Genomic DNA, 144,179 nt, shown 5'->3' on the forward strand with positions numbered 1-144,179 from the left:
TGCACTGATGAACTCAGTAGACTCTACGAAGCTCGATAAACTTTGTAAAGCTTAGAAAATACTACAATCTAAATGACTAGCTTGGTAGCAACTATGAAACTTGATTTAGACTACATATTATCTCAGATGTGCGGTAGTCATAATGAAGCTTAGGAGACTCTTTATTTTGTATATGGAGCTCAATAGCAATGTAAAAAAATGACTAAGCGTTAAGTCACTGATAGACAAATGATTTGAGCACAAGGTAAACAATCTCCCCCTTTGGCATTAGTGTTAAAAACACTTATCATACCAAAAATATTGAGTACTTGAAAGTACAAGTCAAAACTCCCCCTATCAACATGTTTAGGTTTGTAACTCAATTTTGAGTGCTGTTGCTATTGCTGCTCGGTAACCTCTGACTCTACTTTTTTAATTTTTCAAAATTGTTTTTGTAAACATATTTTCTACTTTGTATATGCATCTTTCATATTGTACACATTTTTCCTTCTTGTATACATATATCTTGTGTGTGATAATATTATTCTCCCCCTTTTTGACACAAATGCCAAAAATGCATAACTACAAGGTAATGCCAAAATGTGAAAGGAAATCACTATGTACCTTCAAAAGTATTGAAATTATTTTGTTCCAATTCTCTTGCAAAATTTCTTAACTATACAAGGATGTCTGCAACTTTGCTGATAGTTTCATCATGTGATTGGCTATTGAGAAATTGTTGTCATGGATCCATGGTTTTGCATGTGTAATATGTTTTTTCATTGCATCCATGCTGGGAAGTATCATGCCCTAAATTTTTGCTAGTGTGGCCCTGATTCTAGCTTCTTCCCTCAATGATTCTACCTAAAGATCTGTCAGATATCTAATTTTCACAAAATGTGTAGAACTATTGATGGGATCAAGCGACAACTGATGTGCACTTTCCTTCATATCAATATCTATCTTAGATAACTTATCCTTTATTTCCTTAGTAAAATTTGATGTGTCACTCAGCTTTACAAATAAAGTAACAACATTATTTACAAAGTTTTCAAATTTTGAAATAATAGTGGACAACTCCACTTGGTCAATAGTAATCTTCTAAGCTACTTTCTCCAAAACTTTATCTTCAAATTTCCTCTCTACCCTCTATAGAAGTTTTTGTTGTCGACATAATTCCTCATTAAACTTATGTACAATTTCAAAAAGTTGATATAAAATTGGTTGCTTTTCATCAATGTCAATATTCAGTGCATCAAAAAATATGCTCTTAATATCTTCAAGAACTTGGTTTTTCTTTTTCTTCTCCTCTCTGAGCTTTTTCTATCTTTCTCTTTTCTTCCATATCTCACCAAGGGTATCCATTTGATCAAGGATTAGATTGGGAAGGTCCCAATCTAGTATTACAATATCTTCCTCTAGATCAACTTCCTCAATAGAGGCTTCTACCTCTTCACTATTTTCTTTATGTATAACAAAAGGAATATTTTCCTTTTGTTTTCTCAAAATTTCAATGCTTAGTTGAGGCTTAACCTCAACTATCATTACACTTTCAATAGTAGAAATAGTATCAATAGTAGTTATAATAGGAAAACTTACTAATGCTAGCCGTGACGTGGTTTGATCTACTACTGAGATGATTGAAGCTTGTTGCTCAGTAGATGAAATAGTCAACATAGCACTTGTTAGGATGGTTCCAACTATTAATTGGGTGCTTGAAGGAATAGTTCTTACCACAATTGACTTGGTAGTGGCCTTCTTGGAGTTGGATTGCACTAAGGCATTGCTTAGTGAGAGTGTGAGGGAGGCCATTACCTCTATTGTTGTCTTCTCTAGATCCAAGTCTTCAATACTCTAAATTTCAAGATGATCTCCTCCTATAGTCTGATCCTCTTCATCTTCTTCATTATTGACCTTTTCATCCATATTATCAATTTCATCATCATTTATCTCCTCATCATCTTTCTCAACATCATCTATTTGTACAACCTCCTCAGGAGTTTTATACAGACCATAGATATTCTTCCATGTAGTTGTGTTGGACTTCACAATTGATTCAATGTCTTTTGATAGGGTCAGGAATACATTGAACTTAGGGGTCAACTTTTGTTCATTATGCTTCAAGGATTCCTTCACTTCCTTATTAGATAGACTCAACATAAGTTGTCTCAAGGTTTGTTCTTTGATGTCCTTGGCAATGTTTAATACATTGTTCCATTATGGTGCAATTGCCTTTAGTAAAACATAAGGAACTTTCTTGGTCAATTCCTCTGGAGAGTAATTCCACTTAGCCATCTTAGCCACTAAGGCTTCTTCAATTTGATTATGATCCTCTTTTGTTCTTGTTTCATATTTAGGGATTTGAAATCTTTCATGCCTCCTCCATTGTTTAGTCTTTTTAGTTTATCTTGCAAGGTAGGGGCATACCTCTTGAATACTACTTCCTCTTCTTCATCTTCATCGTCACCCAATTTGAGCTTCTTCCTAGATTTTGTAGATCTCCTAGTGAATACAACAAGGGAGGACTTTGTAGCTTTGGTTATGATAACCTTCCCTTTCTTCTTGGGTGGCTCCTCCTTTTTAGATTCTTCTTCCTCTGTAGGTTCCTTTGCTTCTTCTTCTTCCTTTATGTCATCTCCTTTTCATTCTGTCAGTAGAAGATGAGAGTTGGACTGTTGGTTTCCTTCAAGATCTTTTCCACTTGTTTTCTTCCTCTCTTCATGGCCTAAGGAAGCTTGATTTCTAATAAAATCCTAGCCTTAGCTTCCTCATAGGTACCAAAGTATGGTGCCTTGGGGCCACTTTTTCATTCACAAGAGCCTCAATTATATTCCTTCTATCATCAATGTTAACCTTATAACCAAAAGGCTTAACCCATGCCACTCTTCGCCTTATTGCTTGGATATGAACTCTGTGTCACAATCCACTAGAAAACAAATATCTTGCTCATAGTCTTCAACTAGTTTCTTTGAAATCCTATATCTACTTTGAATTTTCTCCTTAAAGGTTTCAAAATATTCATCCATGATGCCTTCAAAATTCTCTCTCATTTTTTCTATGAACTCATTGATCTAATAAACTATGGGTGTGTCCTTCTTCCATGCCACATTGCCTTTGGAAGGGAAAACAATTTGTACATAAAAGAATAACAGGTCAAAAGAGATCCAAACTTACATGGACTATTCTTTGATGGCCGGATGCTCTCCATGTTTTTGCTAAGCTAATTGAGTTGTATCTTGGCAAGGTCAAAAGACAAGTTGTTCTTCACAACTTTGTAAGCTAGGTCAATAGCTTCACGCTAAATGTTGTTTAGATGGATGGAGTTGTAGATCTTGTATGTAATCACATGAATACCAAATTTGATCTCCATTTATATCACACCATTCAATTTCATGCCTCTGCCATTCCATTCAACAAGAGTCTTCTTTGTAAGTTTGACTAGGGTTTTGGTGGTTTTTGCCTTGTTAAGAATAAGCAACCTTGTGATTCTATGAATCATCTTCGTAGTGATCTAAATAGGTTGATCTAGCCACAAGTGCATGTCATGAAATCAATTGAGAATAAACCTAATGCACTTCCCTTGAAAATCTCTGAGCATATGAAAGCTATGCATCAAACCTTTCATTTCCAAATGTGTGTGCTTGGGTTTCAAATTCTCATCCATACACAGGTCATTATACACCTGGTTCATTTCTAGAGTTTCTATTTCTTGGTTAGAATAGTGATAGAATGACCAAATATTGTGAGTTAGATGTATCTTTAGAGGAATTTGTGATTAAGCTCCAACTAGGTCAAGTTCATTTATAATCGATGGACTCAGTTTGAATATTGGGTTTCTAGAATCAATACCTCAGACCAACATTTTTGAACCTTTCTTCACTTTACTACTAGAAGATGCCATAATGTTTGGTAATGCTTCAAATGTAGGAATAAACTTCAAAAAAAAATCTCAAAATCACTCAGGGGGCTCTAGAATACTCTTCACTCTTTTCTTTGTAAATTTGTGGTGAAACAAATCCTTTGATTTCTCCTTTTTAACAAAATTTTGTCTTTAAGTCACCATTAATGCATCGTATAATAGTTAGCTCAGTGACATGCTATGCAACTTGGTTAAATCTTCATCGCTTAGAAGATACCGTTGACTTGGTAAAATTTCCAACTTGGTAGGGTCTTCAACTTGAAAAAGTCTTCAACTCAGCATGAACATCCAAGCTCAGTTAAGTTTTGTAACCCAACCATGCTTGGTAAGGTCTAAGATAATACTTCAACTACTATTCAACTCGATGATCCTAATGCACCTAAAATGTTGATATGGATCTTCTACTTGTTGACTAGAATTGATATGTGATGTCTCCTTTTGAATCATAGTTCTAGTAATCTCCATGACTAACTTGATTGAGATGGTTGAGTTACCCAACTCATTGACTTGGGTATCAACACTTTCATTACTCAGGCTTGCAATCTCTGGAGATTTCTTTACCCCTTGCTACCTCATTTGACCTCTAATATTGTTAATCTTTGCTTTCTTTTCATCTTCAACTCTTCCTCAGCTCATATAGTTCTTGGCAAGATGTTCATGTTTTGTACATAGAAAACATCTCTTTGTAGTATCTCTCTTCTTTGTGTGGTGTTTTATGCAATTTTCTCCAATGTGCCCATACTCTCCACAATAGTGACATCTGCACCATGTGTTGTAATCCCAACCAAATATAGCTTTGAAAATTTGTTCTACTGGGTTCCACTTCTTGGTCTTGCACTTTGAAGATTTGCGTTCTTATTTGTTTCAATTGAAACACTTTCCTTCAAAGTTAGGTTTCTCTATGCATTCACTTGCTCTATGTCCTGGTTTGTTGCAATTGTAACACTTTCCATTGAACTTTGATTTGCCATTACTCCAACACTTAGTTGATGTATGTCCTATCTTTCCACAATGATTACATGTAGTTATTTTATTCTTTTGGGCTCCTTGCTGAGATGATTCACCTTCTTCTGTGTTTCCTAATCTTTTTTTACCTTTGTGTCTTAATTGATTTTTCTCATTCAACTTATTCATGCTTTCTTGAGATTTCATTATCCTTTCATTAGTCTTCTTCTTCTCTATGTTGAGATCATTATGTAATCTTTCATTCTCTATCCTCAAGTTGATTTGCATCGTTGATTTGATCAATTAGATCTGCTTGTTGAAGAGATAGTTGATTAATTTCATTGTTGGCATTTTCTTCTATTTCTTCTTTGGCTTTTTCCTTTTGTTCCATAACTTCACACATTTTGACTGATTGAATTTCTTGTTCTCTTTTCAAATTTATGACTTCTTCATGAAGAGTAAGATTCTTTTCAAGTAGATCTTTGATTGCTGCATCAACTTCATTTGAACTTCTTTCTTGACAAAAGTCTTCACTTCTTTCTTCAATGTAGAGATTGGCATTCATTTGTGCTGCAAAGTATTTTTTATTTTCAGGGATTGAGAGCTACTCCATTTTCTTGAATTGTTCCATGACCAATTTTAGATCCAAATTTTCATTTTCAATAGCTTTCTCCAATCTATAGACTTCCATTGCCTCTAATATTTTCTCAAGCTACTAAACTTTTGATATGAGAACCAAAACTTTGATACCAATTGTTGAAAATGTAATACAAACTGGGTGACTGAGAGGGGGGCAAGGGGGAATTAGGAACCAATAAAACTTCTAATTTAGTTCACCAATTAAACCTTTACAATGTAATTTGATCTAATTGCATGCATGAAAAACTAAAAGCAATACAACATTCATAAAAATTGACACAATATTTGGTAACCCAGAGACCTTCCAAATAGAAAGTAAAGCTAGGTTGGGGATGATACCCACAAATTTAGTACTACAGTATAAAGTTAGCCTATTAAAGCTTACAAATGATCACTTGGTTAGCACATGAATACCATTTTTGAGTTTTTTTCTACTGAGTAGGGTTGACTAACGAAGGATTTTATTATTTTGGCATATTGAGTTCAATTGATTTGTTTCTTGGTTCTAACCGACTAAGGAGATGAATATTAAGTATTCTAAGTTATATTCAAGTTGACTTGAAAATGTGTAAGATATAAATATAAGGTCAAGTTGAGGATTGAATGTATGCAAGTAATAGAAGATTTAAAGATTCTTAGAGGAAGCAAATTAGAAGGATAAGTAGAATATCCTTGTTGAGCTACAAAGATACATTTGATTAGAAAGAATCAAGTATATAAGCTAGAATTAAGATCAGTAATCAAGAATTTTGTTGCATTAGAAATCAGGTCATCTCATTGTTAGTCTCTAACCATTGTAGCAATGATCTAAATCTCTTAACAAAGTTAGCTTAACAACTATTTGTAAATCCTCTAACAAGGTGGCATTTCTAGATTGAAAGGTCAAAAAACCTCTAACAAAGCCACTCCTAATAGGGTGATTAAATCTTCTAACAAGGTTACACCTAACACTATGTTTATAACATTTAATAGGGTTGGCTCCTAACAAGGCTCACTCAGAAGAGTGAAAATAAGTAACTAGTTGCAATTGGTGGTTTTTCCCAAATTGGGTTTCCACATTAAATCTTAGTGTCACTTGTGTTCATGCTATTTATTTAATGTGTATGCAATTAAGTTAAGTAAGGTTAATCATAGATAATATCTTAAGATTTACATGTTATGCATTTTTTGAGTTACAGTTGCTATTTTAGTGTTTGCCAAGTTACAATATTTACTAGTGTAAATTGAGTGCCTATGTATTTACCAAGCATCAGTATTTTTAGTGAAGTTTATGTTATGTGCTAACATCTAAGGGATATGGGATTTATTTTAGTGGTAATTGATTCACTCCTCCACTCTTAATTACTCTTATATTTCAAAAAATTGGTATCAGAGCTTCTTGGATTTTGTAGAGAAAGGTTTCAAGAACCTAAGCTAAAGATCAAGATGTCTTATAGGAGAGAGATTCCTAAGCTAAACAAATATAACTTCCAGGCATTGCAGGAACTTATGAAGTTGCACTTGGAAACCTTTAGTGATTTAGGTTTGAAATATTTAGAAAATGCTTACAAGGCTCCTACTAGAACATTGACTTTAGAAGAGATTACTGAGAAGAACAATCATAACATCATGATGATTGACATTGCATTAGCTCTCAACTATGCTGAGTTTGATGAGGTCAAAGGATGTGCTACTGCTCATGACATGTGGACCAAATTGAAGGATATCTATGGAGGTGATGATAATGTAAAAGGAGCCAAGGTAGAAAGCTTGAGAGGTTAGTTTGATCAGATGAAAATGAAAGAGGATGAAAACATTGGAAAATATGTTGAGAGAATCAAGGCCAGTATCGATTCTATCAAAGCCTTTGGAATTGAAGATGTAATAGTGCTAAGCAAGGTACTCAAAACCCTTCTTCCTATCTATGTAATTAGAGTGTCTTGTATTCAAGAGATGAGATGTGATCTAAATAACAAGATAACTTTGGATGCTTTAGTTGGAAAATTGATTGAATTTGAACTAGATAACTATGATAATTATACTCCTAGTTCTAGCAATCTTGAGTTTGTATTTGAAGCCAAGGTATCACTCAAGAAGAAAGAAAGAAGGCCTAAAAGAAAATAAGCTAAAAGTGAAGAGGAAGAAAGTTCTGATAGTGATCTTGAAGCCATTGAAGCATTGCTTGCAAGAAGGTATCCCAAGGGCAAAGGAAAATATAAAGGTAAAATCCCTTTAACTTGTTTCTCTTGTAAAGAAGTTGGACACATTGCTGCAAGATGCCCAAATAGAGAAGACAAAGATGAAAAGAAGCATAACAAGTATAAAGGCAAGAAGGATTTCAAGAACTTCAAGGACTACAAGGACAAAGGTAAGAATCTTGTTTTATGGCTAAGGATTGAGATAATAGTGAAGATGATGAAATAGTTTATATTGCTGTAAAACATGAATCTGATGATGAAGGAGATAAAATGACACTTATATCTCATGTTAGCAAAAATAATACATGGATTATTGATAGTGGCTGCTCACATCATATGACTGGTGAGAAAATAAAGTTTGAACATATTGAACATTATGATGGTGGAAGTGTGAGATTTGGAAGCAATGAACCATGCTGCATAAAGGGAAAATGTTGTATCTCACTAACCAATGAACTTAGATGTGATAATGCTTATTGGGTTGAAGGACTAAAGCATAATATACTAAGTGTGAGACAATTGAATAACATTGGATTCAAGGTAGAATTCATGAATGAGAAGGCCAAGCTATTGGATTTGGGTTGGCAAACAAACAAAAGGTAATCTATTCTACCTAGATCTTAGTGAAAGTTCATATTTTATTTCTCAAGTAGAAGAAAGCTAGTTATGGCATAAAAGGTTATGTCATGTGAACTTTGATAATCTAAGCAAGATAAGAAAGAAGAAAAGAGTGAGAGGTATTCCTAGTATGAAGAAACCTGATATGGGCCTATGCAAAAATTATCAAATTGGTAAGATGGGAAAGACAAGTTTCAAAAGAAAGGACTATAATTTTGAAGAAGTCTTGGAGCTAGTTCATATTGACTTATGTGGACCTATTGGAATAGAGAGCTATAATGGAGATAAGTATTTTTTTCTTTTTGTTGATGATTATTATAGAATGATGACTGCAATTTATTTGAAAGAAAGCCTGAAGAATTTCAAAAATTTAAGTGGTATCTAGAATGAGTAGAGAACTAGAAAGAAGCTGAAGTGTTTGAGCTTAGATAGAGGTGGTGAATTCATTTCCAATGAGTTTAATGAATTGTACATTGAAAGAGGAATCAAGAGAAAAGTACCAACCCCTTGTAAACCACAACATAATGGTATAGCTGAAAGAAGGAACATATCCATCATGGATTGTGCAAGAACTTTGATTATAGAAAAGAGAGTTACAATCAAATACTAGGAGGAAGCAATCAGTACTGCAATGCATAGCTTGAACATAGTACAGTTGAAGAAAGACTCAAATCAAACTCTTTATGAACTATGGTATGGCTATAAACCTAATGTAAGTTACTTGAAAGTATTTGATAGCAAATGCTATATCTTGAAGGAATCTAGGAAAAGTAAATTTGATGTCAAAGGTGATGAAGGCATATTCCTAGGATACTCATGTAGTAGCAAAGCATATAAATGTTTGAATTCATCAACTCATAAGATCATAGAAAGTGCACATATAAGAATTGATGAGTTTGTAGAAAAGAGTGAAGAAGAGAGTAGCAAAGAACCTGAGGATTATATAAGTTTGTCTACTATGAACCTAATACTTTGCCAAATCAAATTGGAAGTCAAAAAACTTCACCTATCGTGTTCCCAGAATCTCCAAAAGCTATCAAGTTGCAGCTAGTGCAAACTGAGTCATAGTATGAAGGACCCAAGTCACAGTTAGAAGCTATCAAGCTATTACTAGAGAGAACTAAATCTAATGGTCCTAAGTCATAGACAATGGGACTCGAGTTCGATATAGAAGATCATAGTGAGGTTAGTAGAAAAAATTCTAAATTCAAAGTACCACTGTTAGAAAGATATGTCAAAAGGCACTATGTACCATATCAAATCATTAGAGACAAGTTAGATGGAACAATGAAAAGAAATAAATTAAAAGGAACATGTTTTCTTACTAAATTTGAACCTAGATCAGTGAAAGATGCTTTGAATAATGAAAGTTGGATTAAAGCTATGAATGAAGAGATAGAATAGATAGAGAGGAATAAGACTTGGACTGTTGTTCCTAGACCCAATGATACAAATGTGATTGGCACTAAGTGGGTTTTCATAAATAAATTGAATGAAGATGGAGAAGTTTCCAGAAACAAAGTAAGGTTAGTATGAAAAGGTTATTCTCAAGAACAAGGTATTCATTATGGTGAAACTTTTTCTCCTATTGCTAGATTAGAAGGTGTTAGAACTTTACTTGGTTATGTTTCATATAAAGGATTTAAAGTTTATCAAATGGATGTAAAATCTACATTCTTGAATGGAATTATTGAAGAGGAAGTTTACATTGAACAACCTGAAGGTTTTGTGGATCTTGACAAAAAGGTTATGGTTTGTAAACTGCACAAGGAATTATATGGACTCAAGCAAGCTCCCAAAGCTTGGTATGAAAGACTTCATAACTACTTGATAAAGATTGATTTTCAAAGAAAAAATTATAATAGCAGCCTATATATCAAATAAGGTCCAAACAAGAAGATTGTGTTGGTTGCAATATTTGTGGATGGCATTTAATTTATAGGAAATGATGATTAATGCAAGGCATTTTAGAAGAGATGAGTAAAAAATTTGAGATGTCCATGTTTGGAGAGATAAAATTATTTACTGGATTGTAGATCCAGTAGAAGAAAGATGGTATCTACATTACTCAATCAAAATATATCAAGGAGATACTAAAGAAGTTTGGAATGGAAGATTCAAGACCAGTTGGAGCACCTATGTCTATTGGACATAAGCTTTCCAAAAATAATGATTCCAAAGAGGTAGATTAGACTATATACAGATCAATGATTGGAAAATTCCAATATGTAGTGCATACAAGGCTTGATATTACATTAGCAGTTGGTATGGTGGAAAGATTCTCAGAAAATCCCAAAGAAAATCACATGATGGCAATCAAAAGAATCATGAGGTATTTGAAAGGTATCAAAGACTATGGATTATGGTACAAGAAAGGAGACAATCTATATTTGAAAGCCTTCATAGATGCTAATTGGGCAAGAAGTGTTGATGATGGGAAGAGCACCATTGGTGGAGCATTCTTTCTTCATAAAAGACTAGTGTATTAGACAAGAAAGAGGCATAATTGTATTTCTCAGTCTATAATAGAGACAAAATATGTGGTAGCAGCAATTAATTGTTCCAATATTGTTTGGTTCAAGCAATTGTTGGTAGGTATGAAGATAGAAATCAAGGATCTAGTGGTTATATTTTGTGATAACACCAATGCAATTAATATATCAAAGAATCCTGTGATGTATACCAAAACCAAGCACATTGCTATAAAATATCATTTTATGAGAGAATTGGTACAAGATAAAGAGGAAAGACTGGAATATGTGAATACTAAAGAACAAATTGCAAACATATTCACTAAACCATTACCTAAGGATACATTTTTGTATCTAAGAGGTAAGTTAGGGGTCATTCCCCTATCTGAAGCTCACTAAATAAAGTTTAGTGATGCATCAAACAAAGCATGTTGAAGATCACCTAGTTGATGTAGTATTGAAAAGGGCATATTGCATATGAATTAGTACATGAGGTACACTAATATTCTCTACATACTATCTTTGGCATGAGATGTCAAAGTGGGAGAGTTTGCTGTCATATCATAGAAATTTTGTGTGAAGATGTCAAAGAGGGAGAACTTTGTCTGATATCAAAGAGGAAAAGTTTGCAAATAGAGGGAGAAACTAAAGGCAAAGGTTTACACTGATAGAGGGATTTCTGATGGATGATAATCATAATGAAATTAAGGATATGTTCCTTACTTTATTCTTGCTCTAAAATTTCATTGTATTATGACATGTTGTGTTTCCATCAATGCCAAACAGGGAGATTATTGAAAAAAATTGGTTAATTGTGTATCTTTATTAGTCATTATATGCCAAGCTCACTCAAGCATTGAAGATAGTTTCATGTGTCTACTGCACATTCCAAAGTTTGCCTAGTTTAGAAGATAGTGTCTACTGAGCTCACTCAGGTGACAAAGAGAAGTTTGTAGAAGATTGAGTGTTAATTGATCTCACTCAATCAATGAAGAAAATGTTGGATAGAACTAGCATTAACCAAGCTCACTCGGTTACCAAAGGAACTTTGTGAATATGCAGTGATAACCAAGTTCACTTGGCTAACAAAGGATTTTCTTGTTTTGGCATATTGAGTTCAATTGATTTGTTTGTTGGTTATAGCTAACTAAGGAGATGAATATTAAATATTCTAAGTTATATTCAAGCCCACTTGACAATGCTTAATATATAAAAATAAGGTCAAGTCAAGGATTGAATATGTGCAAGTAAAAGAAGATTTGAAGATTCTTAGAGGAAGTGAATTAGAAGGATAAGAAGAATATCCTTGTTGAGTTGCAAAGATACATTCAATCAGAAAGGATCAAGTATACAAGCCAAAATTGAGATCTATAATTAGTAATTAAGTTGCATCAAAAATTAGGTCATCTTGTTATGCTCTAACCATTGTAGCAGTGATCGAAATCTCTTAACAGAGTTGGCTTAATAGCTATTTGGAAATCCTCTAACAAGGTGGCATTTCTATATTGAAATGTCTAAAGACCTCTAACAAGGCCACTCCTTATAAGGTGATTAAATCCTCTAATAGGTCAAACCTAACCATGTTTTTTGTAACCTTTAATAGGGTTGGCTCCTAATAGGGCTCACTTGAGAAAAGTGAAAATTAGTAACTAGTTGCAATTGGTGATTTTTCCTAAATTAGGTTTCCACATCAAATCTTGGTGTCACTTGTGTTCATGCTATTTATTCATGTGTATTCAATTAAGTTAAGTAAGGTTAATCATAGATAATATCTTAAGATTTACATGTTATGCATTTGCCAAGTTATAGTTTCTATTTTAGTGTTTGCCGAGTTACAACATTTACTAGTGTAAACCAAGTGCCTATGTATTTACCGAGCATTAGTATTTTTTGTGAAGTTTATGCTATGTAATAACATCTAAGGGATCTAGAATTTATTTTAGTGGTAATTAATTCACCCCTCCCCTCTTAGTTACTCCTCTTATATTTCCAACACAGACATATGATTTGACCATAAGGTCGACAAGTTAATGATATTATTCAACTAGATCTCAAACTTTATTCTATGATTCTTTTATACAAGGTACACTATAGTAGAAAAATTAATTCCATTTAACAACTATTATTCATATTTTTTATTGAATGTTGAAAGAGGATACATAGTTCCTAATTTGTGGGATTTTGGAATTTTAGTTGTTAAAAAACATGGATAAGATCAAGAAGGATATATCAAATATATTAAACTATGGTTATTTGATTTTACACAAATTTATCTAATTGATGAAATTTATTTCTAGATTTACTTGTTGAAAGGATATACCAACAACAATTTTCTGTTCCCAACTGGTACTAAGAGTTGGGGGGGTGAATTCTCTAATCGGTATGCTAAGTTATCATGCCGAATATTTTACATATTGGTTTCTTGAATATTAAAATAATGATAAAAGAATACATGCTCACACAAAAATGCATACATCAATGATACATAAATTTGTGTACATGGAAACCCTCGATGAGAGGATGAAAACCATGATAGGAGTAATATACCCACTAGTCTTTTATTGTAGATAAAATATTGCCTAGTTAGAAGCTACAATTATTCCTTTTGAGAACACATCTAGTTATGAATGATAGAAACATGTTAGGATTAAAAATTCCTTTCCAAGCTACCTTGTTAAAGGATTTACAACACTCCTTCTAGGAGGTACCTGGTTAAAGGATTTGTAATATGCTTGCTACCAAGGAATGCCTAGGCAAGAGCTTACAAAATGATTATGTTGGTAAGAAAACAATTAAAATGATTGATCTAAATAAGTGGCATATCTTGCCTCATAGATATCCTGCATATATCTTGAAGACCCTTTAAACTTCACTCACTATCTTGGCCTTCTCTATGGTCATTTTTGTTCCACTTTTATTTCTTTCTTATTAACTCTATTTGTAGTTACTAGTTTGTAACTCCTTGACTCTCTTGGTTGTTTGATTAACTCTATAGCTTCTTATAATAATTGAAAAAACAACTAATAATAACTTTCCAAATTATGTATGATCTCCATCACCTAGGTGCCAAAACCATAAATCATCCTGCTCAAACCATATGTTTTCCATTTTCCTTTTATTCCTCCCTAAGTTTGTGTTTCCTTTACTTATCCACCCTTTATTCTTCAATCTTATTTTCCTTTTATTTTTTGTCTTTTGTAATCTCACTATTATTCTCCCTCTTTTTCTTAGAGAAATCTTTTTTGTTATTTAATTTCTTCATCTTTTAGACCTACTTTTAGTCATCCTAGACTTACTTGTATAAAGGTAAAATGAAGACACTTTAAATAAGATGTAGACCTCTATTTTACATGGTCACTAAACCATTCAAATATGTGTGTGAGGGAAATAGGAGAATTTCCAAATATGATTCCACTTATGATCCAAATTAGATTAGCTAGGACCCAAAGAAATACAGGAGCTAATACTAAATTCAAATTATAAAGTGGAATGCAATACAAGGAATTGTACTCTCTTAGGCCCTTAATAGGATAATGTGAATGTGGAATTGAACTTATTACTTGAATAATGTAAATCTAGATGCTATATAAACAGAACTACCCCAACTTAGATGTAACTATAGGGTATTCATATGAAAGAAAATAAAATATAAATGAATCACCTTGAAATGCATAGAGGAAGATGTATTTCTTCTCAATAACTTATACATGTAAACTATATTTCATTATCTATCCACAAATCTTGGAATGAAATGATGAAAGGAACAAAACCCATAAATCTCCTTAGAATCTAAGACTAAAGGACTAGGTTGACTTGGGAAGATGACCTATAACTAGGTTGAGATAGTCTGGCGATATGCAATAGACAACTCAAGACAACTTGCAAAGTGAAGGTTCTAGATCCATAATCATTTTCATTCCCAACCTACAAATCAACACAAGAAAGAAAGTTTTGGGGGTTGGAGTTTGATGAGGGATTTCCTTGGTCAAGTCCTAGGTTTAGGGATTAACTGTAATTGAGAAATGAAAATATAAATGACCGAAAGACAAGATAAATGTTAGGATTCACCTGTCTTGTATGTATGTAAATGTAATGTAGATCTTAAAGTAGGAATGTAAGGATCTCTACTCTTTTCAATGGATCTACCATAATTCCATCATGGTGCCATGGATATAAGAGTCCATTGTTAAAGATGGTGATGAATGCTTCAATGTAGATCTCCTCCCTTGATGGCCAATAATAAGCTAGATCTCGAAGAGGAAATGGTTACAAAGGATTCTTCAATGCTAGATATAAATCTCCTTGCTTAAATACTTGGAAAAATTGAATACTTGAACTCCTTGAATGAAAAAGGAAGAAATCTTCTTTTGAGAGGAAGAGGTTGAGTGAGTGAATGAATGATACAAGATTGATATACAAATTAAGCCCCCAAGTCTCCGTATATATGATTTTTTAAGCAAAAAAAAATACAAGTCAACTAGGTAATGATAAAAACCTAATCAAACCCCCAAGGCTTTTAAGGCCACAAGCTCCAAAACTACCGAGGACTAGGTTGACCTAGCCTAGGACTAGGTTGACCTAACTCAACTATATCCTAGAGATCAAGTCTTCGGTGCCTCTAAAATAAGGGGTAGGAAAGGCTAAGAAGATAGGAGGAAAAAGAGATCAAGCATAGGCATATCCATGGTCCAAAAAGAAAATTATGAAGAGGTAGATAACAGTCTTAAAAGGAAAGTGAATCCATTTTAAGATGATACATTTAGCCCCCACTTTAGTAGGAGTATGAGTTTCCTCAAACTCATGGTAAAGTTGATCAAGAGAAAAAGATCAAATCTTATTGTGATTTAGGAGGAAAAGAAATCATCAAACCCCCAAAAGACTTAATTTTTTTATCACATCTATAATCATAATAAGAGAGATAAGTGATATGAAAAAGGGATATAGTTACTTTTCCAATAAGGTTTGTGTGCATTATTATGAACCACACAATAAAAAGAAAAAGAAAGGTGGAAAGGTCTCTGCAAAAGAAAAAGGGGATGATGTTGAATGGTCTAGCAAATGTGTGTGGCATACTAACTAGTCCATCAAAGAATTCAAATTCAAGGGAGCTCCATGTCCCAAAAATAAGAATAAAAAAGTGATCCAAGCATAAGGATGTGTGTGTCTTGAAGAGATCAGAACAAGATCTGGCTTCCCAGACTATTATTAGTCAAAACAAGGATTGAGCCTCCTAAACTACAAATAGTTTAGAGAGAGATAAAGAGAGCAAGAACCCATATATGGCCCATGGAAACTAGAAGAAACAAAAGTGATAGAGGGGAAAAACATGAAATAACAATGCATAGATTTGGGTATACCTTAGAATCATACCAAGCACTAAAGGTTGAGGTACTCCAAGTTATAAATAGAATGTACATTTGTATTCCATGGACAAAGGATGAGTGGAGTGTATGTCCCCACATTAAAGAAATTTCAAACACCTTAACAAGAGAAATTTCTATAACAAAAGTGTACATGCATCCACTAAATAATGTTTCCACTATGACATGCCCCCAAGAAGAGAAACATACCAAGGGAAATGACTACATAACAAAAAGAGAGAGAACAATAGATATCTACTAACTTTGGGGTCAATAAGATCATATGATAATATGTAATAAGTATGAAAATATCATCATATGCCAAAGGAAGTAGAATTATGACACAATGGAGGAAAAGACACAGAAGAGCTACAAAGAAGAGTCTTTTTGCACTAATAACATGGAGATAAAAAATAATCAATGTTACCATATCATAAACAACCAAGAAGACTACACAAGATTGATGGTATGAATAATAAAACAAGTATGACATAACACACAATATATAAGAAAAGAGGTTCAAATGGAATAATGTAAATGATAGGGTGATTACTTTGTCCTCTTGAGCTCAAAAAAATAACAAGGATCATCTAAAGCAATCAAATGACAAAACATATTAAAAAAAAGAGCACAAATACTACTATGATGAATAAAGTATACATTAAGCATTCCACATGGCCCCCCTCCCATCTTGATCTAAAATGCTAGGGGAATGGTGTTGGCTCATGAGAAGAATAATATCCATTATAGTAGGAATCACAACAAGTTCTAAGCAAGGAATTTGGGAGTCATTATGCTCATTGCTAGGAGTGATTATAAGCTATATAGAAATCATGTTAGGCAAATCACTATCCATATCAATTAATTATTCATCACTGCTATCATCAAAAGTATCTTCCATATCTAGGTTAATAGAATCTAAAATATGAACATAATCATCATGTTTATCCATATGCAAAATAATACCTTGTTGAACTTCCTCCAAAGACTCATGCATGGTTTGATCAAAGAAAGGTATAGGTTGATAAGAAGATAAGGTTGAGAAGCAAGAGAATGAGTTGTAGCCTTAGCTTTAGCTTGATGATTCTTGCAACACTGATGAGCATGTTGATTATGAATAGTCTTACTAGAGATAGTAGGAGGATTAGTATAAACTACCATAGGTTTCAAAGAAGGAACATAAATATGTTGAGTAGATGTAGATGGAAGAATAGGTGCAAAAGTAGAAAGAGCAGTAGGCAAGATAGGTGTAGGTGAACAACCCTTAGGAAGACATAGCTCCATAATCTTGGCTACTTTATGTCTTTGATAATTACCATAGAGATAGTTAGGACAAGTAGGTGGTTTTTCACGATGAGATGACCAATAAAAATCAATATCAACACAATCTCTAGGACATGATGGTTTATAAAGAAAATGATTAATAGTAACAATGTTTCCATCATGAGAAAATTTACAAAATTTATGAATAGGAGAAGCTACAACTTACAAGGAAGAAAGCTATGGAATACCAAGCTTAACTTGAAATTGATTAGAAGTAGGAATAACAACAAAGTTAGTAAAAATATATTCCCTTAATAAAGTAACAGTTAAAGTGATAAAACCTTGAGGATGATAAAGGAAACCATTACAAGTTTGAATCCATATAGGAGTAGAATCATAAGTATATCTATGCAATTATTTGTTAAAAAGGTGTTCTTCAATGATAACATTCATAGAAGACAAAGAATAAGCCAAAATACCATGAGAAGGAATATAAGAAACTCTAGCAATAATGTAAAGAGGACCATTAGGCGCCCTAAACATATCAAAATGGCTAAAGGTAATAATAGGAGTCTATTCAGGTTTAGGTGGAGAATAAATCAAAGGTTGAGATGCTAATTCAACATGATTAACCACATGATTTGCTTCTTGTATCTTCTTATCATAATCAATATGGTGATAAGAAGAAGAAGGTTGATTAATAATATTCACTAAGTGACAAGGTAAATAATTAGTGTGAATCTACAAATTCTTATTAGGTGGCATAAACTTTTTATTCGTATTATTAACTTGAGAATAAAAAAATACAGCCTTATAATCAATAAGGCAATGAATAAAATTCTTCAAACAATAACACTTTTGAGTATTATGACCTAGTTGATGATGATATTGTCATAAAACATTTGAATCAAAAGACTTAGGCAGTGGTTTACAATGATCAATAGGAAAAATATGAATATTAAGAACATAATCATGAATTAAAATAGTCAATGCCTTAGATAGTTGAGTATACTAAGGATTAGGATGAAATATAGAGGAAAAAGTAGCCATACCTTGGGATGTAGTAGCCACTTGATCATCAACTTTATTTGTAGACTTAATTTTGATGAAATTTTTATGTTTAGAAAACTATTTTGAATTTTTGGTGTCATTACCCTTATTAATAGAAACAAGAGCAATTAAAGTAGAGCTCTTGAGTTGACTTACTTGTAACTATTAATGGTAAAGCACTGAACATAGATGTGGAAAGGACATATACTCAGTAATGAGAATCTCATCCCTTATGTCTTTTTGTAAATTAGAAATAAAGATATGCTAAATATCATGGTTAGGAACATGATAATAAATATGAGCATATAAGTGTTTAAATTTACCAATAAATTTGGTAAATTTCTCTTTAACATTATGCTTACAATGCATTAAATTAGTTAAAGAAATTTGAGACCAATATTATTCTGAAACTTTTGAATGAAAGAATTACCAAAATTTTGAAAATAATAAATAAAATAAGGAGGTAGAGAGAAATACCATTGCAAGGCTTTATCCCTAAAATTACATGGGAAAAACTTAGCCATAAGCCTATAGTCAAGAGCAAAATTACTACACATAGTTTGGAAAGTTTTGACATGAATTATAGATCTCCCTTACCATTATAAGTCTGAAGATGAGGTACCTAAACATGTTGTAGGATAAAAACATGAAGGATATCTAAGGAAAGGGGATTAGCAACATCACATGTAGGAATATTGTACATAGAATGAGTTAATTGAGCAAGTTGTTGTTGTAAAGCGATGGCGGTTTGAACCAATGTACTAATGGTAGGATGATAAGAAACACTAGTAGGCATATGTATGCTAGATGGTTTAGAAAAGCTATAAGAAGTGAAAGGAACATGTAAGCATGTTGGTGGAGGATGAGAAGGAATGGGTAAAAGGTTTGAATAAGTAAAAGGAACTATATTATGTGAAGGTAATGAAGAAGGAATGGAAGTAGGAGGAAAACTAAATCGAATTGAAAGGATAGGGAGACCAATACTTAAAGGAGTGAACACTTGGATAGAAGTAGTCATAAGAGGAGGAGCCTATGTAGGTATGCTAGAAAGAGTGGTAGAATTCAAGATAGAAGGCTCAAAAACTGTGGAAGGAGGAGGATATCCTAACTCTTCACATTCCATCAAAGACTCAACATGAGTATCAATAAGATGAGATATACCATGCAAGATAGAGTGATTGTTGTCATCATTATTAACAAGGTTCTTAAGAGATTTGACAACAACAAGACTATCAGGATTCTACTTTTCTTGAGAAAGCCAAGTTTACAATTTATCAAATTCATTAGAAATTTTATCAAATTGTGAATGAGGAACTCTTAAAACATCATTATCATCATGGGATAAGTGAGAAGAGTTATGCTCCTTTATAGGATTAAGATCATGAGTAAATATGTAAGTTTCATCACAAGTCCCAAGAAGAAAAGAGGAATATGTTATAAATTTGTTCAACACTCCACTCAGGATTCATGACAAGGGCTTAACTACCTCCTATGTACTTCACATTGAGTGGTTGTATTAGGCATTGACAGATCGATCTTTTGGTGCAAACAAAAAACCCATTCTAAAAAGTGGTATTAGAGCTTGGTCATAAGTTCAAATCTTCAGACCCTCAGGTAGCACTGAGGGGGAGATTGTTAGAAATTTATTTAGCACTCCCCTTGGGATTTGTGACAAGGGCTTAATTGCCTCCTATGTACTTTAACTTGAGTGGTTTTATTGGGCATTGATAGATTGTTCTTTTGGTGCAAAATCAACCCCATTCTAACAAAATCATGATAAAAGGAACCCATGAGTCTACGACTTCAACTAATGGGAACACTATAGGTTAGACTTTGTATAATTAAGATCATAAAATAGGAGATCACAAAAGAAAACCCTAATGAGATCTAACCATGAAAATAAAATAAAGAGCATAAAATAAATATCTAACCGCACACAAGATAGTCAAATCTAACTCTATGAAAGAGAAGAGAGATAAAGAGATCTAACTCCAAAATAAAAAAGAGGGGACTTGTCGGGTTCACCAAAATGTTTAAGTGAGGTCAATGCAAAAGAGGAATATCTAACTCCAAGAAAGAGGGTAAGAAGGTTGGGTTCACAAAAATGTTTAGTGATAAAATTGGAGAACTTTAAATGAGATGTATACTTCCAGTTTACATGGCCACTAAGCCATTCAAATATGTGTGTGAGGGAAAGAGGGGAACTTCCAAATATGATCCCACTTATGATCCATATTAGATTAGCTAGGACCCAAAGAAATAAGGGAGCTAATACTAAATTTAAATAATAAAGAGGATTTAAATACAAGGAAATTTACTATCTTAGGCCCTCAATAGGATAATGTGAATGTGGAACTAAACTAGTTGCTTGAATAATGTAAATCTAGATGCTATATAAACATAATCATCCCAATTAAGATGTAAATCTAGGGTAAAGATATGAAAGGAAATCAAATATAATGAATCGCCTTGAAATGTATAGAAGAAGATGCATTTTTTCTCCAAAACTCATAGATTTGAAATCTATTTGAATATCTATCCATGAATCTTGGAATGAAATGATGAAAGGAACAAAACCCATAAATCTCCTTGAAATCTAAGATTAGAGGACTAGGTGGACTTTGGAAGATGTCTTATGACTAGGTTAATGTAGTCCAATGATTTAAAATTGATGACTCTAGAAATCTTGCAAACTTTAGGTTCTTGATCTGTAATCCTTTTTGCTCCCAACCTAAAAATCAACACAGAAAAGAAATATTTGGGGGGTTGGGTTCTAATGAGGGCTTTCCTTGGTCAAGCCCTAGGTTAAGGAATTAATCATAATTGAGAAACATAAATATAATGACTGAAAGATATGATAAATGTTAGGATTCAACTTTCTTGTATGTATGTATATGTATTGCAGATCTTGAATTGGGAATATAGGGTATCTCCACTCTTTGCAACAGATCTACCATAATTCCATTATGGCACCATGGATATAAGAGTGTATCAATGAAGAAGGTGATGAATTATTCAATGTAGATCTCCTCCCTTAATGGCCAACAATGAGCTAGATTGTGAAGAGGAAATTTTCACAAAGGATTTGTATACAATTAAAAAATGTCAAGTCAGTTAATTAAATATTTTAATATTTAATTGATATTTTTCCTCTATTAATTTTACTAAATTATTTAATTTATTAAGTTAATATACTTTCCATTAATTAATTAAATATTTGTATATTTAATTAATATTATTATTCTATTAGTATTAGTTAATTATTTAATTTATTAAGCTAATTCACCTAATTCAGCTACACTATCCTAAGTCTTCTAAATAATCATATTAAGTGATTTATTTAAATTACTTAATTATCCACTCACTTAAATGATAAAGCCTAATAGTTTACCTAGTCAATACATGTCATGCACCACCTCACATTTGCACCAATAATTAATTTTAATTAATTATTGAAAATCCTATTTACCCTCACCCATGTGTCCTATTTTATGGGGCTAGAAAAGGGTATGTTGCCTTGTGTGACTAAATCTCTTGGACACATGTCCCTGGGTGACAAAGTCTTCTTCCACTTCCTCTACTAAGTTGGAGTGAGTCAATCCACCTCACGCAATCAATAGTGACTCATGAGACACTTGTCCATGGAGTCCTCCTTAAAGTTAGATTCCTCTCAAGAAGTCTTGATGAGATGTATGCCACATGTCTTTCCTCTTCCTAACTTTTCTCTCACATTTGAATCAAATCCTAATTTCTCTCAACTCCTCTAATTGATTCAATCTCATCCATCTGTGTGTCCTAAGTTATCTCTTCGCCATCAGATATTACCACCTAGGCTAGCGTCTTCCTAGAGTCTATAAAAGAAACCCCCATTCCCTCATATCAACACCTAGATTTTGAATTATAACTACAATTAGCAATTAGATATTCACAAAGTAATTAGAAATGAAATCCATAGTTGTTCATCCAATCTCCATTTGAATCCCAATTCTCTCATCATCCATCCTCACTTGCATTTAGCATCCTAGGATCATTTGATATGATCTTGCATTGAAGTTCACAATCTCCAAAACCTTGAAGCATCTTGAATAAGGGAGTGATTATGATTTGAGGGCTCATGAATTGGGAAACTCAAGCTTAGGAGGACAATGAAGACACATTACAGTTGGTAAGGAAATGTAAAGATTCTATTTTTATTTGTAATCCTTCATTGCATATGCATTTGTTATCTTAGAGCGATTGTTTAGGCATTGTCAAAAATTTTGCATACATTTTTGGGCAACATGGTCAAGCACTATTTGTCTCTAAAACAATGTAGTGTCCACACATTATTTCAAAGAGGGGAAAATTTATAAACTTAAAAATTTTCAAGTCAATTAGTAAAATATTTTAATATTTAATTAATATTATTCCTTTATTAAATTTATTATGTTAATCCACTTTCTATTTATTAACTAAATATTTTTATATTTAATTAATATTATTCTTCTATTATTATTAATAAATTATTTAATTTATTAAGCTAATTCACCTAAGTTAGTTACACTATCCTAAGTCTTCTAAATAATCCTATTAAGTGATTTATTTAAATTACTTAATTATCCACTCATTTAAATGACTAAGCCTAATAGTCCACCTAGTTAATCCATGTCATGTACCACCTCACATTTGCACCAATAATTAATTTTAATTAATTATTAAAAATCATATTTACCCTCAACCATGTGTCTTATTTTATGGGGCTAGAAAAGGGTATGTGGCCTTGTGTGACTAAGTCTTTGGGACACATGTTCTTAGGTGAAAAAATCTTGTTCCACTTCCTCTACTAACTTGGAGTCATTCAATCCACCTCATGCAACCAACAGTGACTCATGAGACACTTGTCAATGGAGTTCTCCTTAAAGATAGAGTCATCTCAAGATGTTTTGATGAGACATTTGCTACATGTCTTTCCTCTTCCTAACTTTTCTCTCACATCTGAACTAAATTATAATTTCTTTCAACTCCTCCAATTGAGTCAATCTCATCCATCCATGTGTCCTAAGTTATCTCTCCATCATCATATGTTGCCACCTAGGCTAGGGTCTTCCTAGAGTCTATAAAAGGAACCCCCATTCCATCATATCAGGACCTAGATTTGGAATTAGAATTACACTTAGAATTGCAATTAGCAATTAGAGAATTCATAATGAAATTAGCCGTCAAATCCACAATTGTTTCATCTGATCTCCATCTAAATCCCAATTTTCTCATCATCTATCATCACTTTCAATTAGTATCCTAGGATAATTTGATAGGGTCTTGCATTTAAGTTCACAATCTCCAAAACCTTGAAGCATCTTGAAGATGATAGATGATCATGATCTATGGGCTCACAAATTAGGAAACTCAAGCTTAGGAGGACAATGGAGGCATGTTACAACTAGTAAGAAAAGGTAAAGATTCCATTTTGATTTGTAATCCTTCATTGTGTATGAATTTTAGCTTAGATTGATTATTTGGATATTGTCACAAATTTTTGTATACATGATTCTTCAATGATAGATAGAAATATCCTTGCTTCAATGCTTGAAAAACTAGAATACTTAAATTGCTTGAATGCAAAAGATAGGAATATTCACTTGAGATCAAGAACTTGAGTGTATGAATGAATGAGACAAGATTGTTATGAAAATGAAGCCTCCAAATCTCCTTATATATGAGTTTTTGGATAGGAAAGCAATATAAAATGATTGTATAATGGTAAAAAACTAATCAAACCCCTAAAGCCTTTGAGACCCTAAGCTCAAAAACTACCAAGGACTAGGTCAACCTAGGTTAACTTGGTCTAGGACTAGTTGATTTGGGAGGACTAGGTCAACCTGGGTTAACTTGGTCTACGACTAGTTGATTTGGGAGGACTAGGTCAACTTGAGTCAACCTAGTCAAATCTAAGTTGACCTAAGTCAATTTGGTCCTAGAGTTCAAGTCCTAGGTGCCTCAGAAAGAAGGGGTAGGAAAGAGGAGGAAGAAATGAGAAAAAGGAGATCGAGCATAGGAATATCCATGGTCCAAAGAGGGAATTATGAAGATAGGGATAAAAGGTCTTAAAAGGCAAGTGTGTCCATTTTATGATGGTACACCTGTTACTACATCTTTTTTAGGTGATTTTATCTTTGGTTTCTCACTCTCCTTTTTGTGGACTAATATTTCTTATGTTCAATATTATACTCTTCTGAAGTTCGGTCTCCATTTGAATGTCTTCTTCATCCCCTCCTTTGTCCTCTTTATGACTTCTCTCTTTGTTTGGTGCAGGTGCATTATCCTTTTGAATACACATTGTTCTTGATTTATTACTACCTCCTATAGTGTTTCCTTCCTCTTCTAGTGTAGCTTGTATCTTGACTTTCTTAGAAACTTTCTCCTTTTCTAAGGTAGAACCCTTTCCTTTAGTGTTAACTCATGTCTCTTGAGTATCCTTCCCATCTTAGGTTATTGTATGAGTTTAGGAGATTTCTCCTCTACCTGCATACTTTGTTGTTGTGCCTCAATGTTTCTTGCTACTAAGGGCTTTCTCCATTTGTACATATTATACCTATACTTATGTCCCCTCTTTGGGTGCTTCAACTTGCTTTTATGTAGTCTTCTACTTATCACTTTCAATTTATTCAACAATTCTTACCTCTTCTTGTCAATTCCCTTGTAGGCATGAGCTAGATCTTATTGGAGAATCTATCCTTATTGGTGATACTGATATGACTAGTGAGGCTTCCTTTAGTGCCTCCTCTTTTCATTTACTTGCTTATTATTAACTAAAGTGCAAACCATTTTAGGTGTTTTTTCCTCTGTAATTGTCTCAGGCTTCTCCTTGGCTATATCCCTTCGTGGATTGATTAAATCTAGTAATTATCCTCTTTGGGGGCTATGCATACATTGAGAACTTATGTGTGCTACTCTCCTAGGTGATGTGAGTGAGTTAAAGTTGACCAATACTTCTGATATATCTTCTACATATCTCTTTTCCTCCTCAATTCTATTTGACCTAATTGGCTTTATTTATTTTTCTTTTCTAGCTACAAAGTGAATTTTCCTTTTGGATTATATTGTGCAAATATTTGAGCTTTTTCTTTCTCTTCATTATTTTCATGTCAAATTCTTCTAACTATTATGCAATAGTGCTCCAACATTTCATCACCTATCCAAATGCATTATTTCCTCTCCTTGTAATTACTAGTGCTATATTTTCATTTGTGGAAAATTTTTATTGGTATACATAAACACATGTATTCCTTTCTAATAGAGTATATTCTACAATAACTTGTGCCAATGCATCATTTAGTAATCCTTTGAATCTCATGATTCTAGGTTGCCATTTCTTTTGTATATTTTTTGCCAACTTGTTTAGTAACATATTCCTTATTTTAACTGGGGTCCTACTTTAGTTTCTCAAACTAAGTAGGATGGCACTATTGAACTCATTTTTATCTTCCTCATTTAGTTTTGAATAACTATATTTCAATGCATTATAATCACCATTATGTTTAATATTGTAGATGCTAAAACATGATTCACACCTACTTCATCACATTTTCATACTAACATGTCCCATTTTCTCATGTCACAAATTTTGATCTTTTGCTTAGGTTGATCATCATTCAAGCATATTTCAACATGTTATTCATCATTTGTACCCCTATTTCAAATCAACTATAGATCATTTTAGAATTGATTCCTATTTATCTAAACTTTTTAGAACTGGTGCTAAATCATTTCAACATCATCACAATATTGTTTGGATCAACCCTAAACCATCCCAAATAAATCTTAAACCATCTTGAATCAACCCCAAACCATTCTAATTCAACCTAAATTGATCCAAAACATGTTAAACATCCTTAATCAATCACCATTTATCCATTCCTAGGCATTGTTGTATCCCTCAATGCCTTGTCAATCTATTAAATCTATCTAATCCAACTTTAGCACCGCCATGTCTCTCAACACTAGGTCAACCTTTGATTTTTATCATTCGATCATCAAAATTGTTGAGTCCCTTAGTATCAGATCATGGCCTTATCCAACCAATTTAATAATATTATTGACGTTTGTTGATGTTATTATGATCAATCTTATCAATCAACTTTGATCCTATGGCATTTATAATGTTTGTTAAATGTCACATATCCTTAATCAATTTCATATTTCCTTAACATGCCATCAATCCTAATCATCCAATCAATTCGATCATGGCTTTAATCTACCCATCATCATCCTAGTCATTCTACATAATCATCACAATTCATCGAAAGGCCAATCCTGCATTTATTCATCAAATTGGACAATCATTTACTAATTTGTCCTATAGGATTAGATAATCCATAATCTATTACTATATCAGTTCAATCATTCATCCTTACTAATTATTCTTATTGATCAATGTTCTCAATTAATTAATATTTATTAATTAATTGATCCATCTTTGTGAATTATGAGAATTCTCAATTTCCTAATTCCTATTTTCTCATTTCTAATTTCTAATTTATTATTTTCTAATTTACTATTTTTGATTTGCGTGGAATTATGAGTTTTAAATTCAAAACTACACCTAGTCCTAACACATTTCCCTAATGAATCATAGATTATCTTTCTATGCATGGCTAATATGTGTCATATTTGACATATATTCTTTCTTTGACATGACTATAATAAGCCACACTTTTCATAAGTTCTATTCTGCACATGGCTATGATGTGTCATAAGATTTTTATAGATTCTCTTCTACTTTTAGTCATATTGACTCATATGTGTCATAGGATCTTACATATGGATTATTATGTCATATTCATCATAGATATTCCAAGGAATATTTTGCCAAATTGTACCCTTGAAAATGACAAATGTCCATCTCCTCATTCATGTCCAACTTCTTATATTTTGGCTATAAATTGAGCCATTTTGCACTCATTTTCCTCTTAACCAAACTTCTAGTATTCTCTCCATCGTTCATCACAATATTTTTCCATTGTATTTTTCTTTTAATTGTAGGTATACTATAGCCAATTAGAGCTACATGAACATCAACAATGGAGAAGAAAGGAGAAAATGGAAACTACTTTTGAAAGGGGGTTTTATTATTTTTAATCTCTTTATTTTCAATGGTTTTCATGGTAGATTTAGATAATTAGCATATGTTATTTGAGTTTGTGGTTGTTCATAGTATGTTATCTCACCTATTTTCTATTCCTTAAAATATCATTCAAAATATCATAAATTGAGAGTGGAGTGGGTTGATTCTTACCTTTCTTTATTGTTCTTGTTACCTCTAGTCCTGGTGTAGATAACTCTGCATCTCTAAGAATTTTCAAGGATGACTTTTCTCTTGTCTTTTCCTTTTCACTCCTTTTTCATTTGTAGGTTTCACTCTTCATTGGCTGGGCCAAGCCTATCACCATTTTTCCAATGTCCTTTGTCTTTTGTATTGGCTTAGGTGATGACTCTAGATTAGAGTCACACTTTTCTTCCATATTCACCATGGTAAAGGTTTGGGTAAGGCTTCAGTAGTGAGATCTAGTTATTCCTCAATTTTTATTTCCTTGGTCTCCTTTACTTTAGTGCTCTTCTTCATAATAGACTTTCTTGCATTCTTCTTTGTAGATGTTGCAAGCTTTCAATTCTTGAGAGCAGTACTCTTTAATATCAAGCTTGTGTCAAACTTGGGAAGTTTTGGATCTACTAGCATTTCTAGAAACCTATCAATATGTGTCCTTTCCTCTTCTTCTATTACCTTATATTGAAAAATGTTAATTAGTGAGTTTGTGGTTTAACAACTTGCACCATACAATAATATGTATTTTACAGAAAGCACAACTCATTCTTGTGTTCTTTAACTAGACTAAATATAATCCTTTTTCTCTTGTGCATGTCTTTTTTGAACCTCTTTAAATATGACCAAAAAATATCATTTCTTTAGTCTCCCAATTTTCTATACATGTTTCCAATTTGAGTTATTATGGATATGTCTTTTCCCAGTTGAGGGTTGGGTGCCGAAAACATTCTCTCTTTAATAAAAGGATATGATTACCAATATGGTCTTAAATTTGAGAGAGCATATCTTATAGTTCTTTTTGATCTTGTAAAAGTTGATCAAAAATTGTTCATGAAGTTAAAAACTTAGGTTAAGTGTGGCATGTTTGTGAATAATTTGGTAGGTGCCATATGTAGTACTGGTTGGCACACTGTTCTCCCTTCTAGATTCATAAATTTGACATGCAATCATGATTCCTACAAATCTCATCTCATCACTTGGAATATCATTTATAATGCATGATCATCCATATTCATGGCCTATATCTAGGTTTATTAGTTTGGGAACTAAAATTGCTTTGATGGTTAGTCTCAAATTATGTTGCAGAACTAGGGGTAGATGAATCAATTATCTGAGGCCCCTTGAAACAATTTCATCGTCTAAAGCTTATCAATAGTTAACTTAGTAAAGGATACAACTGACCAACAAAAATTTATGACTTTAAGCACGTGAAAACATAAAATAGCATGCAACACATCCAATTATATATAAACATTAGTATTCAACATGGAAACCCAATTTGTAGGGATTGTCACCCACAAAGAAATTCACTTTTCTGAAGTGAGCTCAATTAAGAGCTAACCCTATGAAAGGTTAAAAACATATTTACTCAGTGTGGCCCTGTTAGTGGATTTTCACCAAAGATCAAGTAGATCTATTCACCTTACAATAAGTGGCCTTATTGAAGGACTTAGTACATGGTGCAAGGAGGAGAATGAATAGGTAGGGCCAAGGGCACACCTAATTGTCCAAACACCTTGTCGAGTAAACACAATAGAAGAAATCACATAGAGAACACCACCAAGGAGAGAGAGAACAAATAATTTTATTGATTCACCAAGTTTTTGTTAGTTAATGGTGACTAATCAGGGAAGTACTGTACATACTTCATGAATTCTTTGGGGTTTGGGGTAGCACACCAAATTTTTCTTTTGGCCCTGGTTGATGTTGTGGTCAACATATGGCCAACATGTCATAACCCTAAAGAGGCATAAAATTAATTATATAAAAGGGCTTAGGGTTAGGGATTATTTAATTGTTGTGATGTGAAATTGGTTCTTGCACTAGTATTGACCTATAAGGGATTACAAATTGTAATCACTAGATCATAATAATATTAGACTTGCTATTTGGTGGATCTAGCCCAAGGATTGGGTGAACCATGTTAAATCTTGGTGTCTTGTGTGTTATTTTCTATATGATCTATTATTTTCTAATATTGTTTATATTTGCATGTAATTTTTATTTGTATCCATGGTTTAATCCTAATAGGCGGTATTAGAGTGAGGTTTTTCTTTTAGTTATCCTTTGTAGGAAAGTCTCATGGTTGAGTGGGAGTGATGGTAGATGAGGGTTGATAGGTTTAATGGGTAGAAATTTCAGTTATGGAAGATGCAAATGGAAGACTATCTTTATCAAAAGGATTTATGGAAACCATTGGAGGGAAAAACCAAGAATTAGGGATCTACGTCAAATGAGGATCAGAATATTTTGGACAGAAAGGCACTTGGAAGCATTTGATTATGCTTGGCACTATCAGTGGCATTTAATATTACAAAAGAGAAGATGATAGAAGAATTGATGCAAACCCTAATGAAACTATATGAAAAGCCCTCTACTTCAAGCAAGGTATTTCTCATGAAGCATTTATTTAATATGAAAATGGTAGAAGGTGGATCTATTGTAGATCATTTAAATGAGTTTAATACTATTACTAGTTAGTTATCTTCTATGAGCATCAATTTTGATGAAGAAATTAGGCCTCTCTTGATTTTGTGTTCTTTTCCTAAAACCTGGAATGGCTTGGTAATGGTTGTGAGTAATTCTATTCTTGGATCTAGTGCCCTAAAATATGATGATGTGATCACTGTTATTTTGAGTGAGGAAACTCATAGGAAATCCTTAGGAAAATCTACATTTGGAAGTGCTTTGAATGCACAAAGTCAAGGCAAAACAACTGAAAGAGGAAATAATTCTGGAAATCATGGGAAATCGAGAGGAAAGTCAAAAGGGAGGAGTTCTCAATCAAGAGGACTAAACGACTACTGGTATTATGGAAAACTAGGGCATAAAAATAAAGATTGTTGGAATCAAAAGAAAAATGAAGGAGATAAACTAGATGGAGACAAAGAGGCAAATATGGTAAGTAACAAATCTGAAGAGGATGATTTGCTTCTATCTTTACAAAGTGTTGATGATTCATGGGTTTTAGATTCTAGTGCTTCATTTCATGCTACACCTCATAGAGGTTATTTCATTGATTATGTCCAAGGGGATTTTGGACTTTTTTATTTGGAGGATAATGAACCCTATTAGATTGTTGGAAAGAGAAAAGTTAAGATTAAGTTATAGAATGGGAATCATTATCTACTATATGAGGTAAGACATGTTCAGGATGAGTAGAAATTTAATTTCAGTAGAGCAACTTGGTGATGAGGGTTGTGTAGTTACTTTTAATGATAAAAATTAGTTGGTTTCAAAAGGTTCCCTTGTAGTAGAAAAAGGTATGAAAGTAGGCACCTTATATCTTTGTATAAGTCATATTGTTCCTTGTACTTTAATTGTTTTAGAGAACAATGAATATTTTGGAATAGTTGCTGCAGTTGAGCAAGGAGGATAAATAACTGCTGTAGATTCTAATACAACACTGTGACACAATAGACTTGGGCACATGAGTGAGAAAGGTATGAAAGTACTTCATTAAAAAAAAGTTTTACGGGGTCTAAAATGTGTTAATATGGATTTTTGTGAAAGTTATGTGTATGGAAAATAAAAGAGAGTGAGTTTGTGAAGACTAGGAAGGAAAACAAAAAGGTGAAATTAGAGCTTGTGCATATTGATGCATGGGGATTGGCTCAAGTATCTTCCCTTGGTGGCTTTCATTGTTATGTTACATTCATTGATGATGTAACTAGAGGAGTATGTGTTTATTTTCTTAGATAGAAATTTGATGTATTTCAAACTTTTAAGAAATGAAAATACTTGGTTGAAAATAAGACTGATAAGAAATTAAAATGTCTCAGATTTGATAATGGTGGTGAGTATTGTAGTCATGAATTTGAAAATTATTGCTCCACTAATGGTATTCATAGACACAAAACTATTCCAAGGACTCTACATGAAAATGGAGTGGCTAGATGCATGAATAGGACTATAATGGAGCATGCAAGGAGCTTGAGGTTGCATGCTAGGTTGCCCTTACACATGTGGGTGGAGGCTATCAATACTACTATATATTTGATTAATAAAGGTCCTTCTACTCCTGTGGGTTGTGGTATTCTAGAGGAAGCATGGACTGGTAAGAAGGTGAGTTATTCTTTTATCAAAACCTTTAGTTGTGAAGCATTTTCTCACATAGATTCTGAAAATAGAACCAAGCTAGAAGCTAAGTCAAAGAAATGTGTATTTTTTGGATATGACATTAATAAATTTGGTTATAGGCTTTGGGATTTTGAAAATCAAAAAATTGTAAGAAGAGGGATGTCATATTCAATGAGAAAGTGTTGTACAAAGATCTGTTGCATCAACATGAAAAGAAAAAAGATGATTATGTGGTGCTGGATGATACTCCAAAAGATGATGTTCCAGTAATTCCTAATGATGTGCAACAATTGCAACAACAAATACCACACACACTAGTGAATGTTAAATAGTCAAAAAGGCAAACTAGACCTCCACAAAGATTTTCTCCCTCTTTGTATTCAATTTTACTTACTAATGCTAGTGAACGTGAATGTTAAGATGAAGTTGTGCAGGTGGATACTAAGATTTAGTGGGAGTCTACAATGAAAGACAAAATGGACTCTTTGCTAAAAAATAAGACTTGGGATTTATGCAAATTGCTTGCAGGTAAAAGGGCTTTATTTAATAAGTGGATTTATAGGTTAAAATAAGTAGATGGAGGTAAGAAAATATTTAAAGCTAGGTTAGTTGTAAAAGGATTTGCATAGAAAAAAAATATTGATTTTGATGAGATATTCTCTCCTATTGTTAAAATGACTTCTATCCATACTATTTTAAGTATTGTGGCTATTGAAGATTTGTATTTAGAGTAGCTTGATGTTAAAAAAACCTTCCTTCATGGTGATTTAGATGAAGAGATATGGATGGCTCAAGCATGGGGATTTGAGGTCAAAGGTAAGGACAACTTAGTATGTAAATTGAAGAAAAAATTATATGGCTTGAAGCAAGCACCCTGACAATTGTATCTAAAATTTGATATTTTTATGCATGAGCATGGATATAGTAGGTGCCATTTAGATCATTGTGTTTATTTTAAGATGTTGGATGATGACAACTACATTATTTTATGTTTATATGTTGATGATATGCTTGTAGTTGGGTCTAACATGGATCACATTAAGGGGCTCAAATGGTAGTTAGCACATGCATTTGCTATGAAGGATTTGGAGGAAGAAAAAAAAATCCTTGGTATGAAGATTTGTAGAGATAGGAAGAATAAGAAATTGATGCTATCTCAGGTTGATTATGTTGAGAAGGTGTCACAACATTTCTCTATGGAGAATGCTAAAGCTATTACCACACCTTTACTTGGTCATTTGAAGTTGACTAAGGAGATGTGTCCCAAGACACAAGAAGAGGAGGAGAAGATGTCAAAGGTACCCTATTCTTTAGCTGTAGGAAGCTTGATGTATGCTATGGTATGTACTAGGCCCAATATTGCACATGCAGTGGGAGTCATTGGTAGGTATACGGGTCATCTAGGAATTGAGCATTGGAATGTAGTCAAATGGCTTCGTAGATATTTGAGAGGAACATCCAATAAGTGTTCACACTTTGGGGGCTCTACTATTAACTTATAGGGCTATGTTGGCTCATATTTGGTAGGGGATATTGATACTAGGTGGAGTACTATAGGTTATTTATTTACTATTGGTGGGGCAGCTATGAGTTGAGTTTCTAGGTTACAAAAGGTTAATGCTTTATCCACTACAAAGGCAAAGTATGTTGCTGCTATAGAGGTAGTGAAGGAGATGATATGGCTTTAGTTCTTCTTGGAAGAATTGGGACACCCTCAAAAGGATAATTATTTGTTTGTAGATAGTTAGACTACAATTCATCTTGTAAAGAGTTCAGCTCTATGTTCAAAGACAAAACACATTTAGTTGTGGTACCATTTCATTTGATTAGTTTTGGATGATGGACTGTTAAAGTTGAATAAGATACATATAGATGAAAATCCATTGGATATATTTAAAAAGGTAGTGACAAGGGAGAAGCTAAATTTCTTTTCAGCTTTAGTTGGTCATCTAGATTGAATATGAATAAAAGCACAATAGAGTCCATGGTGGTTTGATCCAATAGGAGCCCCATGTGGTAGCGGTATTGCTATAGGATCAATCTCCAAGTGGGAGATTATTATCTAGTGTGGAGTCTGATCAATTCTCATGTGGGAGATTATTAGTTTGTGGTGACTGATTAGGGAAGTAATGTACATACATCATAAATTCTTTGGGGTTCGGGGCATCAACCCAAAATTCTTTTGGGGCCACGACGAATGTTGTGGCTGACATATGGTTGACATGTTATAAGCCTAAAGTGGCATAAACTTACTTTTATTAAAGGGCTTAGAGTTAGTGATTGTTTAAATAATGTGATGTAAAATTGGTTCTTATGGTAGTATTGAGTGGTAAGGGATTACAAATTGTAATCAGGTTGTAATCACTGGATCATAAGCTATTTGGTGGGCATAGCCCAAGGATTGGGTGAACTGTGCTAAATCTTGGTGTCTTGTGTTCTTTTTTGTGTGATCTATTATTTTTTGATATTGTTTATATTTGAATGTAATTGTTATTTCTATCTATGGTTTAATCCTAATAGTTTTTAGCATACATGCCCACTTATAAGGCCTTTTGGGTTATAGCCAAATACAAAAATACAACTTGAGGATCTACAATACAACTGCAATTTTGCAACATTTTCTTTGAACTTTCTAAGTTCCTCTAACTCCCAAGTTCTCTCTTTTTTTTCCCTAGACTAAACCAAATACATCTACTTATACTTGCCAAAATGACTTACAGAAGATTCTAGAACATTACATAAAGAAAGGATGACCTCAAAGTGATCAATACTCATCCCTAGACAAGATTTTATCATTAAATTCATGATCTAAATTACATACAAGACTCAAATCACACTAAGAACTAAAATACAAACAACTCAGTCAAAGAAGGATTTGAGCATTAGAAAACAATAAGTTCACTTGATGCATGAAGGATCACTCGATCAGTACCAAAACACTTGGTTAACACCGGAACACTTGAATAGAACTACAACTCAGCAAGAATTGAAGAACTTAGTTAACACATGATAGCTTAGATAGTACTAAAGGAACTTAGTTAAAACTACCAAAATGAAAAAAAGTGCGGGATTGCAAGGAAACCCAAGATGCTCCTGCATCAGACAACTAGGGTTGAAAGAAATGATTCTTGTGACTCATGCAAGTGTTACATCTTGAATTGAATCCAACTTAGATTGAGAAATCCATGTAGTATCTTCAACTAGTTTATTCTTCCACTTCACCAAATACTCATAGTAATATTTTCCTCTTGTTCTCTTACCAAATCTTTGATCCAATACCTATTTAACCTCTTCTATTTTCTTCTTAGGATAATCATTTGATACAATAACTTCATCATCTGACTCATGATACTTATAAAAATCAGCAATATTGAATATAGGAAATATATCCATGTCATTAGGTAACTCAACTTCATAAGAATTACCACTGTCGAACTTCCTCAAAATCTTACAAGGTCCAAACTTCATCTTTAGTTTACTGTGTGTTCCAATAGGAAATCTACCTTTCTTCAAATGAATCATCACCTCACCACCAACTTGAAAAACATGATGTCTTCTAGACTTATTATCATTCTCCTTATACTTTTGATTTCTTTGTCCCAACCTCAACTTTGCTTCCTTATGAAAAGACTTCATAAAGACAATAAATTCCTCCCTTTCAATACTTTGTCAAATATTAACCATGATAATCCTACTAGTTTGAGAAGTGTAGACCACACCTTAAATCTTCAACTTTTATATCATAGATGACATATATATACAATAGAATTGGCATTAGAATGGGTGATGATCCTTGGAAAAAATTATATTGTGTACTAACTATAACACGGTTATGTTAGTTAAACATGGTATTAATTCCTTCTAAGCAGTGATTTCTATAAGTGGTGTTTGGGCCAACCTAAAGAGGGGCATGACCCTTTAAGGGAGATGCCTTTTGGTCTTGATATAAAGGGTAGGTTTTATTGTAGTTTGAGGACACACAATAAACACAAGTCTGCTCCCTCAAGCAATAATACCTATATGAATATATTGTAGATATAAATCAAGTTCAAATTAGAGTTAAAGGTGATAACATCTCCTAACTTTAGAACCTTAAGAGGATTATCTTCAGTAATATTAAAGGATATTATAGAAGTATAAGTTTCAATATATAATTTGAAGAAAATTTACATGGTATTAGAGCTCTAGTTATCGAACCTAGGCTCTGAAAATTAAGTAATCAGACCTTATATATATCTAACACCATTCTCCCATCTTCAATAGCATACACAATTAGACCCAAGGATAGGTTTGATGGGAAAGAACAAGGCTTTGATGCCTTGAAATTCAAAATCATTTCAATTCTTGAAGAAAATGATGTAAAACAATTTGTTGAATCAACATCCAAACAAACTATAGTTGAACTTCATAAATCCTTCTAGATTAATGGAAATAGGAAAGTCATTCAGATCATATTAGATGGAGTGAAAAATGATATCATACCCATGCTAACAACATCAAAAAATATTTTTTATGATGAATGCACTACTAAATGCATATGAAGTTAACAATGCAACTAGAGTTTGGGCACTAAAAAGGAAACTAAATCACATTCAAATAAAGAAGGGATAATTGATGAATTCTTACTTCCTAAGGGTTGCCAACCTAAGAGATGAACTTTAAAGTATAGGAACCATCATTATTGACACATAACTAACATTGATGCCTATAGATGGATTTCCAAATTCATGGGAAACTTTCATACAAGGAGTAAGTGCCAGAGATAAACTTCTTGACTCCAATAGACTTAAGGGAGATTGTATTTAGGAAGAATCCAAAAAACTAAAGAAAAGAGGGAAATTGAAAATAGGAGATGAAGAACTTCATGTTCTTAATACAAACTCCTATAAAGACAAGAAGAAGCATTTCAAGAAAAAAAGGGGGAAATCAAAAGAATAACAAATCTAAGAAAGATCTTTCCAAAATAAAGTGCTTTAGATGTGAAAAGTTTGGACACTATAGATCTAATTGTCTTGAGAATTCTAAAGAACAAGTGAATTGTACAAATGTTACTAGGGAAAAATATAACTATGATCTTGAGAATCATGTATTGTATTCATCAGTATCAAATGAAGTATCAAATAAAGCATGGGTGATTGATAATGGATCATCTAGACATATTATAGGATACAAAGAACCACTAGAATCTATATTAGAAAAAGTTAATGGTGAAGTCACCATCGGTGATAATTCAATACATTTTGTTAAAGGAATTGGAAATCGCACCTTGAAACTAAAATCAAGAAATTCTTTTCTTCTCACTGGAGTACTCTATGTACTAGGAATAAAAAGAAATCTAATCTCAATTACAATACTTGAAGATGATGGACATAATATTGCATTCATGGATGACAAAGTAATAACCTAGGAAAAGAACTCCTCAATTAAGAAAGTAAAATTAATTGGTCAAAGAAAAGGGTATTTGTATGAATTAAATTCAGAACCCAGTCGACCTATTCAAGCCTTGATTCATGAAGCTATAGACATAAATGAAATATGGCATGGAAGATTAGGACATCTAAATTTAAAAACCTTATCAACTACGGACAATATGGTTACTAGTTTACCTAAAATAAATAAAGATCACACAAGAATATGCAAAGGGTGTGCATTGGGTAAGAACACCAAAAGTCTATCTCATGATAGCACTAGAAAAATAAAAATGTTTTGGAATTAATCTATTCAAATTTATGTGGACCTATGTCTATTCCTTCTATTGGAGCACTTTGGTACTATATTTTGTTCATAGATGACTTCTCTAGGAAAACCTAGATTTACTTCTTAAAATGCAAAGAATTAGAAGGAATCCTAAAGAGACTTAAAGAAATTTAAAACATCATATGAGAATTTATCGGGACATAAATTTAAAACTCTTAGAATTGATAATGGAGGGGAACATACCTCAAATTTTTAAAAAAAGGTTTTGTAAAGAAATAATAATTAAGGAGTATACTGTTCCTTATAACCCAAAACAAAATGGGGTAGCAAGAAGAAAAAAAAGAACAATTATAGAAGTTGCTAGAGCTATTGGTGGAAGATTTGGGAGATTTTTAGAAGATTGGTTGCAAGCATGGATGTTGATGATATTCCTATGGGGGAGTCTTTTAGAAATGCTACTATGATGATATGATACATTCATGGCTGAGTTTGTCATTGATGTCAACATAGTAGTTTTCTACGGTATCTAAGAGAAGAATAATAGAAAGATCAAGTTGGTACAAATGGCTAGTTGATTATTACTATTGAGCTCAAATTCAACACACTTAAGTCATTTATTAAGTTCATTCCAAATTTGTAATATATGTTGAGTATAGTATGTAAATATAGACTATGCTGAGCAAACAATACATGCTGAGTGATTCAAGTGCCAAGCAAACAATAGATGCTGAGTAGATTAGGTGTCAAGTCAGAGAAATTTTTTTAGTATGTACTGAGTATTAGTAAACTTAAGTGCTGAGTAACACAAATTTGACATAGTTGTTTGAGATTGCACAAACAACTATGTAACTCATTTTTCAACCAACCTAAAGACAAAATATAATTTTTTAAGATAAGGATAAATCTGTATGTGGATTTCTATGTAATTATATGTAGCCAATCAGAAAAAGGGAAGGATTAAGTGGCAAAATGGATGAATCTCAGCTATAGATTCATACCTACCCCTAAGTCTTCTTAAGGAGGACAAAACCCTAAACTTCATTATGAGTGTGTGTGTGTAAGAAATTGAAGAGAGAGAACAACAAAGTTTGCATGGAGATTGAGAAGTTGTAAGAGAGTGAATTGCAGAATCAGTTAGAGAAGAACAAAGGATAGAGGATACAACATTGCCATATTAGATTAGATAGGATCAAGAAGGGCACAATGTAGATTTGATCTTTAATCAGGCTATCAAAGCTAATCACAAGATCTATGCCAAAACATCCTAACAGGTGATTTTGGTTAAATATCCTAGGTGAAGTAGTCCTAATAGACTATTGTAAATCCTTTAACATGGTGACATTCCAAGTGGATGTTCTAAAGTCCTTTGGTCACACACACTTTTAATAGGGTGTTGAAATCCTCTAACAAGGTGGGACTTAATAGTCCTTGTAAGCCTTTAACAAGGTAGGCCTTTCACAAGGTAGATCACGTCTCATGGTCAACTCATTGTAACCTTATCTAGTTACACTTTATTGCTATAGTAGTGAAGAACTGTGGGTGTCATCCCCACCCCAATTTTACCTTCTCATTTGGAGAGTTTTTGGGTAATCATATCAAGTGTCAAATGTGTGATTTCTTATGTGTTTACATGTTTTAGATGTTTATGTTTTGCATGTCATTTCAAGTTTATCTATTGAATGCATGAGATGGATGAGTGGTGAAAAGTTTTATGGGTTCATGTTTCAAATACTAATTCACCCCCCTCTTAGTAGTTTACCATTCCTACTTGTAATTCCATCAATTATAACTATTCAAGGTTATAGGAGATACTTCTAAGTATCTGGTATATACAGTTAATGTTAAAAGAAGAAAGGATAAATCTAGAAGAAGTTATGAGAGTTTTGGTGATGTTTGTTTTGAGATAGAGTTTATAGAGACATGTTCTTGTAAACTTGTTATATCTCTTAGCAGAATTTTTATTGTAAGAATCAAGGTTGAGGAAATGAAGAAGGCATGTTGGTGATGATGTGGCTAAGCTTGCTCATCATAATATTGTATATACAAAAAGTTATTCAAGTTGCAAGGTGGAAGATTAATGTTATCGCTAAGTGTAACATGTTCTTAATGTGGTCCTATAATAATTAATTGAGAAGGACTAACAACCAACTTGGGGAATTGTTTTGAGGACTTGATATAAAGGAAGGAAATTTTCCTATATCATGACATGGAATGAATGTTTATGAAAATTGATGATAAGTAGTAGAGAGTGTGGAATGTGAAGTATTAAATCTAGAACTCTTGATGGTAAGACTAACACTGATGATGTATGCTTTGTTGATGGTTTAAAGAACAATCTTTTGAGTGTTGGATAACTAGTAGACAAAGGTTATCAGTTGTAGTTCACATAAAAGACATGCATGATCGAAGACAAAGATGGAAAGGTAATTGGAATAGGAATTAGATCTAGAGGTAATGTATTTCAGTTGAATGCTACTAAAATGATATGTTTGGTTGCAAAGGTAGATGATAGTTGGTTATGGCATAAGAGATTTTGTCATATAAAATTTGATATTATTGTAAGGACTAGTAGAGTATTTGCAGTTAGAAATTTGCCAAAGATTGTAAAGCTTTCTAACACAATTTGCAAGGAGTGTGTTTGGCAAAGCATAACAGAACTTCTTTTCCCAACAAGAAGTTTGCCACTACAAAAAAGTTGGAGATTGTACACATAGATGTTAGTGGTCCTATAAAGACTAAATTATTCTATGGTGAAAGGTATTTTATGGTTCTAGTTGATGATTTTTCTAAAATGATGTAGGTTCCATTTCTTAAAGAGAAATATGAGGCATTTGATAAGTTTAAGATATTCAAGAATAGGGTTGAAAATGAATCTAGTATGAATATTAAATGTTTAAGATTAGATAGAGGAGGATAATTTACTTCAAATGAGTTTAACATGTTTTGTGAAGAAAATGGAATTAAAAGATAGTTATGAGCTTTGAGAACCCCTGAACAGAATGGTGTTGTAGAGAGAAGGAACAAGTTAGTTATAGAAGCTGCAAGAGCTATGTTAGTAGAAAATGATGTATCCAAGACATTTTGGAGAGAAGGTGTGAATAGAGAAATCTACACTATGAATAGAGTGCAAGTCAGGAAAGACACAAACAAGACCCCATATGAATTATGGTTTGGTCACTCACCTATAGTTAAGTATTTTAGAATTTTTGGGAGTAAGTGTTATATCAAAAGAGATGATAATATTGGTAACTTTGATGCTAGAAGTGATGAAGGTATGTTTTTTTGTTATTCATTGAAAAGAAAGGGTTATAGATGTTATAATCAGAGAACTAAGACTATTATGGAAAGTGAAAATGTGAGAATTGATGAGAAATTTAGAATACAAGAGAGAATAGTTGATTACTGTTGGAAATATTTTTAACAATGCTATACTAAGAGGGGAGGGGTGAATCAGTAACTTCTAAAACTTTTGCAATTTTAACTCAATCCAATAGTCCAATTAGTATTTAATTTTTCACATATAATATGATCTAATTGCATGCATAGGAAACTAAAAACAAAAAAGCATTCATAAAACTTTGACACAAAGATTTGGTGACCTAGAAACCTTCCAAATAGAAAGTAAAATTGGGGTGGGGATGATACCCACAAGCTTTAGTACTACAATATAAAGTTGGCTTGTTAAGGCTTACATTGATCATTTTTGATGATTTTCCCTATTAGGAGCAATAAGGACTGCTAGGTCCACCTTGTGAAAGGATTTATAAACATACAATGAAGTATGCACTCAATAAAGATATTTAGAAAAGACTATTAGGTGTACCTTGTTAAAGGATTTGACTAATCCACATCTTAGGATGAAATAGTAGTTGATCTCTAATTTGCAACTTGGTTTGTTGAATGCGATTCCTTTAAGTACTAATCACCTTGTTGTGATAGATATCTCTTTACTACTTCTTATACTACTATAGCCTTTGTAATTTTCTCTTTCTACTATTCTTTGATTATATTCAATTATATTGCATTAACATTCACACACTTGGATATGATACAATTCACTACATATATACAAATTTACACAGATATTACAAAGTCTACTTAAGTGTAGACACTTGGGCCCTGAAGACTAACTTGGTGAAGTTTTGATATATGACATCCACTATCAATGCTTGGCATCATCATGCATTCAATAGACATAAAAGCTCAGTCCATACTAATCACTTCCAAGTAGTCTTGAACTCATTCTGCACTAGTGACTCAATAGATATTGCGAAACTCGTCATATAAACTGAGTCTCTTGGTTTACATTGTATGACTTGGTAAATAGTATCTCCTCGAATTTAGTATAAACTGAGTCACTTGGTTAACAATGAGTATCTCAGGTAACACTAGACTTACATCATATAAACTACGGACTCGATAAGCACTGAACAACTTAGTTTTCATTGGTAAACTTCGCATACATTGAAATGCATGGTTTACACTATTAATTTTCACTATAACTGTAACTACTTGATAAACACTAGAATTTGTCCAAAGAACTTGGTAGCAACTATAGAACTTGATGACAACTAAAATGCTTGGCAAACATTGTCAACTATGTAATAAGCTTGGTAGCTATTTACAATCTAAATAAGTGTATGTCACTAATAAAAAACTTGATTGATATGTCAAAAATCTCCCCCTTTGGCATTAGTGACAAAAACACTTATTATCCAAAACTAAATTCAAAAAGTTTCCTGCACACCTTTATCCATCACCTAGTGATTCTTAGCTCGGTAGAGTATAATATTTTTGAGATTTTTCAAAAGTGATTTTGTAAGATATATATTTGTACATGGTAAGGTTCATTCATATAGTATACTATACACCTTCTTGCTATATGCAACATATACTTACTGTACATATCTTTCTCCCCCATTGTTTTACAACTTATTTTATTTTCTCCCCCATAAATTTTTGCATCTTTTTCCATCTATATCCTCCTGTACATCTTTCTCATATCTTCTTATTCACAATATATACTCCCTATACATATATATTTCTCCCCCTGTTTGACATTAATGCCAAAGATTTATTCTATTTATTTAAATGTTAATGCCAAAATGAGATAAATTTTTTGAATGTACCTTGAGTATAATTGCCAAGGCTTTATCCCAATTATCTTGCAAGACCTTACTTGTGTGAAGTACAATCTACAATTCTGCTAACAACTTTATCATATGGTCTGCTATGGAGAAGTTGTTGTCATGGATGAGAGTCTTAGAATATATAATGTGTTTTTGTAGTTCATCTATGTTGAGAAGAATCATATGCTATATATCTACCAATGTAGATCTGATCCTTGCTTCTTCTCTAAGCAATTTAGCTTGCATATCTCTCAAAAATTTTATCCTCTTGAAGTGGACAAAACTTGAACTAGGGTCAAGTTGTAGTTGCTGAGCACTAGCCTTGAGATCTTCGTCTATTTTGGACAATTTTTCCTTTATTTCCTTCATAAAATTAGAAACATCACATAGCTTACCAAAAAGAGATGATACATTTGTACAAGATTTTTCCAAAGAACCCAAAATTGTAGAAAGTTCTACTTTATAAATTGCAATTTGTTGAGCAATGTGCTCCAACACTTTATTCTCAAACTTCTTTCTACCTTCTACACTAGCTTATCCTATCCATTAGTATCTTCATTGAACCTTTGAACTACCTCTACTAGCTGATACAAAATTGCTTGTGAAGAACCAATGTCTATACCTATAATATCTATCAAAATGTTCTTTGTATCCTCAATAATTTTAAATTCCTTATCTCTTTCCTCTCTTAATCTTTGTTGTTTGGCTTTCTTCTGGAGGAGTTCACCAAATGTCTGCATTTGGTTTGGAGTGAGCTTGGAAATGTCCCAATTTAGGATTACAATTTCCTTGTCTAGGTCTACTTCTTCCTCCATCTCTTTTCCTTCACCCAAAATTTTTGTGCTTGGTTGAGCTTTAGTCTCAACTATCCTTGCACTTATTGCTTGTGTGCCCAAAATAGAAATAATTGTAGACATACTAGGACTAGCTATAAAAACTAACACTACATTTATTGAAGGAATATTAATATAAATAGCTAAAGAATCCAAAATTGATGTATTCACAACTGATGTTCTCAAAGCTAATGTAGCCAACTTGATAGAAGAGGGAAGAGTCTACAACTCAGTAGGTGAAGTGGAGGTCACTTCAGTTAATGATGTGCTGAGCTAAATAGGAGCAAAGAGTGATTGGATATTTGGGTTGTCACTAGTGGTCACAAGCAATCTTTCTTGGGTTGTCTCCATGCTTGATGTTTTCATTGGTTTTCTTGGAGAGTGAGGAAATAAGGCAATGATTATTACAACTATCTTAACTGGATCAATTTACTCATCTTGTTGCTTTTCTTCTATGGTAGCCACTTGCTCTTATTCCTCTTCATCTTCTACATTGTCAAAATGAGTTGCTTCTTCAACATTTTCTTCTTCATCTTTCTCCTCTTTATCATCATCATCATCATCATCTTTTACATCAAAAGGAAAATCACTTGGTTTATGTAAAAGATAGATATTTTTCCAAGTGTTAGTTGCATTCTTTACACCATGTTCAATATCTTTCATTAGAATCAGCCAAGTGTTGAATTTCAGAGTCAATTTTTCTTTAATTTTCTTCAGTGACTCTTTTACCTTTGCATCTGATATGCTTGGTATAAGCTACCTTAGAGTTTTCCCATAGATTCTTTTGATAGTTTGCATGAAAAATTCCCATCTTGGCTTAATTTTCTCCAAAAAAATGCTAGAGAGCTAAGAAGCAAGTTGGTCTAGTGAGTATTTCCATTTACCCATTTTGTCCATTACTAGATCTTCTATCTACTTCTGCTCTTTAGCTGTTCTAATTTCATATTTTAATGCTTTAAAGTTTTTTATATGAGCTCCATCTTCTATATCTTTCAATCTATCTTGGAAGGTGGGTGGAGGTAATCTGAATGTAATGTCTCCTCCTTCCTTGTCAGCTTTCTCCTTGGATCTCCTTGTAAATACTGTAGTGGATGGCTTGGCTGGCTTGGTAATAATTATCTTACCCTTTTCCCTTATTGGTTCTTCTTCCTCATCCTCTACTTCCTCATCCTCACCTTGCTCATCCTCACCTTTCTCATCCTTACCTTTTCCTTTGGTCAACAAAAGGGTAGAGCTTGATTTTAATTTAGCAATCCTTTTCTTTCCTTTGCTTACCACTCGAGGGAGCTTTATTTCTAATTCTATCTTAGCTTTTGCTTCATCATATGTACTGAAATATGTAGCCTTAGGATCAACTAGTTCATTGAAAAGATCTTGAATGATATCTTTTGTTTCATCAATATTAGCCTTATATCCAAAAGGTTTCACTCATGCTATTCTAGGCTTAACTTCCTGGATGTATACTTTGTTACTATCCACTGTTGAACACACATCATTCTTATAATCTTCAACAAGTTTCTTGGGGATTTGATATCTATTGTTCATTTTCTCCTTGAATGCATCAAAATAGTTGTCCATAATACTATTATAGTTCTCACCCATCTCAACAATAAATTCATCAATCTGATATAACATAGGCACATCTTTTCTCCACACAATAGTGCCTTTTGAAGGGAAGAATTTTTGAACATAAAAAAATAGACATGTTAATAGGGAGAAAAACTTATAGAGATTATTCTTTGATGCCTTGATACTTTCCATATTCTTGTTGAACTATTTCAATGGTAACTTGACAAGGTCAAAAGATAGGTTATTTTTCACTACCTTGTATGCAAGGTCAACTTCTTTGCATGACACACTATTTAACTTGGTCGAGCTATAAATCTTGTGTGCAATAATATGGATTCTAAACTTCAATTCCACATTAATAAGACTACTAATCTTCATTCCTCTACCATCCCATTCAGTTAGGATTTTCTTTTCAAGTTTAGCTTGACCTAGGGTTTTGGTCATCTTGGCTTTGGCTAACATTGGGAGACCAGTGATTCAATGAATCATCTACTTTGTGATCAATACTAGTTGCTCCAACCATAACTTCCCATTATGCACCCAACTAAGGATAAACCAAATTCATTTAACTTGAAATTCATGGGGCATGTGAGGGATGTGAATTAACCCTTTAATTTCTAGGTGTTGGTGCTTAGGTTTGAAAACTCCATTTACATAGTTTACCTAGGGCATCATCCATTTCCAAAGTGCCAATCTCTTAAATAACACATTTAAAATGAGTTTGAATATCATTGATCAACAATACCTTTGGAGGGATTTGTGAATATGCTCCACTCAGATCTAGGGTTTTTGCAATTTCAAGGGTGAGCTTGAAGTCTAGTGCCTTCCATTCCACTCCATGAACCAACATTTCTAATCCTTGCTTTGCCTTGCTACTACTGGATGCCATCTTCACTCGATAGGGTTTGAGAGAATTCAAAATATTTTGCTGACAATTCACTCAAATCACTTGGATGCTCTGAAGATCATACTTTATAATAGTTCTCAAAAATTTCATGATAAAAATGACTTTTATTCCATTCCTTCTATCAAATTTCACCATAAATGCTCAGTATGAAAGCTTGATCAATTGACATCATGTTTATAGACTATCATCCACTTCTTTGCATTGAACACTTGGTGAAGTCTTTGTGACTTAGTAACCATATGCATCTTAATTACTCCTGATCTTGCTTGGTAAAGTTTGTGACATGACTTCACTCGATGAGAAAGGTAACTCGATAGACACTAGTACCTTTTTACTCAATGATCCCTTTGCATCTTGAATATAGATTTGGATCATTTTGTTATTTCAATCTAAAACTATTTTGGATGTCTTCTTTGATGGCCTAGTTCTAATTCTCCCTTGAGAACTTAAGTAGAAATGGTAGAGTCACCCAATTCTTGAGTGACTTGATCACCATTGCTTGGAATTGTATTCTTGGTAGACTTTGGAACCCATTGTTGTCTCATCTATTTTCAGATGTTATTAGCTTTTTCCTTCTTCTCATCTTCAATTCTACCATTATTCATGTAGTTCTTAGCAAGATGACCAAGTTTTGTACAAATGAAACATCTTTTAGTAGTGTCTTTTTTCCTCAAATGATGCTTTACACAATTCATTCCAATATGTACAAATTCTCCACAATAATGACATCTACACTAGGTGTTGTATTCCCAACCAAATATTGCTTTCATAATTTGTTCTTCTGGATTCAATGTCTTGGTTTTGCATTGTGATGACTTGTGTCCATGTTTCTTACATTTGTGACATTTGCTTTCAAATCTTAGTTTCTCTTTGCATTCATTAGCCTTATGACCATAATGATTACAATTTTAGCATTTTCCATTGAATTTTGCTTTTCCATTGCTCCAACATTTGTTTGATGTATGACCTATCTGACCATACTGATTACAAGTAGGTCTTTGATTCTTTTGAGCTCCTTACTTGGATGATTCTACTTTTCCTTTTTGTCTATAAATATTTTTCTCATTCAATTGATTCATGTTTGCTTGGGATTTCATCATTCTTTTATTGACTTGCCTTTCAAAGTTTAGATCATTTCATAATTTTTCATTTTTAGATCTTAGGCTCATGATTTCTTCATTTGCATTGGAGAGCTGATCAATGAGGTCTACATGCTAAAGTGATTGGTGTGGATTTCATTGTTCTTTCCTTCTATCTCCTTCTTTTATCTTGTTCTTCTACTACATGACTTCACATAGCCTTATTAACTGAATTTATTACTCTCTTCTTAGTTTTCTTACTTCTTGTAGTGAACCATTCTTTTCTAGGAGTTCTTTGATTGCTTCATTGGCTTCATCTTGATTTTTTGAAGGAAGATCTTCAACCTTTTATTCAATTTAGAGATGATCATTCATTTGAATTGCAAGTTCTTTTCTTCTTTTCAAGGATTGAGAGAGTTGCTCCTTTTCTTTCTTGAGTTGGGCAATAGCTATTTCCAAATCTAGCTTTTCATTATCAATAGCTTTATCAAGTTTGAATATCTCCATGGCTTTGATCTTTGCTCAAGTTGTTAAACTTTATTCTGAGAACCATAATGCTCTGATAAAAATTGTTGGAAATATTCTTAACAATGCTAAGTTACTAAGACTTTTGCAATTTTAACTCTTAATCCAACAATCCAATTAGCATTTAATTCTTCACATATAATCTGATCTAATTGCATGCATAAGAAACTAAAAACATGAAAGCATTCATAATACTTTGACACAAAGATTTGGTGACCTAGAAACCTTCCAAATAGAAAGTAAAATTGGGGTGGGGATGATACCCACAAGCTTTAGTACTGTAGTATAAAATTGGCCTATTAAGGCTTACATTGATCACTTTTGATGATCTACCCTATTAGGAGTAATAAGGACTACTAGGTCCACCTTGTGAAAGGATTTATAAATATACAATGAAGTATGCACTCAGTAAAGAGATTTAGAAAACACTATTAGGTGTACCTTGTTAAAGGATTTTACTGATCCACCTATTAGAATGAAACAATAGCTAATCTCTGATCTACAACTTGGTTTGCTAAATGAGATCTCTTTAAGTACTAATCACCTTGCTGTGATAGATATCTCTTTGCTACTCCTCATACTACTGTAGCCTTTGTAATTCACTCTTTCTACTCTTCTCTAATTATATTTGATTACATTGCATTGACATTCATACACTTCGATATGATATAGTTCACTACATATATACCAATCCAATTATACAAATTACAAAGTCAGCCATAATAAAGCTTTACACAAATATTACAAAGTCAGTTCAAGTGTAGACACTTGGGCTTTGAAGACTAACTTGGTGAAGTTCTGATACATGGCATCCACTACCAATGCTCAACATTTTCATGCACTCGATAGACATAGAAGCTTGGTCCATACTAACCACTTTCAAGTAGTCTTGAACTCAGTCTGCACTAGTGACTTGGTAGATACTGTGAAACTTGTCATATAAACTAAGTCTCTTGGTTTACATTGTATGAATCGATAAAAACTATCTCCTTGAGCTCGTTATAAAATGAGTCACTTGGTCAACATTGAGTATTTCAATTAACATTGGACTTGCATCACATAATTTTCAAACTTGTTAAGCACTGAATAGCTCAATTTGCACTGGTAAACTCGGCATGCACTAAGATGCACAGTTTACACTATTGATTTTTACTATAATTGTAACTAATTAGTAAATAGTAGAATTTTTCCAAAGGACTCAGTAGCAATTGTAGAACTTGGTGGCAACTAAAATGCTTGGAAAACACTATTAACTATATAATAAGCTCAATAGCTATTTACAATTTGAATAAGTGTATGTCACTTATAAAAAACTTGACTGACATGTCAATAGATTACAATTTAGATGATGATAATGTTACTAAGACAAGGAATGATGAAGTATTTATTGAGACTAACAATGATTTTTAGAATGAAGGAGAAGCATTGTAGGAACAAAGCTTGAAACCTTCATTAGAGCCAAGAGTTGAGATAACAACTCCTACTTTAGGAAAGAATATGATAAGAATCACGCATCTGAATAGATCATCAAAAGAAAAGACAAAGGAGTGATGAAAAAAAGTAGATTCAATGAATAACTATGCTTGATATCTTAAGTTGAGCCTAAGAATCTAGATGAAGCATGCAAAAATGATTACTAGAAAGAAGATATGAAAGAGTAATTGGATAAGATAGTAAAGAATGAAATAGGTGAATTGGTCCCTAGACCAATAGACAAGAATGTGATAGGACCCAAATGGGTATTTAGGAACAAGATGAATGAACAAGAAGTTGTAAGGAACAAAGCAAGATTGGTATGTAAAGGTTACTCACAACAAGAAGAAATAGACTATGATGAAACCTATGCTTTAGTGGCTAGAATTGAAGTAGTAAGACTATTCTTAGCATATATAGCACAAAATAAATTCAAAGTACATCAGATGGATGTCAAGTCAACATTTCTAAATGGAGAAGTTGAAGAAGAAGTGTACATTGAGAAGCCTAAAGGATGTCATTTAATAGATGATAAGGACATAGTATACAGACTAAGGAAAACATTGTATGGATTGAAGCAAGCACCAAGAACTTGGTATGTGAGTTTGGGCAAGCATTTGACAAAGCTTGGATATAGCAAAGGTATGGTAGATAGTAATCTATGTTGGAAAGAAATTGATGATGGTTTGATGATTTTGGTAATATTTGATGATGATGTCATATTTGGAGGAAATGATAAAGAAAGTGAAAAGTTTGTTGAAGAGATGAAAAAATCTAAGGTGAGTATGATAGGAGAGATGACATATATCCTAGGATTGCATATTTTATAGAAAAAAGAAGAAATATTTATTTTTTAGACTAAGTGCTTAAAGGATTTACTGGAAAGGTTTGGTTTGGAAGCATGTAAACTCATTGGAATACCTATGGAAATTGGACACAAGTTATCTACAAAGGATGTGACACCTACTATTGAGTAGAAAAATTATAGATATATGATTAGAGGATTGGAATATCTAACTCACACAAGGCCAGATATAGCAAATGTAGTTGGAATTGTTGCAAGATTCTAGGATGATCCTAGAGAAGTAGATTATGCAATAGTAAAAAGGATATTTAGATATCTGAAAGGAACTTCAAAATTCAAATTGTCGTATGAAAGATTTAATGATTTCACTCTAAGTGCTTATATTGATGCAGATTGGGTAGGTAGTATGGATGACAGAAAAAACATTAGTGTCGGAGCTTTCTTTCTTGGAGGAATATTGGTTTCTTGGTTAAGCAAGAAGTAGGATTGTACATCTCAAAGTATAGTGGGAGAAAAGTATGTTGTAGAAACAAATAATTGCAATCAAGTCATTTAGATGAAGTAGATGCTAAAGGATATAAGGATAGAAATAAATGAACATGTTGTCATTCATTGTGACAATGCAAGCACAGTAAACATGTCTAAGAATCTAGTATTGCATTTGAAGACTAAGCCCATTTGTATCAAGTATCACATGTTAAGAAGGAAAGTTGAAAACAAGGAAATTAGATTGGAGTATGTGAGCTCTAAAGAAAAGATTGTATATATATTCACCAAGCCTCTTCCCAAAGAGACTTTTGAGTATTTGTGAGGTATGCTCAAGGTTTTTCCCCTTCCTACATCAGTTTAGGGTAATGGAGCACCATTATTTGTAAGATGCAAGGATACATCAGTCTAGGGTAATAAAGCACCATTATTTGTCTAGAATAAATGTTGATGCTTATTGTATGGGGGAGTATCTATAATGCATAGAGTCATTTAGGACTCTTGTTGGATTTTGTTGTGAATAGTGGATTTTGACACTCGAGCTAGTAAGAATCAGTTATTGCAGAGTTTGATGTAGAGATGTTGGTTGCTAAAACCTTTAACATTGATGTCAATGGAGGAGGTTATTGCATGAAAAAATCATGGAACATCATGGGGAGAAGTATTGAAGAAAGCACATTGAGGTATATCAATGAGGGAGAATGATTGATGAAGAGAATTTGAAAAGAAGATTAACAGTCTTTTGTTGGTATTCTTGGAACTAGATGTTTTTTCATCTATGTTGCCATCAATGCCAAAGGAGAGATTGTTAGAAGATTGGTTTCAAGTATGAATGCTAATGATATTCCCATGGGGAGTATTTTAGATATGCTATTATGATGATATGTTACATTCATGGCTAAGTTTGTCATTGATGTCAACATAGAAGTTTTCTATGGTATCTAATAGAAGAACAATAGAAAGATCAAGTTGGTGTAGATGATTAATTGATTATTATAACCATCCAAGGTTATAGGAGATACTTTTGAGTGTCTAGTAGATTTAGTTAAATTTGGAAGAAGAAAGGATAAACCTAGAAGAAGTTATGAGAGTTTTGGTGATGTCTATTCTAAGATAGAGTTTATAGAGGCATGTTTTGGTAAACTTGTTATATCTCTTAGTAGAATTCTTATTCTAAGAATGGAGGTTGAGGACATGAAGAAGACTTGTTGATGATGACATGGCTAAGATATCTCATCATAATATTGCATGTATGGAAAGTTATTCAAGTTGCAAGGCAAAAGATTAATGTTATCACTAAGTGTAACGTGTTCTTAATGTGGTCGTATAATAATTAATTGAAAAGGACTAATAACCAACTTAGGGAATTTTTTTAAGGACGTAGTATAAAGGAAGGAAATTTTCCTTTATAATGGTAAGGAATGAATTTTTATGAAAATTTATGATAAGCAATAGAGAATACGAAATGCAAAGTTAAGTAGAGCAGTGTCTAAGTGAAGGAAACTTAATTGTCAAGGCTTTATTGAGTGATCTGAGGTTTGATATTTGGATCCAAGGTTTGTGACCTAGTTGAAAAGGTCTAACACTGATTGGTTTGGTTGATAGAATAAAGGAAGGAGAAAGATAACAATAAATTACTTGTTTGAGCAGTGAGCTCTTCTTATAGTTGAAATTGCATGTTTGGGCAGTGGACTCTTCTTGCATACATTGTACTAAAACTCTTAATAGGGTTGAAATCTCCTAATAGGGATTCAAAGTCTCCTAATAGGAACTCTATGCACTAAATTTTTTAATAGACTCCTAATAGGGTCCATCCTTTAACAAGGAATATTTATATTAGTACATCATCTTGTGGGCATCACTCCCACCAGGGTTTTCCCTCTAATTAAGGGTTTCCCTAGTCAACATATCTAGTGTATTTGTCTATGTGCATTTTATAATGGTTGATGTTTACTTTGGTTGAATGAAATTGAAACCATAGATGTAGATTTTGATTGAAATGTTTTCTTTTTGTGAACCAACTATGCCCTGACAGTGCAGACTATGCCATAGAAGGCCAAAAACACTAGGAGGTCCCCAAGTGCACTCAAATAGTGAGAACTACACTCTTGGTGTAGTTGGGGCTATCTGGAGCATAGTTGGGAGACTAGGTGCAAAATGGGGAAAATGAGGTCAAAATGATACCCAGAACATGCAAAACTAAAACGTATACTACCAAGTGTGCTATGACAATACAGAGTGTGCCCTTGGTGCACTTGGGTCCTAGAAAGGCACAGTTGGTAGTTTTGGACCATAATTGGTTAGGTGTGAACAACATATATAGGCTATATTGACTCCTAGGCCCCTAAAACAACTTCCTAAAGGCCCCAAGTGTGCCTTGACAGAATGGAGTGCACATCTGAGAATAAAAGCTATAGAAATGCATAAATGAAAACAAAAAACATGTTAGTGGGCCTCCTAATTAGACTAGGTGTGATAAGAAGGAGAAGAAAAACATTGTAGTCCTTAAAATGAGCTCCTTCCTTGCACCTACAAGCATAAAACAAAGAAACCCAAGTTAGTAATCATGATCTTCACATTGGGTTCACCAATTGTAGGACTAGAAAATAGGTTAGAACCTAGCATATTATGAGCAACCACAAAAATCAATTAAAATACACTAAACCCTTCTAATCTACCATGAAAACAATTTGAAATAAAGAAAGTGCACATAATCAAAACTCCCACTTCAATTTTAGCTCCCATGTCCTTCTTTCTTCTTCATTTGATGTAGCTCCAATTTCCTATAATGCCTATACAATTGAAAGAAAATGATGATGATATGATAATGATATTGAGAATACTAGAAGTGTGGTTTGGGTATGATGTGAGAGTAGAGAACCTAAGGATTCTAAGGGTATGACTCTTAAGGATCCAAAATGAGAGCAAGATGACTCAATTTATAACCAAAGTACAATAGAAGAGAATTGAATTAGAGGATGGACACTTGTAACTTTGAATGTGAAACTTGCCATGATATTCCTTAGAATATCTATAAGAACCATGAAACAATATGCCAAATATAAGATTCTATGATGCATGCAAGTCAACATTGCTAAAAGTGGAGGAGAATATATGACATGCATATGACACCTCAAAGCCATTTGTAGCCAAGAATCTATGATTGTGGAGGCTTATTATAGACATGTCTAAGGAATAAAACATATAAAATATGACATATTTATCCAAGTGTAGGGATAATATATATGACATGTCATGTCTACATGTTAAGAATAGGTGAAATATTTGAATTAAAAATTCATATATCCACACAAAATGGAAATTGGTAAAATGGAAATTAGTAGTGGAAAATAGAACTTAGAAAAATTAAGAATTCCCATAGTTTACGAACAAGAATTAGTTAATTATTAAATATCAATTAATTGAGAATGTTGGTTAGTAGAAAGAATTAGTAAATGTATGATAAACATTATCAAAATGACATGGGATTAGATTATGGGTTATCTAATCCTAGAGGATAAATTAGTAAATGATTGGCTAATTTGATGAAATAAATGTGATAATATCCTTTGATGAAATGTGAAAATTATAAAAATCAACTAGGGCGATGATGGGTAGATTAAAGCCATGATCAAATTGATTGAATGAATAGGATTGATAACATGCCAAGGACACATGACACCGATTAGGAACATGTGACATTTAATAGACATTGTAAATTCCATAGGATTGAAATTGATTGATAAGGTTGATCCTAATAACATCGATGAGCATTGTCAATGTTATTAAATTAATTGGATAATGCCACAATACAACAATGAGGGAATCAACAATGTCAATGATCAGATGATAAGAATGATAGTTTGACCTAGTGCTAAGGGACATGATAATACTAAGGTCAGATTTGATGAATTTGATAAGATTTAATAGGTTTCCAAGGCATTGAGAGACACAAAAATGCCTAGGGTTTGATAGATGATGATTGATTTGAGATATTTGATACATTTTAGGTTGATTAGGGATTATTTGTGATGATTCTAGTTGATTTGGAATGATTTTGGGTTGACTTGATGTGATTTTTATGATGTTGAAATAGTTTTGGATTGATTCTAGAAATTTTGAATAAAATGGGAATTGATTTCAAAGTGATCTATTATTGATTTGAAAGGGGATATGAATGATGAAGGATATTGTCAAAATATTCTTGAATGATAATCAAGTTGGCCAAAAGATCATAATTAGTCAAATGAGAAAATGGGACAATTTAGTATGAAAATATGACTAAATAGTAGATATGCGCTGTATTTGAGTGTCTATAGTGATATATTCAAAAAATATTTACCTTAGGATGAACATGATTATCTAAGAGGTAAATTGGGGGGTGATTCCTTGAGATAAATCTACTTAAGCTAAGAGAAAGCTCTACATCAAATGTTTTGATCATAATATCTTACAAATTGACGAGAAGATCACACTTTTGGACCTGCCTAAAGATTTGAAAAAGTAAGCACAAGATCTCAAATTAATCATAACAAAGATTATAGATGGAGAATGTAGTTTAGAGAAATGACAAAGATATATCTACATGTTAAAGATGTATGAGACAGAGACAAATTAATATGTTGAAGTGTCTTTGGCATTGTTATAAAAGAGGGAGAGATTGTCTATATAGTTACCAAGCAAGAAACTAAAGAGGGGGAGATTATGAAGTAATTACCATATAAGTTGATAACTATAAGAGGGAGTTCATGTTTTGATATGATAAAAGAAGTTGTGAGATGTTAAAATTGATGTCTAGAGGTGTTGCATATCAAAGCTGCATGTATGAGAATTAGAATGAAAGAGAGATTGTTGGGTCATGAGATGAGAATCAGGATGAAACTAAGGATATAAATGAAGATATGCTATTGAACACATCTAGTTACCATCAATGCCAAAGAGGAAAATTGTTGGGAACTATAATTGGAACAATTGTTATGTTGTCATTAATGTCAAACCTTACTAGTGAGACAAGTATCTACTTGAGTAGAGTGCCATATCAAGATGACTAATGCAAATTATTTGAGAAGAAGAGATGACAAGAAGACCTATTAGAAAGGTTGAGTTATGTTGAACTATAATGGGAACTTGATAATTTGGACCAAGACAAGATAATGTGATGTTTAATCATAATACTAAGTAGAGAAGATGGTTGAGTTGAAACCTAGAAGAGATGATCAATGAGGACCAAATGCATAGGCTAAACTAAGATAGAAAGCTAAAGATTAAGGAAGTTATAGTTGAAGTCAATTTGTGGTATTATTGACCAAGTGAATAGTAGAAGCCAAGAAAATATAGTGTCAATCGAGCACCAATAAATACTAAATATTAGAAAAGTTAGTTTGAGCAAAGATAATACAATTCAAAAAAGATAGTGATATTCGAGGTCAAGGAATATAGTTTTGGCTGTGTGTCAAAATTTGATAGTTTGTGAGGGAATTGAGATTTCTAGGTGGCATAGTTAAATTTTTTTATTGGTCTAAGAACATGAAGGATAAGTATTGATGAGTTGGAACATTTGATGTTTGAGAAATTGTGTTTGAATGTTTGTAGACATGGAATCAATGAGAAGTTTTGAGAAGTATCTAGAAGGAGGAGGAAACAAAATAATGGAAGGATTTAATGAATATGACCTAACCCTAAGACCAATGATGATGTTAAAGTGGAAAAAGATCAAATATGTACCTATTTAAGGAGGCATAAGGATTAACCTAGAGAGATTAATAGTTGTGAATTTTATTGACTGGTGAAATTGAGCAAAAGGCTATGAAGAAGGAGAAGAGCTGAGGAGTAGAGTGATTTCTTAAAGGATTTTCTAAGAAAATCAAAGATAGTGATGGAGATATAAATGGATTTTAGTCAATGAGTTATCAGATGAGTTACATTATGATCTATAGTTGAAAAGTGAGTTGTACTTATCAGATCAACCTGCTATTACTATCTAACCATTTTATCAATTTAAATCATTTAATCAAGGTTGAGCTAATAGTCATATGTAAATCCATTAATCAAGGTGGAATTATAATAGAATATTTGTAAGTCATCTAACAAGGCCACTCCTAACAAGGTGATTAAATCCTTTAATAGGGTTACACCTAACAGTGTGTATTGTTACCTTTAATAGGGTTGGCTCCTGACAAATCCCACCTTAGAAGAGTGAAAAATTGGTGACATGTTACTTGGTGGTTTTCCCAAATTAGGTTTCCATGTTAAATCCTAGTGTTATACTTGTGTGAATATTATTTGAGATGTTTTAGTGTTTAATGTTTTACATTCTGCAAGTTTATATTATTGATAAGTTTCTATAGAGATCGAGTGGATTAAAGAATAGATCTAAGTTGTTTGAATAATTCAAGAGTTTAATTGGTACATCTAGACATGAGGATAGCTAATTCAACCCCTTCTCTCAGTTATTCTAAATCATTCTAACCTAAATACAAATGAAAAAGAAGTCATATCTTGGGACATTGTAGCACCTTGAACATCAACTACATTTTTAGACTTGATTTTGATGAAATTATTAGGTTTATAAAACTTTTTTGAATTTATGGAGGTATCACTCTTATCACTAAAAACATGAGGCATGAAAGTAGAGCTCTCGAGTTGACTCAATTATAACTAGTAATGGTGAAGCACTATACATAGATGTGAAATGAAGGTATACACAATAAGTAGAATCTTACTCCTAATGTATTTTTGTAAATTAAAAAAATGAAGATACACCAAATATTATGATTAGGCATAGGATAAGAAATATGACGATACAAATATTTAAATCTAGCAATAAATTTAGTAACTTTCTCTTCAACATTCTACTTACAATGCATTAAATTAGTTAAATAAATTTGATGACCAATATTATTGTGAAATCATTGAATGAAAGCATTAGCAAGAGTTTGAAAATAATAAGTAGAATAAGGAGGTAGAGAGAAATACCATTGAAAGGCTCTATTCCTAAAAGTATGCAGAAATAACTTAGCCATAAGCCTATAGTCATGAGAAAAATCACTACATATAGTCTAAAAAGTTGTGACATGAATTATGAGATCTCACTTACCATAATAAGTCTCAAGACAAGGTACCTCAACATGTTGGGAGATAACAATAGGAAGGATATCTAAAGAAAGGGGATTAGTATCATCACATGTAATAATGTTATATTTAGATTATGTTAATTGAGAAAGTTGTTGTTGTAAAGTAGTGATCATTTGAACCAATGTACTAACAATAGGATTAGAAGAAATAATAGTAGGCATAGATATGCTAGATGGATTAGGAAAATTATAAGAAATATAAGGAATATGTAAAGATGTCAAGAAAGGGTTAGAAGGAATGGGTAAAGGGTTCAAAGAAGTAAAAGGAACTACATTATATGAAGGTAATGGAGAAGGAATAGAAGTAGAAGGAACACACATAGGAAGACCAATGATTAAAGGAGTGAACATGTGGGTAGAAGTAGTTATAAGAGGTGGAGCATATGTAGGCATGCTAGAAAGAGTGATAGAAATTGAGATAGAAGGTTCAACAATTATAGAAGGAGGAGGATATCCCATCTCTTCAACACATTCCATCAAAGGCTTAGAATGAGTATTAATAAGGTGAGATATACCATGCAAGATAAAAATATTGTTATCATTATTAACAAGCTTCTTAAGAGCTTCAACAACTACAACACTATCAAAATTTTGATTTTCTTGAGCAAGCCAAGTTTCCAATTTATCAAATTCACTAGAAAGCTTATCAACTTGTGAAGGAGGAACTCTTTAAGAGTAATCTTGATCATGGGATGAGTGAGAAGAGTTATTCTCTATTATAGGATTAAGATCATGAGTAAAAATGTTAGTGTCATCATGGGTCCTAGGAAGAAAAAATAAATCATAATTAGTGAAGCCCATAAGTCTACGACTTCACCTAATAGGAATGCTATAGGTTGGACTTCATGTAATTAAGATCATAAAAGAGGATATCATTAAAGGAAATTCTAATGAGATTTAACCATGAAAATTTAATAAAGATCATAAAATAAAGATCCAACACATACCAGTTAGCCAAATATAATTCTATGAAAGGTGGTAAAACACTTAAAAATGATCCAACTCCAAAAAGAAAAGGAGAACAAGTTGGGTTGACCAAAATGTTTAAGTATAAAATGGAATTAAGTTTTAAAGATGTATACTTCTACTTTGTGGGACACTAAACATTAAAATATGTGTGTGAGGGAAAGAGGGGGATTTCCAAATATAATTCAACTTATGATATAGATTTGATTAGCTAGGACTCAATGGAAGAAGGGAGCTAATACTAAATTTGAACTATAAAAGGGAATGCAATACAGGGAAATTTACTCTCTTAGACCCTTAATTATGGAAATCTAATGGGAAAGTAAGATGCTAGTGTGGGGGGGGGGGGGGGGGGTGTGATTCAAGATCTTCAAATCTTTTACCACTTCAAACATAAACCATATATAACTTATTTCACCATTCACCACATTAACCTTAACTATGCATGATCATGTAATAACATGCAACCTTAGTTCTACAATCTACTTGTATGAAGAAAAAATATAAACAAGTAATCAAAACATAACATCGTATTTTGTAATGTAAAAACCCTCCAAGATAAATGTAAAATTGTAGCAGAGATGACAACCACAAAATCTTCACTACCATAATAGTAAAGTGTGCTTGTTAGGGCTACAATTTTAGTCATTTTTGATGATCTACATTGTGAGGGCTCTAGTTTTTTAGGATCTTACAAGACTGTTAAGTCTACCTTGACTGAAGGATTTAAACTTCATCATTAAGTGAGCACTCTATTAAGAGATTTACAATATGCCTGCAAGGACCACTCTATTAATAGATTCACCTGATACACTTATTAGAATGTAAAAATACATTGATCCTTCAATTTATACTGATATTCTTATAGAAAATCTTCTCTATTCAAATTTTATCACCTCTCTATCACTAGATTGCAATAAATCTTCACTACACTATTCGATCCCCTTACTCCTTCACAATACTGATTCATATTTAGCTTCACATTCATGCATTCCTCTCACTCAAAAAAATAATTTATTGCTTGAAACCCTACTTTTATAGCCATCTAATGAAGCTCATAATCTTGATCAATTATTAGGATTCATCCATTTTTCTGCTAAATCTTTCCTATTTTTAGATTGGTTAATCATAGCATATAGGGATTAATGATGTGTAATCACAACCATTAATACCTCCTTGATTCTCTCTCAAACATAGAAACATGTTTCTAGCTTAGAAAAAAAGGCTTACATAAGTTTTTGTACCATTCCAAACTCAAATACAAAAACTAAATAACTTGGTACATATAGCTTATGATGCTCAACTATGCTTGATCTTCATGATGTCCCTCGACATGAACTTTTCTCCAATTGAATTGCTTTCTCTATTGAACTACTTAAATTATATAGAACTCAACAAAAACTAAAATTATTAGTGGCTATAATGTTCTTGACAACTGTATCTACTACAAAATACACTAAACTTGTAAACTTACGCACTTTATAGATTGACCTCTATTGTGGGTCAGTCACAGTGTTGACAGACGAACTTTTCCTAGTAAATGACTAAGAGTTTTGTACTAATAGATAAAATTAATATTTCCTTTAGGGTCAATAATCTCTCCCTTTGGCACTAGTAGAAAAATCACTTATTATGCTCAAAATATGTCATAACAAAACTTCAAAACATTAAATCCTACTCCATAGATGTAGCTTAGTCATCATATTGTTCATTGTAACTTATATTTTGAAAACCTTTTTCAAAAATCTTCTATTTGTGGTTTTCATCTCTGGATCTATCTCCTTATATCATATTTTTCCTTTACACATAATATACATAATATGGAAAAATTTGCATACATCTCCCCTTTCATACTCATACAAATTTCCCCCTTTTTTTTTCGACTTATGCCAAGTAGTGATATCCAATTGTGGCCCAGGGAGTATACCAAAATCTCTCAAAAATGGGTGGCTCCATCTCATGATAGTAGACATTGTATCATCCCAATTTTTCTTGATAGTCTTCAGAAATTGTCATTCTATCTCCAATCTTACTATGAGATCCACCATGTTGTTTGTAATAGATACTTATGTACTTTTCATGAGATCTTTTACAATATGTAAATACCTTTGCATTACATCCAAATGGGGTCATAATAGGGCTTGTATGGTAGTAGTCTCATTTTTTTATGTTGCATTCTTTATGTAGCAACTATGACTATTTTCCTTGCAAGAATTTGATCTTTGAAAAATAAACTAAATTGGAACTAGGATCCATATTCAGATGTGATCCAAATTTCTTTAGATCTACATCTATTTTGTCCATTTTATCCCTTATCTCCAAAATAGGGAAAATTGCATATTTTACCAACTAATGTGTTGGCACTAGTAATTAATTGTTACAAGTTTGTGATAAGTGTGGAGAGCTCTACCTTCTCCAATACTCTATTTTCAAATTTCCTCTTTGACCATTGCATAAGTTTTTCTTGTTTAGCACAATAATAATGAATTTTTTAATAATGGGGACCTTCTCATCTAAATCATCAACAATAATAATATCAAGTAATATATCTTTAATGTCATACAATACTTTCCTTTGTGAATATCCTTTCCTCATCTCCTCTTTCTTTTCCTTTCTATCAAGCAAGTCACCAAGAATCCTCATTTGATCTACCCTCAACTAAGATGCGTTCAAGTTTGGAATCACAATCTCCTTATCTAAAGTAACATGCTTTCCCTTCATGGCTTGTGGTGACTATTTTACATTCTTCTTTAATATCTTTCCTTTAGAGTTTGGCATGTTGGAGCTTGGCACAATTTGATGTCCTTCTCTTTAAATCTCAAGACTCAACCTTTGAGTCTCTTCTCTTGTTTTTTCAACCTTCCTAGGCTCTTCATCTTTTTTTTTTCCTCCCCATGTTTGTCTAGTTGCACTAGTTTATTGTTCTTCTCCTTTTCATCACTAGTTTTGAGTTCAATAGTTTAACTTGTCCATCCTTCCCCCTTTTCTCCCTCCTATAAAGGTCTTGAGGATGTGGTCTCTCACCAATAGAAGATTAATCTATTGTATCATGTTAAATCTTCTCAATATTTTCTCCCTCTATATCAATATTAAAATTTCCCTCTTTTACTCCCCAGTAAATCACCTTGACTGTCAACTGGAGTCAATAAAATAATAGGAATAGATGGAAATAACAAGTGCTAAGTCAACCCATTATGAGCTCACTTATGTTTCAACCTTAGGATAATATTTAACTTGTACAATCACAAGGTTTGGATCCACCAATGTCTCATGTGCTGACTTAGGTTGTGGAGTTTACTCCTTTCTCTCTGGTTCGGTTTGTGTAGACATCTTCTTAGGCTTGACCATAATATTTTCATCTTGTGTTGCATCGTTTGTTGTACTAAGCTCTAACTCATCTTCAATAGTGACCATTTCTATTTGTTCTTTATATTTTTGAACCATGCTTATTGGACCATTTATGTCTTCTATGTTATCCAACTCTACATGTTCTAGCTCATCTTGCTTAGCCTCATCCTTGTCCTCATCATCAATTGTAAGTCCATATATATTATTCCATATTATTTTTCTATCTTCAACTAGATTTTCTACATTGTGTTTCAAAAAATAAAATGCTCATCTCTTAGGAACAAATTTACCATTGTACTTACTCATTTCTTTTGAAATTTTCTTTCTACTCAAACCATGCATCACATTTACAAGTGTACCTTCCCTTATTTGTCTTTTAGTCTTCAAGGAATACTTTCATCTCTCATCAATCTTATTGTATAATTAATTAGCTATCAAGTTTCCAAACTCCAGAGGTGTGTACTTGAATCTTTCCATCACGTCCAAAATTGCCTCTTCTATCTTTTCCTTATCTACAATATCTAATGTATCATACTTTATGAATTTGAATCTTGTCATTCTCACACTCCCATTGATTTTTTCAAAATGATCATCAATATTTTGGGGTGGTTTATGCACTTCAATATTGGATTGTCTAGTATCTTCAGACTCAATCCTTTCCTCATCTTCTTCCTCTTCATCTTTAGGAATAACTACCTTTCTTCTTGGTTTCTTTGTGGGATTTTTTGGATGGACCTCCGCCACTAAGGTATTCTTCCTCTTTGTTAGATTCTTTCCTTGAGAAGGCATTGTAACTCTTGCAACTCCTTTCTTAAGCTCTTCCACATGTGTAGTAGATGCCTTATGCCTTTTTCTTGTGACAATCTATGTGGCAAGGATTGACTTGGTGACCTTCTTGATGCTTTTTCTTGACTGTGGCTCAACAATCACTATCTCTATCCCTTTCACTTGTACTTCCTCTTTTTTGTTTCCTTTGTCCTAATCATCATCATTAGTGGACACATCTTCACCTTACCCTTGCTGATTTGCAATGATGCCTCTTACTCATATCCTTCTCCAAGTAGTCTCTCCAAGTTCTTTATAATAAATTTTCTCTTCTTCTTGATCTTAGGTTCATTGATCTATACAATGATCTTAACAAGTTTTTGTATCATATGTACCTAATGGCTTGACATCCTTATCAATAAATTTATCTAAAAATGCTGTAATTTCCATAGTCATTTGATCAATATTAATCTCATATCACAATGGCCTTAACCAGGCTATCTTGGGTATGACCATCTAAATGTATGTCCAATCAATATCCAATAAGAAACATACATTATCATAATATTTATCCACCAAGGATTGAGGAATTCTTGTCCTATTATTCATCTTTTGTTTAAACTCTTCAAAGTAACCATCAATTACTTTATCAAAATTATTTTCCAACTACGTGATGAATTTATTTATTTGATGAGTAAAATGCTTCAACTTATTCCGAGTAAAATTACCAATAGGAGGAAAAGAGTTCTGCATATATGAGAATATGCAAATAAGTAGTGAACCAAGCTAACACATAATGTTCTTTGATTTTATGATGCTTCCCAAATTCTTAGCTAATTGTGTTAATTGTAGGTTGGCAAGGTCATTTCTATAATCCTTCTTCATGATCATCCATGGCACATCAATTACAACACATAGTACACTATCTTGTTGGCTAGACTAATAAAATTTATGTGTAATGAACCTCACTATAGACTTAGTCTCTACATGATTCATGGTAGAATTTTTCATCCCTCACTTGTTCCATACTACCAATGTGTTTTATTATATCACCTCCTTGATCTAGTAGCAAATTATCTTCAATTTTTCTGTAACAGGGTACCTAGTAACTTGGTGCGCAGTCTACTTTGGATAGTTGTTTCATTGGTCTTTCCCTTGAAACTATTTGGGTAGTGGGTCCAACTATCTTCCAAAAATCCTAACAATGTTGGCACACCTCCTAATAGGGTTGGAATCTCCTACTAGGGATTCAAAGTCTCCTAACAATGACTCATATGTACTTATTGTAATCATAGACTCCTAAATGGGTCCATCCACTAACAAGGAATATTTATATTAGTACATCATCTTGTGGGTACCATCCCCACTAGGGTTTTCCCTCTAATCAAAGGTTTCCCTAGTTAACATATTTGGAATTATTATGTACGAGTATCTTGTCATAATTTTAGTTTATATTAATCATATGGTTAAGTTTATTTAAGGTTGATAATTTTGATAATAGTTGGATAAATAATTCACCCCCCTCTTAGTTATATGAGTGGACTATATATTCTAAAAATTAGTATTGAGCGTCAAGTCCTTCAAGGATAATCTATAACAGCTTTGGGAAATCGATGGAGAATCTTTTCAGAAAGGATAGTCTTCAATTTAATGGGGCCAACTATGATAGTTGGAAGGAGAAGATAAAGACTCATTTGTTGTGTATGGGTCTAGGATATTGGATCTTGACAAAAAGTAAGAAGAAAATCATTGAAGAAGAAAAACTAGAAGGTTGCAATGAAGAAGAAAGAGATCTATTCATGTGTAACATGAGAGAAAGAGAATCTTTACTAAAAACTCCCCTAGAGAATGAGTACAGTTAGGTAAAGTCACTTGAAACATCTTATGAAATTTGGAAAGCATTAGAATCTACTTTTGAAGATGATGATCTTGCAAAAAGAATGAGATTACAAAATTGGATGTGTGCATTTCAAGATGCTAAAATGATGGAAGATGAATTTGTAAGAAGTTATATTGGTAGAATATCAAAAATTGTTTTAGGATTTTAGTCTCATGGTGGAATTAAGGAAGATGATCAAGTTATATGGAAGACCTTGAAAAGTTTGACACCATCATTCAAGCTAGTAGATTAGACGATTTAACTAGTAATGCCTTGCATTAAGGATTTCACAAAAGAAGCATTGCTTGAAAGATTAGAATTAGAAGAAGCAGATTTGAGATAGCCTGGAGATCTAGCAAGAGTCAAAATAAATTTCAATGACTTGAACATTTGACCTAATCTGACAAGGAGTAAAAGTACAAGTGCATATGGAGATTTTGTTGGTAACAATAGATATGATGAAGACAAGAAGATTAAGGAAGGAATAACCCTTCTTGTGAGAAGAGAAAAAGATGGTAAGAAAATATTTGAATATTGGGCTTGTAATGAATTTGATCATTATACATATAAATGTCCTATAAGAAAGAAAAAGTATAAAGGAAAGTTCAAGCTTAGAAGAGATAGAGATAGAAATTATTTGTATGCAAATGATGATGAAGTATTTGATGACCAAGGTCAAAGTGAAAGTGATGATGAATTGAGATTTGTGGCTATCAAGGAAGATGGTATTGATATAGAAATTAGAGAAGAAAGACCTCTAGTTTCCCAAGTGGAAAATAAATTTGATTGGATAATTGATAGTGGTTGTTTACATCACATGACTAGTAATATGAATAAATTTTTTAAGTTAAAGAATCATGATGGAGGTATTGTTAGAGTTGATAACAATGCAACCTGCCATATAAAAGGAATTGGATCCATTACTCTTGATGGTAAAGCTAACATTGATGATGTTTATTTTGTTGATGGATTAAGGCATAACTTGTTGAGTGTTGTATAGTTGGTGGACAAGGGTTATCTATTGCAGTTCACTGAGAAGACCCATGTACCTATGAAATGTGGGCCTCTGAACCTCATAGACACTTCAACATGGTCATTATATGCAGATTCATCCTAGAATGAACATCAAATTGTTCACCCAAGATTAGCCTTGCAAGTTGACCTGTTACCTTCTATCTAAAGGGATTTTGCCTATTAATATCCTCAGAATTGAGGTGTACGCAACTAGACCCTCTAAGAACAAAGGATTTGAATGCAATTAAGCTATATGAATGTGCAAATTTACTCTAAATGAGAGATGCAATTTATTCTATTAAACAATAAAAGAAATTAAACTAGATGTATGCATCATTAAGCTAGATGAGAATCTAAAATGATAGAAAATGTGGAAACTAGAAAATAAGGTGAGTACTCAATTCGAAAACAATTCAATAACATAAAAATTCAACCTCTATAATGAGGAAATGAGGGTCTCTTAAATAGACTTTCCTGGAATGCATCAACGGTTGAGATTGATTTCAATCAAAGGTTAGGATTGAAGATGAGATTTTGATGTAGGAGCATCCAGAGGTATAAGGGCAATCCTATGTCACCCAAAAAAATGTACTTAGACTTAGTTTCTATTTCATTTTTTTCATTTCTAGATACCCATTTGGGTCAACTAAAGATTCCAACTCTCACAGTTCCACTATCAGTGTTCTAGGATAGAGTATTTGAACACCTTAGGACATGTGTAAATGCAAAAAAAATAGGAGTATGTAATTGAGCCATCATATTGGTGAACTAGGAGGTGTAAATTGTCTAGATGAATGTAATTACAATTTAAAGCATTCCAGAAAAAGAATCAGGTCAAAAGGCCCCATAGTTTGAAAGTTATTGCAGTTTTTTAGTTTTTGGAGACCTCCTAAGAATGCTTCAAAGTCAAGTTAGGGGCATTAAATGAACTCAAAAAGGGCCAAAAAATAGGGGAAGATAAAAGCTGGTCCATAGGGCAATAGAGCGCTTCAAGAGCTTTTTGAAAATGTAAACGGTTCGTCAATCAAAGCTACAGTTCAAAAGTTATGCCTCTTGGAAGTTTGGTTACCATTTTTGGATTCTTCTAGATTTGCACCAACTTCTAACATAGCTTATGGAGCCTTCTACTTGGTCAGTGGATACCTACTAGCACTTTCTAGAATGTACTCCTAGTCTTTAACCCTTTGGGGTCTATTTAAGGACATTTTTGGAATTGTAAAAGGCAATTCAAAGTGGAAATTGAGAGAAGGTACCAAAAGGAGAAATTATCTCCAGTTTTGTGCTATTGTAAGCCCTTAGGGAATGTTTTGAAGTCTATTTTCTCTGTATTGAATGTACTAGCTTATTTTCATAGTTAATACAATTTCTTTTTTCCTATTGTGTCCATTCTAAGCTTGGGTTGTGTCCCCATCAAGTGGTATCAGAGCTAGTTTTCCTGAGTGTGTAGACAGAGCGCCGACTGTGAGGCAGTTTACACCAGGACTGTGTGGTTGTGGGTTTGAGTTAAGAAGATGCCTCCATGAAGAGAGCATGGTGGAAGGGCTGGAGTTGTTAATTGTGAGGAGGTTAGAGCCCTCCAAAGGCAGGTACAAGAATTGCAGGAGGAGCTTTGTAGAGGAACAAATGTTGCCGCACGTGACGATAGTGAGGATGACAATGAAGAAGAAGAAATTGGACTAGAAGGGGAATTTGATGGGGAAGTTCTAAATTAGGCAGAGGAAAGGATTTTTAGGGCCATTACTAAATTTGGGAAAAGACCTACAATTGATGTGGGTGTATTTTTAGGAAATCTGAAACCAGATGAGTTGATCAAATGGATTAATGAACTAGAAGAATACTTTGAGTATGAGGATATCAGGGACCCAGATAGGGTTAAGTTTGCAAAGGCCAAACTGAAAGGTCATGCCAAAATTTGGTGGCAAGAGGTTCAATTGGAAAGAAACAAAATAAGAAAGGAGAAGATCACAAGGTGGGATCGCATGGTGGACAAATTAAAGAAGCAGTTCATTCTTGTGGACTACGAGCTTGATTTGTTTAAGAAGATGCATGGGCTAAACCAAGCAAGAAGATCAGTCCAAGAATATACAAAGGATTTTTTATCAAATTTTGATTAGAGTAGGGCATGCAAAAGCAAATAAGGAGAAGGTTGCTCGTTATATCAGTGGGTTGCGACCTAGCATCCAGGAGGAATTAAGTCTGGTAAGAACGACCAACGTTGAAGAGGCATACCAATTTTCCCTATGAGTTGAAGAGAAGTTGAATAAGAGGTTTGAAGGGAGAAAAAGAGGGTGTGTTCAAGGAGGAAGGGGAAGTGGTAGGTCATCTGGAGGTTGAAATGAAATCCAAAAGAAAAATGAAGATGTGGGTACTAGCAGGAACCAGAGGAATGAGGGTTTCAACCGCTCCCATGATCAAGACTTTGGAAATCAGAGAGGAAGAGGTAGAGGATGTGGAAAAGGAAGAGGGGGCTTCCATGGTACCTATTTCTATTGCAATGAAGAAGGTCATCATGCCTTTGAATGCCCTCAATGAGAAGGAAGGATGAGGATACACAATCATCACATTCAGAGGATGCAGAAAGAGGAGAGACCTTAGTAAATGAAAGGGTCCTATTAAGTGGTGAGATTGAACTAGGACAAAGGAGGATTTTGTTTTGTACCAGGTGCAAATGTGAGGAAAAATGTTGTGATGTGATCATTGATGGTGGTAGCACTGACAACTTGGTATTAGAGGAGATGGTCTCTAAGCTGAAGCTCAAGAGGGATAAACATCCCCAACCCTATTGGATTGCTTGGGTGAAAGATGATCATAAGGTCCTGGTAAGTGAACAATGTCTCGTGAAATTAAAAATTGGGAGTTACCATGATGAAGTTCTCTATGATGTTATTCCAATGGATGTTTTCCATCTATTGTTGGGTAGACCATGGCAGTTTGATAGACATGCAGTACATGATGGTCATGCAAACACATACTCTCTAACAAAGGATGGAGTTTGCCACAAATTGAAGCCCATGAAAAAGGAAGGTGAAAAGGTATGTAGCAGTGCTAGGATTTATCTTGTTGATGGAAGAAAGTTTTTAGATGGAATGAAACATCAGCGTATGTGCTATGCTTTGATTCCTAGGAAAGATAAAGAAGGTAGTAGTGAAATACCACTTGAAGTTTTAGATTTACTAGGTGAGTTTGGAGATATTATCTATGATAATGTTCAAGAAGGATTACCACCAGTAAGGCAAATTAGTCATCAGATAGATCTAATTCCAGGAGCTAGTTTTCCTAACAAGGCTACTCATAGGATGACTCCTACTGAAACAGAGGAGCTCAGTAGATAGGTTTAGGAGCTATTGAGGAAGGGCTTGATTCGGGAGAGCCTGAGTCCATGTGCAACACTTGTAGTATTGGCACCAAAGAAGGATGGAGAGTGGAGGATGTGTACCGACTCTCAAGCTATAAATAGGATAACCATCAAATATCAGTTTCCTTTGCCAAGAATGGATGATCTTATGGACTGTTTGAGTGGAGCTCAGTACTTCACAAAGATAGATCTCAAGAGTGGTTATCACCAGATATGGATTCGAGATGGAGATGAGTGGAAAATGGCCTTCAAGACCAAGGAGGGTCTTTATGAGTGGTTAGTCATGCACTTTGGATTGATGAACGCCCCAAGCACCTTTATGCGGCTTATGAATGAGGTACTTAAGAAGTTCTTGGGAAAATTTGTTATTGTCTATTAAGATGATATTTTAATTTTCAGCAAGACTTTGGAAGAATATTTATTGCATATTCATAGTGTCCTTGAAAGGTTAAGGGAAGAGAAACTATTAATTAATTTGAAGAAGTGTATCTTTGCAAAAAGGGAGTTAGTCTATTTGGGGTTTGTTATATCACCTGCAGGTCTCAAAATGGATCCAGAGAAGGTAAAAGCCATCTTGGAATGGCCTACTCCAAGGTCTACTACTAAGGTAAGATCATTTCATGGTCTGGTTAGTTTTTACAGGAATTTTATTAAGAATTTTAGTGGCATATGTGCACCCCTAACTGACATAATAAGAGGAGATAGAAAAGAGTTCAAATGGACTACATCAGCTGCGAGAAGTTTTGAATTGCTGAAGAAGAAGGTGACAGAACAAATTGTATTGGCACTTCCAGATTTTAGAAAGATGTTCTAGGTGGATTGTGATGCTAGTGGTAGTGCTATTGGGGCTGTATTGAGCCAAGAAGGTAAGCCTATTGCATATTTTAGTGAAAAATTGAATGATGCAAAGAAGAAGTATTCTGTTTATGATCAAGATTTCTATGCAATAGTTCAGGCCTTAAAGAAATGGAGGCATTATTTATTACCAAAGGAATTTGTTTTGTATACTGATCACCAGACATTACAATACCTAAATAGCTAAGGTAAATTGAATCAAAGGCATATGAAGTGGGTAGAGTTCTTGCATAGCTATACATTTGTGTTGAAACATAGAAGTGGAAAATCTAACAGGGTTGCAAATGCACTAAGCAGGAGACAGTTGTTGCTTACAATAATGTAGGTTGAAGTAGTTGGGTTTGATGAACTCAAGAATCTATATCCTAAAGATCTTGATTTTTCTAAAGCGTGGAAAGCTTGTAAAGAGCTTGTTGCTGTAGATAGAACTAGGTGGTTAGACTATCTGATTTAGGATGGTATGTTATTCAAGGGCAGCCAATTATGCATTCCAAGGAGTTCCATGAGGGAAAATTTGATTAAAGAGAAACATAGTGGAGGGATGACAGGACATTTTGGTCAAGATAAGACCATTTCCATTCGTAGAGAACATTATTTTTGGCCTCAGATTTCACAAGATGTGAAGAAGTTTGTACAGAGTTGCCAAGTTTGTCAAGTTGCCAAGGGATTTAGCCACAATATTAGACTATATCAGCCATTGCCTATTCCATCAAAGCCATGGGAGGACATAAGTATGGATTTTGTTCTTGGATTGCCAAGGACACCAAAGGGTAATGACTCAGTGTTTGTGGTGGTTGATAGGTTCTCCAAAATGGCACATTTCATTCCATGCCACAAAACTCATGATGCTGTCCATATTGTGGACTTGTTTTTCAGAGAAGTGGTAAGACTACATGGTCTTCTAAGGAGTATAGTTTCTGATAGAGACACTAAATTTGTGGGGTATTTCTGGAGAACATTGTGGAAAAAGTTGAGAACAGACTTGAAATTCAGTTCCACACATCACCCATAGACTGACAGCCAAACCAAAGTGGTAAACAAAAGTCTAGGCAATTTGCTGAGATGTTTAGTTGGGGATAAGCCCAAGGGGTGGGATTTGATTCTACCACAAGCCAAGTTTTCTTACAATAACTCTATAAATAGGAGTACAAGTAAATTACCATTCCAAATTATATATGGAAGTAGCCCAAGGACTGCGCCAAAATTGAGGAAGATAGAGCAAGGGGAAAGAACAAGTGCTGAAGCTGAAGAATTTGTTGAACATATCAAGCGTCTACATGAGGAGGTTCAAGCACACATTACCAAGATGAATCAAGAGTATAAAGCTAGGGCTGATCAAAGGAGAAGACATAAGGAATTCCAAGTAGGGGATCTAGTCATGGTGCACTTACGAAAAGAAAGATTTCTAGTCAGTACTTACAACAAGCTGCAAATGAAGAAATTTGGCCCCTACAAAATTCTGAAGAAACATGACTCAAGAAATGCATATAAGGTGGAGTTGCTAGATGGTATTCACATTTCTCCTATTTTCAACATTTCAGACTTAATAGAGTATCATGATGATGGTGCAAATGAGGAACTGATGTTAGAGCCATGTCCAATTCCCGCTTCTAAGAAGGAGGAGATAGAAGACATTCTAGATCATCATGTGGGTAGGAGCACCAGAAATAGGTAGTATGAAGAGTATTTGGTCAAGTGGATAGGATGACTGATAGAGGACTCAACCTAGATTTCAGTAGCTGAGGTTTCCCATTTGGGATTTCCTCTACCATTCATAAAGTGACGGGGTCACTTTTCAATCAACCCTGGGTGTCTGATGCAGGAGCATCCAGAGGTATAAGGGCAATCCTGTGTCACCCAAAAAAATGTACTTAGACTTAGTTTCTATTTCATGTGTTTTCATTTCTAGATACCCATTTGGGTCAAATAAAGGTTCCAACTCTCACAGTTCCACTATCAGTGTTCTAGGATAGAGTATTTGAACACCTTGGGATATGTGTAAATGACAAAAAAATAGGAGTATGTAATTGAGCCATCATTTTGGTGAACTAGGAGGTGGAAATTGGCTAGATGAATGTAATTGCAATTTAGAGTATTCCAGAAAAAGAATCAAGTCAAAAGGCCCCACGGTTTGAAAGTTATCGCAGTTTTTTGGTTTTTGGAGACCTCCTAAGAATGCTTCAAAGTTAGGTGAGGGGCATCAAATGACCTCAAAAAGGGCCAAAAAATGGGGGAAGAACAAATCTGGTCCATAGAGCTATAGAGCGCTTCGAGAGCTTTTCGAAAATGTAAACGGTTCGTCAGTCAAAGCTACGGTTCAAAAGTTATGCCTCTTGGAAGTTCGGTTACCATTTTTGGATTCTTCTAGATTTGCACCAACTTCTAACGCGGCTTCTAGAGCCTTCTACTTGGTCGGTGGATGCCTATTAGCACTTTCTAGAATGTACTCCTAGTCCTTAACCCTCCGGGGTCTATTTAAGGACATTTTTGGCATTGTAAAAGGCAGTTCAGAGTGGAAATTGAGAGGAGGTACCAAAAGGAGAAATTATCTCTAGTTTTGTGCTATTGTAAGCCCTTAGGGCATGTTTTGAAGTCTATTTTCTTTGTGCTGAATGTACTAGCTTATTTTCACAGTTAATACAATTTCCCTTTTCCTATTGTGTCCATTCTGAGCTTGGGTTGTGTCCCCATTAGGTTTAGTCAAGGTGTAAGATTCCCAAATTAGAGGGAGTTAACTGGCTTAGATCTGAGTGTGAGAGTCAGTCAGCTCAGATAGACTTTAGTGTGAGAGTAAGTGATCTGGGTTACTTCTAATTTGATCAACAATAAACTAGGAATTTCCATTCTTGAACTGAAGAGAAAATTAGAAGAGATATTCAATTTAATAAAATGAGATATGCTCTCATAATTACCTTTTTCTATTGAATTAAATAATTCTATTTAACTAATTAGAGACACTTTTCTTATTTAATTAAATAACTTCATTTAATCAATTTAGGAATAACTTCCCATTTAATTAAATAACTTTGGTTAATTAATTTAGAAGTAGCTTCTCCATTTAATTAAATAATTTGATTTAATTAATTAGAATAGGCATATTTATTAAATTAAATAAATTTAATTCTGTAGTACATTAGCCTTAGGAGATAATTTAATTTAATCAAAGTATAAATACTTTAGATTAAATTAAATTGAAATCAAATAGGTTTAATGTGGCTAATATGAGTGCGTACCGTAGGGAATAAATAATGAGCATGATGAATGCAAATTAGGGTTTTTTTTGCATTTGACAATTAAGTCAAGTAGCAAGTAGCAGAATGAGAATTTGCCTAGTGAAATAGGACTTTAGAATTGATCAAAATAGATCAAAATTGGTGATCATGGCAATGAGCCAATTTTGGGGTATTACATTTTGCCCCTCTTTGAATGAATGTGCGAGCAACACGTTCAATTCAAAGAAAATTAGAAAGCATGATGTGAGGATCAAGAAATGAGATTGGTTTCGAAGTTGATGATAGAGAGACTGATTGATAAGCTTTTAAGGACCATCTCTAGAATAGAGCTTAATCCCAAGGAGTCCAAGAAGAATACCTAGATACCCAAAATTGATAAGCATTTTAAAGGTTTCCTTCAGGAACAAAGTTTAACCTTTAAGGATCCAAACAGAACATCTAGATACCCGAGATTGATAGCATTTAAAAGATTATCTCTAGAATGAAGCTTAACCCTTTAAGGATCCATGTAGAACACCTAGATAACTGAGATTGAAAGCATTTAAAAGATTATCTCCAGAATGGAGCTTAATCTATAAGGATCCAGATAGAACACCTAGATACCTTAGATTGAAAGCATTTAAAATATTATCTCCAGAACAGAGCTTAACCTTTAAGGATCCAGATTGAACACCTAGATACTTGAGATTGAAAGCATTTAAAAGATTATCTCCAGAATAGAGCTTAACCTTTAAGGATCCAGATAGAACACCTAGATACCTAAGATTGAAAGCATATAAAAGATTATCTCCAGAATGAAGCTTAATCTTTAAGGATCTAGATAGAACACCTAGATACCCGAGATTGAAAGCATTTAAAAGATTATCTCCATAATGGAGCTTAACCTTTAAGGATCTAGATATAACACCTATATACCTGAGATTGAAAGCATTTAAAAGATTATCTCCAGAATGAAGCTTAATCTTTAAGGATCTAGATAGAACACCTAGATACCTGAGAGCAATAACATATACCAAAATTAAATTATGAGACATAGGATCATCCACAGAATGAGGCTTGATCCTCAAGAGTTAGGGTTTAGACTATCCCAATACCTATCCATCGAACTCTAAGAAGAGTTGTTATAAGATTGATCAGTTGATGAAAAGATAAGATAGATAGCAAAGATGTCAGATAGAAGGGAGCAAGATGTCCTGAGTGATGAGATGCCCCAAGTGACAAGGACATAAGATAGGAACAAGATACCCCAAGCGATGAAGATTCAAATTGATTTGAAATTCAAGTTCAACGATGTAATCATCTTGCCCCCTCAGGATAATATAGAAGAGATCAGAATGATCAAAAGAAATATAAAGAGATCAGAATGATCAGAAGAAATATAAAGAGATTAGAACGATATGAAGAAATATGAAGAGATCAGAATGATCTGAAGAAATATGAAGAGATTAGAATGATCTGAAGAAATATGAAGAGATCATAATGATTTGAAGAAATATGAAGAGATCAGAATAATCTAAATAAATTTGGAAGTTGATTTGAAGTGATTTTAGGGTCCAAAAGATCAAGTTTGAGTTGAAAAGATTCCAAGAATCGCAAAGTATTAGAAAAATTTGGACTGCATAATTGTTCGATCACGTTGGTCCCAAAATTTTAAAATTCATTTCTAGAATGCTTAGGTGTGTCAGATTTCAAATTTGATCTCAAAAATGGATTTTGAGCAACTAAAGTAGCTAAGAGAGTGATTAATCAATCATTTGTGCAGTTGTGAAGAACATGATGTTTTGAAGAGATCCGCAGTCCTCCATCACAAAGGATGAAACAGAGTTGCAATTGAATAGCATGCTTATACAAGTGAAATATGTAATGCATGACTATATTAAATGCAACACTAGGTCTGGTTACCAAGCCTCAACATTTTATCATCACTGGATATAGAACAAAGTTCCTATGTTATACAATTCCTACTAACATTGCAATCATGGGTATATGAATAGAATATATGTTATAGGTTTTTTAGGATTAAATGTAAGAATTTGAGGCACAAGAAGCCATAATGACTAGAACATTTTTCCCTTTTAATGTAGCAAGTTAACATAAGCATCAAAGCATAAATGCTAGGATGACCTGTATGTTGCTTGCATGATAGACATACCAAACACATGAGAGATCTATCTTATGCTAAGTATTCAATATTTATTCTATCTAAAATGAACCTTGCATTCGTAACCTGAGACAGAAGTGTGCTAGATACACTCGCAGTGACCCGTATGTTCACTTAGCAGGATGAGTATCAATGTTTACTGTAGCATGAAGAGTTCAGTACAACAAACAAGGAGAAGAACCAATGTTATTGATGTATTCATATAAAAGGAGTCAAGATACACATGGCCATCCAATACAAGATGGAGGCTCTTATGGTGGACACCCCTTTTATAGGAATAGATCAACTTATTGGAACCAAACCATAAACAGAAAGAAAAGAAAAGATCATGCCCCCAGTCATTACTTCTCTAGTCAAAGATGACATTATTGAGTTGCTTGAGGAGATATGATAAAGAAAAAAAAAGCAAACAAAGAAAATGCTCAGCATATCTGAACACGTATACCTTTTTTTGAGTTCAATTTTTTGGGATTGATGTCAAGTGTCAGTGTCCAAAACATGTTTGAAAGAAATATCTTCAGTAGGGTGACAATAGTAGGTAGACGTAGTCAGAACAACTGGTGATTAAGGTCAAAGGGGAATCTTCCCAATGAAGAACCTAAGAAGTACTGAGTGATAGTAGACAAACATAGCTAGGATGACTGGTGATTGATGCAAGAGAGATCTTCCATAAAGGAACTTGGAGATGTGACCCAAGCAATAGTAGGCAGACATAGCTGAAACAACTGGTGACTATTGCAAATCATATTTTACGAGGAGAATCTTGAAAAGAGAGACACTGGCGATAGTAGGCGGACATAATGAAGACCATTGGTGACTGTCGTGAAGGAGATTCAATGAGAAGAATCTTGAAAATGAGGGACACTGGCAACAATAGCCAGATGTAATGAAGAATATTGGTGACTTTCGTGAAGGAGATTCTATGAGGAGAATCTCAAAAATAGTGACACTCCCGACAGTAGGAAAATGTAGTGAGGACCACTGGTGACTGTTGCAAAGGAGATTCTATGAGGAGAATCTCAAAAAATAGTGACACTAAAGGGGAATGTCCTCGAGCTATAACAAGACTCAATCCATGGATACATGAGCCGAAAGCAAGAAAAGTAGGAAAGAAAAATCATGAAAGTGATTGTATAGAATAGCCAGAAGATGCACTGCAAGATGAAGCATTGGGAACAAGAGATGCTTGTTTAGCAGGTTTTCACCTTCTTGGTAGGATTCTCTTTTTTTGCTACCATGATGCCTATTTCTAGGTTTTCACCAATGGCACTTTTCTTGTTTTTCAATTTTTTTGTATTTTTTGATTTTTTCAATTTTTTTCTTAGTGTTACCAAGGCGCCTATTGCTAGGTTTTCACAAGGGTAACAATTTTTTTAGGACTTTTTCTAATTTTAAGATTTTTTTTAGGACATATAAATATGTACAAAGAGCTTGCTAATATTAGATCAACTCTAAAACCGCTTCAAGTGGAGAGTGTTGACAAGTTCTTTTAGCATTTCTCCCTCAGTTGTGGAAAGCTGATAAGAACCAAACCCATATACTATAGTAACGATGTACGGACCGAGCTAGTTTGGTTCAAAATTTCTCTTTTGTACTCACTATTGTTGATTCTTAGGGTTCTCTCTCAAGACAAGATCACCCAGCTGGAAGTCACATGGCTTGACCCTTCGATTGTAGCTTCTTTCCATTCATTTTTGATATGCTCATAGATGATCACATGCCACTTGTCAAGGGTTCATCCAATAACACAAGCTCTTGAAGCCGAGCTATCTTGTAGTCATCATCAGTGATAAGGCCCTTCATAAAGATTCTCAAGGTAGGAATCTTGACCTCTATTAGAAGCACAACATCTGTGCCATACACCAATGAAAAGGGAGTCGTGCCCATTGGAGTTTTGATGTTTGTCCTATATGCCCACAAGGCTGGATTGATCTGGAGATGCTAGTCTCTCCCTGATTTGCTGACTGTGTGATGAAGAATTTTGAGGATCACCTTAGTGGATGCGTCAGCCTGGCCATTACCTTGGGGGTAATAAATGGAAGACCAATGTTGTGTGATTTTAAATTTCTTGCATAATTCCTTGAGGTCTTTGTTCTTGAATTGTCCTCCATTGTCAGTAATGATTGAGGATGGTACACCATATCTATAGATGATGTAATTTGTGATGAAAATTGCTACAGTTTTGCCATCAGAAACTGTGAGAGGTACTGCCTCTACCCACTTCATGAAATAATCTGTAGTTGTGATAATGAACTTATGTTCATTAGAGGAGGTTGGGTGGATCTATCTCACCAAGTTGAAGGCCGATTTTTGAAATGGCCATGTTGTAGTAGAAGGAATCATCTCTCTGGCTGGAGCATGAATTAGATTCCTATGTAACTAACACTACTTGCAAGACCTATAATACTTGATCACTTCTTGCTCCATTTTGGGCTAGTAGTAACCAACACAAAGGAGTTTGTGAGCTAATGTTAGGCCATTGGAATGAGATCCACAAATGCCCTCATGAACATCAATTAGTGCGCAGTTGGACTCTTCGGGTTCTAAACACCTAAGGAGTGTTCTGTCAAAACCTCTCCTATAAAGATTGTTAGCAATAATGACATAATGTGAAGCATTGTAGATTAGATAACATTTCTCATTCCAGGTCAGACCTTCCAAAATGGTTTGATTGCGAAGGTAGGAATATATGTGATGGTAGCAAGATGATTCTTGTTTTATAATGGAACAAATCATCTTAGAATCAGGGGTGTCATAGGCTAGGTAGTGTAATGCTTCCACTAGGAACTCATGTTGGAGATCATTTTCAAGCATTTGTAGTAGGGAGGCCAGAGTAGCCATGGCATCAGCTACTTTATTATCTACTCACAAAACTTGCTAGAAGGTGATGTGTGCAAAATACTTCTTTAAGTCATCAACCATGTGCTTGTAAGGAATTAGTTTCTCATCCTTTTTTTGGTACACATCATTAACTTGATTGATAACAAGCTGAGAGTCACCAAAGATATCTAATTGATCCACTCTCCATTCAGCTGCAATTTTCATGCCATTGATCAAAGCCTCATATTCAACAATGTTGTTTGTATAAAGAAACAAAATCTTGTACGCTTTAGGCAGTGAGTATCTCTGTGGTGTAGTGAAGAGTAATCTAGCACCTGATCCTTGTTGTGTGAAGGACCCATCAAAGAACATAACCCATGTGTGGTGCGTGAGTGTTAGAATCAACTCATCTAGGAAATAAATGTTCATTGGTAGAAGACTTTGTATGGGTGCATCAGCCAGTTGATCTGTAATTTCTTGTCCCTTGATAGCCTTGCATTCAATGTATTGGATGTCAAACTCACTGAGTATCATAACCCATTTAGCCAATCTTCTTGTGAGAGCTACCTTACTGAGCAAGTACTTTAATGGATCTATTTTAGCCATGAGCCATGTAGTGTGGGAAAGCATGTACTGTCTCAATTTTTTGGAAGCAAAGACAACTGCCAAGTAAGCTTTCTCAATAATGCTATAGTTCTTCTCATAAGAGACCAGTGTTCGACTCAAGTAATAAATAGCTCTTTCTTTGTTGTGCTTATCGTCTTGAGCCAATAGGATGCCTAGAGATGTTTGAGTGGTTGAAATGTTTAAAAGCAAAGGCTTCCCATGAATAGGAGGCATCCAGATTGGTGGATTGACAAGATATTGTTTGATCTGTGTTAAGATTTGCTCATAATTTTGGCTCCAATTGAATTTCAAACCCTTATGTAAGGTCTTTGTGAAGGGTTGTTATCTATCTGTTAATTGTGAAATAAACCTACAAATAGATTGAAGTCTTCCCTATAGTCCTCTCATCTGACTGATGTTTCAAGGTGGTGACATGTCTATTATTGCTTGTACTTTCTTTGGATCTACTTCAATTCCTTTTGCAGAAAAAATATATCCCAACAACTTTCCTGATGTGACACCAAACATGCATTTCTTAGGATTGAGCCAAAGACTAAACTTTTCCATATGATCTAGGATGGGACCCAAATCTTGTAGATGAGTATTGCGTTTAGCACTTTTGATCAAGGTACCATCAATGTAGTCCTCCATGGTTCTATGCATCATATCATGGAAAATTGTAGTCATCACATTCCAACAAAAGGTTCTCCATGCACATGTGAAAGCCATTTTCTCTTGGTCTTTTGGCACAATTTTTATCTGATTGTATCCAGAAAAACCATCCATAAGTGAGTACATCTCATAGCTAGCCGTCATGTCCATGATCATATCAATATTAGGGAGCAGAAAGTCATCTTTAGGACATGCCAAGTTAAGATCACAAAAGTATGTACAAACCCTAATAGATTTATCATGCTTGGAAACTGGAACAATATTGGATATCCATTCAGCATAATCAATTGCATGGATGAAACCAGCTTTTAAAAGTTTCTCCAGTTCTGCTTTGACGAGCAATGCAATGTGAGGTTGCATTTTCTGAAGCTTCTGTTTAACTGGTTTGATACCTGGTGATATGGACAAATGATGCATGATGAGATCAAGATCCAATCTTGGCATGTCAGAGTATGTCTAGGAAAAATTTATTTTCTTTTCTTTGAAAAAGGTAATAGATCCTTCCTTTTCTTTAGGTGATAGCGACTGTGCCAGATGTATCAAATGAGGATGTTCTTCTTTGTCCAGATTAATTGGCTGTGTCAGCTCTATCAAGACTGATGATCTCTTCTTAAAGTGACTGGGAAGTACATCAAATATCTCATCTGTGGGCACCTTGGAGAGGTTTCCACCTTTGGATAAATCTTTTGTTTTTACTTTTTTAGGTTATGACACTACCACAATGTGGTTTTCACCATTGGACCTTTTGTATTTTTTCTTTTTAATTGTATGACTAAGATATTTGATGTTAGCCTCAGTCATGTTGACACTCTGCTCATTGGTGGAAGACATTATAGGTTCGATAGCATTTAGGTAATAGGCGAGAGCATAGTCATTTTGGAACATGGGGACTTCACTAGATGCATTAGGGTTCTAGTCTATAAGCTCGAGATGTGTGAGTGAGAGAGTAGTGGCTGGTTCAATTGTGTTCACAGTATAGTCATTAAGTGCTTGGACCAGAAATTTGAGACCTATGACGACCTCATCCATAGGTGTGTTCAAATGCCTTAGAGTACGAATGTTAGTAATTGATGACTCTAGGACACTAGTTGGATCCGACCCATGTGACCTAACCCTAGATATTTCAACCACTTTGACTTGGTTTTCATAGACATGCACTTGGTCAATGTCTTTATCAATAGTTGCTTCTGAAAGAGAGTCAAACTCATATTCCTTAGAATCAGTGCTACATGGAAAGAGATTATAGAACTCCCCGACAGTGATAGGGACATAGTCACCTTCATCCTCTAGGTTCTTACACAAATACTCAACACAGTATGATTGACTAGATTCTCCCTTTTTTGAATGATATTTGAGTTGCTCAGTATTGTCCTCAGAAGAGTCACTAGTATCATCCACAATGCTCACACATGGCACAAAGTCATTTGGCTTAGCAAAACATTTAGCGAGATCATAAGGAATAGGATGAGGATAGGAATCTGCATCATCAGATTCTTCCTCTTGAGTATCTGACTCAGCTTGTGACTCATTTTTTGATGAACTCTCAAGTGTTGGTATGAATTTATTTGATCCCAAATGAAAAGGAACCTTCTTAAATCCTAGGCTAGTTGTATCACGGTTGCTTCGAGCTCTTGTTTTAATAGGAACAATTAGGCCATTATTATTGCACCCAATAGGGATAGTTCCCTTATAACCAAAATGCTTCATAAGCCTAAGACAAGGCCCATATTTCTTAAGAGTGATTTCTCAAGCTTTCTCTATTAGGTCCACTGAAGCCTCTTCTTAGTAAAGCCATGTAGCAATGGCTCTATTTTCACTTTCATCTTATAAGGGAATTGTAGCCTTGACAAAAGTTCTATTGTACTTGGTTTGGGGTGTCAGCACAAATAACTTCTTTACCTCTAAGGGTCTCACATAATGTCGAGGAGACTCTGGGAGAGATGTTAATGATAGAACTGGTTAAATGTGGTACTCTCCCATGCCAATTTGTTTCAATTTGAATGACTTCTCAATTTGTTTCAGCTTCTTGTTATGATAATTAGTGGATTCACGATTAGCAGGGACAAAAGTTTTAGTAGCCTAAAGCATATTGCAAGTGTAGCTAGAAGTGGCAGGAATAGTGACTTCGGAGCCATGAAATGGGAACTTGATGCATTGGTGGTATGTGGATGCTACAACATGCATCTCATGTATCCATGGCCATCCTAACAAAACATTTGTAAGCCAAGGGAATGTCAAGCACCTAATAGGTGACATCCCTTTGTACAGGACTGATGTGAATGGGTAAAACCACAAGACCTAGAGACTTTTGTTCCACTTTGTCATACGCTTTGATAGTTATCTTACATAAAGGATCAATAAAGTCCTTAGAATAATTCAATTGTCTAAGAAGAGTAGTAGAGACAATATTTAGGCCAGCACCATTATCAATGAGTACCCAATGAACACGTGTCTGATGGATCATAACCTCGATGTGTAGAGGTTGATTGTGTGGGTGACTCAGTGAGTTATCATCCTCCTTAGAGAAGGTCATAAGATAAGGTGAGGTCAGGTGACCTACCATGGATTGGAATCGCTCAAGATCAAGATCTTGAGGAACATTTTTCTTAGTGAGGGCTTTGTCCAGAATTTTCCTATGAGCAGGCAATATTTTAAGCAGCTCAAAGATGGAAATCTGAGCATTAGTTCATTTCAATTGATCGAGAACACTATAACTAGTTGCGATCAAGTTCATTGTGGGTTTTGTACCTTTTCTAGATGGACCAGCAAGGGCTTTATCTTTGTGTTGTTCAAGATCTGAACTAGGAGGCACAAGGCCTTTGAGCACCAATTTGGCATGCGAGCAAGTAACAACATTAGCACAGTGTTGTGAGGGCATATTATCCTTTACATTGGAAGTAGGGCCTCTCAAGACAAATGGTGTCTTGGGTTTGTCTTTATCTTTTTTTCCCTTAATGGTAATAACGTCGCAGTATTTAGAATCCATAGGTTCAACCATGTTGATGACATTGTCATCATTGGAATATGTATAATTGACATTGTTGTAGGGTTGTGGTTTCAAAGTCTCTCCTTTTTCATAAGCTAGGAAAGGCTCTTTGAATGCCTTGTGATTCAAGTTTTTGTTATGTCCATATACCACAAGATCACTAGCATCAATCATGTCCTGGTGTACACTCGAAAGTGTCACACTCTAAACCCTTCTATCCAAACGATTCCATGAGTTGGAATGTTCGGATGCCGGCTTAGAGCTCCCTATCCACGGAGTGCAAGAGAGTATATTTCAAGAATAAGAAGGCTCTCAGATGAGCTTTAGAGATACTCTTCTTGCTAGTAAACCATGCAATGGGAGGTTCCAAAGACAAGATGCAAGAATGCAAATGTCCCGAGGAGTTCCTCAAGAATGCAATGCAACTAAAGATTAAACTAGAATGAATATGAAAAGTGCAGCTATTTTAAGCATGGATGAGAGTGTCACAATACCATTATTAAGCTATGTGAGATTAAGCTACATGTAAAAATGAAAGCTAAGCTAAGCTAGAATTCCATGATGCCATGGATGAGAGAATGTAGACAAGAAATAGAAGTTCTCCACAAAGCTCCAAAGAAACTTGTTAGAAAACCTACAGCAAAACAATATTCAAAATGAGGATGGATTGAGGGGGAAAGCTCTCTCCCTTTTAAAGATGTATGGACGGTAGAGATCAAGATGAAGATGGTGGATGATCAACGGTGGAATTCAAAAAGAGGAGTGATCCATGTGCACACACAAGTCAACCAATAGAATATAAGTTGACTTGTCATATAAGACAAAAGTCACAAAGCCTTTTCTTTTAATTGCAAAATAGAAAAAGGACTTTATGTGTGCACTTTAAGTGGGTTAGAAGAATGGGGTCATTTATTTAATTAAAAGGGGACATGTTCTTTTAATCAAATAATGAACTTAGGATAGCGTAGTCAAACTATATGTTATAATCAAATAAATTGATTAGTAGCAATTTGGCTTAGGTAAGTGATTAAATTAATTTAGCCAAAATGTTGAAAAGGGAGCTAATAGTCTAGATGACCATTTTTAGGTGATTACACCTGGACTTTATGGTGTGAGTTTATGCACTTGCTAGTTTTGTGTCCCTTATTTTGGTGATACTCACAGAATGAGGTTTTATTCCACCATGGTGGACGTGGTTGTGGATCATAGGGATGAGGATTATCCATTGGTGAAATAAGAATTTTTTGTAAACCACATCCAAAGGTTCTCCCAAGGGTGTATACTCTTGCTTGGGGCATGTTGTCCATGAGTTTCTTGGTTTGTTCCCAGAAATCTTATTGTCAAGAGGAGGTTTCTCAGTATTTTTGGCCGCTTTGAGTCCATCTGTGAGATTAAATGTCGCTTTAGCAGGTTTGGGTGTGACATTGTCAAAAATTCCATCATGTACAATTTCTTGATTCTTGTTGATGTGTTTGGTTTTATCCTTGTTGGAAGTAGAACCTTGTTTTATGTCTCTCTGAAGAGTGAGTTCACCTTTCTTGACCATAAATTTCTCAATGTGGATAGCTTTTGTGATCATGTATTCAAAGGTACATGGACCTTGAAGTTGGACTCTATATCCAAAATCAGGTAGGAGTTTATCAGTGAAAATGTCAAGCTTCTCCATTTCTAGAATTTTATGGGAATACTTAGTGTATAGTTTTCTCCACCATTGGAGGAATGTGAGAAAAGATTCTCCAACTTTCTATTTAAGGTTGCATAGATCTTGTATATTGACAAGGTGTTGTATGTTATGAGAATATTGCTGAACAAATAGATTGACAATTTTGTCAAATGTCTTGATACCAGGAGGTAAATGTGAGAACCACTCCAAAGCCTGACCACCTAGGCTTCTAGGGAATAAACACATGAGGTATGTTTGATCGTGTATAAACTCCATAGAAAAAGCACCAAATTACCACAAGTGATCTTGGGGATCAGTAGTACCAAAGTACTTATCATTATTGGGTAGCCCTACACCTCATGGGAAAGGTGGCATGTTTATGCTTTTGTCAATTAGAAATGGACAAAGAGTGTCCAATATGTATGTCTTTGTGGGTTTCTCTTTCTCATACATCATTTGAGCCAATTGGTCTTGCATAATTTTCAATTATTTTTGGAGTTTAGAAGTCTCAGTTTCTTCTTTAGGCGTGATGATGGTTTCCACATTGAAATGAGAGGGTAACTTTGCTCTCTCTTGGAGAATTTTGAGAAAGTACTTTTCTTTCTCTTCGTTGAGGAGGATTCCCATGACTTTTTGAAATTTTTTGTCTGTTCAACATTTTTCTATGTGTTTAGGGAGTATTTCCATCTCTTCCTATTCCTCATCAGTGTCATAGGCTTTCTCTTTCTCTTTGTCATTCCTAGATGGTTCTTGATGTCGACTACGACTACCATGTTCAGGTTCATGATTAGTCATTATAGGAACATGTTCAGTCTCAGTGTGTTGTATTTTGAAAGGTCCTCTAAAAAAGGAATCAGATGTCATGTTTGGTAATGCAGGACCTCTACCTATCTCAGTATCCTCTTGGTACAAAGGATTCATAATTTGTTGCAAATTTATAGAAAATGTTTGCTAAATTCGATGTGACCTGGCAGGTGAGGGGGATCATGAAGATGCCTCACTAGTTGAACTAGATACAAATTGTGTAATGAAAGGTAAGTGACCTTTGTTGCAATTACAACCCTTGGCACGACCTTGCCTAAGTCTAAGAGGATAAAATACATTGCTGCTTCTGTTTGCGATAGTAATAGACAAGGACAATAAGTTAGAACTTGGACAAGGACTACACTAATATTGAGTCTCAAAAAGGACAAGATAATAGAAAGAATGCTATCCACCAAGGCACAAATGGTTTGATTTAAAGGCTAGAACAGCTAGAGATTATGACCATCGTGACACAAAGTATGAAAAGCATTAAGGGATGAAGACAAAAGATAAATTAATAGATGAGACTAGTCAAAGAATGAGACACAAGTCTTCAGCTAAATAAAGTGCCACTATTTTAGGATTGTTCACAGATAGAGAGTGATAAACAGATGCAAAAAAAGGTAGTGTTCGAGCCGCAGATAGCTAAAAGAGACCAAAGGTGGTAATGCTGACACAAAGTCTCATGCAAGAAACCTTTATAGGCTGTGCGATGAAATATTCTAGACCACGTGAGATTATACTCTAGGCTGCACGAAAGTCAGCGATAGTAGTTTAATTTCATGCGAGAAAGTTTGACAAGCCACGCGAGAACTTGGATAGAGTTGTGCAAAATAGTGATAGGACCATATGATTTTGTGCAAGACTTAAATGATCTAGCGCAAGAAGGTAGACCAATTTTACAATAGTGATTGATTTTAACAAGATTTTTAGACTGTTTGGACAAAATAGAAAGATTTACCAAAGAAATTCAATTGGACAAATAGTGAGGTTGACTTAGCAAGACATTTAGACAATGTTTCAAGTTTTTAATTCAGGCAATGTGTTCAAAGAAGAAAGTGGGAAGCAAGCCGTAGTTGAAAACAATCCTGCCAAGGACAAAGCAACTCGACAGAATAGGGGTGTCTTGAATTTTTTTTTTTGTAAAATGGTTTGGACTTTGTTGATGACTTGATAACAAACACACTTTATCCCTAAAAAGAAAAATTGGTAGAGAAGGCAAAACCTTTGTCCCATATCTTATGCCAATCTCAAAAATATACGCATACCTGCTCTTTGAAAGTTTTATGGCCTTTTAACTAAGGATCCTAATACTTTCTTGTTTGAGTTCAACATACTCTATTATAGCTTTGACTATAACACTGATGACCACAAGATCAAGTTTTTTCCAGCAACACTGAAAGAATCAGCCTTACAATGGTTCATAGGGTTAGGAGCCAATGCAACAGGTACTTGGGATGATATGCTAACTCTATTTTTGGAGAAATAAAAAGATTACTACAAAGGGAGTGATCCAAGGGGAGATGACATTTTTAAAATATCACAAAAAGAGGATGAAACATTAGAAGACTATGTTTCATATTTTTTGTACACAATGTAAAAAAACCCCCAGCATGTCTTGGTAGAGGATTCATAGAAACTAGTCTTTTTGAGAGGGGTAAAATATAATTGTTTAGAATCATTAGACTTGATGGCTAGTGGTGATATAACCAATCTTCTTGGGATGACCTCAAGAAAATCTACCTTAACTACTCAATGTCAATTGTAAAGAAAGGCAAAGGGTACCAATCCATAGCCACTAAAGGGATTAGTCAGAACATTTCAAATTTGAAGATATCTAATTTACTCTTAAATTTAAAATAGGACATCATAAATGATGTCACTACACATCTTGAAACCATGACTGCAAAGAAGAAGCATGCAAAAGATCAATCATGATTGTTGGATTACTATTCTCACTACCAAAAACAAAAGTAATACTGCAAATGTAAGCTGGTAGCCAACTCGAAGAATCAACATTTTCCAACTGAGCACATGAAGATAGATGGGGACAATGATCAAGTGTTCTCATTGCTTAACATTGACTATTGGCTTCAAGACAAGGTATGCCTCAAGACCCTCTACAATTTTCAAATCCTTACAATAATTAGTGGCACAACCAAAGTTATTAGAATCCTTCTTAGTACTCCCAAACTTCTTGGAAAAACCAACAAAACAACCAGTGGCCTAATTAGCAAAATAACTAGTGGCAAAATAAATAGAATCAATGGCAACCACCATAAGGAAATTGGAAGCAAAAAAACCAATGGAAGGGGCCTCCACAGTGGCCTAACCAAAATTATGCTAACCCACAACTACCACCTCTAGTGCAACCATATATAATAATGCCACTTCTTAAAAAAAATAATGCTAATCCTATGCCAACCCAATTGCTAGCTCAATCTTAGCCAAATCTAAAAAACAAATAATAGCATCAACAAACATACACCACTGATACTCAGTAGTGCCCTACTTATTCACTAGAGATATTTGATATCCATTTGAGATCTAGTACAACTCTACCTACACTAGAATATCCTATTATCATGAAAGTTAAAGACACTCTTGCAACACCACTTCTGGAAGCTACAATGCCAAATACCAACCTACTAACTGATGTACATAGTAGGACTATTGACCACACATCAGTGAATCCCCCCTTTCCACGTGGGCTAAATAAAGAGAAATCAATATCCTAAGAGGAATAGGCATTTGATATTGTTAAGCAGCTAAAAAATATTCACATCCAAATCCCTTTGTTCCAAGCTATCAAGGATGTCCCTCTTTGTGGAAATGCTACTAAGGAAGCATGCCTTAAGAAGCCAAGGAAGAAGAAGAAAGATCATAAAATAGTCCATGTTGTTGGGAAATTAACATATATCATGTTAGGGAAGGTAGTGATACCAAAGTATTCAGATCCTAGTAGTCTAGTAGTTAATCTGATCTTAAATGGATAGGCTATGAAAAATTCTTTAGTTGATTTGGGAATAGCAATAAATGTGATGAGTAAAGATATAATGCATAGGTTACACATGGAAGGCTTAAGGATAACTCCCATAGCGTTACAACTTGCTGATAGTTCAACTATCACTCCAAATGGTCTCGTAGAAGATGTGATAGTTGTTGAAAATATAGATGGAGTAACTATGAGGGGGGGGGGGGGTGGTGCATCAGTTACCACAAAAACAAATCCACATATCCCTTTGATGTCTTATAAAACTAGTTACTGCTATTACTTGGTAACCATACAAAAAAGATGCTATAACTCGATAAATGCAGTGCATGTTATCTTTAACAGAACTCAAACATTCATAGTGATTATGTAATGATCCACCTAGAGATCCTTGGAACAAGGATTCAATACAAGCCAAGATTTTTTTTTACAAGTATGAATGCACATGACAACATCATACAGGGATCACAAAGATCACAATGGAATACTTCACCATAATCTCAGCAACTAATGGATCTACAAACACCACTACCAAACTAACACACGCAAACAAAAGCCAACAAAAACCATGCACAAGATGAGGGCTCAAAGAAACAACCACACATGAACAAAACACCAAGCTAGGGTAGAATGTAAAATCTTAAAATTTCATAGAATCTTTATCTTATCTCTAAGAGGTCTGAAACCTATCTCAAAATATTCGTTGCATATATTAAATTATATCTTAAGAATAAGGAATTAAATATTTAAATATACGTCAATTTGTACTTAAATGATATATTTTAAACCCTAAGAGACTGACTACAGAAACACACACAACTAAAATCAAAATGTGACACCAAAGGGTTGAAGAACACCAAAGAGGGTTTCCAAATCAACTCTCAAAAAGTTTAGACCAGACCAAAAAGTGCCCACTACTTGCCCACACAGGTTTTTAAAAAAACCAGGTGATACTTTAATACAACCTAGAAAAGTATCATGTGACATTTCTAAAGAAGGACCGTGACACTTTTAGGGATTGGGTGATACTTCTCCTTAAGGAGTGTGACACTTTAAGGGTGTTGTATGACATATTTGACAAGGAGGTGCAATACTTTCCAGTATCGCACGATATTTCTCCAAGAGGCATGTAATAGAATCAGGGGACACAAGAAAAAGTTTCAGTGGGTGTGAAATACATTTTTTTTTCCCACCATGCTGATAAAATTTCAACCATAGAAACAAAAAAACACTTAAGGAAAACACAAAAGGGAAAAAATAGAGAAAAATTGAGTTTAGAACCTCCACACCAGGGAGTACCAGATCCATATAGATCAAGGAGTAAGAGCATAATCAACAATATGCCAAGGAACAAAAAAGTGGAACATCTATCCATCTAAATCATAGAAATAATAGATCGTACTAAAAACAACATTGCAGTGAACATAAACAACATTGCAAAAACTAAACAACCAACTAAGTATCCAGCTCCTCCCAACAGTCAATGGCATCATAAGGCCATCATGGGCCCTAGCCATCCCCCTCACATAACATCCCATGCCACTAATCAAATCATCAGTACTATCATAATAGGGATGTCACTACTAAACATGCTAATAACCAAAAGCATAAAAAAATCTAACATGCTAGTAGTACAACAGAAGATAAACCTGCAAGTAGATAACGTCACCTATCACATGCTAATCATCATAATAAGGAATGTGTCAAAAATAGGATAATCTAAACATGATAAACAACATCCCAATGAAAGCATAAATCACAAGAAAGCATACTCTGGAACCTGAAGCATCAAGTGAAAACATCTAGCAATGCCCGCACTAGGATAAAAGATCATCTTTGTACACCAATCCCTAACAATGGTGAAGGTAGCTATGCCTCCCAACCATGTGGCACCCATAGGTCCACACCTGCCATGCTAATGGAGATAATGATCCAACCAAAAACACAAAAAACAACATCCATGGCTAACACTCATGCCAGATAGTATGATGGCTATAACCAAGAACCTAAGAAAATAAAAGGAGAACATGTCCTAGTCAGACACTCAATAGGCTACTAAGTTAGGGTTAACATCATGGAGAGTCACTTGGCATCGAAAAGCCCTCAATGGAAAGGTTCTAGCACCTCACATTTTTATTATCTTAAGTTTTTATTACCAATCACACATTTTATTTAGTTATCACTTAGTTAAAAACTTCCTTTGCCAACCCTCTGGGCATAATGATCACCAGGCTATGAGATAGAAGCCCCCTCCATATGCTACCCTACCCTATCCATGGTCATCCTATGACAAGTGCCTATGGGCATGCATACTCCCATCCCAAACCCAATGATCATAACTTTCAGAAGTACCGTAGAAGATCAGGCCTCACGAGTTAGCCGACAAATTTATGCGCATGTACTCATGTGTGGCACACCACCATCATGAAGATCAAAACACAAGGATAGGATGAGAATACAAAGAAAAAAAAAACACCCAACCGAAAGAAACTTAGAAGGATGGATCCTACATGAATCCCAAAGCTAATAAAACCACACATCATGAAATCACTCTACTAGCCTCAATCTAGGAGTATGGACTCTACACGAATCCCAATGATGCAACAAGACCAAACATCATGAACTCACTCAACTCGACTCAATTTGGGAGTATGGATCCTACACGAATCCTAGTGTCCACAAAATAATAACAAAGGTCCAAAATAAACCATAACACCACGTATAAAATTACTCAACCAAACACAAAGTCAGGAGTATGGGTGTGACATGCATCTCAATGCAACATAAAAGTGCAATAGTGGTATGAGTGATATCCAAATGGATCATCTAGGTCCACAACCCACATTGTGCCAAGAAAACCTCAAAAATAGGGTAGCATGCAAAACAAGATAAAAACCCCAAATTTTGGAAATACTTCAAAATTAGAACCCATTTGACCTTTGGACACAAAAACCCCAAAAATTCAAAAATAAATGAGTTCGGATACCGTACACAAAAATGACCAGCAAAATGGCATAAAACTCCAAACCCTCATCCCAAAAAATATGGAAATGTTCATACCCGCCCAATCGGGTAGAACTAGCATACAGAAATGGAGGGGAACACTAGTTCTCATCCTCCAAACAAATGGCTACCAAAAATAGAAGCTGAAATGGAGTAGAAACAATAAAATGGGAAAGCCCTATGTCACAGCCAAAAGAGAAAAATAAGAATCGAAACCATAAAATAAATAGCCCACAAAAGTAGCTGAAAATCATGACAATCCAAGGTTTCCCCAAGTTGGATCCAATGAGCTCAACCTCACAATGATCCGATGCTCATAGCTCCCACAAAAAACAAAATAGTAAATTTTGATGAAGAGGATTTTTGGTTTTACTCTCCAACTTTCTAATTCAAAAGTGAGAAGTAAGGAATTAAATTCCTTTTTGGATATTAACTAGCCAACCTAGTTAAGCCCTGAATCGACCCAAATGAAAATAGGCTATTCCTAGAAATAGGAATTCAACTATGGAAAAGCTACCAAAAATTAAAATAAATCAATTAATAAGCCCAAAAACCCAAAAACACATAAATTTTCTTAATAACTTTCGTGACAATGCAAACCTCTGAATGTACATACACTCTTACTGGTCTAATCACATAATGCAAATGAGTTCGGATTTAATAATCATTGAAAAGTGTAATTAAATAATTAAAATAAGGATATGTTGACTAGACAAGAATGAAATTGGTAAAATATGAATAGCTAAATCATTAACTCCATGTGCCACTACTAGGGATATCAATCCTGCACACTAAACAACGTGATCAAGTGCAATTGCATACAATAACATGGCGAAAGTAATAAATGCATTAAGTCACCTAATTTAATCATTTATTTAATTATATTGAAATAATATATTTACATCACTCATGTTCACATAAAGCATAACATTGCAGAAATGAAGTAAATAACCATAGCATTAAATCTAATACATAACATAATCAATGATATGTCCAAATACAAGATAACTAGATATCATCATAAAACACACTATCATCTCAAAATGGAATCATCATGAAAAATGGTCAACTAAACAACATAGTAGTCTAACATCTATGATACTGAAATCAAAGTATAACATCTGATCCTCAGGTCCTCTCAAATATAAAACATCACATAAGTAACATATATCTCTCAGATGAAAATATAACAAGATAAATGTTCGCAACACATTACCAAATAATCCAAATGGAAAATCCATGTCTAAACATTTAAGCATTTAATAAAGGTTGATTAAAGAACAACAAAAAGGCACTTAAAACACATAAGTGAACATAGTCATAAACATGACTACCTACTACTATAGGAACCTAGTCTAGTGTAGGATGGTAATAGTACATAGTGCAATCTCTACACACATCTCAAGGTAATCATGGGACAACCTCATGATACCACATTGATCTTGTTAAACATTGGCACAAACCTCAGTGAACCATAAATCATATAATAATCTCAAAAATCAGCCATACACATAATCAAAGCAATTGATATAGAAAGATACATCAAATCACCTCTACGGTGTAGACCACTCATGGTCATAATTGTATACATGAAAATGCGGCCTCTTCTTACACACACACTTCAACAAGGTCATTGTATACAGATTCATCCCGAAATGAACATTGGGTTGTTCATCCGAAAATCAGTCTGCAAAGCGACCTGTTGCCTTCTATCTAAAGGGATTTTGCCTATTAATATCCTCAGAATCAAGGTGCAAGCAACCAGACCCTCTAAGAACAAAGGATTTAAAGAAAGGAAGCTAATCTATATGGTTGTGCAGATTAATCTAGAATGAAAGATGCAATGTAATCTAAGAACAAATAAATCAAACTAGATTAAACATATGCATGATTAAACTAAAAATGAGATTAAACTAAGAATGAGAATGTATGTAAGAAATGTAAGTAAATGTGAGAATGAATTTCAGCAGTGATTTGATGCAAATTCTCCAAATTCATCCTTCAAAATGAAGAGATGAGGGTCTCTTAAATAGACTTTCCTAAAATCCATCAACAGTTGAGATCAATTCGGATCAATGGTCAGGATTGAAGCTGAGATTCAGTCATAAAGGGAGATTCCCAAATTAAACGGAGTTAACAAATTTAATTTGAGTAAGATAAGGAGTTAACTGATTTAATTTGAGTAGAAAAAGGAGTTAACCGATTTAACTCATTTTTTTATCAATAGTGAACTGGAAATTTCCCTTTTTGAACTGAAGAGAGATTTTGTTGAGATATTTAATTTAATAAAATGAGATATGCTCTCATAATTACTTTTTCTATTTAATTAAATAATCTTTAATTAATTAGAGACACTTTTCTTATTTATTAAATAACTTCATTTAATTAATTAGGAATGGCTTCCCATTTAATTAAATAACTTTGTTTAATTAATTAGAAGTAAGTACTCCATTTAATTAAATAATTTTAATTAATTATAAATACCTTTCCCATTTAATTAAATAATTACATTTAATTAATCAAGATAGGCGTATTTATTAAATTAAATAAATTTAATTCCATAGTACATTAGCCTTAGGATATAATTTAATTTAATTAAAGTATAAATACTTAATAATTAAATTATAATTAAATCAAGTAGGTTTAATGCGACTAATATGAGTACGTAGTATAGGAATTAAATAAGAAATATGATGAATGTAGATTATTGTTTTCTACATTTGACAATTAAGTCAAGTAGCGAATAGCAGAATGAGAATTGCCTATTAGAATAGGACTTAGAAATGATAAAAAATAGACCAAAATTGGTAGAATGGAAATGAGCCAATTTTGGGGTATTACATTTTGCCCCTCTTTGAATGAATGTCCGAGCATCACGTTCAATTCAAAGAAAATTAGAAAGCATGATGCGAACATGAGATTGGTTCCGAAGGTGATGACACAGAGACCAATTGATAAGCTTTTAAGGACTATTTCTAGAACAGAACTTAATCCTAAGGGATCCAAGCAGAGCACTTAGATACCTAAGATTGATAGCATTTAAAAGATTATCTCCAGAATGGAGCGTAATCTTTAAGGATCTAGACAGAACATCTAGATACCTGAAATTGATAGCATTTAGAAGATTATCTCCAGAATAGAGCTTAACCTTCAAGGATCCAGATAGAACACCTAGATACTTGAGAGTAATAGCATTTAGAAGAATATCTTCAGAACAGAGCTTAACCTTCAAGGATCTAGATAGAACACCTAGATACCTAAGATTGATAAAAGATAACAAGGTCAAATCATGAGTCATAGAATCATCCCCAGAATGAGGCTTGATCCTTAGGAGTTGGGGTTTAGACTGTCCCAATACCTGTTTATCGAACTCTGAGAAGAGTTGTTATAAGGTTGATCAATTGATGAAAAGATAAGATAGATGGCAAAGATTCCAGATAGAAGGGAACAAAATGCCCCAAGTGACTAAGACATAAGATGGGAACTAGATGCCCCAAGCAATAAGTATTTAATGATGTAATCATCCTACCCCCTTGGGAGAAAAATCGAAAGATGACACACAAGAAATATGATTGAAGTAGTACATCCTAAGATACTGAAGAAATTTGAGATTCAACAAAATCTAGAAGAGATCAGAAATATCTAAAAAAGATTCAGGGTTGATTTGAAATGATTGCGAAGTCGTAAAGACTGAGTTTGACCAAAAGTTGACCAAATTTAGCCACAGTTGTCTTAAGTTGACTATTTTCAAAATGAATTTTGAAAATATGGAGAATGTAAAGTTGAAAGGATTCCAAGAATCACAAAGCATCTTAAAGATTTGGGTTGCACAAGCGTTCGATCGCGTTGGTCCCCAAAATTTTAAAATGCATTTTTGAGGCTCTTAGGTGTGTCAGATTTCGAATTTGATCCCGAAAATGGATCCAAAATGGTCCAATTAGCCAAGGCTGTGATTTTTGCCCAAATTCGAGCACTTTGAAAAATTTGGTCAACACCTATATAAGGGCTGGAAGGGTCATTTTCAATTCATTTGTGCTTTTATCTTGTAGTGATTTTGAGCTCTGATAGAGACATGGTAGTGAATGTGAGATATCATCATTTTGAGCGCTCCAAATGACATAGCCAGCCAGCAGACTATGGACCACCGGTGAGTCATTGATTTCCCATCTTTGTATTTTCATTTTCATGTATTTTGAGTTCATTTATTGCACTTTTTAGCATGTTTTAGGCTTGTCAATTCTTTCTTCGTGTGAGACTGGTCTCTTCTCGTGTGAAGATCTTCTTTCTTCGCATGCATTTTTTCTTCATGCACGATCGAAGGATCTTCAAGCAGGGCAATTTTGGTTTCACACAAGGATGGGGATTCTTTGTGTGAGGTGATTTTTGTTTCGTGCGAGAATCTCTTTTCTCGTGCTGGAAGCTCTATCTTCGCGTGAGGAGATCTTTTTTTGCATGAAGGCTAGATTCTTCATGCGAAGAAAGAATTATTTCGTGTGAAATTAGATGTCTTCACATGAAATTGAATGTCTTTGTGCGAGATTTCATGAATCTTGCGCAAAATTTTGTGACAGTTTTGTGATTTCACACTTAGAAATTGCACTTTATTTCATTTTGATGCTTCGTTTTGACTTGATACTGATCGTTTGTTTGTCATTTTTTTTTTGTGTGTGTAGGAGGTCTTTGGAGACGTGTCATTTAGATCTCATTATCCACCATATGGAGAGTTATTGCAGAGTTTGGATGATGCAGATCAGGCACACATTGCCCGATTGGGTTTGTCTTCACTATGTCGGATTCCACCCATGATGGTGAATCACGGCTTACTGACTGCTTTGGTAGAGCATTTCCATTCGGAGACAAACACATTCTATTTGCCAATGGGTGAGATGATGATTACACCAGAGGACATATGGAGGATCTTGTGGATTCCTTTTCATGGCGCTTGGGTGGTGTATGATACAGTGCCTCGATTAGGGACAGAGGCACTATCCATTATTTTTGAGAGAGAGCTACTGAGAGGCAGGGCCATCAGCTGGGATGAGCTGATGCATACCTATAGGCCAACACACAGGTTGGCATCCATGCTGGGTATTTTCTTGAGCTGATTCCTATGTCCTAACAGGGGACAGCATGGGTTGGAGTGTGGATGGGGTGTCATGCTCCGCAGGATGGTTGAGACACTCAAGATCTTTGGGTGGGGTCAGTGCATGTTGGCCCATCTTTTTCATGAGATGCATGAGGTCATCTTCCACAAGAAGAAGACCACGGTAGTGGGTGTTTATGTTCTATAGATTTGGGCCTAGGAGCATCTCCCTGTATGTAGGCTAATTTTTGAGGATTCTCAGGAGCCCGTGGAGCCCTACATCTATAGATATCGAGGGCATATTACCCAGGCCCACCTGGGTAAGACTGAGCACTAGCGGACACATCTCAATGACCTGGTGTCTATTATATGGTGACCTTGGAGAGAGACAGAGGACTGGGATGATGCCCCCAGAGAGCTACCTGGGATGTTTAGTTCTCAACCATTGGCAAGCAGAACGACATCAGTCATAGAGAGATTCATAATCTCACAAGTATGTCGGCAGTATGGCCAACCACAGGACATTTTAGCTGAGTACTATGCCTATACAAAGGTGCAAAGGGATATTGAGTGGGGATGGCCTCTATAGATGGATCCAGGATGATCCATGATAGACATCCGCAGCCTAGCTATAGTTTAGTGGGACTACCTGTTGACATAGTAGATGTCGGGATGATGCCTACATATCAGGCATTTTTGATCAGTCATCCATACCCATGTTTTATAGATCCAATGGGGATAGTAGGGCAGATACAGGGATAGGGATAGGGACAGGTGCCCTAGCAGTAGCAGGCATAGCCATAGTTGCCACCACAGGTCTAGCATCAGGTATAATAGATGCCTATTCGCCCACGTTAGATGGGATCAGACCTAGGTGCTGGGGGTAGTGGGGCAGGACACAGTCGGCAGAGGAGGTAGAGGATAGAGGAGCAGGCCCCTTAGCAGGAGGTCCCACAGCAGCAGGTGCCTTAGCCACAAGTACCTCCACCATAGCAGGCACCTGAGATGGTTGATGAGGATATGCCAAATCAGCCGGTAGGTGGGGTACAAGATTTGGTATGGTGGTACTGAGAGCGGTTCGTGTGGCCTCCTGATAGTTGGGAGAGTTGCAGTAAGAATACACAGCTGGTATAGTGACAGTGAGAGACAAATTTTTAGAGAGAGTGCGTGGAGACTGCAGAGCAGAGATTGGAGCTGGCATAGGATGAGATCCGCTTCTAGTCAGCTCAGGCAACATATTATTATGTGGCATATACTAGTGCAGTACCTGATGAGACATTGCAGGTTCAGTGATTCTCTCAGTATGCATGAGAGTTTGGAGGTGCACGACCTCCTATCAGGCCAGATATGCCACCACCACCTCTGCCACCTACTACCCCTGCTCCTCCTGCTCCTCTTGGAGGCAAGAGTTCAAGACAGAGTTAGATGCTCTGTGTTTGAGTTTTGATTTTGATCTCTAGCTATGTATCAATTGGTGTGCCAGTATCACATGTATCATTTGTGATCAATTGTGCTTGAGTAGCGCTCATTTTTGTACTGACCCATTCTTTGATATATATATATATATACGAGATTTTGAGCTGAGTATTCTTGTGTACATGTCATTGTCTGTTTTGTTTTGCTTTGATGTACATGAGATGTATGTTGTAGTTAGATAGAATGCATATGTATGAACTGACATCTTACATAGTGTTGCGTGTTTTTGTTTGACAGTCATAGGTATTCGATTAAGGAGCGAGAATCGACGAACCAAATGCTTGTGTAGCCATGGAGGAATCTGATGCATGTGGAGTATGAATAGAATTACCATTGAATTACGTGCTAATGCAAATGAAGTATGTAATGCAAGACTATGTTAAATGCAACCCTAGGTCTAGTTACCAAGCCTCAATGATTTATCATCATTGGATATAAAATAAAGCTCGTATGTTATACAACTCCCACTGATATTGCAATCATGAAATTATGAATATAACATACGTTATTGGGATGTTGAGATTAAATGTAAGCATTCGAGGCACAAGAAGCCAGAATGACTAGAACATTTGTCCCTTTTAATGTAGCAAGTTAACATAAGTATCAAAACATAAATGCTAGGATGACCTAAATGTTGCTTGCATGATAGGCACACCAAACACATGGGAGATTCCTCTTATGCTAAGTATTCAGTATTCATTCTTGTCTGCAACGACCCTTGTGTTCGTAACCTGAGACAAAAGTGTGCTAGATATACATGCAGTGACCCATACATTCACTTAATAGGACAAGTATCAGCATGTACTATAGCATGAAGAGTTCACTCCAACAAACAAGGAGAAGAACCAATGTCATTGATGTATCTATATAAAAGGAGTCGAGGTACACAGCCATCCAATACAAGATGAAGGCTCTTATAGTGGACACCCCTCTTATAGGAATAGATCAACTTATTTGGAACTAAATTGCAAATAGAAAGCAAAGAAAAAGATCGTGCCCTCAGTCATTACCTCTCTAGTCGAAGATGACATCATCAAGTTGCTCAAGGAGATATGATAAAGCAAAACAAAGAAAAAAAAGAAAATGCTCAACATATCCAAACAAGTATATCATTTTTTTTTGAGTTCAATGTTTTTGAGATTGATGTCAAGTGCTAATGTCCAGAACATGTAAGAAAGAAATCTCTTCAGTAGGGTGACAATAGTAGGCAGACGCAGTCAGAACGACTGGTGACTGAGGTCAAAGAGGAATCTTCACGATGAAGAACCTAAGAAGGACTAAGCGATAGTAGACAGACATAGCCAAGACGAATGGTGACTGATGCAAAAGAGATCTTCCATAAAGGAATCTTGAGACATGACCCGAGCAATGGTAGGCAGACATAGCTAAAACAACTGGTGATCATTGCGAAAGAGATTCTATGAGGAGAATCTCGAAAAGAGTGACACTGGCGACAGTAGGCAGATGCAGTCAAAATGACTAGTGATTATCGTGAAGGAGATTCTATGAGGAGAATCTTGAAAAGAGTGACACTAGAGACAGTAGGCAGAAATAGTCAGAATGACTGTGACTGTTGCGTAGGAGATTCTATGAGAATCTCAAAAATAGTGACATTGGTGATAGTAGGCAGATGCAGTCAGAATGACTGGTGACTATTGCGTAGAAAATCCTATGAGAATCTCAAAAATAGTGACACTGGTGACAGTAGGTAGACACAGTTAGAACAACTGGTGACTGTCGCATAGGAGATTCTATGAGAATCTCAAAAATAGTGACACTAGTGACAGTAGGTAGATGTAGTTAGAACAACTAGTGACTATCCCGTAGGAGATTCTATGAGAATCTCAAAAATAGTGACACTGGCAACAATAGGCAGATGCAATCAGAACGACTAGTGACTATCGTGTAGGAGATTGTATGAGAATATCAAAAATAGTGACACTGGCGATAGTAGGCAGATGCAGTCAGAATGACTGGTGACTTTCGCATAGGAGATTCTATGAGAATCTAAAAAATAGTGACACTGGTGAAAGTAGGCAGACACAGTTAGAATGATTGGTGACTATTGCATAGGAGATTCTATGAGAATCTCGAAAGGAGTGACACTAAGGGGGAATGCCCTCGAGTTGTGACAAGACTCAATCTATGGATACATGAGTAGAAAGTAGGAAAGCAAAAGCATGAAAGTGACTGTATAGAATAGCCAGAAGATGTGCTACAAGATGGAGCATTGGTAACAAGAGGCACTTGTTTACCAGGTTTTCACCTTCTTGGAAAGTTTGTTTGTTTGTTTTTTTTTTTTAGGACTTTTTCTGATTTTTAGATTTTTTTAGGACATTTAGATATGTATAGAGAGCTTGCTAAGATTGAATCAACTTTAAAACTGCTTTAGGTGGAGAGTGTTCATAGGATCTTTAAGCACTTCTCCTTTGGTTGTGGAAATCTGATAGGTGCTAGATCCATATACTATAGTAATGATGTAAGGACCTAGCCAATTTGGTTCAAGCTTTCCCTTTTGCATTCGTTGTTGTTGATTCTTAGGATTCTCTCTCAGGATGAGATCACCCAGCTAGAAGTCACGTGGCCTAATTCTCCTATTGTAGCTTCATGCCATTCTTTGTTGATATGCTCGTAGATGATCACATGCCACTTGTCATTGTTCATCGAGCAACACAAGCTCTTGAAGTTGAGCTATCCTATAGTCATCATCAATGATAAGACCTTTCATGGAGATTCTCAAAGTAGGAATCTCAACCTCTATTAGAAGTACAACATTTGCCCCATATACCAATGCAAAAGGAGTCATGACCGTTGGAGTTCTAATGCTTGTTCTATATGCCCACAAGGTTGGATTGATCTGGAGATGCCAGTCTCTCCCTAACTTACTAACTATACGATGAAGAATTTTGAGGATTGCCTTATTGGATGCCTCAACTTGGCCATTACCCTGAGGGTAATAAATGGAAGACCAATGTTGTGTATCTTGAATTTCTTGCACAGTTCTTTGAGGTCTTTATTTTTGAACTGTCCTCCATTATCAGTAATGATTGAGGATGGTATACCATATCTATAGATGATGTTGTTTGTGATAAAAAGTGCTACAATTTTTCCATCAGCAATTGTGAGAGGGATTGCCTCTACCCATTTCATGAAATAATCTGTAGCGGTGATAATGAACTTATGTCCATTGGAAGAGGTTGGGTGAATCTGCCCCACCAAGTCAAAGGCCCATTGTTGAAATGGCCATGTTGTAGTAGAGGGAATCAGCTCTCTAACTGGAGCATGAATGAGATTCTTGTGTAGCTGAAATTGCTTGCAGGACCTAGCATATTTGATAGCTTCTTGCTCCATTTTAAGCCAGTAGTAACCAACACGAAGGAGTTTGTGAGCTAGTGTTAGGCCATTTGAATGAGATCTGCAAATGCCTTCGTGAACATCAATTAGTGCGCGTTTGGACTCGTTGGGTTCTAAACACCTTTGGAGTGTTTTTTTGAGACCTCTCCTATATAGATCATTAGCAATAATGACATAATGTAAAGCGTTACGGATTAGGTAACGTTTCTCATTCCAGGTCAAACCTTTTAGAATGGTTTGATTATGAAGGTAGGAATAGATGTGATGGTAGTGGGATGATTATTGTCCTATAATAGAATAGATCATCTTGGAATCAGTGTGTCATAGGCTAGGTAGTGTAATGCTTCCACCAAGAACTCGTGTCGTAGATCATTTTTTTGGCATTTGTAGAAGGGAGGCCAGAGTGGCCATGGCATCAACCACTTTATTATCTGTGCGTGGAACTTGTTGAAAGGTGATGTGTGCAAAATATTTTGTCAAGTCATCAACCATGCATTTGTAAGGAATTAGTTTTTCATCCTTTGTTTGATACACATCATTTACTTGGTTGATGACAAGCTGAGAGTCACCGAAGATATCCAACTGATCTACTATCCATTCAGCTGCAATTTTCATACCATGGATCAAAGCTTCATATTTAGCAATGTTATTTGTACAAGGAAATAGAATCTTGTATGCTTTGGGCAATGATTATCTCTGAAGTGTGATGAAAAGTAATCCAACACCTGATCCTTGTTGTGTGAAGGATCCATTGAAGAACATAACCCATGTATGGTGAGTGAGTGTTAGAATTGACTCATCTAGAAAATCAATGTTTATTGGTAGAAGACTCTATATGGGTGCCTTGGCCAGTTGGTCTGCAATTGCCTGTCCCTTTATAGCTTTGTGTTCAACATATTGGATGTCAAACTCACTTAGTATCATGACCCATTTAGCCAATCTTCCTGTGAGAGCTGCCTTACTGAGCAAGTACTTTAATGGATCTATCTTAGCCACAAGCCGTGTAGTGTGGGCAAGCATGTAGTGTCTCAACTTTTGGGAAGCAAAGACAACTGCCAAGCAAACTTTCTCAATAAAGCTATAGTTTTTCTCATAAGAGATCAATGTTTGGCTCAAGTAATAAATAGCTCTTTCTTTGTTATCATTGTCTTCCTAGGCCAACATAATTCCCAAAGATGTTTCAATGGCTGAAATGTATAAAAGCAAAGGCTTCCCATGCATAGGAGGCATCAGGATTGTTGGATTGACAAGATATTGTTTAATTTGTGTTAATCTTTGCTCACAATCCTGGCTCCAATTGAATTTCACACACTTATGTAAGGTCTTTGTGAAGGGTTGTGATTTATCCACCAATTGTGAAATAAACTTGCAAATAGATTGAAGCCTTCCCTGTAGTCCTCTCATCTGACTGATGTTTCAAGGTGGTGGCATGTCTATTATTTCTTGTAATTTTTCTAGATCTACTTCAATTCCCTTTGCAGAAACAATATATCCTAATAGTTTTCTTGATGTGACACCAAATGTGCATTTCTTAGGATTGAGCCTAAGACTAAATTTTTCCATACGATCTAGGATGGGTCCCAAATCATGCAAATGAGTATTTCATTTAGCTCTTTTGACCAAGGTATCATCAACATAGTCTTCCATGGTTCTATGCATCATGTCATGGAAAATTGTAGTAACAGCCCGTTGATATGTAGCTCCAGCATTCTTTAAACCAAATGGCATCACATTCCAACAAAAGGTTCCCCATGCACATGTGAAAGCTATTTTATCTTGATCTTCTGGCACAATTTTTATCTGATTGTATCCAAAAAAACCATCCATAAGTGAGTACATCTCATAGCCAGCCATCATGTCCATAATCATATCAATATTAGGGAGCGAAAAGTCATCTTTAGGACATGCCAAGTTAAGATCACAGAAGTTTGTACAAACTCTGATAGACTTATCATGCTTGGACACAGGGACAATATTGGATATCCATTCAACATAATCAATGGCACAAATGAAACTAGCCTTCAAAAGTTTCTCTAATTCAGCTTTGACGAGAAATGCAACATGAGAATGCATTTTTTGAAGCTTCTGTTTAACTGGTTTGATGCTTGGTGATATGGACAAGTGATGCATGATAAGATCAGGATCCAAACCTTCCATGTCAGAATATGTCTAGGCAATCTTTATTTTCTTCTCCTTGAAAAAGGTATTGAATTGTTCCTTTTCTTCAGTTGACAATGACTAAGCTAGATGTATCACATGAGGATGTTCTTTTGTGCCTAGGTTAATTGGTTGTGTTGGCTCTATTAACACTGATGATCTCTCTTGAAAGTGACTAGGAAGGACATCAAATATCTCATTCGCAGGTGCCTCAGAGAGGTTTTCACCCTTGGATACATCTTTTGTTTTTACTTTTTTGGGATCCGACACTGCCACAATGTGGTTTTCACCATCAGACCTCTTGCATTTTTTTCTTTTGATTATGTGACTAAGATATTTGATGTCAGCCTTAGTCATGTTGACGCTATGCTCATTGGTGGAAGACATTACATGTTCAATACCATTTAGGTAACATGCAAGAGCATATTCATTTTGGAATGTGGGGATTTTGTTAGATGCACTAGGGTTCCAATCTATAAGCTTGAGATGTGCGAGTGAGAGAGTAGTGACTGGTTCAATTGTGTTCATAGTATAGTCATTAAATGTGTGGACCAGCAATTCAAAACCTATGGTGACCTAACCCACAGGTGTATTCAAATGCCTCAGAATACTAACGTCAAGAATTGATGACTCTAGGACACTAGTTGGATCAGACCCCCGTGACCTAACCCTAGATGTTTCACTCACTTTGATTTGATTTTCATAGACATGCACTTGGTCAATGTCTTTATCAGTAGTCACTTCTAAAAGATTGTCAAATTCATATTCATGATAATTGGTGCTGCATGGTGAGAGACTATAGAACTCCCCAACAGTGATAGGGACATACTCTCCTTCAGCCTCTGGATTCTTACACAAATACTCAATATGGCATGACTAACTAGATTCTCCCTTTTCTAAATGATATTTGGGTTGCTCAGCATTGTCCTCAGAAGAATCACTAGTATCATCCATAGTGCTAACATGTGGCACAAAGTCATCTGGCTCAGCAAAGAATTTAGCAAGATCATAAGGAATAGGATGAGGGTAAGAATCTTCATCATTAGATTCTTCCTCTCGAGTACCTAACTGAAATTGTGACTCATTTTCAGATGAACTCTTAGGTATAGGTATGAATTTTTTGGATCCCAAATGGAAAGGGACCTTCTTAAACCCTAGGCTAATTGTGTCACTATTGCTTTGAGCTATTTCTTTGACCATTGTTATTGCACCCAATAGGGCCGGTTCCCTTGTAACCAAAACACTTCATAAGCTTAAGACCAGGCCCATACTTCTTAGGAGTGATTTATTGAGCTTGTTCTGTTAGGTCTACTGGAGCCTCTTCTTTGTAAAGCCATGCAGCAATGGCTCTATTTTTGCTTTCATCTTCTAAGGGAACTGTAGCTTATTGTTTCTTTCAATTTAAATGACTGCTCAATTTGTTTCAGCTTATTGTTGTGACAATCAGTAGACTCACGGTTCGCAGGGATGAACGAATTAGCAGCTTTAAGCATATTGCAAGTGTAGCTAGTAGTGGCAGGAATAGTAATTTCGAAGCCACAAAATGGGAATTTAATGCATTGGTGGTATGTGGATGGCACAACATGCATCTCATGTATCCATGGCCATCCCAATAGAATGTTGTAGGCTAAGGGAATGTCAAGCACCTGACAGGTGACATCCCTTTCGATAGGACTGACACGAATTGGTAAAGTCACAAGACCTAGTGACTTTCATTCTACTTCATCATACGCTTTAATAGTGATCTTTCATCAAGGATCAATAGAGTCCTAAGAATAATCCAATTGTCTCAGCAAAGAAGTAGAAAAAATATTTAGGCCAGTGCCATTGTTAATGAGTACCCGACGAACACGTGTCTGGTGGATCATAACCTCAATGTGTAGAGGCTGATTGTGTGGGTGATTCAGTGAGTTGTCATCCTCCTTAGATAAGGTCATAAGATGAAGTGAGGTTAGGTGACCTACCATGGATTGAAATCACTCAAGATCAAGATCTTGAGGAACGTTTGCCTTAGTGAGGGCTTTGTCCAAAATTTGCCTGTGAGCAGGCAAGATCTTAAGTAACTCAAATATGGAAATGTGAGCATTAGTTCATTTCAATTGATCTAGAACACTATAACTGGTTGCAGTCAAGTTGGTTGTGTGTTTTGCACCTTTACTAGATGGACCAACAAGGGTTTTGTCCTTGTGTTGTTGGGTATTTGAAATAGGAGGTGTAGGGCCTTTGAGCACCAACTTCGCATGAGATTGAGTAATGGCATTAGCACAATATTGTGAAGATGCATCATTCATGTTATTGGAAGTAGGGCCTTTTAAGACAAATGGTGTCTTGGATTTGTTGTTGTCTTGCTTTCCCTTTATGGTAATAACGTCACAGTTTTTAGAATCTACAGGTTCAACCATATGAATGACATTGTCATCATTGGAATACGTATAGTTGACCTTATTGTGGGGTTCTGGTTTCAAAGCCTCTCCTTTTTCATAAGCTGGGAAAGGCTCTTTGAACATCTTGTGGTTTGAGTTTTTGTTATGTCCATCTACCACAAGTTCACCAGCATCAATCATGTCCTGGACTTTATGACGTAAGTTTATACAGTTGTTGGTATTGTGTCCCTTGTTTTGGTGATACTCACAAAATGAGGTCTCATTCCACCATGGTGGACATGGTTGTGGATCATAGGGATGAGGGTTATCCATTGGTGAGATAAGCTTGTGTTGTAGCAATGTTTTGTAAACCACATCCAAAGGTTCTCCCAAAGGCATGTACTCTCACTTGGGTCGTGCTGCCCATGAGTTTCTTGGTTTGTTCCCAGATGCCTTATTGTCAGGAGGAGGCTTCTCAACATTTTTGGCCACTTTGAGGAAATTTGTGAGATTAAATGCTACTTTAGCAAGTTTTGGTGTGACATTATCAACAACTCCATCATGTACAATTTCTCGGTTCTTGTTGACATGTTTGGTTTTATCCCTATTGGAAGTGGAACCTTGTTTTGAGTCTCTCTGAAGAGTGAGCTCACCTTTCTTGACCATAAATTCTTCGATACGGATAGCCTATGTAATCATGTCTTCAAAGGTACGTGGACCTTGTAGTTGGACTCTATACCTGAAATCAGGTAAGAGGTTATCAGTGAAAATGTTGAGCTTCTTCATTTCTAGGATTTTACAGGAATACTTAGTGTAAAGTTATCTCCACCATTGGAGGAAAGTGAGAAAAGGCTCACCAACCTTCTATTTAAGGTTGCATAGATCTCGAATATTTACAAGATGTTGAATGTTATGAGAATATTGCTAAACAAATGAATTAGCAATTTTGTCAAACGTCTTGATACCAGAAGGTAAATGTGAGAACCACTCCAAAGCCTGACCACCTAGGCTTCTAGGGAATAAATGCATGAGGTACATTTGATTATGTATAAACTCCATAGAAAAAGCACCAAATTCTCACAAGTGATCTTGGGGATCAGTAGTACCAAAGTACTTGTCATATCTGGGTAGTTCTACGCCTCGTGGGAAAGGTGGCATGTTTATACTTTTGTCAAATGGGAATGAACAAAGAGCATCCAATGTGTATGTCTTTTTGGGTTTCTCTTTCTCATGCATCATCTGAGCCAATTGGTCTTGCATAATTTTTAGTTGTTTTTGGAGTTTAGTGGTCTCAATTTCTTCTTCATGTGTGATAATAGTCTCCACATTGAAATGTGTGGGCAGTTTAGCTCCCTCTTGGGAGAGTTTGAGAAAGTACTTTTCTTTCTCTTCATTGAGTAGGATTCCCATGACCTTTTGAAAGTTCTTGTCTCTTCAACATTTTTCTATGTGTTCAGGAAGGATTTCCACATCTTCCTATTCCTCATCAGTGTCATATTCTTTCTCTTTCTCCTTATCATCCCTAGGTTGTTCTTGATATCGACTATGACTACCCCATTCAGGTTCACGATTAGTCATTATAGGAACTTATTCAGTTTTTGTATGTTGTGTTTCAAAAGGGTCCATGGAGAAAGGATCATACATTGTGTTTGGGAATGCAGGACTTCTACCCGTCTCAGTATCCTCTTGGTAAAAAGGATTCCTAATTTGTTGCAAACTGAAAAATGTTCGTTGAACTTGAGATGACCTTGCAGGTGAGGAAGATCGTGAAGACGCCTCACTAGCAAAACTAGATATAGGTTGCATAGTGAAAGGTAAGCTACCTCTACCATGATTACAACCCCTAGCACGACCACGTGTAATGTTATCAAGATAAAACACGTTGCCGCTTTTGGTTGTGATAGTCATAGGCAAGGACAAGAAGCTAGAACCTGGACAAGGACTATACTAAGACTGAGTCTCAAAAAGGACAAGATAATAGCAAGAATGTTGTTCACTAAGGCACAAATGGTCTGATTTAAAGGCTAGAATAGCCAGAGATTATGACCACTACGACACAAAGTATGACAAGGATTAAGACGAGGACCAAAATTACTTATGAGACGAGACTAGTCAAGGTATAAGACACAAGTCTTCAGCTAAGTGAAGTGTCGCTATTTCAAGGCTGTTTGTGAACAAATAGCAATAAAAAGATGCAGAAAAGGATAGTGTGCAAGCCACAGATAGCTAGAACAGATCTAGATTGTTAATGCTGATATAAAGTCTCACGCGAAAAACCTTTACGGGTCATGCCAAGAAGTTTTACGGGCCATGCGAAGATGTTTCTGTCTTGTGCAAAGATCAATAACAATTTTTAATTTTGCATGAGAATGTTTATCAGATTGCGTGAAGATGCACAATAGAAGTTTAATTTCGCGTGAGGACAAAATGGCTTTGTGCGAGAGCCAGATGATTTTGTGCGAGACCCAAATGATTTCATGTGAAAGGACAAAATAGTTTCACAACAGCGACTGATTTTGACAAAATTTTTGATCGTTCAAATAACCAGGCAAATAAATAGGCATGTAGAATGGCAAGCAAGTGATTTCAAGCACGTCTAAAAACAATGAGCAAGGGCAAAAGCAACCTTGTGCATGAACAATCAAGTGACTTAGTTTGTGCTAATCCCTAAGAGAGCTATTTGTGTACGTTGTCAAAGAGTTTTACAATCATGCATACATCCCTAGAAAATAAAAGTTGGCTTCTCTAAGGTATTTAGTAATGGTTTGACTCTGCAACTTTTATGACTCATAGGGGTGACCTCCGATCTTGGTGCACCGAGGTTTTGACACAATCCGAGAACTTAATCTTTAAGAGCTGCTCCGGAGATCTGACAACCCACACTGAACCACACCCATGTAGATTTCTTCCACAAGGAAATTTATATAGTGGTTGTCACTACCATGGTGAAAATGGCTATTACCACTTGAGGTTCCATCAACGCAGTTTTCCCTGTAGAGGGATTGTCTACTACGGTTAACCCTCTCTAAAGGTGACTGACTCACAACAATATACCACAAGGGGACTTAGCTTCTAGATTCAATATTTTGACACCTTTTCACCTTTAGCCTAATCAAAATAGATAGATTAATCTGACACGCTAAACTAAGATTATCTCTTAAAGATCTATGATATCATCTCCCTGTGATCTATCAACCTCTCTGAAGAAAGGATGCCTTAATCAACAAGTCAAAGATTCATCTATCTACGAGATGCTCAAAGTATTCTCCCCACCTATAAGGAATCTATCTTAGATAGGAGTTTCACTAGGAACCCACTCCCTCAAGATCCACGAATAGTGTTCATGGGGGCTTAATTACTATGTGTGTATAGATGTTAATTTCTGAAAGAAAATCTATCCAAAAGTAATCAAAGAGCACAAGGTAGTACACTTAACGCTTTAACTGATGTGAGGTGAGTTCGAAGATGTGGAACATTTAACCCTTCACACAAGCCAATGCAAGTCCACAACTCAGAAACTTGTGAGTTCTAGAAAGCACAAAAGGGTTGCCTAGTGGAGCCTTTAACGCTTCTTTCCTGTAGACCCCTCCCCTTTAACGTGGTGTTGATCTTGCAACCACATGGTGGAACGAGGGGACGACAGATTAGCGAGTCAAATAACCCAAAATAGCTATCTAAATCTAACCAAGTTCCTAAGCCTGCTAAATGAATACTAATAGAGATCACACCCTAGTATCAATTTATGCATGTGTTATAAAATGAAAATACGGAAGGAAACACACACAAGCTCAACACGAGAGATTTTTTTTTAGATCCAAATGAAGTGTTGTCAGTTGAGGAAGGTTACCTAATGATCCTCACAACGTGCTTAGTAGATTTTACCTATTTTTAGTGACTTTATCGCGCCTTTCCAATTGTCTCACAAACCACTATTATGCTATTCCAAAAAAATTAGAAAACATAGAAACACTAGAACCTGTGAATAGTCAGCAGAAAAACCAGAAAACACAAAAAAAAATTCAAAAATTTGCCTCTGTTAGCAGAGTTTTGCGTAAAATTCCTTATAGCTCACGCAAAGAAGTTTTACGACCTGCGCGAAATTAAACTCGGCTCGCGCAAAATTATATTTGGCTCGCGTGAAGAAATAGGTTTCATGCAAAGTTTTGCGTGCCAAAGAAATTTCTCGTGCAATGCAGAAAGAATCTTCACTCAAATATTCTGAATCCTCGTGCGAAAATGAACAATCTTGCACGAAGATTCTTGAATCTGTACAGAACAGTACGAACAAAGAACAAAAAAATAATTTAAAAAATATAGAAAGAAGCCAGAAAAACTAATTTTTCTACCCCACGGTGGGCGCAAGAAATGTATGCGTGAAAATGTGGCCTCTGCTAACACACACACTTCAACATGGTCATTGTATGCGGATTCATCCCAAAATGAACATTGGGTTGTTCATCTGAAAATTAGCCTGCAAAGTGACCTGTTGCCTTCTATCTAAAGGGATTTTGCCTGTTAATATCCTCAGAATCAAGGTGCAGGCAACTAGACCCTCTAAGAACGAAGGATTTAAAGAAATGCAACTAATCTATATGGTTGTGCAGATTAATCTAGAATGAAAGATGCAATGTAATCTAAGAACAAATAAATCAAACTAGATTAAACATATGCATGATTAAACTAAAAATGAGATTAAACTAAGAATGAGAATGTATGCAAGAAATGTAAGTAAATGTGAGCATGAATTTAAGCAGCGATTCGATGCAAATTCTCCAAATTCATCCTTCAAAATGAAGAGATGAGGGTCTCTTAAATAGACTTTCCTAAAATCCATCAATGGTTGAGATCAATTTGGATCAACGGTCAGGATTGAAGATGAGGTTCAGTCATAAAGGGAGATTCCCAAATTAAAGGGAGTTAATAGATTTAATTTGAGTAAGATAAGGAGTTAACTGATTTAATTTGAGTAGAAAAAGGAGTTAACTGATTTAACTCATTTTTGATCAATAGTGAACTAGAAATTTCCCTTTTTGAACTGAAGAGAGATTTTGTTGAGATATTTAATTTAATAAAATGAGATATGCTCTCATAATTACTTTTTCTATTTAATTAAATAATCTTTAATTAATTAGAGACACTTTTCTTATTTATTAAATAAATTCATTTAATTAATTAGGAATGGCTTCCCATTTAATCAAATAACTTTGTTTAATTAATTAGAAGTAAGTACTCCATTTAATTAAATAATTTTAATTAATTAGAAATACCTTTCTCATTTAATTAAATAATTACATTTAATTAATCAAGATAGGCGTATTTATTAAATTAAATAAATTTAATTCCATAGTACATTAGCCTTAGGATATAATTTAATTTAATTAAGGTATAAATACTTAATAATTAAATTATAATTAAATCATGTAGGTTTAATGCGACTAATATGAGTACGTACTATAGGAATTAAATAAGAAATATGATGAATGCATATTAGGGTTTTCTACATCTGACAATTAAGTCAAGTAGCGAATAGCAGAATGAGAATTGCTTATTAGAATAGGACTTAGAAATTATCAGAAATAGACCAGAATTGGTATAATGGCAATGAGCCAATTTTGGGGTATTACAATAATCATGATCCATCACAACAAAAGATCAAGAAGGTTGCATCCATCAAGATGACTTACAGAAGTCAAATGGGAGAGGCACTAAAAATTAACATGCATGCATAAAAGAACTTCTCATGAACACATGAGAGACCAAATTTAACATGGAAACCCAATATGGGAAAAAATGCCAAGTAACTAGCTACTGATTTTCACTCTTTTGAAGTGAGCCCTGTTAGGAGCCAACCTTGTTAAAGGTTACAAAACACACTGTTAGGTGTGACCTTGTTAGAGGATTTAATCACCCTATTAGGACTGGTCTTGCTAGAGGACTTAGAACAATTCAAAGAAACTGTCACCTTATTAGAGGATTTACAAATGGCTGTTAAACCAACTTTGTTAAGAGATTTAGTAATTAGTGCTACAATGGTGAAAAAGTAATAATGAATTGACCTGAATGAGATGAAATTGAATTGCTGATACAGATCTCTATTATACTTCACTAGATCCTCTCTAATTGAATATAACTTTGCTGCTCCTCAAGCATATTTGACCATCCTTCAAAGTTCTCTCACACTTCCTTCTTCACACAATCAACACTTGGATGCTCGCTCATTACACTTTTGAATTCAAAACTTGACCTTTATTTATACCTTACATATTGTCAAGTCAAATCATTTACAACTTAAAAATACCAATAATCATTACATTAGTTGGCTTCAATTATTACGTGAAATATTTAAAATTTATTTCTCAAAATAATGAAATCCTTCATTAGCAAACCCTACTTAGTAAACGATATTCCAAAATTGATTTCCAGTGTTAACCAACTAATGCTCAGTTAACACTGAATTCTACAAAATCTTTTTGAGACCGAGTGAACTTGGTAAACATTGACTTTCCTTTGTTAACCTTGTGAGCTCAGTTAACACTGACTTCTCCCACAAAATCCTTTGACACCTGAGTTAGCTCAGTAGATTTTGTTTCAATAGAGTAACTTGTAGGAATACTTGGTAGACTTTGAAATTGCTTCGTTGACCAACTAAGCTTTGTAGACTCTATCTGATAACTTATATGACATTTGTGTAACATCAAAGAAAACACACAATTAATAAATTGTATCCAACAATAGTGACTTTAGATTCATGGGAATACCCTACTAATTTTCTTATCTTATCACTTAAAGTAAAACTTGTTGCTATCTTGTCATATTAGAGAGACCTTGGTTAGCCACCATTGATACTAAAATTAGTTGCAAATTATGCAGTATGAAAATTTCAAATGGTCAAACCATAAGGAAGCTAGCACTGTATCCACCTACCCAACCCCAACTAGACTTGGGAGAACCTATTTTTCTAGATTTAGGGGATGAAGACTTGAAGAGCTAAATTTTTTAGCCCAACTCATGATGTTGCATAAGAACTCTTTTCTAAAAATGTATGAGGAAAATGATGTAATATAGAGCATTCATACCAATGAATGTATAGTGGCTAGAGATATTGCTGAGAGTTCTATCTTAAAGATATGTACCTATGAAGATTGTGTCTACCCAGCCAGGCCTAAAATAATTGATCAATTACTACCAAGTAAAGTAGCCACAAGTCTACTACTAAAAGTGTCAATGGTAGAGTTAACAACTACCATGGAACTTTATCCTAGTCATAATCTCCATGTAACCAATAAGTTGTCCTAATCACAATTGGGATTGTTAACCAAGCTCCTCAATTAGCATGAAAAAGCCTTTGCTTGGGATTATGGGAATATGGTAGGATTGAAACCTAAAATTTGCACCCATGGGATCTAAATCAATGATGGAAGCTTGCCACTCTATCAACCTCAGAGGAGAATAAATCCAACATTGTGCGAGATAGTTAAGACTAAGTTGCAAAAGCTGTTGGATGCTGGATTCATCTATCCAATCTCTGATAGAAAATGGGTATCACCATTAGTTATTTTACCTAAGAAAGGAGGTAAGTGGGGGATATGTGTAGATTATAGAAAGTTAAATAATGCCACAAAGAATGATCACTTTCATTTTCCCTTTATTGACCAAGTCTTGGATACTTTGGCTAGAAAGAAATAATTCTCATTTCTTGATGGATATAGTGGTTACAATTAGATAAGTATTGCTCGAAAAGATCAAGAGAAGACCACATTTAAATGTCCTTGTGGTACCTATGCCAATTATATATTATCTTTTGGCTTATTTAATGCACCTACTACTATTTAAAGAGCTATAATCAACATCTTTGCTAACATATCACATGATTTCATGGAGATATCCATGGATGACTTCACTACATTTGGTGTCACATTTGAGGAAGCCTTAAAGAAATTGGAGAAAGTACTAATCTAATGCAAAGAATACAACCTATCTCTCAATAGTGAGAAATTCTTTCTAATGATACAGGAAGGCATGGTCTTGGGACATGTCATCTTTGAAGTTGGAATCCAGGTAGATCCTACAAAAATAGAGGTAATTTTCACACTTCCAATTCCTACAAATCAAAAAGAAGTTAGATCTTTCCTGGGACGTGCTAGTCATTATAGGAGGTTTATCAAAATTTTTAGTCAGATAGCTAGTCCTCTATATACTTTTCTTACCAACGAGGCTGAATTTGCCTAGACAAAGGAATGTGATGACTTCTTTCGGCAGCTCAAGTCAATGTTGACAACTACACCAATACTTAGGGGTCCTGATTGGAATTTTCCTTTTCAAATACACAAAAATTCTTCAAACTATGCTATAGGTGTAGTCCTAGGACAAAAATCTCAACACCTTAAAAATGCAATCTACTATATCAATAAGAGCCTTCATGGACCAGAGATAAACTATACAGTGATTGAAAAAGAACTATTAGCAGTAGTTTATGCTTTGAAATTTTTTTTACATTATGTAACTGGTTATCCCATATTTGTTCACAATAACCTTACAACAATTAAGTATCTTATGAACAAACCTGTCATCACAGGTAGGTTAGCAAGATGGCTACTTCTTTTGTAGGAATTTGATATCACAATCATTGACAAACCTAGGAAAGAAAATGTGGTAGCTGATTATCTATCCATAATCCACCATGATGAAGAAGATACTACTTTTATAGATGATACATTTCTAGATGAGCATTTATTTCATATTGCTATCCAAATCCGATTATATGCAAACATAGCTAATTACATTGTAGCTAACAAAATGCCTGCACATTTCTCTTACAAGGATAAGAAGTTGCTTGTAGAAAAAAGCTTCTATTACTCTTGGATTTATAACACACTATTTTACATAGGACCTAATCAAGTTATGAGGAGATATGTGCGAGAAGATGAGATATATGACATTCTACATGCATGTCATAATGAACCATGTGGGGGCACTTTGCAGCAAAGGGACATCATCAAAGCTTTTAACAATTGGTTACTATTGGCCTACACTTCATAAAGATTTAGCTAGTTGTACATAAAAGTGTGATAAATGTCAGAGGATGGGCCAACCAACAAGAATAGATGAAATTCCTCTCAATCCATGCTAACACCATTCAACAAATGGGGCATGGAATTCATTGGTCCAATAGATCCTCCATCTAATAGGAAATATTACATCCTTGTATGTACTGACTACTTGACAAAATGGGTCAAAGTCAAAGCCATGAAGCATGCCCAAGACTATAAAGTTTCCCAATTTCTATATGAAGATATCTTTACTCAATATGGTGTACCCAAAGAACTTGTTACTGACCATGATGTTCAATTCACTTCCAATTTGATAATAGAACTCATGAAAGAATATAGAATCATACATCAAAAATAAAGCCCCTATCATCCTCAAACTAATGGACAAGAAGATGTTACAAATTGGGAGATAGAAGCCATTTTGACAAAGATAGTTCATTTGCACTGTAGAGATTGGAACAACAAACTACCAAAAGTTGTCTAGGCATATCAAACACCATGGAAGACCACCATAGGGTTCACACCATTTGAACTATTTTATAGAAAAGAACCAATGCTACTCATTGAATTTGAACACAAAAATTTAAGAAGAGTGCTAGAGTTAAACATTAATCTTCCTATAGCATAGAGAGTGCACTTACTGCATCTTACTTCTTTGGATGAAATGTGCAAGTCTACCTTGGAATGCATAGAAATCATATAGAAGAAAAGGAAACAATAGCATGATTCCTACATTAATAGTAAGTAATTTCAAATTGGAAATCAAGCATTACTTTACAATTTCAGATACAAAGACATACCAGGCAAGCTACAGACATGATGGTTGGGTCCCTATGAAATAAGCCATTTATTTACAAATGGAGTAGTCTAGTTAACCATAATTGATTGAGTACACTTCAAGTTATTAGTTAATGGGCATCAACTAAAGTTTTATCTCCAGCCCCAAATGAAAGAAGACTTCCTGTAGCAATTTCATAAGTTAGTTTCAAATGTGCAATAGGTAACACTTCCTAAATAGAAGGTGCTGTACACTCAAAAGTGTCCCACTCTAAACCCTTCTATCCAAACGATTCCATGAGTTTGGAATGCTTCAATGCCAGCTTAGAGCTCCCTATCCATGGAGTGCAAGAGAGTGTATTTCAAGTTCAAGGGCTCTTAGCTGAGCCTTAGGAATACTCTTCTTGCTAGTAAAACATGCAATGGGAGGTTCCAAAGACAATATGAAAGAATGCAAATGTCTCAAGGAGTTCCTCGAGAATGCAATGCAAACTAAGCTAAGATGATAATGCAAAATGCAGCTATGCTAAGCATGTATGAGAGTGTTACAATACCATTATTAAGCTATGTGAGATTAAGCTACATGTAAAAATGAAAGCTAAGCTAAGCTAGAATGCCATGATGCCATGGATGAGAGAATGTAGACAAGAAATAGAAGTTCTCCACAAAGCTCCAAAGAAACCTGTTAGAAAATCTACAGCATAACAATATTCAAAATGAGGATGGATTTGAAGGGGAAAGCTCTCTCCCTTTTAAAGATGTATGGATGGTAGAGATCAAGATGAAGATGGTGGATGATCAACGATGGAATTTGAAAAGAGGAGTGATCCATGTGCACACACAAGTCAACCAATAGAATATAAGTTGACTTGTCATATAAGACAAAAGTCACAAAGCCTTTTCTTTTAATTGTAAAATAGAAAAAGGACTTTATGTGTGCACTTTAAGTGGGTTAGAAGAATGGGGTGTTTTATTTAATTAAAAGGGGACATGTTCTTTTAATCAAATAATAAACTTAGGATAGCATAGTCAAACTATAGGTTATAATCAAATAAATTGATTATTAGCAATTAGGTAAGTGATTAAATTAAATTAGCCAAAATGCTGAGAAGGGGGCTAATAGTCTAGATGACCATTTTTAGGTGATTAAATTTTCCCCTCTTTGACTAATGCGTGATTGATCTGAGAACACATTATGTCAAAGAAAATCGAAGCCAAGTAGGCGATGATAGATATAGTTGTCTGATTTCAAAGAATGAAATGCAGAAATAGATAGCAAGTCCTAAATGTACAGCCTGATAGTGGTAGTACTGAACACTAGGAAGAGAAAAATGTTAGAATTCAAGAATAATGTTAACACCTAGAAAAGTGGATATAGTGAGAGCAAGTGAGAAGATCAAACAAATGCTCATAAGAAATAGATAGCTGTAACAATCAGCAATACAGGATTTTTGCCCCCTTGGGATTGAAATTGAAATGAGGTAAGGGGATGCAAAAATTGGCTAGACATGAGAAAATTAGAATATAGCAATGTCCAAGATGACAAATAGATGATTAGAACCCAAGAATGACTATAAAAAAAATTGATAAAATGCCCCAGTTTGACTAGAGTTGACCTTGAAGGATATAGCATAAAAATTAGGTCAAAACGAGTAGAAAAGTGATTTTAGACATGAAACAGTGAATTGAAGTAGATATGAAGTATGGAAATGATGAAGACATGAAGAAATGAAGATGCCCCAGTGATGATTTAGAGATTAGACCTCAAAAGGTCAGCTAACTGCTCAGAAGAAAGTAGAATTTTTAAAAGACAATTTTGACCATCAAGATGAACTCGAATTTGGATTTCGATCCCGAAAATGAATCCAGGATGTTGAAATTATTTAAGAGGTCAAAACTTTATATAATGTGATGATAAGATAGAAAAGAGATGAAGTGAAAGATTAAGAAGGTGAAAAGATATGAACAAGAAGAAAGTAAAGAAATATATGAAAAGAGTTAGCCAATATGTTTACGAAAAGATGAAGAGAGAGCTCTCCCCATAAGCAAGAATGGAAGACTAAGCTAGAAAATGAACCTAAAATGCAAGCTAATATGCAAAGTGGTTTACCAACAAGAAGCACATAACATTTAGACTCTTAATTTCATCATTGAGCATTTATTAGGGACATCATGAGATCATACAACCATCACTAGTATAACTATGAGGATACGAATATGATCAATATCAGATAGGTATGTGGAAATCCAATCTAAGCGTCAAAGACATCTAAGTCAAGATAACTATGCGATTAGATTCCCTAAGTTTAATTTAGCAAGATTACACCTATATCAAGGCATAAGCACCAAGACAAACCTTGAGTGTGGTCTTGCAAAATAGTTAAGGATGATACATTTGTAAGTCAAAATGTTGAATAGGTCATGCATAAATGCTTACAACAATATAGACAAAAAAAGTATACCCACAAGTAGAAATCAAGAAAAAATGCCCCATGCCCCCAGTCTTCTAGTCAATGACATTGTTGAAAGACTATTAGGGAGGGAACACATGGCAAATAAATCATCATAGACAACACACAAAGTAGATAAATATCAGCATAGCTTAGTTGTTTAAGTGTTAAAGTGCGTGTGTGTAAGTCACTTCGCCATTTCTTCCAGACTTGATTCTGATAGTGAGAAATATCGCGACATCGGAGACCATAGGTAAACTATCTGTAAAGTGTTGAAAAACACTTGATGTCAAAGTGGGTGGGAGTATTGAGAAACACTATTTTGTGAGTTGTCAAAGAAACCCTAATGCACGAGGAGACCTCAAATAGGCTAACTAATTGTGCCCCCAAGATGAGGACAAGAAATAATTCCAAGCTAGGAAATGTGTAGCAGAGTGTGTGATTAAGACTGATAGACATAGGTGCAAGGGTTTCAAGTAGTGCCTGTTTCCAGGTTTTGACCACTTGACAGATTTTTTTTTTTTTTGGTGATACATCAAAGCGCCTTTTGCTAGGTTTTCACTAAGATGATCATTTTTTCATGACATTTTTTGATTTTTAGGATTTTTTCAGCATCATATATGATTTTTTAGATTTTTTAGAATAATTTAGAGATCACTAGTTCTCAAGCAAGATGACATCATTTTCTTCCAATGTCTAGCAAGGTATAGGACATGATGGAGAAACAAGCCGATAGATAAGCAAAGATGTATAAGAAAGGAATGTGAAGCAAGTGAAAGTGATCCTCAAGAACTGACTCCTCAAGACTACCCAAGCTAGGGAAAGAGGTGAAATAGTCACATGAAGCATATTTTGGATAAGAAATGGAAGTAATGAGCAAGATAGCATGTAGGATAAGCGGTGAAGCTAACAAGTGTGATATCATATAAGATAAGCGGTGGAAGCCAATGAGTAAGATAGCATCTAGGATAAGCAGTGGAAGCCAATGAGAGAGATAGCATGAAATTGTGCAATCCAAGAGAGCAGACATGTCAAGAGGCCTACAAGAACCATGTTTGATTTATTATGATCAAGACCAAGGGGTCAACTAGATAGGATAGCAATGGGATAGAGCAATAAAAATAAAGCTCAAGATGGAGGCTATGAGTGAATGGGAGAGCACAATAGAAAATATCATGGATAAGATAGCCAATATGCAAAGATAGCTCAACATTGTCAAGATCAAAGAGAGAAGAGGGGATAGATGGATGATGGAAGAACTACGCATGATGCCTGTTTGCTAGGTTTTCATCATGGTACTTATCCAAGGTGCCACAAGAAGTAGTTTTCACCATAGGATAAATTTATTTCTCTTTACTTTTGGTACCAAAGTGCCACAAGAAGTGCTTTTCACCAAGGCACATTTTCATTTTTTCATTTTTTTTTTGAATTTTTAGAAAGAGCTCAAGCTGTTTGAATGTAGATAGTGCTCTTACAGAAAAGATAAGTCATGATAAGCCGAGACCATAGACTGGTATGCTCAAAGATGTTGATAGGGTGATGAAAGAGAAATGGTAGTAGGAAGAATATATGGAGGATAATAGTTCATGTATAGAAAGTTAGTGTAAGCTTTAGAGGATTTCATGAGGGTACTTGAAATATTGGACAAGATCAACATTGACACACACCTTGAAGGGTATTGGAATGATGGAGGAATCATGGATGAAGTAGCTTGAGGTTTAGATGTATGAGGTTGTAGAAAAGATTTGGAAAAAGGTGGAGTGGAAGGCTTTGGAATATTTTTAGAAATATTTTTGGAAGAAGATGGAATGGAAGCCTTTGGAAGCTTGAATGTCAACTTTGAAGTATTTTCAATATTCAAGTCTTCTAAAAGAGACTTGGGAATCCATATAGCTTTAGATTTTCCTTTGGATAATTCAAAACACATTTCTTCAATAATGGGTTTAGGAACCCATATTTTCTTTGATTTAGCTTTTGTAATAGTGGACCTTTGCAGCTCTTTTGTGCTTTCTCCTTCTTAGCATTCACCTGTCGATTAGATGGGACATAGTGATCTTTCTTTTTCAATGGATTCTTATGTTTATTCTCACTTCCAAAGGACTTGGGATTTGTGGATGAATAAGGCTGATATGACTGGTTTAGATGGATAGATGGGTGAAAAGTCATCAAGGATGAGTGTCTTTGTTGATCTTGAGGTATGATGGGAGAGCTAGGAGTGGAAAGTGTAGGAGATGAAGGAACATAAGGTCCCAATATAGATGGAAGGTTTGAAGGCTTTAGCTTTGATGGATAAGGACCAAGGATAGACTTAGGAGATGCAAATGGATAGTGAAAAGAGATATCAACATCTTTAGAGTGAGAAATGCGGTCAAAGCCATCAATAGACTCATGAGTACCTTTGATAGGAACACCATTTTTAATAGGAGCACTTGAAGCTTGAGCACAATTTTGAAGTGGATATGAAGAAGTAGAACATGAGGGGACCCTTTGATCTTGACAAGTAGCTTTGGATAGCATAGGAAGAGAACTTTTCTCATAATTTTTAGTAAGCTCAAGGGAGATAATGGAAGTGCTATCTTCATCATACTTAGGAGGTGGACAAGATATAGGATATGGAGGGGAAAAATCTTGAAAGAGATGAAAGGGTGCTTGATCTTGATCTTTCTTGACATTTATAGCTTTTTCTTTTTGAGAGTCCTCTTGACATGGAGCCACTTCTAAGGACAAGGGAGAATGAAGAGTGAATGGAGTAATGCTTGGATTAGGCATAGTAGTGCATGAAGGTTGAAGATGTTTAGGATTGGTAGCATGGAAAAGGTTTGCAACCAAGTGAAGGTTAGATTGAGTTTCTTTTAGAGGTAGCCCTTGAGGATACACATAGTCAATGTGGAAAGTATTAGGTTCTTTATTTGATGGAGGCATTTTGGAAAGATTTGAAATGTTGGGAGATACACGAGTGTTGGAAGAATTGGAGCTATCAAGGAAACCATCACTAGACATAGGTTCATTAATATGATCTTTCTTGAGAAAAGTATCCTCATCACATGAATCATTAAAGGTATCAATAATTCCATTATCAATAAGATCTTGGATTTTATGTTTTAGCTCAATGCAATCTGAAGTACTATGCTCATTATGTTGATGATAAGCACAATATATATCCAAGAATGGGTTTCCATAGGATTTAGACTTTGGTAACATGATGATCTTATTGCTAAGAAGTTTTTGCAAAGTGTCATCATAAGAATCTTCCAAGGGAGAAAAAGTTCTATTAGAAGTATGTCTAGAGTCCTTTTTTTGTTTCTCAAGTGAATGGTATGCACCCATGTCTTCATCATTAGCTTGGTCAAAGATAGGTCCATCCTGAAATTTTAGCATAGGCTCAAAGGAGGTATCACTTGCTTGTTCTCTAAAGAGGTCTTTAGATCTAGAAGATGAAGACATTTGATGTCTTGAAGTAGAGCATGTAGACCTCGAAGAAGAGGATGACCTCAAAGAAGGTGACTCACATGCATGCAAAGACCTTAAGGAAGATTCATGTAATGATGCAATCTTCTCCTCTAACCTTTTCTCAAGTTTAGACTTCATTTTTCTCATGCGCTTAGAGAAATGAAGGTAAGAAAGATCATTTATCTCTTCTAGTTCTTTGTATTGCACATATAGATCTTGAAACTCTTTAGTGACATGGAGGATATCATGATCATCTAGATTTGGTTGAGGTTTGGTAGTAGAAGCTTTGAATTCCATAGTTTTAGATGCAATGCCAAGCATAAAATAGTCTAGAAGATAACTTGATGTTGAAACTATAGGAGGTAGAGTGTTCACTTGCCAAGATAGTAGAGAGAGATTAAAGTGACTTGTCAAACAATATTTCCAAGAAACTTACGACATGAATGACTCAAGTCAATAGCTAGGCAGGATGCCCAAATAGCCAAATAAATAGAGCAAGCAGGCTGACAAGTGAACAACTTTTCCAACCCAACAGTGTAGTCAAGAAATCAAGGTAACCATTTTAGCAAAAGGATAACTAGCAAGCATGCATAGACCATGAAGATAGAAATACCAAGAGCACCAAGACCAAAGAGTCACTTTAAGCATGTTCAAGCACTAGAGACATATAAAAGAAAAGTCAAATGATGAAACCCCCCTTAGCAAGCAACACAAGAAAATGTTTGCATTTGATGTTTTGACTTGGTTGACAAAGTTTGACAATAGTTGATAGCATAGCAAGTTTGATGTTCAAAAGCAATTTCTTTCCAAGCAAGATAGTGACACATGGAGTAGTCTTCAAACAATCAAGAAAGGGACAAAGCAACCTTGCATGATACAAGCATATGTGAAGTCTTAAAAGAAATTCGTATAACTATCATCATGTGTATGTTTCAAAGATTTTCACAGGTCTAGCACATCCGAGAACACATCAAGCAATATCTACCTAAAGGACATGGTTCATTACTCAACAACTTGGCTCACACTTGATGCTCCTTCGCCTCACACCAAGTGGTTGCCCACAAGAGATATTGGATTTGTCATGGAAATGCCATAAGCATAACCAAGGGAACACATATGGTGAGTGTAAATCTTGGGGTGATCCGGGTAGTCCACTAGGATCAATCCTTGCACCAAGAAGTTGAGCAGCTAAAAAAGATAGTTACTAACTTAGGGTGTTTAGATAGGGCTTCCATTCATAGTGTTCCTCTTTCTCCTAATTATGAGACACCTCACCTTGCGATGAGTAACCGATCTCGCGACCACAAGAGTACCTTAAGCATTCTTGCCTAGTGATCTCCCTATGGTCAAAATCCCATAAGCGATCACACTAGGCAAAGAAAAACACTACATATACCAAAGTTTTGTGTCCTTAGTATCCTTGAGTTTATAGTGGGTTGGAAGAGCTAGTCAATTGGCTTGTCCCCACTTGAGTCATTCCTCTCAGGTTGTCCGAGAGCAGGCCCTCTAAAGGATTCTAACTACACAAAGTGGATCAACTTTTAGAAGTCAAGATTTCTGGTTCACCACAAGGGTGAAGAGGATACTCTCCTATTCCAATTGTTTTCTCCCAAACACGCCAAGAAGATTTAGTTACCCCTTACTTTTGAAACCAAATGGCAAGTCAAGATTTTTGATTCACCACAAGGGTGAAGAGCATACTCTCCTATTACCAAAAGACTCCAATCACAAGTTTTATGTGCTTATGAAAAATGAAAAATTAGTCAATGCCACACATGAAAACAAAAAAATAAGAAATTTTGAGTTTTTATGCTTTGGGCAGCCCTGCAAACAATGTTAGTAGCCCTTGCGCATTTGAAGCTTTGACATGCATTCTTTTTATGCAATGTTTCAATTTTTTTCATAAGGATGGAAACCTGTAATCACAACTTGTTAGCACCAAAAGTTAGTGTGAAATAACATAAAAATCTGCAATAAAAAGTGGTGATTTTCCTCAAAAATTTAATTTATCTTCCAACCAAGTGCATGCAAAGAAAGTGCAAGTTAATCACAAATGCTCTCATTTTTACTCTTTGATTTTGACCTAGTCAACAAGATTGGACTTGCTTGCCATGATTTCTTATCCAAAAATAAAAATGAAAAGAAGATACCCCTATTAAAAATTAGAGAGCTTTCCAAAAATGCAAGAAATTTAAAATAATCTCTTCATTTGTGCTCTAGAGATCAATTTTGTCAAAATAGGTCAAATTTATCAAATCAAGTTTTTGATACTTAATATGACCTCAAAATTCAAAACACAAAGAAAGAACCCCCATTAGAATTAAAAACCCTTTCTGAAAATGTAATTTTTTTGAATTTTTTTTTGATTTGCGATCATAGATGGCTTTTTATGAAAAATAAAGAAAAACTCATAACTCTCGAAAATCATGTTAAAATGCTCTGAAAATCAAACTAAGACATTTTGAGCACATAGCCAACCTAAAAAAATAAATTTTAGAACCAAACTCCAAGTGGTTTAAAAGATATGATCAAATCTTTAAACCAACTAAGTTTTTGGCCTTCAAACCAATCTACTTATGGGTTGGCCTTAAAACCAAAGTGATAATTCTACAAAAACATTTGATTAGATCCAATATGCTATTGTAAAAAATTAGAGATGAAAAATAAAAGTAAATGGTGCTAGAAACTTGATTCAAGCCCCATAGTGGGCGCCAAAAATGTACACTCAAAAGTGTTCCACTCTAAACCCTTCTATCCAAACGATTCCATGAGTTTGGAATGCTTGGATGTCAGCTTAGAGCTCCCTATCCATGGAGTGCAAGAGAGTGTATTTCAAGTTGAAGGGCTCTCAACTGAGCCTTAGGAATACTCTTCTTGCTAGTAAACCATGCAATGGGAGGTTCCAAAGACAATATGCAAGAATGCAAATGTCTCAAGGAGTTCCTCAAGAATGCAATGCAAAATAAGCTAAGATGATAATGCAAAATGTAGCTATTCTAAGCATGTTTTCGAGTGTTACAATACCATTATTAAGCTATGTGAGATTAAGCTACATTTAAAAATGAAAGCTAAGCTAAGCTAGAATGCCATGATGCCATGGATGAGAGAATGTAGACAAGAAATAGAAGTTCTTCACAAAGCTCCAAAGAAACCTGTTAGAAAATTTGCAGCATAACAATATTCAAAATGAGGATGGATTTGAGGGGGAAAGCTCTCTCCCTTTTAAAGATGTATGGATGGTAGAGATCAAGATGAAGATGGTGGATGATCAATGGTGGAATTTGAAAAGAGGAGTGATCCATGTGCACACACAAGTCAACCAATAGAATATAAGTTGACTTTTCATAAAAGACAAAAGTCACAAAGCCTTTTCTTTTAATTGTAAAATAGAAAAAAGACTTTATGTGTGCACTTTAAGTGGGTTAGAAGAATGGGGTGTTTTATTTAATTAAAAGGGGACATGTTCTTTTAATCAAATAATGAACTTAGGATAGCATAGTCAAACTATAGGTTATAATCAAATAAATTGATTATTAGCAATTTGGCCTAGGTAAGTGATTAAATTAAATTAGCCAAAATGCTGAGAAGGGGGCTAATAGTCTAGATGACCATTTTTAGGTGATTACAAGTGCCAACCTTCTTCCTATAGCTCTTCAATTAGAATTCCTTTGAGTATTCCTATAATAAAAACTTTATGTTTACATAAAATTCAATTCTCCATTCACTTTTTTAATTCTTCTTTTTCAACTAATCTCATTTCTTTCTCTACCACCCATCCACCTTCCTCATCATCATTTTCTATGCTTTCAATAATATGGCAAGTCCACTAACTTATGTTTCTGCTATAATTCTTCTACTCTCATCACCTTTATCTAGCATGTGCAATCATTAAATTGATAGGTATAAGATTTTCAATTTTTATTCATTTTTAGTGCATAGATTTAGTTGGTTATATCTACTACTGCATTGAATATATCATTGTGACATTATGCTAGTTTTGTACCTCATACCAAGTATGACAAGTGAGGACACTTGTCTATGTTTCATAGGGGTAGAGAAGGTTACTAATTCCCAATGAAATTTCTATTTACTCATTCAAGATCCTCAAATCTATACTTTCACTTTGTTTGATTGAAAAATAATTGCCAAAGCTACACAAGTGTCAAGTATCATACATCTATTCCCAAATAATCCCTCATTGTCAGACTAAGACATGACCTAAATTAAATTAGATATGAACTAAATTAAATTTTGAAGTGATTCTCACATATCTATGATTTATTCTATTAAAGCCATATTATTATTGTTCATAACAAAAATTCATAGAAAAGAATGTGAAAAGGGTCTATGGTTTTAAAAAGAAGAAGTCTAAAATTCATAGAAGGGAAGAGGATAATTGTTAAAAATAGACTAGAGATTGGGATTGGTAAGCCAAAATGGGAGGTCAATTGTAGCGACATGAACTCGTAGATCATAGTGTTTTACTTTCTAATGTAGAAGTAGTAAGTGTGTTCTAAAATGTTGCCACACTTCTATGAATCATTACATGTAAGAAAACTCAAGAATGAGCCCTCACAAATCGATCCATAGCTCTCTACCCATAGAGTGCAAGGGTTTGCAATGGAGGCCCTCAGTTTGACCTATTTTTGTGCCCATGCAAGTACACCATGAGATGAGAGATTCAAAGAGGAAAAGCAAGAATGCTAGTCTCCATGATCTTTAAATATGCATGAAAATAAGATCTAATCTATGAAATCAAAATCTAATCTATAAATGCAAGATCTAAGCTAAAAGCCCATGATGGGTGCAAGAGAGAAAAAGACAAGAAAATAGAAGTTCTCCACAAAAAGCTTTTGTATTCAAACTCCTTCAAAAATTGGTCTTCAAACCTGCAGCATAACGATAGCATAATCATGGGTGTCTAACATGAGGAGAGGGCTCTCCCTTATAAAGGAAATTATGGAGGTGAGAGGCTTCTCACAACCAATATGGGATAATAGAGCTTGATCCATGTGAGACAAAATTCCACCAATGAGAAAAGAGGAGTGGTTGAGAAGAAAGTGGTGATCCATGTGAGACAAGATTCCACCAATTAGAAAAGAGGAGTGGTTGAGGAGAAAGTGGAAAGATAAATCCCACTTAGATCACATTTTTAAGTGTAAAGAAATTAAATAAAAAGAATTTATTTTATTTCCTTTTTTCATCAAAAGAGATATTTAAGTGGGATTTTTATTTAATTAAAAGGGAGCAAGTTCTTTTTAATTAAATAGAAGATATTTAATTAAATTAAAAGAGAGGTCTTTCTCTTAATTAATTAAATGTGGATGAACTGTTTGATTAAAAGAGAGGTTTTCTTTTAATTAAATGGGGATTTTATTTTATTTAATTAAAAGAGAAGATTTTCTTTTAATTAAATTAGACTTGGAATAAAATGATCAATCTTAGAAATGAAATAAATCGAATTTGATCAAGAAAATTGATTTAATAAAATATTACAAACCATTGATTCAAAAAATTTGATAAATTGATAAATTGAATAATGGGGGCCCATAGTCTAGGCGACCATTTTTGGGTGCATACAGTAAGATGATTCAATGCATGTGGCTAGCTAGGATATTTCTTGAAATTAATAAAGTTTGATGAAGGAGCAGCTATTGAATTTACAAATACATTTGAGGAAGGTGAAGAAAAAGTATGGGGATTAATAGTCATTGCCACAAAGGAATGAATAATATAAAAATTGGGCTACTAGTAGTAGGGGAGCACTACCCCAATAAGCACGATGCCAGATCAGCTAGGGCCCAATATTCCCTACCTGGTGACCCTCTATTAGAGATTACAAAGTAGGGGTGCAAAACAATGTCTATTCCTCTTCCATACAATGAGTTAGCCATGCATATTATCATGTATTTTACTTGTGAAGGAAGATTTTCTAATTTGCACACACATTATTTTAAGTTACTCATTTATTTAAGGCATAATTTTTCAATAAATATCCCCAATTTCTTGTTCAATATTTTATGCATTAGTGTTGACGATACCTAGAAAGGAAAGGCCAACTCTGTTACTCACAATGCCCTCATTAATTTTCTCATAGAAAGATCTCTTAGGGATGTCTCTCTTATGTGATGGGTAGAATTCTTCTAGCATAAAACCCTACAACCTCAAATTACCCCTAATGTACAACTTAGCCAAGATAGTGTAATCTCTAGTGACACAGCTATAGAGCAAGGCACCCAATGTGAAAAGACCAAAAATGTAGCTTTACCTACTCAAATGAGAAATGTACCTACTTCTACCTGAGAAAAAATAAAATAGAAGTTACAAGAAGAAACTTTGGTTGTGACAATAGAAAAATGTAATCTTACAGTCTTAAAAATGGAGAAAATAAAGTTGGTTCCTACAACAAAGACACTAAAGAGTGTTAGAGAGAAAAAGGTTCCTATTCCACATGTGAGGATAACTCATTTTTATAATTCCTTTATTAAGGAATTTAGTTTATCCTTCTTAAGAGGATTGTGACACTTTGCACACACATATTATGAACGTGGCATTCATAGAAATGGGAGTTACACATGTGAAAACATGCAACTCCTTTCTCATCTCTTTAAAAGAGATGATCCTCTCTCCCTCTTCTCTAAACATCACTTTGATGTTATTGTATTGAGTTATTCTTCTCCAACACACACTCTCTCTCTTCTCTAGGCATTTGCCTTCATTCATAATACTCACAAGGGGTTTTCTTTGCTTTCCCCTTATAAATTCTTGTCTCCATTGTTGAACCATCTTGGTGTATGCTCTTGGATTTTGCTTATCTCATGGTAACATTGTTTCACACTTAACTTTCTTGGATTTTTTTTCATTCCTTGCTCTATCCTATCATTTCTTACAGAAACTACCCTAGTTTCCTATAAGAAAACATGGTTTACAAGCTTCTTGAAATGCTAATGGAGGGAACAAGGGAAGAAAAATAACTTGGATAAAGAAAGTGGCCCAATTACCTTACAAATACTTCCTTTTCAACTATATAATAACCATGTGTTAACAAAAACCCTATGGGAAGAAGAGAAAAATAAAATGAAGAAGGTAATAATAGAACAAGGTGAAGAAATTGCAGAATTAAAAGAGTAATTGGTGAGATAGAAGCAAAAGATGGATCATGTCCTTAAACTAGCTAAGCAAATAATTACTTGTAGGCCATCACCTAGGATCTATGCCATCTATTTAAAACAATAATTCCTCTTATTCTGATTTGTGATGACCCTCAAAGATATAGATACAAAATTTAGGCTAGCTTAGGAATATTATGGCCTATACCAGACTCTTCCATCATGGTAGCAAAATTTACTCTATGATTGCATGTGCATAATTTCATTATGCCTAAAGAAACTCAATAGAACCCGCTACTTTATATAGGGGATATACACCTTAGGGCTTTAATGTCTTAAATGCATAATGAGGCAAACTATGTAGACAAATGAACAATTATGGAGAACAGGAGAGAACATAACCCCTACCATTAAGAGAAGAAAGCAATACACTAGAAGAAATCCTTAGGGATTGGTTTAGGCTAACCAATGGAGAAATTCACAAGGAAATAAGAAAACAAATCTTTGAAGCCAGAACAAAAGTGTATGTAGAGCATGATGGTATGCCTTACTTTTTATTTCAAAGAGCCATGACTAGTGTCAAAAGAAGATGGAGTAGACTTCTTGAGGGAATCAGAAGGTTAGAACCACACAACCCTATTAACCTAGAGGTAGTCCTTCACCATGCACCAAAATACATGCAGTTGGGAAGGCAAATTAGACTAGAACTTTGGTGTCCATTAATGATGCAACCACCCATGCTCTTTTGGCCCTTGTATGACATCAACTCTAAAAAACTTGATAGTTTGCAAGAGGATCATAGGAGGGAAGTTTGGGAAAGAACAAGAGGATTCTACTACACTTTTAGGAGTAATAAGCAAAGAAGGACTAAAGTTGGAGACTATCAATCAATTTCCAGAAGATGCAATGCTTGAGGAAAAACATTTAAATTTACCATGGGGTAGATGATGAGGCCAGTTATTTCCTCTATTTTATGTTAATTTTAATAGTCTATTTAAAATCTTACTAGGAAATTTGTAAACTCATAACTAGTTGAACTTATGATAAAGTCTAGATAGAATTGTTAAACCATGGGTAGATAGTTATGTCATATTTTTCCAATATTATACATATAATGCAATATTTCATATAACCATCAGAATGTGTATTCTAATATTTGTATTTAGTTTGATTATGCTTATTTACATAAATATTTTTGCATCACAACTAACTTGCTAAGAAAGGAAGAAGCTGGAGAGGGGTTGATAGCATTCAAGAAGAAGCCTCGAGGCCTAGCTATTATAGAGGAATCATTATGGCACCAGAAGACATGACTACTACAAAGGAGAAGCTATTATTCTAGGAATGTAGCGATGAAGTGTTGCTATATTCCCTCTATTTTTACTATAGTTCTGAATTGGTCGCCCAAAGTTTATCGCTTATTCCACCAGCTGTTATATTTCCCTCTTCTTCTCTGATAGATCTTTAGTTAGTCTATTTTATTTTTTATTTTAGAATAAGTTTTGATCCTCTATTTATAGGGATTGGATTGGTAGTTTTAGAAGGTTGGAAATTTTTTATGGAAAAACATTGTTGTCTCTTGTAGTGAGTTATTTGTAGTTTTGTGTATTTTTCTTATGTAAGGAGTTTTTGAAAGATAATGAAGTAATTATTGGTTTACATTATGTATTAGTAGATTAGCAGAAGCCAATCAAGGGGGCCCACTTAGTAGGTGGATTAGATTACAATAGTGTAGATTTACTTCCAACATTTCTAGTAATTCATATAGAAGTTATAGTTTCTTTCCTACATCACTAGTGTAGGTTTTTTATATGCATTTTACTTTCTTGTAGCATAAGCACAATGACTCTTTAAGGAACCTAGTGCACGTATTGTGCTGACTATTTCAAGTATATGTCCTTGAGTTGAAAAATTAAATGCACCTCATGTTGGGAGAAATAATCCTTAGATTGAATAAATTACTCCTAAGTAAGGCTTTGGGCATGATTATCACACACCTATTGTGAGGTGGACCATAGGAAGTCTAAACTAAATCACTTGGATTATAGACATTTAGGAACATTAGACAATGTTTTAGGTAGAGTAAATGGTTAAATAATTATCCCACATTGCATATGTGTGGATTTTTCAAACTATTTAAGTACCTGAGTGCAATCTTCTTAAGTGTCTTTAAGACACAATTTCTTTTGAAGTGCAAAACCTCATGTAATAGGGCCCATAATGGATGACAACTTGTAGATGCATAAACCAATAAATTTTGAATGGAACCATAGTTGAAAGAGGAATGATGATGGCATCCGATCGACAGGTGCACCTAATAGCACATTCGTGACCAAAACTACACAGTTTGGAGATAGCTATGTGACAATTGCAAAAAATCTTGTTAACTACTCGATGTGAATTAAGTGACAAGTTTGAAAGGAGCCTCTAGTAGTGTGAAAATGACTATTTTTCATGATTTTAGGAGTTAAGTGAGATTAATTTCGAATGTGCAATATGCTTAGTTTCACCTAGTTGCTAGGCTTAATGAGAAACCTGGGGTTAAGCCTACAATACTATGAAAAGATGACATGTAGTGAGGGCATTGATGATGTGGTGATGATGTAGTAGGAGCTAGCCAATAGGAAGTCACCACATGGCACGTAGGTAGTCAATCAGAGGTTGACTCATATGAAAAAGAAAGCCAAAAATATGAAAATTGAAATTTTGATTTTTATTATTTTCATTTGCAAAATTGAGCATACAAAGCCTCATTTGTAATATTCCTTGCCCAAACTAACTGATTTTAGCTCAAGGAATATTGTCAAACACTTTTAGGTTGCCTTTTAATGCCTAAGAAATTTGTAAATGATATTACAATGCCTCTTACAATGAACTAATATGCAAGTGCAATTCTTTTGTTACTTTCAATGCATATACATGGAAACTAGAAATGGAATGCATACCTACAACCAACTAACATTTTGACAAAAAATTGACATACAACTATTATGCTGATCATATATGCTATTAGATGGAGATTTTGTCAAACAAATAGTATGCAACATGTATCTCCTTTATTGAATTCATTCTCATGTACAATGTTGCTATGAGTTTGCCAAGACAAAATGGCTTACAATAATGACTACATTAATGCCAAAATTTGATTCTAAATTATCACAGAAAAATCATATGCCCTAAATTTTTTTACAATGTTAACTACTAATAGCTATAAGAGGAACTTGATAATAGCAATGCGCAAGGATGGAGATGAATCAAGCATAAGTACTATAGTGCACCATCATTCTTGCATACTGTAGCAGCCAACAATAAATGTATGCTCCAATTTAAGCACAAATAGAACTCCTAAATTTAAGCTCTCCTAAATACCAAATTCAATGGATATTTCACCACTTTGAATGGTTGCAATACTAAAGAGTTGACATTCTCCAATGGCTGATTGAAATCAGAAACTTTAGTTTCTTCTCTCAAGTTTATATCAAATGCAATTCACAATAATCAAATGTTTAACAATGAAGCTCTCACATCTATTTATTCTTCTCCTTCACTCTTCTAGAAGGAAATAAAATATTATTTAATTACATTCTCTAGAAGCCTCCCCCTTTACAATTCAATAATTAATTGTATTTCTAGAAAATGCACTCTCTAGAAGCTTCTCCCTTGAAATACAATAATTAATTGTGCTTCTACAAAATTAAATTAATTAAATATAAAGTCACCTTTTAATTTTTTTTTTAAATGACTTTATAAGAAATTAATTTAATCAATTTCCCCTTATTTCTTCACTTAACCTTTAGAGAATGAAAAGGCCAATAACTCCACCAAGTTGCTAAAAAGATGGGGACATTACATCATTTGAATTTTTTTAAAGAATTTTGAGTTTTATATAGTTTTAACAATTGAATTTTTAAATTTTCATTTAAATGCTCTCAACTTGTAATGGGGGCCTAATTTTCAAATGCATGCCAAGGGTTATTTTTTGTCAAAAATATGTAATGCATTATACTATTAGAACTATGAGGAGATGAACTTTCTGAATATGGGATTAGAATTTGCATAGGTATTTAGTGGTATAGTCTATGAGGAGATTTTTATTTTCTGGGGCATTCTTAGTAGAATGAGAAAAATTCATCATTGAAAATTAAAATTAGTTGAAAGTTAGATATGAAATTTTGTTGAGGCCAGAATTTGGTGGAAATGATTCTAAAAGCTTTATCTTTCCTCTAGAGGTCATTTAATGGGTATTTTGGCCCTATTTTGATATCAGATCTAATATTCTTTTTCACTAGAGAATCCATCATTCTTAAGATATTTTCAAGGCTTTCAATAGTTCCAAAGAAAAGATCTAATTTTTCAGTTGTAGAGAGAGATTAGAGAGATGTTCTACATATACAAAAGAAGTTTTCCAAGTAGACAAATGGTAGCATCTAATATGATCCATGATTTCTTCCTTTCTATTTAGTCTCTTATTTCCTTTTTCTTAAGGGTTGGTTATTTTCATTGCGAGACCAGGTTGGTTGGTTGGTTCTAGTTTGTTTGTGAGACCACATTTTTGGATCTAGAGCTATGATTCCACCACACCATTCAACATTTCTCTTGTAATGAACAACAAGTAATAAGAATACAAATAGTTATGATCTATTAGGTAGTTTTATGATTCAATTTCATGCATCTTAGTGTATTTTTTTCAAGGAAATAAATAAAAGTGTAGTAGCAAGTTAATCTTCAATCTGAATTTTGTCTCCTATTCATGTTATTTGTGATCTTTTGTGATATATGTAGAAGGTAATTATTGTCTAGTTGCAATATGTTTTAGATTGTATATGTTGATATTGTTTTCTTGTGATTCAAGGAGTCATGTAAATTTCTTACTTTATCATCATAGGGTTGTGGATCTCATGAAGGGGTAAGTCAAGTATGAGATTCAGAAAGATGCAAATGTTTAATTCACAAGGTGAATGGATAGATCAGAAAGTCCTAATGTATGGGATATGTCAATAAATTTCAAGGATGTGTGTTAGGGGATTGTGGGATTTCCCAATAGATAAGGCACTAATCAAATATAGGATCAAAGTGTTATGTTAAACTCATATCATGGTTTTGCTGAAAATCAACATCATTAATTGATGGGGACACAACCCAAACAAAAAATGGACACAACAGGAAAGGGGAAATTGAATTAACTTTGAAAATATGCTAGTACATTTAGTACAGAGAAAATAGACTTCAAAACATGCCCTAAGGGCTTACAATAGTATAAGTTTGGAGATAATTTCTCCTTTTAGTACCTCCTCTCAAACTCCACTTCGAACTGCCTTTTACAATGCCAGAAATGTTCTTAAATAGACCTCGGAGGGTTAAGGATTAGGAGTACATTCTAGAAAGTGCTAGTTGGCATCCATTGACCAAATAGAAGGCTCTAGAAGCTACATTATAAGTCGACGCAAATCTAGAAGAATCCAAAAATGGTAACCGAACTTTCAGGAGGCATAACTTTTGAACTGTAGCTTCGATTGACGAACCGTTTACATTTCTGGAAAGCTCTTGAAGTGCTGTATAGCCCTATGGACAGCTTTGATCATCCCCCATTTTTTGACCCTATTCAAGGTCATTTAATGCCCCTAACTTGACTTTTAAGCATTCTTAGGATCTCTCCAGAAACTGAAAAACTGCAATAACTTTCAAACCGTGGGGCCTTTTGACCTGATTCTTTTTCTGGAATGCTCTAAATTACAATTACATTCACTTGGCCAATTTACACCTTATTGTTCACCAAAATGTTGGCTCAATTAAATAATCCTATTTTTTTTGGCATTTACACGTATGCCAAGGTGTTCAAATACTCTATCCTAGAACATTGATAGTGGAATTGTGAGAGTTGGAACCTTTATTTGACCCAAATGGGTATCTAGAAATGAGAACAAATGAAATAGAAACTAAGTCTAAGTACATTTTTTTGGTTCACACAAGATTTCCCTTATACCTCTGGATGCTCCTGCATCATTAATCAAATATCTTTACCCTTTAATGTTGAAGGAACTAAAAAGTGTTGCCCATGCTTGGCTTATCAAGTTCTTAGGTTATGTTATTAGCTATTTCATGTCTAAGATATTTGCATAAGTGTTAGAAGATTAAGAGTTTTTCATACTTTGTTAGATTCAAGTGTATGTTTTAGCATTGGTACCATATAAATAAATCTATAGGTCCACCCACTTAGGTTTTGCATAGTGTGAAGTAGAAGAAAGGTCTAGCCTTATAGTTGGCCCACCGTCTATAAGGGTATGTTGTAGATGGGAAGTAGCTACCCCTAGATGTATTCTATTCTAATTGGGGTAATTTGAAACTATGACATTTCAAAATGTACACTCGAAAGTGTCCCACTCTAAACCCTTCTATCCAAACAATTCCATGAGTTGGAATGCTTGGATGCCGGCTTAGAGCTCCCTATCCACGGAGTGCAAGAGAGTGTATTTCAAGTTCAAGGGCTCTCAGATGAGCCTTAGAGATACTCTTCTTGCTAGTAAACCATGCAATGGGAGGTTCCAAAGACAAGATGCAAGAATGCAAATGTCTCAAGGAGTTCCTCAAGAATGCAATGCAAATGAAGATTAAGCTAGAATGAAATGTAAAATGCAGCTATGCTAAAACATGTATGACAGTGTTACAATCCAAATATTAAGCTATGTGAGAGATTATTGCAAAATAGAAGCTAAACTAACATGCAACATGAATCTAAGCTAAAATGCCATGGATGAGAGAATGTAGACAAGGAAGAGAAGTTCTCCACAAAGCTCCAAAGAAAACCTGTTAGAAAACCTGCAGCATAACAATGTTCAAAAGATGGATTGAAGGGGAAAGCTCTCTCCCTTTTAAAGATGTATGGACGGTGGAGATCAAGATGAAGATGGTGGATGATCAACGGTTGAATTCGAAAATAGGACTGATCCATGTGCACACACAAATCAACCAATAGAATATAAGTTGACTTGTCATATAAGACAAAAGTCACAAAGCCTTTTCTTTTAATTGCAAAATAGAAAAAGGACTTTATGTGTGCACTTTAAGTGGGTTATAAGAATGGGGTCTTTTATTTAATTAAAAGGGGACATGTTCTTTTAATCAAATAATGAACTTAGGATAGCATAATCAAACTATAGGTTATAATCAAATAAATTGATTATTAGCAATTTGGTCTAGGTAAATGATTAAATTAATTTAGCCAAAATGCTGAGAAGGGGGCTAATAGTCTAGATGACCATTTTTAGGTGATTACACAAAACACTAAAAAATTTCTCTGAAGATATCTACTATTGAGAGATAGTTGGAGGAATGTGTCAAAGCCAAGGACAATTATTCAAATTTCTTATACTTTGATCTCAATGTAGTTGAGATTGCATCATCTTCCCTATGTGCAATTCTCACTTCTACTAAAATAGCCAAGGATACATGGGTAAAAGGTTTAAATAGTCTCAAGGAATGTTTTGATGATTTCATGAAGATATTATTAGCTTACAATAGATGAACAAAGTTTTTGATAGTAGATGAACAATTTTGACATTGTTTGACATTCTAACCTTTGTCATTGATGTCAAAAGGGGAGAAGATGCATAAGTAAATTGTAAGTAAGGTAAGGTATGAAATCATATCAAAAGGGAGAGTATGTGTAAGATGAATAAGTTGTAAAAGATGATTAATGTATTGATACTGTAAGCTTTTGGACAAGTTTTTGATACTTAGCCAATTTTACCTATTATGTTGCCATCAATGCCAAAGGGGGATATTGTTGACAATTGGATAATGAAGATATATAATTATTTTCATTTTTGGAAACACATGATGTACATTCTTGTAGAAAACCTTAGAAATAAATAAACTTAGCTTTTGGTATGCGAAAAATTGTCTAACTCTGAAATTGGTTTACAACATTGTATTGTTTTGTATGTAACTTGTTACTGACATCATATTATGATAAGCAAAGTTAGATATAGATAGTATACATATTCTTGATTATATGTACAACCTCAAACATTAGTACATATAGGACATAAAAGAGATATTCACATTTCACTAGTGAAACAAAATGACAGAATTAAAGGTAAAGGAATTATTTTATTTAAAGTACTGATTTGACCAATTAGGGCTGACATCTTAGATGTTTACTCTAAGTTAGAAAAGTATATTATGGTCTTAGCTGACCTAGTAGAAATTTGTGAAAAAGAATGGTATTTATGCAAAGGAAATCTTGTGAGTTCATATGTGAAGAATTGTGCAATTATATTGCGATAAGTCATATGCAAACTTTTGTAAGCCGATATATGCAAAGTTTTTGAGAACTTGATTTTATGGTCTAAGATCTAGTTGTGATCAAAGAGTAGTCAAGAAAGAAGTTACATCACCTATATACCAAAGGATGAATTACTTGTTTGGGTAGTGAGATCTTCTTGTAATTGGAAGTGGATGTTTGGGAAGTGAGCTATTCTTGCATCTACTATACTACAACTCCTAACAGGGTTAGAATCTCCAAACAGGGATTCAAAATCTTCTACTAGGGATTCTCTATACCAAATTATCTCATTGACTCCTAACAAGGTCCATCATCTATGAAGGAACATATATATTAGTATATTATCTAGTGGAATCTCCACCTAGGTTTTTCCTTGGCCATGGTTTCCCTAGTTAACAAAATATGGTGTTATGAGTTATCATTGTGCATGATTACTATTACTGTTCAACATTATTGTTTACTTTCTTATGTATGATTTAAATTAATAAATAATATCCAATTGGAAACTAAAGTTTGTAGATTATTGATTCACTCCCACTCTTAGTAATTTCTATTTCTAACAGATACATGGGAGTTAGTTCCTAGACGTAAAGACAAGAATGTGATAGGAACCAAATGGGTATTTAGAAATAAGATGAATGAGAAATGTGAAGTTGTGAGGAATAAGGATCGACTTGTATGCAAGAGATATTCATAGCAAGAAGGCATAGACTATGAGGAAACATATGCTCCTATAGCTAGAATGGAAGTAGTAAGGATGTTCCTAGCTTATGTAGTGAATATGAAGTTCAAGGTTTATCAAATGGATGTAAAATCAACCTTTTTGAATGGAGAACTTGAAGAAGAGGTATATATTGAGTATCCTAAAGGTTTTCCTTCATTAGAAGACAAAGACATGGTATGAAAATTAAGGAAATTTTTATATGGTCTAACAAAATCAACTAGAACCTGATATGCAAGGTTGGACAGTTATTTGGCAAAGCTTGGATTTGCTAAAGGTACGATAGAAAATAACTTGTATTTGAAAGAAGTTGAAAATGGTTTTCTGATTATGGTAATATTTGTTGATGAAATCATTTTTAGTGGATATAATGAAGCAAGTGATAAGTTTGCTAAAGAAATGATGAATGATTTTGAAATGAGCATGATAGGAGAAATGAAGTTTTTCCTAGGATCGCAAATTGTACAAAACAATGATGGTATTTTCATTTCACAAGCTAAGTACTTGAAATACTTGTTGAAAAGGTTTGATTTGGAAAGTTCTAAACCTATTGGTACAACTATGATAAGTGGTCATAAGTTATCTAGCAAAGAGGAGATACCTATCATAGAGAAGAAGTATAGATCCATAATTGGAGGTTTGCAATATCTGACTCGAACTAGACTAGATATAAAAAATGTAGTTGGGATTGTAGCTAGATTTTAAGCTGATCCTAAGGAGTATCATTTTGCAATAGTAAAGATAATATTTAGATATTTGAAAGGTACATCTGACTATGGAATTTGGCATGATAGATCGAGTGATTTCACTTTATGTACATATACTGATGTGGATTGGGTAGGTAGTATGGATGATAGAAAGAGAAAAATTGGTGGAGCATTCTTTCTTGGATGAAATTGGTTTCTTGGTTAAGCAAGAAGTAAGATTGTATTTTGCAGAATATTGCCGAGGTAGAGTATGTTGTAGCAACAAATAATTGCAATCAAGTTATGTGGATAAAGTAGATGTTGAAGGATATCAAAATTGAGTTTGAAGAACTTGTTATCATTTACTGTGATAAGACAAGTACAATGATTATATCTAAGAATCCTATATTGCATTCTAAGTTTAAGCATATATCTATTAAGTATCATGTGTTGAGAAAGAAATCAATAGAAAAGGAGATCATATTGGAGTATGTGAGTACTTTGTTAACTAAAAGAGGGGTGAAATTTTTATTGAATATCAAAGAGAGCTGAACAACACAAGAAACAAAGAGAACCACATAGCTTTATCCTAATCCACAAGTTGATCCAATATCTGAAATAAATCAAGGGGAAGAATCCTAGGATCAAGAATGTTCCAAGCCAGCCCTTGCTTAGAGGCCCATTTAGCCAAACAACCAGCCACACCATTCCATTCACAAGGGATATGCATAAAGGACATAGAATCCAAAGAATTACATAACTAAATGATCTATTGAATAACTAGAGCCAAATGCCAATCCACATGCACAAGGTTTCTATTATGCAATGAGTTCACAATGACCTGCGAGTCAGTCTCATAGATGATTTTTTTCTAGCCACGTAGACAACACTGTTCCACTGCAACCAAGATAGCTAGGGCTTCCATGAGGTTATTAGTATGGTAACCCATGTAAATAGAAAATAGAAACTGGATATCACCAGAACTATCATGCCCAACACCCCCAATACCAACTAGACTAGGATTTCCCCAAGAAGAACCATTAGTGTTGATTTTAAGAGTGCCCACCTTAGGAGGAGACCAATGTCCCTGATGATTAACTCACTGAGGGTGTTTCTTAGCTCTATTCCCAGAGTAGGTGTGAGGGATCAATGGAGAGCAACCCTGAAGATGAAAGGAGAGGCGAGAATAAATACTAGCACCAATAGGATCCAAACCCCCACTGATGTTACATTTAGCAAGGAGTGTTTCCTAAAGAGAATTAATAATTCTCCCCCATAGGTGCCTAATCTCAAACTGCAAATCATGAAAGATCCTTCTATTCCTCTCAAGCCAAACATGCCATAAAATAAGGGAAGGGGCAATAGTCCAAGCAACTTGAAGAAAAGAAGTCTTGGAAGGGGAATGGCCCAAACATTCCTAGAATTTAGAAAAAGAGGACACATGCCAGCACATACATCCCCACACACTCCACCAGAGGTGCCAAATCTATTTGGCAAAGGGGCACTAGAAAAAAATGTGAGATATAGTCTCTTTACTATTGCGGCAGAGAACACAGATGGAAGGCCCTTGGAAGACTCACTTGCAGAGATTATACCAAGTGAGAAAATGATTGTAAACCAAAATCTAGAGGAAAAAGTTACACTTAGGCCATGAAAAACTATTCCAAACTTTCTTCCACCAAGAGACCTCCACCTCACCGAAAAGTTTCTTTGTTAGCACAAGGTACCTAGAAGAAACAAAATACTTGCTAGAAGAAGCACCTCCCCAAGCCAAAACATTAGGTTCCTGGAATGAGCTGCACTCCCTAGAAGCCAATATCTAAGATAGTTCAAACTGATCTCCCAGTGAGCCACCTGGCTCACCTAGAGGCCAATCAGAAGAATTCTTCCATCTATAACCCATAGCAAGACCTATGTTAAAAACCTCCTTATAATGAGCCACCTTATTCCATCTAGTAGAAAGGAAAAAATCAAAAAGAGCTTGCAAGTGAGGATGAGAAGAAAGGAGAAGATGCCCATTCCAAGAATCACTCCAAAATAGAGCCTTAATGCCTCTGTTGTAGATCCAAAAAAAACTTCTCTTCACTAGGTGAGCACCAATCTTGAGGGTATGCCACACCATAGAGCCTCTTCCTTCAAGAGAAAACCTAGAAACTTTTGAAGGTTCAACACCAAGTAAATACTTGTGTGATAGGATATGGGCCCAAAGCTAAGACTGACTAGTACACTAATGCCAATAGAGCTTGGCAGCAAGAGCTTGACTGCCCAAGATAGCAGATCGAAGGCCAAAGCCTCCTTCCTTTTTTGGCCTACAAAAAGTATCCCAATTGATGAGGCTCCATTTGGTATGTTGCAAATTTCCACTCCAAAGAAATTAGCCAGAGAGGGCATCAAATTCTTTAAGAACATACACCGGGGCAGCTTGAACCATGCTTCTGTATATGGGAAGAGCTTGAATTACAGATTGAAGGACTATCACCCTACCAATAGTAGAGAGCCACTTGTGAGTCCAATTATTGACCTTTTGTCAAAAATTTTCAAGCAAGCTTTTCCAAAAAAGCCTAGGCTATCTACCCACCACAATAGGGACCCCCAAGTAAGTCAGAGGGAGAGACGCAATCTAAAATCTCAAGATATTAGCAATCCTTTGCTGGATCAGCTCAGGAGTGTTGAAGAAAAGTATGTGAGTAATAAATATCATATTATAGATATCTTTATGAAGCCTTTTCCTAAAGATACTTTTGAGTACTTGAGAGGCATGCTTGGGGTTATGCCCCTGCCTACTTCTAAGTAGATGATGCAGAGAGTGCATCAATCCAATGGTACAGAGCACTATTATTATCCTAGACTGAATGCTAATACTTCATATATGAGAGAGTATCTATTATGATTTGAGTCACTAAGGACTCTTGAAATTTGGTATTGAATAGTATCTTTGGACACTTGAGCTAGTTGATGACTTGGTGCAATATATTGGTAATGTTAGAAATATAAGATGAGTAACTGAAGAGGGGGGGGGGGGGGTGAATTAGTTACTCATAAATCATAGATTCCTTGGATGTCAACTATAAAATTCAAAATGATAAAACTAATTCTTGCTAATACTTGGTAAACACATTAAAAATGCTGTACTTGGTAAATGCAGAGTGTGAGTTACTTCAGTAAATTTTAAGATGTTATTAGTAATTGCTTGCAAGCATGAAAGAAATAACATGAACACATGAGACACCAGGATTTAACACAAAAACCCAATTTGAGAAAAACCACCAATGTAACTAGTTAGTATTTTTCACTCTTCCAAAATGAGCCTTATTAGGAGCTAACCTTGTTAAAGGTTACAAAACACACTATTAGGTGTGATCCTATTAAATGATTTAATCACCTCGTTAGGAGTGGCCTTGCAAAAGGTCTTGAAATAATTCAAAGGAATTTCCACCTTGTTAGAGGATTTACAAATGATGTTAAACCAACTCTGTTAAGAGATTTTAGATCACTGCTACAATAGTTGGAGAGTAACAATGAAATGACCTAATTGTGATGTAACTAAATTGTTGATTATAGATCTCTGCTCTAATTCATACTTGATCCTTCCTGACCATGTAATGCTTTTCTGCACCACTAGGATATCTCTTTATCCTTCAAGTTCACTTCCTTTCTTTTAATTTATTCAACTTGCACACATCACACTTGAAATCACAACTTGACCTTCTACTTATACATTTTAGACTGTCAAGTTGGCTCAAATAAAAATTAAAATAACCAATATTCATCATGTTAGTCAGCTAGAATCAATAGGTAAAAATTAAGCTCTATATGCCAAAACAATAAAATCCTTTGGTAGTCAACCCAGCTCAATAGAAACTAATTCTAAAGTGATTCCCTATGTTAACTAATAGAGGCTTGGTTAACACTATGAGCTTACAAAATTCCTTTGGTAATTGAGTGAACTCAGTTAGCACTGACTCCATTCAACTTTCCCTTTTTTAACTAAGTGAGCTTAGTTAACACTCTTTTTTGCTTAACTTCCTGTGAATCCTAATTGAGCTTGGTAGAAATTGCCTTCTACAAAGAGTAAACTTAGGAATGCTTGGTAGAATAGGAAAATTGTCTTCACTAACCAAGTGAGCTCAACATGCACTAATTGTCAACTGATATGACATTTGTGTAACATCAAGGACAACACATAATTAATCAATTGTATCCAACAATGTCCATCTTTGGCATTGATGGCAACACAACATGTCATAGCATAATGAAATTTTGAGAACAAGAATCCCTCTATTAGAAAGTTTCTCCCTCTTTTATTTCATATAGAAAACTTTTCTTAAAGTGTTCTCCCTCTATGAATTAACTTCTTAACTTCTCCTTCTACACAATTTTAGAAGGATATGATAGCAAACTTCTCCCTCTTTGACAACACATGCCAAAGATAATTTAGATTACTATGAATGTACCTTGAGTACATATTCATCTATAATATGTCCTTGTCACTATTACATCAACTAATTCATTTTTAACTTGGTTCTTGTTGATGCATCACTCAACTTTATTTAGTGAGCTTCAGATAGGGGAATGACCCCTAACTTACCTCTTAGATACAAAAATTCATCGTTAGGTAATGGCTTGGTGAATATATCTACAATTTTTTCTTTTGTATGTACATATTCCAATCTAATTTCTTTGTCATATACTAATTCTCTTACAATGTGATATTTGATAACAATGTGCTTTGTTTTGGAATGCATCACTAGATTCTTTGATATGTTGATTGCACTTTTGTTATCACAATACATCACTATTAGCTCTTTGATTTCAACCTTAATTCCTTCCAACAACTATTTGAACCAAAAAATGTTAGAGAAATTCACTACTATTGCTACATATTTTGCTTCTATTGTAGATTGAGATGTGCAATTTTGCTTCTTGCTTGTCCAAGATACCAACCTTTTACCAAGAAAGAATGCTCCACCACTAGTGCTTTTTCTATCATCAAAATTTCTTGCCTAATTAGCATTAGTAAATACTTTTAGGTCAAGGTTTCCTCCAAGTTTGTACCATAAGCCATAGTCTTCAGTACCTTTTAGATATCTCAAGATTCTTTTTATTGCCATCATGTGGTTTTCTGTTAATTTAGCTAAAAATCTGCCACTATCCCAATTGCTAAGGCAATGTAAAGCCTTGTATGTACCATATACTATAGTTTCCCAATCATTGATCTATATAAGGTCTAATCTACTTCTTTGGAGTCATCATCTTTAGTAAGCTTGAGTCCAGTACACATTGGGGTTCCAACTAGTTTTGAATCTTCCATTCCAAATTTCTTGAGTTTCTCTTTGATGTACTTAGATTGAGTGATATAGATACCATTTTTGTTCTACTATATCGACAAGTCAACAAACAATTTTATTTCAACAAACATAGATGTCTCAAATTCCTTATTCATTTCTTCTAAAAATACGTTGCATAAATCATCATTTCCTATGAATAGAGTATCATCGACAAATATTTTTGCTAACACAATCTTCTTGTCTAGTCCTTCCTTGATGTATAGGCTACTGTTATCATTTTCTCTTTGAAAACCAATTTGCATCAAGTAGTTGTTTAGTCTTTCATACTAGGCTCTAGGAGCTCGTTTTAGACCATATAGGGCTTTGCATAATTTGCAAACCATGTCCCTTTTTTTTGGATCAAAAAAAACTTCTGGTTGTTTCATGTAGACTTCCTAATAAAAAATTCCATTTAAGAATGCAAATTTAACATCCATCTAATATACTTTGAATCCTTTGTGAGCTGAATAAGCAAATAAAGTCCTAACACCTTCTAATCTTGCAACAGGGGCAAAAGTTTCCCCTTAATCAATACCTTCTTCTTGAGAATAACCTTTAAATACCAACCTTGCTTTGTTTCTTGACACATTTCCATCTTCATTCAGCTTATTTTTGAATACCTATTTTTTACCAGTTACATTTTTGTCTTTAGGTCTAGGTACAAGAGTCCAAGTTTTATTCTTTTCTATTTGTTCTATTCCTTCATTCATAGCCTCAATCCTATTTTCATTTTCTAATTCATCTTTAACACTTCTAGGTTCAAATTTAGCAAATAAACATGTACCTTTTAGTTTACTTCTTGTCATTGTTCCACCAAATTTGTCTCTAATGATTTGATTAGGAGCATGATGCCTTTTGACATATTTAGCCAATATAGGTTCCTTGGCTTTTGAATGAATTGCACTATCTTCATTTTGAATTTCAACTTCTAGCTTAGGTCCTTCTATCTATGGCTCAGGTTCTTCAAACTCAATATGCATTAACTTGGTAGCTCTAAATGTGACTCAAGTCCCTATAACTCTATTTGAACTTCCTACAACTTGATAGCTAATGGAGATTTGGTCAACTTGGGAGATGAAATCTCCTTTTTATCAAATGTGTTTGGTAATGTATTAGGTTGATAGTAGAAAAATCTTCTATAATATGCTGGTTCTTTTTTGCTTTCTTCTTTAGCCTTTTCTACAAACTCATTAATTCTTACATGTGCACTTTCTATGATTTTATTAGTGGATAAATTTAGACATTTGTATGCTTTACTTCTATAAGAATATCCTAAAAATATACCTTTATCACCTTTTACATCAAATTTTTCTTTTCTAGATTCTTTCAAGA

The sequence above is a fragment of the Cupressus sempervirens genome, chromosome 5, assembly GCF_028749045.1.
Source record: "Cupressus sempervirens isolate cs-2001-9-10 chromosome 5, ASM2874904v1, whole genome shotgun sequence".
Lineage (NCBI taxonomy): Eukaryota > Viridiplantae > Streptophyta > Pinopsida > Cupressales > Cupressaceae > Cupressus > Cupressus sempervirens.